The sequence below is a fragment of the Phodopus roborovskii genome, unplaced genomic scaffold (genome assembly GCF_943737965.1).
Source record: "Phodopus roborovskii unplaced genomic scaffold, PHOROB, whole genome shotgun sequence".
Taxonomy (NCBI): domain Eukaryota; kingdom Metazoa; phylum Chordata; class Mammalia; order Rodentia; family Cricetidae; genus Phodopus; species Phodopus roborovskii.
In genome coordinates this window covers 11,450,791-11,592,497 of record NW_026126413.1, presented here as the reverse complement: position 1 = coordinate 11,592,497, position 141,707 = coordinate 11,450,791, and the positions used below count along the sequence as shown (strand labels likewise).

The following is a 141,707-nucleotide window of genomic DNA, read 5'->3' as shown; positions in this document are numbered from 1 at the left end:
GATTGATTCTGCCATGTTGACAGTATTTTGAATTTCCACTCACATACTAAACATTACAGTTTTTGAGCTGGTTTTTTTTGTTTGTTTGTTTGTTTTGTTTTGTTTTTTTCTTTTTTTGGTTTTGTTTGTTTTGGTTTTTCAAGACTGGGTTTCTTTGTTTAGGTTTGGCTGTCCTGGAACTCACTCTGTAGGCCAGACTGGCCTAGAACTCACAGAGATCTATCTGCCTGCCTCTGACTCCTGAGTGCAGGGATTAAAGGCGTGCACCATCACATCTGGCATTAATACTTAATCCCCAACTATGAATATGGGTGTTTTGCCTGCATCGATGCCTGTATGCCGTGTGTGTACTTGGTGCCTATGAAGGCCCAAAGAGGGCATCAGATCCCTTGGGACCGGAGTTAGATGGTTGTGAGCTGTCATGTGGGTGCTGGAAATGGAACCTAGGATCCCAAGAAAAGCAGCCAGTACTGCCTCTCCATCCACCGGCATGCTCCCTCCACACACATTAATTTATTCTTCATGTGCTGGGAACTTTGAAGGTGTTTCTTTAAGTTCTATTACAGGGTTACAGGGTTCTGATCTAGGCAAGAAAAGACACCTTTTGTTTAAGATTTCTGGGTAAAATCTATGTTTTGACCCAACAAACCATGGAATCCCAGATTGTTTCTGACAGTCTCTCAGGTGCTGCCTCGATGCTAGTTTGTTGACTTGACTTAGAGAGGACCTGTGTGCTCTCATAACAAAATTATGACAGTTGGCATGTATGGTGCCCTGGATGAGTCCTGGAGTATAGTGTATCATAAAATATTTGCTGGATGAGAGAAGGGTCTTTTTTTTTTTTTTTTTTTTTTTTTTTTTTTTGCATGAGAGCTTACTTTTGACAGCTCTATTTCTGCTTCACAGAAGGCAAGTCACCATTACGTACCAGGATTGGAAGCCACATGATTGACCTTGTCAATGTGGCTCCAGTGCCCTAGCAAAAATACCATACTGCCACTTGTTTTGTTGTTTCTTTTTTGTTTTTGTGGGGTTTTTTTTTTTTTTTTTTTTTTTTTTGGTTGTTTTGTTTATTTTGTTTTTTGAGACAGGGTTTCTCTGTATTGCTTTGGAGTCTGTCCTGGAACTTGCTCTGTAGACCAGGCTGACCTCGAACTCACAGAGATCCACCTGCCTCTGTTTCCCAAGTTCACCACCAATGCACAGCTACTGCCACTTGTTTTTAAGTGCCCTGTCACGAAAAAAGAGTTCAAGGTTCTGGCTAGCAAAGGCAGTTATTGTCCTGGTGTGCCATAGCCATTTCAGGTCCTAACACCTGTCAGGTAGTAGGGCCTGTGACTCAAGGGATGACCGTACAGCATAGAGGTCACTGATACCCACTTCCTGACTTGGTACTCAGATTGAGTTTGGGAAAAAAGCTGTGTTTATGAGTAGACTAGGGGGCACCTGCCAGGCTTCCCCACTGTGTGGTGGTCTAGAGAACCATCAACCAAAGGAAGGGATAGCGTGATCTCAAGTGGGAGCTGTGTGAATGCATCTTGGCAACTAGCCACGTGGAGTCTGGCCTCATCTTCCCATCAGGTGCTTTGTGGGACCAGGAATGGTCTGTAGCTTCCTGTTGGTGGGATCGTCCCATTATACTGCCATGTTGTGTGTTAACTTTTGTTTTACTTCACCTTTCTAGTCTTCGAAAGTCACCATTTGGTTTCATTTACAAATCTGGGTAAAGAGGAAGATAGCTACTTGGAATTTTCTAATGTGCTGGAATGTATAATTTTAAGAGCAATGTGATAAGTCACATTAATAAAGTTTATTTACTACTGTTTCATTGAAATGTGCTGTGTGGTTAAATCCCTGGAGGTGTGGGGTGTGGTGTTTAGTGTTTAGTGTTAACTCTGTGTGTGTGTGTGTGTGCGCGTGTGTGTGCATGCGCGTGTGTGTTATGCACAAGTGCCTAGGTTCAACTCCAAGCCATGAAGGTTTTATTGTTCTGTATTCACATTGAATTCCTTCCTGACACTATGTCTTGTCTGTTTTCCTCCCTACCACAAAAGTCAGCTATTTCTCCAAGAACCTTGGGTTTTGTTTTTTTGTTTGTATTTGGGCTCAACAATGTTAGTAGAGTTTACTTTGAAGAGAAAATAATGGTGGGGCAGTGATAAGACAGGCCTTTAATCCCAGCATTTGGCACGAAAAGGCAGGTAGATCCCTTGATTTGAGGCCAGCCTGGTCTACACAGTAAATTCCAGGACAGCCAGGGCTACACGGAGAACCCGTGTTTCAAAAAGAAAAAAAAAAAAAAAAAAAACAAGACAAAAAAACCCAAGGCAGGCAAGTTGTAAATCTTAGCAGCTGCCAGAAAAAGGGTGTGAGGGAAAGGAAGAGAAAGCCATGTCCTTTGCAGTGGGGGCTGACAAGAGTGACAAGGCCCAGGTGTGAGGGGAAGCATGCTTAGCCTCTGACCAGTACCTAGAAAAGGGAAGCAGCATTAAAAAGTGCTTTGCCTCGTGAGCAGGCTGTCGCTGTGGCACAGTGGCACAGCGCAGGCTGTCGGCGTGGCACAGTGGCACAGCGCAGGCTGTCGGCATGGCAGAGTGGCACAGTGCAGGCTGTCGGCGTGGCAGAGTGGCACAGCGCAGGCTGTCGGCGTGGCAGAGTGGCAGAGTGGCACAGTGCAGGCTGTCGGCGTGGCACAGTGGCACAGTGGCACAGTGCAGGCTGTCGGCGTGGCAGAGTGGCGCAGTGCAGGCTGTCGGCGTGGCAGAGTGGCGCAGTGCAGGCTGTCGGCGTGGCACAGTGGCACAGCGCAGGCTGTCGGCGTGGCAGAGTGGCACAGTGCAGGCTGTCGCCGTGGCAGAGTGGCGCAGTGCAGGCTGTCGGCGTGGCAGAGTGGCACAGTGCAGGCTGTCGGCACTTCCCACTTCTTCTTTTCTTAGGAAATTGTCATTCAGATGGTTGAGTGTTTACTGTTACCGCCATGGCTGTTTCTCAGTGGACAGGAAGGAACTGCATGTACACTGTCTACTCACTGTGAATGTCTACATTTGATTCTGTGTTACTGTATTAAACATAGCTTCATGTTGATGCCTTCAACTGTGATCCCTCTCATCTCCTCTGAATATTGATGACATTTCTCTGCAAATAATAAACTGTCTCATTGTCATCAATGTGTTGTGCTATTTATGCAGTCCTAACAAGAATCTAGTTTCACATTTACTTAGCTACTGTGATGAGCAAACTTAGGCACTAGATCACAGTGTTTCTAGACCGTACCTTCTGGATCGGACCTCCTGGTCTCCAACTGGAGCAGCGTCTCCCAAGGGCCCTTAAGCTGCTCAGCTGCTCTTCTCAGCGCCCTCACTTATGATGTGTACCTGCAATATATAAACCCATTTGAATCTGAATTTCATATGTGGATCCCACCTCCCTTGATTTCCTGATTATAAAAACCTATGGAGCCAGGCAGTGGTGGCACATGCCTTTATCCCAAAACTGGGAAGGCAAAGGCAAGCAGATCTCTGAGTTCAAGGCCAGCCTGGTCTACAGAGTGGGTTTCAGAACAGCCAGGGCTACACAGTGAAACCATCTCTCAAAAGAATAAGACAAAACAAAATTAAAAAACCCATACAGAAAATGTTCTGATTTGACTATAACTATGCCAAAACCTTCCAAAATAATTCCATTACTCAAAATACCCACTGCATATAAGCTTCCTTCATCCTTTGATACCATGGGATGATTTCCATCCCTACAGATGCTTTTGCTAGTATAGAACCAGAATTATGTAATAGCCTTTTGAGTCTGGCTTTCCCTTAACAAAAAGAATGTTTCGTGCAGAGTCCTGGAACCAATGGCTCATTCCTTTGCTGCTAAGTAGTAGTCCAGTGTATGATGCCATGATGAAGGACGTCTTTTTTGTTTTCTGTCTAAGCGACATGGATCAAGCTTCAATAAACATTTTGGTGTGGCTATAAAGTTCATTTTGATAATGTGTAAATATTGTCTTTTAAATTTTTTTATGGACAAATAGATAAAACTTCCTGACCATATGAGAGCAAGTTGGAAGTGCCTCTTTCTCAGTAAGTATGTCAGCATGTATGAACTCAAATAGTCACCTTTGTAAACACAGAAAATAAAACTAAGATCTGATTTGGTATGTCACTCAGGAGACCGAGGCAAGAGGATTCCAAGCCCTAAGCCATCTTAGGCTATACAGTAAGTAATCTCAAAAACTAAAATGATCTAATTTACATTTTCAGAGTTTACAGAGTATCCTAATATCACAGCAAGTAAAGCCCCCAGCCGCTCACTCGGGTGTTTTCATCTGGACAGGCGCCTTAGTCTTTCATGGCATTGGCATCTGTAAAGAGGATAAACTCATCACTGTATACAGTGCCCTGCCATTTGAATTCATTCTTTTCCTCGCTGGATCCACACCTGCATTTGGCGTAGGAACAGCATTCTATGAGGAGGAACACGGGAGTGGGCCTGAGTCGTGCAGCTCTGTGCTGCTGGGCACATTTCTCAGGCTTGGAATTGACAAGTATCTTGGGAGTAGCACTTTGGACTGTACAGATGTCAGATGCCCTGCTTCTTGTCATATTTCCACAAGTTTTGGACATTTCTTACTTCTCACGGCCTGGGGTGATGATTGGTATGTGGATCACCAAAGCATGCTTTTCTATACACACACACACACACAGGTTTTTGTTTTTGAGAGGATCTCTATATCCCTGCTTGCCCTGGTACTCAGAGGGATCCTCCTACTTTGCTCCTAGCGTGCTGTGATCAGTGTGTGCCACCATCCCCAGCCTAGTTTGCTCTGGCGAGGGAAGACTACCCAAATGTTAGATGCAAATAGCATCAACAGATCACAGGACAGTCTGCTGCTGCCTACCTCCGTGCGTCTTCTAAATGAGTCCCCTCATTTGACCTGTAAGGTCATGCCCATTTGGATCCTCTTACTACTGAGCACCTTAGACAGACACTTGCTCCCCAAAACCCTAGCTGTTGCCTAGTCCAGGCACTTGTGGGCCGTTCCACTCTGGCCAGTGTGCATGGCCACCCTAAACTCAATAGTGTATTCCCCAGCTGGAGCAATCAATAACCTCAATCATGCTATCAAATTTTCCTCAGAAACCTCTTGGCAGCCCTGCAGTGGCCCTTCTCAGTAAACCATCTTTCAAGGTAATAGTCTCTCAGGAAAGCCATTGGTCATGGGAGAGAAGTGACCTCCAAGACAGAAGAGGAAGTGGCTTCTGAAGAAAACAAACTAAGGCACAAACTAGGACTCTCTTTTGTCTTCTTTGAATTTCACTGAAATATTGAAATCACAAATTACATAGGTAGGTAGGTAGGTAGATAGATATAGCAGCAGCACTAAAAAAAATAACTAGAAAGGGTACGTCTAGCAAACAAGATCTTGCAAAGCAGAACTTAAACCATGAAACAACAGGGTATTGGGTGAAGGAGCTGAAGTGCTAAGTCGCTGAGCCAGCTCCTGGGGCTGCAGGAACTAGTCCCTTGCCAGGCCCAGAGAAGCAGCTGCCATAGCAGATGGGGGGGGGGGGATTGGGATCAGGCTCTCCTCATCCACGTCATTCCTGACCAGGAGAAGTGAGGGAGGGAGGGGGAGGGAAGGAGGAAGGGGACAGAGAGGGAGGGGGGGGATTGGGATCAGGCTCTCCTCATCCACGTCATTCCTGACCAGGAGAAGTGAGGGAGGGAGGGGGAGGGAAGGAGGAAGGGGACAGAGAGGGAGGGGGGGGGAGCGATTGGGATCAGGCTCTCCTCATCCACGTCATTCCTGACCAGGAGAAGCGAGGGAGGGAGGGGGAGGGAAGGAAGGGGACAGAGGGGGGGGGAGCGATTGGGATCAGGCTCTCCTCATCCATGTCATTCCTGACCAGGAGAAGCGAGGGAGGGAGGGGGAGGGGAAGGAGGAAGGGGACATGGGGGGGGAGAGAGGTCAGGCTCTCCTCATCCATGTCATTCAGTGACTCTGCGTGGCTCCTGTGGGAGAGTTACATTGCATGGAAATTAGGAAATGCTGCAAATCAGGATGAACCCTCACCTCCAAGCTGGTTGTTAAACATTTACCAAATACCAGAGTTCCAGAGCAAGCTATGATTGGAGAACACAGACAATGGCCTGGAGGGTCAGGGAGGACAGACTAAGAAGTCAAGTCACCTACAGCCTGTCCCTCCCCTAACCAAAACTCATATCCACTACCAGGTAAACAGTTCCCATTTGAAGTGAGGATTTCCTGTACCTACAAACAGGGACAGGAAGTAAGGAATCAACATGCTGGTGACAAGGAGAGTTTCAAAGAGTACGGAATCCAGGAGCAGCATGGGGCCGCCCCAACATAGTTAATGGGAACTGATGAGAAGGTTGCTAACTTCCTCAGGACCACAGAGACACTCCACGTTACTGCAGCCTTATTCACAAGGGCCAAGTTGTGGATTTAGGCTTGAAGCCATCAGTCACAGATGGATACACACAATGTGCTCTATATATACAACAGGGTTTTATTTAGCCATAAGTGTATAATCTGGATGAAAATGAATGGAGAACATGATGTTAAGTGACTCAAGATAAACATGTTTTCTCATGAAACCTATTTAAATCTAGACTTAAAATATATACACGTATATGTATGCACGTATATATGATATGAGAGTATATACAGAGGGTTACTGGGGGGAAGGAAAGAGAGGGACAGAGATGGGAGAGAAGGGCAAATGGCGGATGCTTTCTCAGGTGCAGATGTTACCCAGATGTCTGCATAAGACCAAGAGCAGAAGGGGAGCCGTTTATTTGGTAGGGAGGAAGGATACCAGCAAATGGGGGAGGGTTGAGAGACCAGAGTGAGGGGCAAATGTGAGTGACACAGAATGATGTTGTTATAGTGAGAATGCAATAATGAAACCCCTTAATTTGTTCCTTTACTAAAAATAATTTTTAAAAAAGCAAAGCTATCCAAATATTAACACGACAAAACTTACAGCTTTTCTGCCTCTCTGGAACTAAAAGTAACAAGAATGAGAAATCAAAACCCTAGTTCCACACCTCTAAAAGGAAAAGATCTAAGTGAGGGTCACAGGCACTGGAAGACCTACGCTTAGCTGTGGGACTTAGAAAAAGCCATTAGAGTGCATGATTCTGAAGCAGCAGAGCCCAGAGCCAGAGATGACAAATCAGTAATCCCGGCCCAGCATGGTGGCACATGACTTTAATCCCAGCATTCTGGAGGCAGGGGCAGGCTGAGCTCTTAAACTCGAGGTCAGCCTGGTCTACAGAGTTCCAGGACAGCCAGGGCTACAGAGAGAAACCCTGTCTCAAAACAAACAGAAACGAATAGTCCCCTTTTTGCACTAATGGTGAGAGCTGTTAGTGGTAAAGATTGTCTGGAACTGACCAAAAGCTGAGGGGGTAGATTTGAGCAAGAAATAACACAGATTAATTCTGATTCTCCAGGAAGTAGCATGTTGTTGAAGAGAGAAGAGGAAGATTGCACTGTGACACATTCGGGTTAACCTCAGACAGCTGCTGGAGCCTGTCTATGACAGATGAGTCACACAGAGAAACACAGTCAGGAGAATGTCTGCCGAGTGGAATCCAACTCTCACAGAACTCCAGAAAACAATTCACCTTTATTTAAATTATATTTTCACAGTCATAGGAACAAGGAAACGATATTTTTAAAATGTGTTTTGGGGGAGTGAAAATCAAAGTTCTGGCTAAGTAAATGACACACAAAACAGGCTTACTATGTAGCAGGTTATAAAAAGGAGCCAGACAAATTGTCATGAATTAACTTTTTGTTTTCTTTATGTATTTGAGCTTTTTTCTTTTCATTTTTTTTTGTTTGTTTTGTTTTTGTTTTTGTTTTTGTTTTTTTTTTTTTTTCCTTGAGACAGAACCTCAGTATGCAGCTGTGGTTGTCCTGGAACTCACTTTGTTTGTAGACAAGGCTGACCTCAAACTCACAGAGATCTTTCTGCCTCTGCCTCTGCCTCCCCATTGCTGGGCTTAAAGGAGTGCGCCACCATGTCCACCATGTCTGACTTAAGGATTAACTTTTCAAAAATTAATCTAGGTGTTAGGTGGTGGCACAGGTCTTGGATCCTAGTACTCAGGAGGTAGAAACAGGTTCTGTGTGTTTGGAGCTATCCTGGTCTACATAGCAACTTCCAGACCAGCAAGGGCTACTGAGTGAAACCCTGTCTCAAAAAAACCAAAATAAAATGATTACTCCCCATAAAATTCACCTCCATTAAATGAGCACAAAACATGGGGGATTATAATCATAAAGACTAGCCAAATATGTCAGCACATGCTGGTAATTTCAACACTCAAGAAGCTGTTGAACTGTGAGTTCAAGATCAGCCTGGAGTATAAAGCAAGATCCTGTTTGCTAAAAAGGGGGACATTTTTTTTCTCTTTATGCTGATGAAACATGAGATGTCAGAGCGGAAAAGTGGAAAGAAAACATAAATTTGGCGGTTAGCCAGGGAGAAGTCACACAAAGCAATGTACACGCTATATACAACATAAGCACAGGTACACAGGTCATAACTTTAAACCTTGAAATACTACATGTTAAAACATTGAAAAGAATTCTTATGAAAGATAAGTTCGGGCTGGAGAGATGAGATGGCTCAGAGGTTAAGAGCACTGGGTGCTCTTGCAGAGGTCCTGAGTTCAATTCCCAGCAACCATGGTGGTTCACAGCCATTTATGGTGGGGTCTGATGGGCTGCTCTAACATAAAGGCGTGCATGCATACAGAGCACTCATACACATAAAAAATAAATAAAATCTTAAAAAAAGAAAGATAAGTTCATGAATGCATGATTGGTATCTTTTAATATAAGCACTTTAGAATACTTAAGAGAGTCACTTGGTGTCAGCCATGGTGATGCACGCCTTTAATGCCAGCACTGGGGAAGCAGACATAGGCAGATCTCTATGAGTTGGAGGCCAGCCTGGTCTACAAAGCTAGTTCTAGAACAGCCAAGGCTACACAAAGAATCCCTGTCTCAGAAAACAAAAACACAACAAAATTTAAAATAGTATTTAATATAAAATTCAGAAGGATAGTCCAAAAATAAAAATGTCAGCTGATCAAAAAGGCATAACTCATCACTGATAAACATAAAGTCCACAATTCCTAGGGGCTCAAGAAATGACTACAGTCCTTAACCTCGACATCTTACTTGAAATACCTGCTATAGCCCTTTACCTTAGGGAGACACAGACTTCTGTCATCTTAGTACCACTTTTGGGGGTATACCATGATGGTTTAGTCTACCTTAGCTTGTACAGGGTCACACAATAAAGCATGTGAAACATATTTAACAACATTGATTTTAATAAATGTATTTGATGGAGCTGTAGAGATGACTCGTGGTTAAGAGCATTTGTTGTTCTTACAGAGGACCCAGGTTCAGGTCCCATCACCCACATGGCAGCTCACAACTCCAGTACCAGGTGATCTATCTGATGCCCTGTTCTGACCTTCTTTGGCACTAGGCACATATGTGGCACACATACATACATTTAGGCAAAACATTCACATATGAACCTTTCAAATTTTCTTTAAAAAATATAATCTTTTAGGCAGAAAGGTTTATTAGTTAAAAATAATTCAGGCTGGAATTTATGGAGTTGGCATTTTAATTACTCGTATTTGTAAGTCTCTATGTGGGAAAGTGCCTGCAGAGGCCAGGAGAGGGTGTCAGGTCCCTTAGAGCTGAGTCATCTGTTCTAGCCTGGAGCTTAGAAATCATGTATATTTGCTGATTAGAGTAGTAGACTACGACTAAAATTAAGGAAATGGTCTTAAATAATAATTTTACAAAATTGACAACAGCCAAATTGTCATTGAAGTGAAAAACAAATGAAAACGTTTTTTAGAACTCAGAACTGAACCCAGGGTCTCGTGCATGCTTGGCAGGCTCTAACATCTCCAGCCCGGAAAACATTTTCACTTTAGTTTGTTTTTAGAGCATACTACCATCACATCTCTAGTGACACTTGCATTTTTCATATCAAGTATCCAAACCACACTTAATGTTTGGTTACAGCACTAATCTTTAACGCTGGGGCTACCACCATTTTTTTTAAACAACTGGGTAAAATTTCCCTTTTAATGTTGAAGTTTATCTGTTTCTAACTATGTAGTACACTGACACAAAGCAAAACTTAGAAGGTACAAGAGTCAATCTCCTTTTTTAAAAGACTGTAGCTCACTGTGAGACTGGGTCTCATTGTGTAGCTCTGGATGCTGTGAAACTCACTGTATAAGCCAGGCTGATTTTGAACTCACAGAGATTAAAGACCTGTCACACCCCACCTGACAAAGACTTCAAATTTTTTTAAACTTTATATATATATATGGCATTGGAGTTACAAGTTACTGTGAATCTTTTGTCGTGTGCTCTGGGAACCAGGGCCCAGTCCTGGAAGAGCAGTCACACCCTCTTTTTTAGGAAACGTGTTATGTATACAGTGTTCTGTACTGCACCCGATTTCATTACAGGTGGTTGTGAGCCACCATGTGGTTGCTGGGAATTGAACTCAGGACCTTTGTAAAAGCAGGCAGTGTTCTTAACCACTGAGCCATCTCTCCAGCCCTTCAAACCCCCCCCCCTTTTGAGACAGGGTTTCTTTCTCTGTGTAGCCCTAGCTGTCCTGGAACTCACTCTGTAGACCAAGCTGGCCTCAAACTCACAGAGATCCGCCTGCCTCTGCCTCCCGAGTGCTGGGATCAAAGGCGTGTATCACTGTGCCGGGCCTGCCATGCTTTCCTATTTCAGATGTAAAGCATCTGAATCTAGGGGTGTGCTGGGGACGTTTAATGACCTGCCACCATGCACTATGACCTATTTTTCACATCACAGCAAGAATGGACCTTCTAAGCATTTGGTCATGACATTCCTTTTCTGAAAACCCTCTGTCTGCCTTTGAAGGTCAATAGTCCTCTGGTCCTGGATTTGTTCTTTGCCTCATTTTCTCCAGCTTTCACTTGCTTTTCTGCCTGGCAGGTTCTTGCAGACACCACTCTTCCCTTCCCTCTCTTCCTATAGGTCTGTCTACACTGGACATGCTCTCTGAAATACTCCCTTGTTCCCTATTCTTAACAGTGTTAACTGCTTTCAGTTGATGTGTTTATTACAATGCAGGCACTATTCACAGAGTTTTACCTGTTTTGACCCATTAGAGCAACTCTTTGAAGTAGGTAGTATTTACAGCTGTGCACCCTGAGTCATACACGTGGTTAAGCAATATTTCAAAGGTCAGAGAGCTCATAAATGGCAGCCCGGATATTAACCCAGGCAGACTCATTTTAGAGTCATTCCCTATATAGTCTCTCACTTGTTATTTAAAAAACAAAACAAAACAAAAACTTACTACTGCAGTGAAGGGGGCTAGTCTCAGGTCCTCACATACACTAGGCATGTGCTCTACCGCTGACCTCATTACAAAACCCCACCACCCACAGGCTTTTGGAGACAGGTCTTGCTACAGAGCCCAGGCTAACCTCAAATGTGTGATCTTTCTACCTCAGCCTCCTCAGTACTGGGATTAGAAGTGTGTACAGTAGGGGGGTGGTATTGGTGTCCACCTTTATGCCTCTAATTCTGGCACTAGGGAGGCAGAGGCAGGCAGATCTCTGAGTTCAAGGCCAGCCTGGTCTACAGAGAGAGTTCCAGGACAGCCAGAGCTGTACAGAGAAACCCTGACTCAAAAAAACAAAACAAATCAAAACAAAGAAAGAAGAGAGAAAAGAAAAAAGTGTGCACAACATCCCTGGCCTACATTACTTTTTATTTGAAAAATATATATTTATCATATATATGTAGTGTGGAAAGACTAATATATACATTATCTCACATACTTATTTTCATGTGTATAGTGAGAACAACTGAAATCCAGGCTGGGTCTGGGGTTTTAGCATACTTAGTCTAACATGAGCTAGACTCCAAGTTAGATCCTCAGCACCGAAAAACGAAAGCTTCAGCGATTTTGAAAAATACAATATATTGTTATTAGCTGTGTGGACCACTATTTCAATACACTCTGCTGCTCTTGTCCTTGCTTATGGCTTAACCTTGTATCTCCTAGGTATCTACTCACAGATGTTGTACTGTGAATTCTCTTGTCTATTCCTTCTGGCTGCAGGAACTTTGAGAACAGGATTCATCTGTTCTCTTCACACACCTAGGATAGGCCAACACACAACAGAGATGTAAGATATGTCTGTGGAATGAATGGGCAGCTGGAGTTGCAAGTTATATATAGTCTAACCCAAATATGGACACCCATGCACAAAGTGAAAAGTAGATGTTGCAGTTTTAATTAATTTATTTTTATTTTATATGAATTGGTGTTTTGCCTGCATGTGCATCTGTGTGAGAGTGTCAGATCCCCCGGAATTGGAGTCACAGACAGTTATGAGCTGTCATGTGGGTGATGGGGGATTGAACTCAGGTCCTCTTGAAGAGCAGCCAGTGCTCTTTACTGCTCAGCCCTGAGATACTGCATTTTTAGGAGTAAAGAAACAAGAACACAGCCTCCCCACCAACATACACAGAGCATCACTGCTCAAGTGCATATACCTGCAAAGGGGGGGGAAAGATATTATAAACACAGGCCTTCATCCCAGCTCTACATTACTCCAGCAAAGGGCTGCATCCATCATTCGCATGCAGAGAAAAAATAGAAGGGACATTATGTCAAGGATAATGTTTCAGGGTATTCTTTTCTTGGAAGGCATATTTTAATAAAGGAAAGAAGTGGTTTTAGCTGGCATGTGGGAGGCAGGAAGAAAAAAAAAAAAAACCAACAACAACCTATATTTTATGTGCCTAAATGGGGAAGAAGAAGAAAAAACAGTTGGTGACCGTGTATGTTCTTGAAACACAGTAAAGAAAAAAATATATATAGAGGCAGATGTCATCTAATAGGATTTTAAAGATAGAACCCAAAATGTCATTTCCTTACTCTGTGTGTGTGTGTGGGGGCATCGTGCATGCTGGATAGGTGCTCTTGACACTAAGTTCCTGAATTTGAATATAGTCTGGTTGACTTTGAGTGTCCCTCTTGAAGGGTTATGGAAACAACGTGGTGTTTCTTAAGGGTTTAAATGGAGAGCAGTGTGCACATCTCTAGGCTGACTTGATTACTCGGTGCTTTGGGCTGAGGCCCTCACCCCCGCTTCCCAGCCTTCTGCATGCTAAGCCTATGCTTTACAATAGAGCTGCATCTTCAGCCCAGAGGGACCAGTTTTTAATACCATATCCTCAACCTAGAGGTTTTTACTACAATAACCAGATGTCCTGTTTAGGGTGGATCAGCCCTACATTTTTATTAGACTTTGAGTTTTTGAACAATTGTGCTTTAGAGCTGACAGTAAGAAGACAAAAACATTTTAAACAGGATGTTGTAAATACATGTCTTTAAATTTTTATGGGATCTTTATTAGCATTCAGATCCACATCATATCACATCAAATCATATCATATCTAGATTTAAGGTATTTGGCTTCCTAGCCAAATAAAAGATCTATCTAGGGAGAGAATGTGAAGACTGTTGCACAGACCCCACCAGTTAAAAACATCTCTACCTACCTACCTACCTACCTACCTACCCAACCCCCCCCCACACACACCCACCCACCCACACACACACACACACACACACACACACACACACACCCACCCACCCACACACACACACAGACACACACCCACACACACACACACACACACACACACACACCCACACACCCACACACACACACACACACACACACACAGAGTCCTGGGGAAATGCACATGTTTAACTTTCTCCTATTGTACCCTCTTTCAGCCTGTCTTGGTACTCACTTCCCTCAGTAACACTTAGCCTAGGCCGCTGTGTGTTCATGGAGGGCCTTAGGGGGGTAGGGCAGAGGTCAACCTTGGGTGTCCTTCTTTGGGCCACTCCAGTGCTGGGCTTATAAACTCATAGCATCAGACATGGCTAATTTTTGTGGGTTCCAGGGATCAAACTGTGATCTTCTGTTTCAATAGCAAGCATTCACTGACCGAGCCAACTTCCCAACATCCCTTCTTCTCGTGGCTATGTTTACAACAGCAATCCCCCCACCAGGCCCCAATTTACTTGTTATGAGACCTTAGGCAACTCTTAATTCCCTGGAGCATATTTTCTGAGTACAGGAAGCATAGGAAGCCACATGCCAATATGAATTCTTGCCTCTCCCAAGGAAGGAAATACATTTAGAGATACCCCCAGAAAGGAACACACATTTATAGATAGTGTTCTAGTGCTGTTTACTTCAAGCAAACTATTAAAAGGCAAATACAGTTAATTTTCGTACTGAAGCTCAAGTTGCACACCCAAAGGAAAATGGGTCTATGGAGATAAAGGCAAAGAAACTGCAGGGGGGAAGGAGGGAGAGACAGAGTGCGCATATAAATCAGTTTTCTTCCTAAACTCTTGGCTTTCTCATTCAAAAGGCCAGATAGAAGTAAATGAGGGAGATCAGGACAGCTATATGACCACTGCGAAGGTTCAGGGGTCACCGAAGAAGTGTGGCTGGTTAATGGAAGAGCCTGAAGACAAGAAGGGTCCTGGAATGCTGTCTTTTGAATGCAATAATACAGTCGAACCTCACAGCAGCTGTGGTTGTCTGCAACAGGCCTGCACAAGACAGGCTTAATAGCAGTCAATCAGGCAGCACTCAGGAGGCTGAGGCAGGTGGATCTCTGTGAGTTCAAGGCCAACCTGGTCTACAAAGTGAGTTGTAGCGAGCAGACAGTCAGGGCTCTACAGAGAAACCCTGTCTTGAAAAATGATTTAAAAAACAAAAAACAAAAAACAAAAAAAAAACCTAGTGACTTCCTAGCACTCCGCATCCATGGGCTCTGCCGTTCTGTTCATACCCTGTTCCTTGATGTTTCCTGAGCCGTGCAGGGGGTGGCATCTCATTTAGGACTGAGCACACTCAGCAATCACTTATTCTCAGGACTTTGACAGTTATGAGTCCCTTCACTAGCCATTGCTCACTACAAACGGAGGTTCCGATCAAGGCTGAGAACAGCTCTGGTCCACGGGAATAAATATAAAGTAAGACACTTTGTTCATTTAGCAAAACAATGGTAGGTTCCTCCTAGCCTGCTATCTCCCTAGCCATGGGCTTTTGACCAGGTTAACAGTATCAGGCATAGACTCCTTCCCGTAGACCAAGTCTCACACCCAATCAAGCCCAGAGTTCTGGAAATGAAAACTGAAGTACACAGCACAGGCAACTGTTTGGCTTTAGTGAAGCATCCTGGTACCACAGTATGGAGTGCAAGGGAGGAGTAAGCAGCATTTGAGGAAGAATTCACCGGGTTCCTTTCTAGCGTCCCTTCTTTAATGAACTAATCCAGTGCTGTGAGACCTGTATTAATAATCCTTCCCAAGGGTAGTGCCCCCATGGCCCAATCATTTCCACTAGGCCCACTTCTTAAAGGTTAAAGTATCTTAACATCACCATACTGGAGACTAAGCCTTCAGCTATGAACTCACAGCACAGGACCAAGCCATGCCAACGAGACTCAGATCCCTGTCTGGGCTCCAGAGAGTCTTTAAGGACAACCAAGTCCACTTTCTCCATTCATAGCCCAATGAAGCCTCTTGCTTGGGTTGTTCTGATGTAATTCCTAGTGTCGTTCACTCAGCTGGGGTGCTAGCTAGCCCTGGAAGTCACTCTGGCCTCCACTATTCATGGTTCTGCAGTCCACTGTGCTAAAGGAGGGTAACCCTGCTGAGTCCAGCATAGTTGTTTCTTGTCACTCCTTCCTGAAAGAAAAACAAAGGAGGAAAGACAGACTTCTGTGAGAGCACCCTTTTGAAACAATGATGCATTCGTTTATTCATTGAACACACGTGTGCCACGTACTACTACTGTTCCACGTACCTTGTCGAAACTCCTCTATAGTCTCCACCATATCAAATTACCACTTCCTTCTATTGCACAAATGCTCAATAAGTGGCCAGTGCCTACACAAATAAAAGAAAGGGGAGACCCAGTGAAAGACACTAAAGAACATTAGGCCCAGTTACAGTAAACACAGAGAGTAAGAGTTGCTCTTTACTTTGGATATTGTCATTATAATTATTTAGCGATTATTAGTCTAAATTTTTTTCATTTTCCTACTTATCTTTGTCTCTTTTTGTGCATATTTTTGTGTATTTGTAATTTTCATTTGCTTACCATACCACCTTCTGCCTTTCCACCTAACATTGATGACACTTATGAATGTCTTTATGCTTTTACTGACTTTGCAACTCTCTAATTTCTCTCAGTTTGGAACTATTGTTAGGTTCTCTTTGGCCACTAGAGGTGTAAACCCCTCAGCTGTCCAGTGTTTTATGCTTCTTACACAGAATGCAAGGTAAGGGAGCCCTTGGGGAAATACATCTCATTCTAGAGGGAGGGATGATGCCACAGCTAATGGCTGCGGTTCCCAAAGTCCCAAAGAGAGAAGTGTCCCTGGCTGCACGATCAGGACAGACAGCAGTGCAGATGGGTGCTTTAGTTCTCTTCTGCCATTGATTGGATAAGTTTGTTTCTACCTCACAGCCCTCACAGTGCAGCCTGCCTGGCTACCATCTGCTAAATCTTTGCTTTTTCTGTTTTGCATAAAGCCTTTGCTTTTCAATATGTTTGTTCTTCAGTAGGAGAGAGAGGGGGGGGGAGAGGGAGGGAGGAAAGAGAGAGAGCGAGCTCCAGATTTCAAAGACCTGCCATTAGCTTCTGCCTAGGGCTTAGATCTTTCCCCTCTTGTTACTGTTGGGTATGCCTGACAGAAAGATCCTGCACCTTCCACAGATGCAGCCCGGAGAGGGGAGTAGCAGGGAACAGGTCTACATGAGTCTCCTGCGCCATGCTCATTTGAGGAATTAGTGAAATAGTTTTACAAAATTGCATGGAGAACAAATGGGAAAATGTCGCTTTATTTTATGGCCACTTCTCTGAAACGAAACTAGTTTTCAACATGGTTATGAGGAACACAGACCTTGCAACTAAATGTTGACTAATGTGCTTTGAGCTGTAAGCCGGATGGGAAGGTCATATTCATATCATACCAAGGAATGCAAAAGTAGCTGTGTTTGTTCTATTGCCCAATGGATCAGGCCTTTGAACTTGGACATAAGCCACATTTTACAAACCCAAGTATTTAGACTTATTTTATGTAAATTTTCCAGACTCTCATTTAACACCACTCATTGAGTTATGATTTAACAGCCCAGGAATGCTTTGGGCTATAATGTCTATGCTTGGGTAAGAATTTAATGGGAAACAACAGCCTCTCCCCAGAAATTGGCATGTCTGTGGCAGGTGTAATGAAAAAAAAAATCAAAAATCATTAGTGGAAGGTAATGGAGGCTCAAAAGTTGAGCCCCTTCCCAAAGGAGACCTCCTGATGAAGCATGTCTTGAATACTTTTTTCAGTTTTATCTTAGTTTCACCAAAACTGGTACACTAGAAGAAGGACGATCAAACCCATAAGAATTTGTTTGAAAATATTTAAACTACGGTGAAAAGTTCAATCAAGCAGAACTTCATATTTTTATATGCCACAGGATTAACATCAATTAAAGAGCAAGGGCAAAAGAATGGAGTTACTGCATAGCCAAGGACTCAGCCACCTTGACATGTTTATGACAGGCTTAATGAACCATTTAGTCACCAAACAGTAACTGAGTAACTGTCAGGTGACTGGTATTAGGTGGCAGGAAGAGATGTTGCTAGACATGTTGGCTTTTTAATAATTTCAAAATGTATTGGATAAAAAAAGCTAAGTGTATAGATCAGTAATACTTTAAGGCATGTGAGTGAGCTACCCACTCAGGGCCTTAACTTTGCTCTCCTCAAATATCTGTGCATCCCCGGGAACCTCACTGAAACGACAGAGGTGACTGATGCCACCCACATTCCTCTTATATTATGCCATCTTCACTGAAATTCAGCCAGCTTAATCACTGTTTATAAAATCCTACAACTTAAATACCAGGTAATTACAAAACAATGAACCTTGTGAACTTGAAACACACTGAGGAGTTATTTATGGCAGACATCCTTAATATCTATGAGACCAGAGAACAAAATGGTGGCCAATGGAGCAGCTACAGCTACTTCCAACACTCTGCCAAACAGTCTGTGGTAACCACAAATTAGAACCTTAAGAGAAGGCAAATCTGTGCTTGACACTACTGGGAAACAACACTTTTTGTTATGCAAGAACCCACTGCAGTCAAATCCCACTGAGAGCAGGATTTGACAAGCTAACCTTCATTCTGAAAGCACTTCTGCGGCTCAGATTTGCCTGAACTCCAGAGCTGCTTGCTTCTGATGTGGGCAGCCATTCCATATGTCCCACAGATCTTCACTGCAAACTGCATTTGCAGTTTACCTTTTAATTTGAGGATAGACGGGGAATGACACAAACAGTTATGTTGGGACCTGAATAGTGTTGGTCATGGGAGAGGAGATTTATGGGTAGGGGTCAGTGTTTAACATTTGATCACCATTAACAGTCACACTTTTGAAAGGAAGTGTGTATGTGTGTGTGTGTGAGAGAGACAGAGGGGCACAGAAACACACACACACACACACACACACACACACACGATATGTATTGTCTTTAACATCTAGAATGCAGGAGCCCTTTTTCTTCTAAGGGAGTAAGTAGTACCTAGTGATACTAGAATTGGATGTCAACCCCTTTCGAAGGATGCACTTTCTTACTCCCTTTGGCAGGATTTTCTTACATCTTCAGCATCAAGGATAATCTACCTATACTGATGGCCTACAGACCTGAAGCAAATATTTATTTTTAAAGAAACAGAGGAGTTAACATACACAAAGAAATTACAGAGATGGCTCGGTGGTTAGGAGCATGGCTCCTCTTGTAGAGGACTCAAATTCAATTCTGTCACCCACATGGTGGCTCACGATTGTATCTTCAGTACCAAGGGGATCCCACACCCTCTCCTGGCCTCACTGGGCACCAGGCACACACATGGAGTACATACATTACAGGCAGGCAAAACTGATACTCATAATCTCTTAATTTCCCCATCATCCAACCCCTTGTTTCACCCGTACCCTAGCCTTCTGCCCCAGTCCTATGACACACTTTTGAGCAGGTCACAGATGAATACTTGTGAAGGACATTCTCATAAAGGCACAAACCGTTATCTAGTTACCTTTTACATTTCATCCACATGAAAGACAATGCGTGGATTTTTGCTTTCCTGGAGGAAAATAATTTCCCGTGAAGAAAGTGTTATCGTGTTCACGTTTGAAAACAAGATCTTAGGAGGTGCGGTGTGTGCACTTTGTAGTTAAAACTGCACTAAATTAGTAGTGGAGCATGGCTTCAAGCTTGCAGATTTTTGAACGAACTTGAGACCTCTAAAGTTTTTGGTTTTTTTTTTTTTTTTTTTTTTTTTTTTTTTTTAACTTTTGGAAAGGCAAGGGAAGGGATTTAGTTTCTCCATGCGGCCGAGGCATGTTAAAACTTGTGTCTTTCCCCTGAGTGTGCAGGCTGGTAAGATTACCGTGGGTTTTGTGAACAGGCCTGGAAGGGTCGCGTTTCGGGTCACGCCAGCTCTCGGCAGGCGGTCCAGGCTGGCTGGCTCCCTTGTGACCCGCAGCGGTGCCTGAGTCTCGCAGGCGACACTGGGCGTTTCCCCCCTTTCCGGGCTTGGACAGTTTTGTTTTGGATCTTACTTCCCAGTCAAGGAAAGGCTCTCTGTTGACCAAAGGTTTCCCAGTCTCCTCGGGGTGGCCAACGGCCAAGTTTCCTTACTCCCAGCCTGCCAAGCTGGGAGATCCTCGAAGGCCGGGCGGGACGCGGGACCCACGAGTGGGTGGGGCCTTGTTCGCTCCGCCCCCCGGGCCCGCGGGTCGCCGGGCTCCCGCCAGCCTAGGCGACTCGCAGGGACTCAAGTTCGGCCTCGTTCCCGGCGATCGCTCGGACCCGGCCAGGCCGCGCGCAGCGCACGCGCACTCGGGACGCGGCGCCCAGGAGCTGGGCCGGCGGCGGCGGCGGCGGCCGCTAGGTGGCGCATGCGCCTGGGAGGGGCGGCGGGCGGTCTCTGGGAAGAAGGCGGCGGCGGCGGCGGCGGCGAGAGGCGGGGGCGCCGTGGAGGCCGGTCCGTGTTTACACAGCGGCGGGCGGGTGCGGACGCGGAACCCGGCGCGGCGGCGGCACGATGGTCATGGCGCATTTCGTGGAGAATTTCTGGGTGAGCGGAGGGCGCCGGGAACGCCGCGGGCTTCGGCTTCTCCCCGCGGCCTGCGTGCGCGGCGGGCGGAGGCTCTTGAGGCGGCCGAGCGAGCGAGCGTCCGCGGCCCGGGGCTGCCCGGCCGAGCTCCCGCCTTGGCCAAGGCTCTCCAGCCCCCGGGTCCTCCGGGCTGGCAGCTGCGCGGGGCGTCGGGCTGGCAGCGCGGCCCGGGAGCCGCGGCGGGGACTCCCAGGGGCCCGCGGCGTCGGGCGGGGACAAAGCGCCGACGGGGCGTGCGCGGCGCCGGGCGCGGGGAGCCGGGCGCCCTGCGGGGTCCGCTTCCCGCGGCGCAGGCCCGGGGCCCCGCGCGGAGTCCGTGCTCGCTCGCTCGCTCGCTCGCTCGGGCGGGCTGGGCACTTCCTCCCGGGCGCGCGGCTGGGCTCGTGGGGCTGCGCCCAGGACTTTGCCTCCAGGCCTGCTCACAAAGCCCGTGCAATTGCATTTCACGGACCTTCCTCATTCTCCCCACACCCTTCCCGTCTGCCTGCCGAGAGCTCGCGTGCAGTTACTCTTTGCCGATCGTGGCAAGTACGTTTCAGCCCCGTGCAAGAAAAGTAACCTATCCTCAGTTTGCTTGGCCGAACCTTGTTTTTAATGGCCCGGCACTTGCAAACACCTCAGTTTCTTTTTGGTTGAGGTGTAGAAGTGTTGAGAGGAGTCAGCTTCCAGTCCACGCCAGCCACTGCTATCTCAGATTCTTAATTCTGTCTCAAGCACGGGCTTGTTCAATAACACAATCACTTCATAGTTACTTGTTTCGAATGTTACCCACAAACGTCTGTACGCCGTGGTGTTTTTTTTTTTTTTTTTAAGAGCGGTTGTTCCCTTTCCATGTATACAGTGCGTGCATTTAAAGTGCATATTGTGAAGAGTTCCTCATAGTTTTGTGCAAACATCACCATAGTCAATTTTAGAACAATTTCATAACCTCAGGAAGAATCCTGTACGGGTTAGCTGTCACTCCCAGTTTGCCCCTTGCCTCAGCCCTTGGGCAACTGATACCTCTGCTTCTACAGATCTGTCTTTTCTGGACTCAGCATATAAATGGGACTCCTGTGTCAGGCTTATTTCACTTACTATAATATTTTTAAAGGTAACCCACGAGATAGTACATGTTAGTATTTAATTCCTTTTTATGGCCAAATAATATTCTATCCCACATTTTACTTACCCATTCATTGGTGATGGATGTTTGGTACCCATCATAACTATTCTTTTTTTTATTATGAGTGATGCTGCTATGAACACTTTTATACATGTTTGTCAGAGCATGCATTTTCATTTCTTTTGGGATTGGAATTTACTGGGTCATACTGTTAACTATATTTGCACTTGATTAGCCAAAGGGCCAAGAAGCAGATGGTAACTGTTACTAGTTCAGTCAAGAGCTGGACTGTTTGTCAGAGGTTACAGCACCTTACGCATGCTCTTTAGTGTCTTGGGTATATGCTCACTGGCACTTGTTATCTTCTGTGGTATAGTGTTTTGAAGGTGGACATGAAGTAGCAGCTTGTGGTTTTGATTTGCATTTTTCTGTGGCTAATGGTGTTGAGCTTTTTTTCTTGTTCCTAATGCCTACTTTAAGTATTTTTCTTTGTGTAGACCCGTTGCCAGTTCTAAAATTGGATTATCTTTATTGCCTTTTTGTTATTGAATTCTCTTTATATTCAGGGTTACCCCCACCCCTGAACGATGGTGGGCTTGCCCACTTTTTAAAGTTTCCTAATTTTCTGATCCTCCTGCCTCTGCCTACCTAATGCTAGGACTATAGGTGTGTGCTGTTTCTATCACTCCTGGGTGCACACTTCTTTCTTGTTTTTGCTTTTTGAGATCAGGTCTAATTACCTAGCCCTTGCAGCCCTAGAACTCATGTAGACCAGATTGGTCTTGAACTCAGATTGCCTGCCTCTGCTTCCCAGTCACTGGGACCTTTAGATGCACCTGTCTTATTCCCTCCCTCCCTCCTTCCCTCCCTCTCACCCTCCCTCCCTCCCTCCCTCCTTCCCTCCCTCCTTCCCTCCCTCTTTCCCTCCCTCCTTCCCTCCCTTCTTAACACAATATACAAGCTTTATTTAACAAAAGCAACAGGTAAAGTAAAACAGACACTTATTAAGAAAAAAAAAAAAATAAAACGAAGAAAATTGTGTTTAACAACTTAAAATAACCTCCTTGCAGTCACATTTAACTGAACTCATTCCTGTGAAGAATACGCTCATGTACATTTTCCAAGTGTCCACTGAACACTGCCACGTCCACATCACATTAGAACTATGCACGTCCACATCACATTAGAAAAAGATCAGGCGATCCCCAGGTGTGCTTACTTCTTTTTTGGAAGAGGTCGTCTAAAGAGAAGAGTATGTGGTTCTGGCTCATGAGTCATGTAATGGACAGCCTTCAGAGGTTAGATGAGTTTTTGGAACTTACTTGGAGAGTTCTCTGGTGACATGACTGCCGGTACTCGTAGAGCTTGTGTGGAAGTATTTGCCTGAGTAGTAGATCTGCTTGTAGGCCAGTTGAGTGGAGGAAGAAACCAAGTCCAAGGAGCTGCATGACCGCAGCAGGCCACTGCAAAGACTCCAGATGCACACATACCTGTTGTGGAAGTACTTTTCCATTCTGAAGACTGTCTTTTTACCTTACTGATAACATCTTTCCCAGTCACTTTTTAATTTTGGTGAAACCTTCGAGAAGTCCAACTCCCTACTTTATGTCAGTTATGCTTTTGTTGTCCTAAGAGGTTTTTCTGTAACCTAACTTCCGTTTTCTTGTAAGATGTCATAGTTTAGGCTCTTAAGTTCCTTCTGTGATCCATTTGAACTTAATCCTGTGTGTTCAAAGAAAGGGTACTACAGCTTCATTCTTTACAAGTGTATATTTGTTGTTTTGGTGGTACCTTTTTCAAATATCACTTGACCATGACTGTATGAGGTTTCTCATTTTATTCTATTGTCTACTTTATGACAGCTGCTACTATACTGTATTATACAGTTTGTATGATGAGTCAGGAAGCAGGAAATAAGCAAGCCCTACAGGTTTTTTTCTTTTTTGAAAGAAATTTGAGGCTGGAGAGATGGCTCAGAGGTTAACAGCAGCACTGGCTGCTCTTCCAGAGGTCCTGAGTTTAGTTCCCAGCAACCACATGGTGGCTCACAGCCATCTGTAATGAGATATGATGCCCTCTTCTGGCCTGCAGACATACATGCAGACAGAACACTGTCTACATAATAAACTCTTAAAAAAAAAAAAAAAAAGATTGTGGTCATTCTGGGGGTCGCTTTCATTGCTATATGAATTTTAGGATTCCCCCATACACTTTAGACTTAAGTGAAAACTGATAAAGACTGATGTTCTTAGGCCAGGTGAGAATGGTCCAGCTGCTTAAAACCTCTGTCTCCAAGCTTGATCCCCATGACTTGTGTAATAGGAGGGAAAGACTCCTGCAGTTGCCCTCTGTGGCAGATAAGCATCCCCCACCCCAGGGAGGCAAGTGTAGTTCAAAAAGAAAAGCTTTCCTTTTTTGTTTTTGGTTTTTGAGACAGGGTTTCTCTATGTAACAGCCCTGGCTGTCCTGGAACTACTTGCTCTGCCTCAAACTCCCAGAGATCCTCTTGCCTCTGCCTCTGCCTCTGCCTCTGCCTCCCAAGTGTTAGGATTAAAGTTCCCACCTCTGCCCCTGCCTAAGAAAAACTTTTCTTAAGAATATTTTGTGGGCTGGAGAGATGGCTCAGGGGTTAAGAGTACTGGCTGTTCTTCCAGAGGACCCACATGGTGGTTCACAACTGTCTGTAACTTCAGTTCCAGGGAATCTGGCACCCTTACACAGACACACAGGCAGCAAAACACCAATGTACATAAAATAAAAATTAATAAACTTGAAAAATCATGCTAGTAGTTTGTTAACAACTCCTTGTTTTTGCCTATTTTAGAGAATGTCTTTCTGGATATTTTTATACATTTTTTTCATGCCTCTTGTTTGACTGCATTAATAGAGAAACAAGAATAATTTGAATATCTAAAACCTAGTTTATGTTGCAGTCTTTGCCTTCATTTCCACTATTGGGAACAAATAGTAAAATAAAATAAAAATAGATTGCGTTTATTTCCCAGTTTGGAATTGGGGCTGAAAGTTCTAAATTAGAGCATGCAAGGCCCCCAGAGGAGGTAAAGGGACATAGGAGAGACTAGAGATTAACTAGTAGGCAGCCAGTTTAGAAGGCTTTCGGTTCTCTGCATTAAACATCTTGCAATTTTACATAATTCAGGGTCATTTGTGAAGTAATTCCTTAAAGTAGAGAATTTAATATTTATTCCCTCCAGTATTTAGAATGGCAAGAAAATAAAACTTGTCCAAGTTTGAAACATATTGTACATGGTAAACACACACAGCAGTCCAAAAAAACTGGTCAATGTGAGGTAACGGAAAACTCTGAAGTTTAAGTTTCTAATCAAACAACCTATGAATTCTCCCTCCATCTATAAAGATAGACCTTTTTATTGTGGCATTTTTGTTAGAGGAAAGCTTGAATCATTGAAACATGTTTTCAAGCTCTTTTGAAAGTAGCACATCCTCCCTTTTTCTTTATAGTTTTTTCTAACTGAAACTGCTAAATTAAAAATTCCTTAATACTGTACTTTAAAGAAAAAAAAAAAAAACACATGCTCAAGACTTCCCACATAGCAGATGTTTTGTTGCTGATAAGTCTGTTGCCATAAAGCATAGTGCTATTGATAATTAAGCTGAAAATATTTTTTCCTGTTAAAAGTAATCCACACCATTACTCTTAATATGTAAAAACAAATGTTAGCTTTTTAACAGATTACATAATTTTAAAAGGGTACTGTCCTATTTTATTGTCTGTTATGCTGCATCTTTTGGAGAGGAAGAATTAAGTACTAGTTTATAATACTGGGATTATCTGTAAAAACACTGCACTATAATAATTAAAATGACTATTTTGTATAAACTTAGGTTATTCATCATAATAAACATTAAAGGAAGTAATTCTACAATAATAATTACTTACAGGGAAAATAAGCATGTGTTTAATACTTTACAAATATCATTTTACACAGTAGACCTAATCTGTATAACATGCCACGTATTCCTTGGTGTATGTCATTTTATAATAAAGTGATGTTTTGAGTTGGGAAGCTTTCTCCAGAGGGTGTCTCAGTCAACAGCAAAAATTAACAAGTAAGTGACGTTTGGATCCGGAAGCTGTTCCTTTTTAATCTTAGTGTTTAACTTGTACACAGTCTCATTTCATTCACTGCTTCTGCTTTATTGACAGAGTGCTTGGTTATCTAACCCATTAATATGGATAAAAATGGGAGGATCAAAATGCTTTTAGAAGATTGTACTATTCTATTAATAGGACTTCAGTGTGTAAAACCATTGTTACATTTTTGTTTGTCAAATTTAAAACTAGTATCTTAGATGAGAGATTGATACACTTTTAGGGTTTTTTTTTTTAATTCAGATTAAAACTGTAAAAATATGTATCTTTAGAAAAGTATTTGATATGACTGTGGAAGCCCAAAATAGAGGCTTGTTTTTTATTACTTCAAAGTTGTAAATGTTATAATTTGGTATTCTTGCTTAGAATATGATCCCATTGTATATATAAGTGGACATATATGAAGATATATGTAGCTGTTTTTGTTTTTGAACTCTTTGAGGGCCTGCTACCCAGCTCCCAAATAAATACATAGAGACTTGTTCTTACTTATGAATGCCCTGCCTTGTTTCTAGCCAGCATTTCTAACTTAAACTATGCTGTTTTTCTTTAACTGTGTTTTGCCTCTGGGCTTTTTACCTTTCTTATCCTTCTTTCCTTTTCACTCTGTGGTAGCTGTGTGGCTGACTCCTGACATTCTCTTCTCCTTTTCTTGCTCTTTGCTCTCTAGATTTCTCCTCCTATTTATTCTCTCTGCCCACTAGCCCCGCCTATTCTCTCTTCTGCCTAGCTATTGGCTGGTCAGCTCTTCATTAGACCAGTCAGGTGTTTTAGACAAAGTGCTTTATAGAGTTAAACAAATACAACATAAAAACATGCAACACATCTTTGCATCGTTAAACAAATATTCCCCAGCTTAAGAATATAACACATCTTAAACTAATATTTACTGTATACTAACAGACTTGCAAATTGTTTTATATCTGTTGGTAATCAAAAGGTACAAAAAAGACTAAAGTATGAAATCTCCCTTTTTCTCCAGATGTTATGATCTTCCTAAAGACAGTCACTTATTTTTACCAGTCCAAAGAACCTGTATATGCAAGCATATGCATATACAAAATGAAATGTGTTAGTGTATGACTGTTAAGTAGTTAGCCATATCCAAGTGATTTTTACTGCAACAGACAGAATAGTCAGCTACAGATTCAATTAATTCAATTAGTTCAAGTAGGCTTGATTAATAGACAGTCTAAAATTACAGTTTTTAGAAAAGGACTTTTAAGCCTTTTGCATTGTCTGTGCACCATGTTTATGCAGTGCCCACAGAGGCCAGAGGAAGGTGTCAGGTGACCACCCTATCGGTATTGAAATTCAAACCCAGGTCTTCTGTAAGCGCAGCCAGTGCTCTCAACCTCTGTGCTCTCTCTTCAGCTCTGTATTTTGTTTGTTTTTGAAATAGGATCTTACTTACTTTCTTTCTTTTTTTTTTTTTTAAGATTTATTTATTTAGTATGTATATAGTATTCTGGCTGCATGTATCCACAAGCCAGAAGAGGGCACCAGATCTCATTACAGATGGTTGTGAGCCACAGTGTGTTTGCTGGGAACTGAACTCAGGCCCTCTGGAAGAGCAGTCAGTGCTCTTAACCTGGGGGTCATCTCTCCAGTCCCGGAATCTTAATTCCCCCCCCCCCAACCAGGCTCACCTTAAAATAAGATACAACAAGCAGAAGAAAACAAAACTAACTCTAATTAGCTCAGGCTAGCCCGAGTGATGCCATTACAGGCATGTGACACCATGACTTTTTAAAAATTATTTTAGACTCCACTGAATTTTATTGTGAAATGCTTAGAATTTTGGAAAGGGTATTTTATTTTGTATCTTTTCTTAATCTCAGGAGAAATTGTAAGTGAAAATTTGTTAGTGATTTAGTCTGCTTATTTTTAATTCAGAGGGAGGACTTTTAGAACGTAGACATTAGGAAGGATACAGTTTTAATACGTGACTAAATTTCTAGTCCATAGACTTACTGTGTAATGCTGGTTGGTCTGGAACTCACAGATCCATCTGCCTTAGCCTCTGGATTGCAGGACTAAAGGCCTGTGCCACTGTGCCCATTCTAAACTTTAATTAGAAATTTCAAAGGTACTTTGCTTGCTAACTTTGTATTAGACTAGAAGAAGCCTGAGCACTTAGTGACTTGACTTCATAGAGTATCTTTTTAGCTAAATTTTAGTTTAATTGATAATGTCAATCCAAAACTGTGCATGATAAAGTCTTAATTTTCACTAAACTTAAACTGAATGCGGAATGATACATATCAGACTATTAACTGCAGTCTGGGGAAATGTGTTTTCCTTTTAAGGGCTTATATGATTCTAAGAATATCTTTTTAGGGTCTTACCAAATGCTAGGTAAGCACTCTGCCAGTAAGTCACACCTCCAACTTTATTTAAATACCTGCTTGGATTGGTGTTTTGTTTATTTTTGAGACAGGGTCTTGCTTTGTAGCTCTTTTGCTGGCTTGGGATACATACAGATCCCCCTGCCTCTGCCTCCCAGAGTGCTAGGATTAAAGGCATTGTCTCCCAGCCTTTAGATTGGGCTTTAATAAAATGTGATTTCTCCCAGGACATGACCAGTGAACAATGAATGAGGAGAGAGAATACCTCTGTGAAATGCTTTGAGGTCAGCAGATAAAGATTCCATCAATGATTTGAGTATAACATCTGCCAAGCATGCACAGTGAAAAATGTTAAATTTCATCTTGACTGTTTTTCTCAGACCAGGAATGGTATTAAAAACTGTACTCAGTTAATGACAGTTTCTCTCAAGTGTTTATTTATTTGGACACAGGGTCTCTTTAAATAGCCCTGGCTGTCCTGGAATTTGCTATATAGACCAGACTGGTCTCAATTTATTACAAAAGGTAAGTTGAAGTTGAATTCCAGCTATAGGTCTACCGTTGGGGACTTCAGAGAGGAAATACACTTAAAATTTTTTACTTTTTTTTAAAAACAACTTTTTGAAGTATACAGTTTTGCCTGCAAATCTGTTTTGTTTGTTTGTTTGTTTGTTTTTTATTTTTTTGTTTGTTTGTTTTTTTGTTTTTGTTTTTTGTTTTGAGACAGTTTCTCTGTGTAACAACCCTGGCTGTCCTAGAACTCGATTTGTAGACCTGGTTGGCCTAAAACTCACAGATATCCGCCTGCCTCTGCCTCCCAAGTGCTGGGTTTAAAGGTGTGTGCCACCACTACCCAGTGGGTATCTCCTTTTTGAGACAGTCTCATAGAGCCTAGGGTGGCCTCAAACTCAGGATGACTTAGAACTTGTGATTCCCTGCCTCCACCTTGTGAGTGCTAGGATTTATAGGCATTTGCCATCATGTCCAATTTATGTGGTATAGGAGATTAAACCTAAGGCAGGTGTGTGCTAGGTAAGCATTCTACCAGCTGAACTACATCTGCAGCTCCCTAAGGCGTATTTTATTATGTAATTCACCGAAGTGACAGTTCTCATAGAGCTCTTCAGTAGTACTCAGGAGGCTTGGTGAGATAGGTGTGGAGCTGTGTTGGTTAGCTGTTGTTGCCTAGAGTCACCTGGGAAGAGGGAATCTAATTGAGGAATTACCCAAATCAGATTGTCTTGATTGATGATTGATGTGGGAGGGCTCGGCTCATTGTGGAGGACACCATTGATAGGTAGGTGTTTCTTGGCTGAATATGAGAGCTAGCTGATGTTCCTGGTGGTGGGGCCTTTAATCTCAGAACTCTGGAGGCAGAGGCAGGTGGGTCTCTGTGAGTTCAAGTCCAGCCTGGGCTACAAAGAAAATTCCAGGACAGCCAGAGAAACCCTGTCTCAAACAACCAACCAAACACCAAAAAAACCCCAACCAAATACCAAATAAATATAAGTAAGTACTGGAGAGTTAACTGAGCGTGAGTGGAGAGCCAGCCGGTAGCACTGTTCCTCTGGTTCTGTGTCAGCTATTCTCAGGGATGGACTGTGACCTGAGATAAACCGTTCTCCAGTCACCTTTGGTCATGGCGTTTATCATTAGCAACAGAAAGCAAGCTAGAACATTCCATCACCTCTAAAGGAAACCCGTCATACATTTGTCATTCACCATATTGCCCCCAAACACCAGTGTGTCTCTTTCTGTATGTAGCCCCCGACTTCAGCCTTTGCTATAAATGAAGTCCTGATAGTGTGTGGTCTTTTATTTTCAGCATCTCACTTATTGTAATGTTTTCCCTCCTCCCCCCTTTTTGTCTGAGACAAGGTCTCTGTATAGTATTGTAGACCATACTGGCCTGGAGATCTACCTGCCTCTGCCTCTAGAGTGCGTCACCATGCCCAGCTCTTACCATAATATTTTCAAAGTTTACCAATGCTGTAGAATATGTCACTCTTTTTTTTATGGCCCAATCATCATCTATCATATGAACATACTGCATTTTTAATGTGTTTCTTAGTTAGACAATTTGGGTTGCTTCTTCCTTTTGTCTGTTTTGAATACTGAGTGCTCCATAAATGTACATGCAAAATTTCTTTGTGGATATAAGCATTTATTTAACTCATAAGTGTGAGTCAGATTACATAAGCCTGCTGAAAATGAGCTTACCAATTATGAGTACATACATACTGTAAAACTTTAGCAGCTTGGATATGGGTTTATTTGGTGGGACAAAAATTGTTTGCTCTGAAAATTGTTTGGTATTCTAAAATGAATGGTGGAATGTATATTTATTACACTGTCATCTCTTACCAGGACAATACACTAACATAGTTTGTTGTGACAGGGTTTCTTTTGGTTTTTTGAGACTGGGTTTTGCTGTGTAACCTTGGCTGTTATGTAATTCTTTTGTAGACCAGGTTGGCCCTGAGGTCAGGGATCTGCCTGCCTCTGCCTCTCAAGTGCTGGAGTTACAGGCATGTGCCACTATACCCAGTTATGCAGTAACATTTTGGTAGGACTATCTGGCATGGGATTCATTATATAGACCTCGAACTTGCAGAGATGTATCTGTCTTTACCTCCCCAGTGTGGGGATTAAAGGCATGTTCCACACATCTTAAAGCACTACCTTTTCTTTTCTTTTTTTGATGAAATAATAAATGCAAGGTTTTGTCATTAGTACCTTTTTTTTTTTTTTTTTTTTTTTTTAAACCCCTTTTGAGACAGTGTTTCTCTGTGTGTCCCTGGGTGTCCTGGCTAACTCTGGAGACTAGGCTGGTCTTAAATTCACAGAGATCCACCTGCCTCTGCTTCCCAAGTGCTGGGACTAAAGGTCCTTGCCCCCACTGCCTGGATTCCTTAGTTATGGCATTAGTGTCTACTAGGATGTTTTTCTTTTTAAGAGAAGACCTAAGGGATGAAGTAGAGCAAACTGATCTGAAGGTAGTGTTGCTATATTGTATAGCAACTAGTAAATGTACCTCATTTGTTTCATTGGGATTCCTAAGTAATAGGCTATTCTGACTTTCCCAGATAAGTAGCTTGCTCTTCAGGGATGTGTGTGCTGCATTTAGGTGAGTGTGTAGGTCTGCGTGCCTGTGTGTGCATGCAGAGGTGGGGGGATGGGGTGGTCACTAGGTGCCTTCCTCTACTGCTTTCCTGTCTTGACATGGGGCATCTTGCTGAACCAGAAGCTTACATTTTTGCCTAGGCTGGCCAGCAGCTCTGGTGATTCATCTTTTTTTTTTTTTTTTTTTTTTTTTTTTTTTTTGTTCCCTAGTGCTGGGGTTATATGCAGCCATTCTGGCTTTTTGCTTGGGTGTTGGAGATTCAAATTCAGGTCGTGCAAAGCAAGCACTCTTACCACTAAACCGTCACTGTGGCCAACTTGAGGGGCTTTTCATTTGGAACATAGATTCTGAATGTAGCTCAGCCTTTTATTTTATTTTATTTGTTCCTTTTTGAGACAGAGTTTCATTATTTAGCCTAGGTTGGCGTTAGAGTAGAGACTCTTCTGCTCCAGCCTCCCCACTAGTGGGGATGCCAGTTATCACCATCACACTTGGGTCAGCTTTTTTTGTTTTGTTTTGTTTTGTTTTGTTTTTGTGACATCTAGATCACATCCCAGGGCTTTATGCATATTAGGCAAGAGATCTATCTGTGAGTATTGCCTTGATTAATGTTTAGGTGCTGTATTGTTGGGGCTTACTAGGTGATCTCTAAGTTCTTGTTCCTTTTACAGCATGAGAGATTTTTGTTATTTTTCTTGTGAGTTTAGTAAATATTTATCATAATAATCTGTTTCGTAGTAACCCTTTGTTTCCAACTCCGATTTGTCTTTTAAATATGTGCACAGACACACACACACACAAATTTGGAGTGGGGTCTAGAGATTAAATCAAGAGTCTTATACTTTGCACTGGGCTTACAGCTCCTGGCTACCCTTTAAATATTTATAATGCACATTAAATACTTGGGTAACTTAACTTAGTATTATGTATGAATAAGAACCTTGGCGCATGAGATCCTCAGACTTGTGTTTTTGTGATTTTGTATTTCAATAATTTCTTCTGTTTATTTAAAGGATTCTAACTGGGTTATAAGCTGGTGGATAGTTTTATCAAGCACATGTAGTTTGTGTCTTATATTTAAGTGATGGAATCCCTTGGAAGATTTAGATCCTTTGTTTTTTGTCTTATTGCTTCTAAATCTACATGACAATGTTTTTCCTTGTTACAGACTAATGATAATGGTTAGCTGAAAGAATATTCTCATTTTGACTTGAAAAACAGCATAAATAAAAAAAAAAAACCACACAAAGACTAAACTTAGATAATAACATTCTTAAATATGAAAACTTGTTGAAGCCCAAAGGAAATGTTGGATTCATAAGAGACTATAGTTTTATATTTTTCTTCATAGATAGAATGGATATTCAAAATATGTTTTATATAGCATTTTCATTTGTTGTATGTGTGGCAAAGCACTTGATGTTTTCAAGCTAAGAATTTACTAGAGATTACTTCAGCTCTATTTGAAGTTCCTGTTTCCTGTTTTTGGTAAGCTGTTGAAAACAGATTTCCGATCCTGTGATACTTGCTTATAGCATTGCTTTTATATCCAACAAATATTTAATTTATTTTCATTCAAGAAAATTAAAAACTTAAGCCATAAATATGGGAGTTGTTAAGCTTAGTTTATTGGTCTTTATTTTACAGGTTAAATGGACATTTTTGGTAATTCCTTTGTGATGACTTAATAATGTAGAACTTGCAGGGCTACCATAGTGTAAAGATTTTCAAGAATTATATGTATGTATTAATTCTATTAATATTCCATCAGTTGGAGATAAAGCAATAACTTGTTTTTTCTTAAATTTTTGTTTATGGAAATAAAATCTTGGGGTTGGAGAGATGGCTCAATAGTTAACGACACTGGCTGTTTCTAGAGGACCTGGGTTCAATTTGCAGCACCCACATGGCAGCTCATAACTGTGTGTAACTCCAGTTCAAAGGGATCTGACACCCTCACACATACGGCAAAACACCAATCACATAAAATAAATCATTAAAAAATGTATGCTTTTCAAGTTTATTGAAAATTTGAATAAGAGTTACAAAATATTTTGTGATATTCAGGGCTTATGTCATTGGTGCTATGCTGTTTTGACTCAAAAGTCGATTTATTTTACTTACTTGTTTTTTTGTTGTTGTTTTTTGTTTTGACAAGGTCTCTTTGTAGTCCTGGCTAGCCTAGAACTTTATATGTAGACAAGGCTGGCCTTGAATTCATAGAGATCAACCTTTCTCTACCTTTCAGTGCTGTGATTAAAGGTGTGCATCACCATGCCATGCTGGGATTTAGTAATTTTAAAGCATAAACTCTTGGGTTAAATAATCCAGAATCTCTTGATATGCATAATGGGGTTTTGTAATATTTTTAAAAGGTCTGACTTTATATTCCCTAAACTGTGGTATGTTTTGTAAAATTTCAGACTTAATTTCATAATACTTTTTGCATGTTTATAGAATGTATATAGTAAATTATAAATGTTAACAAAGGTATGGAGTTGCTTTGATAATATGTAATCATTTAATAATTGTTAGCTTAAGGAAAAATGACTTACCAGATTGTAAGAGTTGTATAATAATTAATGTAGCATTATTGTACCTTCACATTTTTTATGTCTGTTTTTGTTTATCTTTTGAATTTCAGGGGGAAAAAAATAATGGCTTTGATGTTCTCTACCATAATATGAAACATGGACAGATATCAACTAAAGAACTAGCAGATTTTGTTAGAGAAAGGTAAGTATTTTTGTAAGTGGTTTAAGATATTACTAATTTAAGTTTTAGAATATAAATAATTGTAGAAATTTTTATTGGATTTAAATAATCAAAGTTCACTGTCGCCTCCCCCCCCCCCCCCCACAAAGACAGGGTTTCTCTATAGCTTTGGAGCCTGTCCTGAAACTTGCTTTGAGAACCAGTCTGACTTTGAACTCACAGAGATCCATCTACCTCTGCCTCCTAAGTGCTGGGAATAAAGGTATGCGCTGCCACTACCCAGCTTCAAAGTTCCCTTTTAAAACGATTATATGTTAAAGGAGCGTTTCACAAACTTTTGTCATCTCTACATTGAGAGCTGATAAAATGGCTCAGAGTGGCATTGTTGAAGCCTTAGTTAGTAAATTACTGCTTTATAATATATATACATTTTACATTGAATATGTTAGCGAAATAATATAATAAAACAAGATTTTCATAAGTTGAAAAATTGCTATTTCTTTAGGCAAATATGCTTAAAAATTTTGAAAAGACTCTCCCATTATAATTTTTATTGAAAAGTCTTGTGGTTTTGAATGTTATAAATTTAATTTATAAAATGTGATTTTTCTTTCAACTTTTAGAATATTATAGTCAATTTAAAAATTATTAGAAGTTAATATAATTTGACAGTGACAAAGCTACTTTTGTACTTTGTCTCCCTATCCTCCATTTTATTTTATTATTTTAAGACACAGTGTCACTATGCAGACCAGGTTGGCTTGAAACTCAGTTCTGCTTGTGCCTGCTGCCTGAGTGCTGGAATTTGGAACCTTTGGAAATTAAGACCCTGTCCCCTCTTGCCGCCGCCCCCCCCCCCCAAAGTCTGATTTGCTCAGGCTGGCCTTGAATTCTCTGTGAGGCTAAAGATGACCTAGATCCCCCTGCTTCAGCCATCCCAGAGCTCTGCATATGAACCATATATATCTGCTTGTTTATGCTGCTTCTTAGCACTGTTTTGTGACTAGCTCTATTTTGGTTTTTGTTGTTGTTGTTGTTGTTTGTTTGTTTCGTGTTAACACATTTAAAATCTGTAGATAATATAGGGACTTTTGGCCTTAAATATTATCTCATGTCTGCTTTGTGCCAGGCACTTGCTTGCATTCTGAAGATATGGTTGCAAATATACATCTTCTTTCATGGAATTTATGGGAAGGGGATATAAATGATTTTATGTGGAACTAGTTCCTCTCCTTCTCCTGGAGAGAAAAATCTCAGTTACTTGGAGCTCTGGGTAAAGGCTGTCCTTCTGGCTTCTGCATCAATGTCAGCATCAGCAGGAATACAGGAAGGCATAATATCTTTGACTCATCTCCTGTGCTTGCTTCTTACCCAGCTCTTTTCACTGCTATCACTGTATACTGTGAGACCTCTATTTATGTCAGTCACTGGGAGTCTAGTACAAGTGGGTTGATTCTTTACCAAGAATGCAGTCTTTTCTGATTCTATGGAGAGTGGAGCAACCTTTCCTCCGTACTTTATAATCATGTTTCATAGTTGACTCTTCTGTTTTCTGTTTTTTGTTTTTTGTTTTTTGTTTTTTTTTTTTTTAGACAGGGTTTCTCTGTGTAGCCTTGATTGTTCTGGAACTCACTTTGTAGACCAGGCAGGCCTTGAACTCAAGAGTCCTGCCTGCCACTGCCTCTCATGAGCTGGGATTAAAGGTGCAAACCACCATACCAGCCTTGACTCTTCTTACTGTAATGGAAGTGCTCAGTGGTAGAGATTCTTTTCTTCTTGTGTGTGCTCTGGTTCCTCTGTTTATTAAAGCATTTGCCACTGAGTAAGCCCTTATTAAAAGGTGAATATCAGTTTCATTGTCTTGATTCTGTTTGTATTTTTGCCTGAATGTCAGCAACTGCTCCTAACTAGTCCATCTGTGTTGATTGTTGTTCTATAAATCATTCACTGTGTTGTAGCTGGAGGGCTTTTTGCGTGTTTTTTTTTTTTTTTTTTTTTTTTTTTTTTAAATTTATTGTTATTTTGTGCTACAGAACAGCTTGCTGATTCTTGTTTAAACCATTTCACGGTTTAAGCTCACATTGTCTTGGCTCGCACTAGGCTCCTTCTGATCTCCATCCTGAGATAACAGTCTTGAACAGGTGTCCTCCACTTTCTGCATTGCATTTGCCTATTCCCCTCCACATTATTTTCAGTGTTTTGCAGTGGGCCCAGTTATGCTGTCCCTCCTGGTCTCTGTGACTAGGGTAAAACATACCTATTGTAATCTCTTGTAGTGTTTATAACATCTTTTAATTACTCACTTGTATTTGTTTCTGTGTTTTTGTTTTATTTATGAAACAGTGTCCTATTGAGCAATTAGCACTTTGTTATTGTCTGATATAAGTGCTGTTTATTGTCTCTGTTCACTGAATAAAGCCCACAGTGGCAAGGTGGTTGATTTGTACTGTCATCTTTTTGAATGTTTTGTTTTTTTCCATTATATCATCTGCACTTATTTTCCAGTAGAGCTGTAATTTGTCTCAGTATTAGTGTGTTTTTGTGGTTTCTTTCTCTTCAGTTTGTTGTCTGCTTTTGCCTTTTTTTTTTTTTTAATCTATTTTCTGCTATTGGTTTAGAATGCCTGTTCTATACTTTTCAATTAGTGATTATCCTGGGGATTATAACAAGGTTCCTTGTCCTATTGCTACTTTTAGTGGCTTCCCTGGAGATATGCAGACCTCAGGATATCACATCTTGACATGTTTGTAGGTCAGAGGATAACTTGCTGGACTTGCTCTCTCCTTCCTTGTCCCATGTGTCTGTATCACACTCAGGTTGTCAGCCTTGGTGACAAGGCCAATACTTACTAAACCATCTTATTGACCCCTTTTCTTAAAAAAAAAAAAAAATTTTTTTTTTTTTTCTTGAATTGTAGTCTTCCTATTTAAACTGACTGTCCTGGTCCTCACTATGTAGCCAAGGGTTGCCTTGAACCCATGGCATTTCTCTTCCCTTGGCCTCCTAAGTGTTAGGATTACAGACGTGCTATACACCCTCCTAATCCTTTACTTTTCAAAAAATTCATTATGGGCTGGGTGATGGTGTTTGTTGCTGGCCCTTAATTCTAGCACTTGGGAGGCAAAGGAAGGTGGATCTCAGAGTTCGAGGCCATCCTGGTTTACAGAGTGAGTTCCAGGACAGCCAGGGCTATTTCACAGAGAAACCGTGTCTCAAAAACAAACAAACAAACAAAAAATCCCACTTCATTGTGGAAACACGCTTCATATCATTTTTGTTGTGCTTTTTTCTTACTGTTTTTGAAATTGTTTATTTGATCTTTATGGGTGTTTTGTTTTGATGTACATCTTAATCATATGTATGGTGGTTCCTGAGAAGGCTGCAGAAGAAGGCACCCTTGGGATTGGAATTACAGATTGCTGGTTTTCAGCAGCCATGTGAGTGTTGGGAATCAAACCTCGGTCTTGGAAGAGCAGCCAGTGCTCTTAACCACTGAACCATCTCTCCAGTTCCTCTAACTTTTCTGTTTGTTTGTTTGTTTGTTTGTTTGTTTTGAGACAGAGTCTCGCTATGTAGCTCTGGCTATTGTGGAATTCACTGTGCAAACCAGGTTGACCTCTACCATAGAGATCTGCCTGCCTCTGCCTCCCCAGTGCTGGAATTAAATGTGTGGTGTGTGCCACCACATGTGGCTCCTTCAAGAATCAGGAAGCTGTTACAAACCACAAAGTAGGGAGTTTTAACTCAACAGTATTTAGTGTTGTGAAGAAATTTCTTGACAGCAAATTAGTTCTGTAGGTACCAAGTTTGTATCTCAAAATAACTAAGGACTTAAATAATCATTATTTTCCAATAAAATTTATAATAAATTAAAATATTATATAATATCTGATCCAGTTAATTTGTCTAGGCCATATTACTTATTCTTCCACATTTGTAGTTTATTTTTTTATTTTTATTGTTTGGTGTTTCGAGACAGGTTTTCCCTGTGTAGAGTCTGTCCTGGAAACCAGCTCTTGTAGACCAGGCTGGTCTCGAACTCACAGAGATCCGCCTGTCTCTGCCTCCTGAGTGCTGGGATTAAAGGCATGAGCCACCACTGCCGGCTCACATTTGTAGTATTTTTAATAGTGGTTATCAGTTATGCTTATTAAGATTGCCTGTTCTCTGTCATGGATAATTATTTTGTTTTGTTTTACTTTCATGGCTCTGGAGTTTGAGCGTAGAACTTTGAGCACATGAAGCAAACATTCTACAACTGAGCTACATCATTCTTCATTGCGCCTCATTGTTTTGATAGAAATTTTAAAAAAGATTTACTTATTGTATGTGTAGGAGTGCTTTGATTACATATGTATGTATGTGTCTTGTGTGTATGCACCAGAAGACCCTGGATCTGCTGGAACTGGAGTTAGGGATGTTAGGAGCCACCATGTGGGTACTGGCACTTGAACCCAGATCCTCTGCAAGAGCTTCAAGTGTATCTCTCCAGTTCTATAGCTATTGAATTCTTTTTCTTTTCTTATGACAGGGTCTTTCTCCATAGCTCTGACTGTCCTGGAACTCACTAAATAAACCAGCCTGGACTACTGAATTCTTATTTATTTTTGGTTTTTGGAGACAGGGTTTCAGTAGATCAGGCTGGACTACTGAATTCCTACTGTTTGCTTATTTATTTATTTATTTATTTATTTGTTTGTTTGTTTGTTTATTTTGTTCAAGACAGGGTTTCTCTGTGTAGTCCTGGAACTCTGTCTGTAGACCAGAATGGCCTCCAACACAGGGATCTACCTGCCTCTGCCTTCTGAGAGCTGGGATTAATGGTGTATGCCACCACAACTGGTCCTAGATTCTTATAAAGTTAATAATTAATGGATGTTACATTTTCTTCATTAACAGTGAGGTTTTCTTTAACTCTTTGTAAGCTTTGTCTATGAAAAACCCTGTTTTACGTCTCAGTTTTTTAGCTGTTTCTTTTCTCCTTGGTGTCCTGCAGGAAAGAGTTGCCTGACATTTGTTCTGATTGTTAAACTGTCTTGTTAGCTCTTTGATGCTCTTTCTTCATATGTATCCTCTCCCCATGTGCCCCTCGCCCCACAGCTACTTCCCAATTTCAAGTTTTTCTAATTTTCCTCCATAGATGGCTTTGGTGTCTAACCTATCCTAATTCACAGATGTTTCAGTGTCTTTCTTTTTTATATTTATTATTTTATGTGTATGGGTGTTTTCCCTGCGTGTACCATGAACTTACAGGACCCATTGAGGCCAAAAGAGGGGCAACAGATTCCCAGAATTGGAGTTAGAAATGGTTGTGAGTCACTATGTGGGTGCTAGAAATTGAACCCAAATCCTCTGGAAGAGCAGCCAGTGATCCTAACTGCTAGCCCATCTCTTCAGCCCTGTGTTTTCTAGTTAAACTTAACCATTAAGATAGTATTATTTTACTAAAAAAAAAAAAAAAAAAAAAATAACCAACAAAAATATACCTAGCCTAGTGGTTGGTGGTGCAATCTCAGGACTCAGGAGGCAGAGGTAGGTGGATCTCTGAGTTGTACATAGGGTTCCAAGATACCCAGGGCTACTACACAGGGAAACCCTGTCTCAAAAAACCAAAAATCTAGTACTTCTTTCTGTATTAACTTTTTAAAGATGATAAAAGTACTACTCATAGCATTATTTAAAAATATAGAATGATGAATTTTTTTGTTATTGTCTATTTGTTTGAGGTATTGTCTTTCTGTGTTTTCCAAGCTTTCTTTATGATCTGCTTCAGCATACTGACTAGATGAGATTTATAGGTGTGTGTGCTCATGACTGGTGCTTAACTGGATAAAGGAACAGAATAAAATCACATTGAGGGGCGTTTGGTTAATACTGTCTGGGCAGTTTTTTTGTGTGACTAGGAAGGATTTGAAGATGAGTGTAGAAATTTGGAATTGGAGATGATGTAGATGTCTAAGTATGGTTAGACTGGGAGAGTTGGACATTAGTGCAAGAGCGGTGTGGAACCATCAAAATAAATAGACAGACAGGGATGGGTGTAGACTATTACATATTGAACGCACACAATAGAGAAGGTCTGGGCTAGCTATGGAAAAGATAAAGGTGTAGCATTTAGAGTAGCATGTATAAGGCAATTTATGGTGTTTCCCCCCCCCCACATCAGTATTTATTTTATATGTAACAATACTCACTAATATGTGTGTGTTTAATTTTTGAATTTAATAGCTTTGACTGGTTTCTTACCCCAAAATCTTCATGCTGTTGGCAGTTAAACACTTTCTAGTTCGAAATACTTAATGCTTTAGATCTATTTTTAAAGTAAATTAGACTCTGAGGTTCAGGACCTCAGAATTGCTATTGATTCAGTTTTGTGCAAATGATTATTAAGTTGTTTTAATTATACCTTTATTTTGTGTACCTGCGTTGGAGTGGAGGTTAAAGGACATCTTGTGGGATTTAATTCTCTTCTACTATGTGGGCTCCAGGGATTAATTCAGGCTGTCAAGCTTGGTGGCAGACATATTTAGCCATTGAGCCATCTCACCAGTCCAGGTTCATTATTTTAAATATGCATCACAGTGTTGAGTAATAATAAAACTATTGAGTATGTTAAGTATAGGGGCTCAGCTTATAGCTCAGGCTGGAATTATTAAACCCAATTGTGTACTAGTCTGATTTGTGATTTTCTTGCTTCAGCCTGCTCAGTGCAGGGATTATAGGTTCATGTCACCATGCTTGGCTTTGCTGGTTGCTGTTTATTGTTGTTGCTGAAGTATTTTATTAGTTATTACTGTTAATTTCTTAGAGTGCCTAGTTTATAAATTAATTTGCTCATAGAAGTATGTATAAGGGCAGATTAGTTAGTTATACTTGCCATCACTGTGACCACATAGTTAAGAAAAGGTTTATTTTGCCTTACTGTTTGATTAGGTGTATTGCTTTGAGCCTGAGGCAAAGCCAGCTATCACAGCAGTGGGAAAATTAGCAGGGACTGCTTATCTTACGACCACCAGGAAGCATAGAGCCAGATGAAAAGGCTAAGAGTGAGGTCTGTCTTCCCAGAGTACACAGTTCCTCCAAGTGGACCCCACCACTTGATTTTTACCACTTTCCAGTATTGTGACCAGGTTATGAATCCACCTCAGAATTAATCCGTTACTTAGGGCAGAGGTCTCATCGTCTCATGCCCTCTCAGTGATTAGGATAACCAGCCGGAGACCAAATCTTCAACATAAGAGCTTTTTGGGGATACTACATATCCAAACCATAACTATAAAGTTAAAACTGTCCATGATTTCTGACATCCACTAGGGCCCCCTGCTGTTTTTACCCTGTATTTTGAGGCATGCTCTCATTTTTGCATTTTTAAAACTTTGCTGTGTTTGGATTGCTAAACAATATATATATTATAATACAGAAATTTAATTTAACAGAGCTACAATAGAAGAAGCTTATTCCAGATCAATGACAAAACTAGCAAAATCTGCAAGCAATTATTCACAACTTGGGTGAGTTAATTTCTGACTGTTTTTCAAATATTCATCTCCATCTGTCCGTCCCTCCCACCCTCCTTTCCTTCCCCTATCCTAAAATTTTTAGCATGTTGTATAGCTCTGGCTATCCTGGATCTCCCTCTGTAGGCTAGGCTGGCCTCGAACTCACAAAGATTCTCCTGTCTCTCAAGTTCTGGGATTAAAGGTGTGGGGCACCACTGCCCAGCTGAAATTTCTTAAATAAATCTGTAAAAATTGCATGTTCTCTCTTATTTGTAACCTAGCCAATAAAGTAAGAGTGTGTGTGTCTGTAAACAAATGTACATGTACGTACTTGATAACATGTAGAAAAGAGGACAAAGAAGGCTGAAATGGCAAAACACTAATTGCAAACAAGAATTATTAAGAGGATATAAACCTCATAGTTTTTCGGATTCTAACTTCGTTGTGGATTTTTTGGTTTTAGTGGTGGATAAGTGTATAAGAACATTCATTAGTGAAAGTATAAAATCCAGTGTGAAGCTTTATAGCTTCCATTCCAATTGGCTACTCTTTAATTGTATAGAAATTCCACTGAGTTGTGTCTTTGAGTCTGGTTAATTTTGTATGTGTGTATTTTTTGGTTATTCTTAATTTGCAACTTTTTTGTTGTTATTTTTTATTTATTTATTTATTTATTTTTTTGAGACAGAGTTTGTGTAGCTAGTTAGTTTAGGAGCCCATCCTGGCACTCCCTCTATAGACTAGACTGGCCCCAAACCACATAGATCCTCCTGCCTCTGCCTCACAAGTACTGGGATTAAAGCATGCGCCACCACCTGGCTTCTGCAACTTTCTTATAAATAACACTTAAAATAAAATTTAAAATGTATTTGTGTGTGTGTGTGTGTGTGTGTGTGTGTGTGTGTGTGTGTGTGAGTGACAGAGAGAGAGAGAGAGAGAGAGCTGGAGAGGTGGCTTAGTGGTTAAGGACTCTGGGTTCTAGAGAACCCAAGTTCAGTTCTCAGCTTCCACATGTGGCTCACAGCTACCTGTAACTCCAGTTCCAGGGACTCAGTGTCTCCTAGTCCCCATGGGCACCAGACACCCACACATGTAATGCAGTCATACATGTAGGCACAGCACCCATACACATACAATGAAAACAAAAGAATTCTTTTTATAGAGTGGTAGGAAGGTAGGACCTTTACATGGGTTCCCAGGGCTGAACCCAGGCTATTGGCTTTACAAAACAAGTGCCTTTACCTGCTGAGCCACCTTATTGGCCTCAAGAAATCTATTTTTAGAGAAATTTTGTATTGAATCCCTTTTTGGTGAAAAGAATATATTGATAAAGGTACACTGCCTTAACTGTCTTGTAAATTCTTGACTAGTGTATATCAGGCTTACAGGAAGTGAAGTCCCATGTATTTTTAGATTTTTTTTTTCTTGAAAATTTCCATCTAACTACTGTCAGATTTAGTATTGACTGAAATTCAGAGTAGAATATCAGAACAACTACCTCTTTGAACTTTATAATTGCATATCATGATTACTCCAGCTAACTTTTCTATTGGTTAGGAACGATAGCAATTGGCAAAGAGTCATGTTAGAATAAGTCATTGTATTCTCTACCCTCTTGCCTTAGTGGCTGTTGTTGCCATTTGTCTTTCTATTACAAACTTTATCGCTGAGACTTTTAAAGCAAATACTTGAGCACAGAATTATCTGTCTTTAGAATATTCTGCACTGACCAGCCTGGTTTAAACTAACCATAGAAACTTTAGTGTTCTCCAAGGGATGGTAAGTATAGAAGTCCTTGGATGTATTTGAGCCTGCTGCATATTTTAAATCTTTACTATTGAGGAAAAAGTGGGAGGAAAATGTGTCACATTCCATATACTGGTAGAAAAGTGATAGTAAATTAAGTATGCAGGTACAGTTACAAAACTCAAGGAAAGGGTTCAGATTGCTGCTGTTAAATAACTTGTGGGAAACTTATGAAGGCAAAAAGAAATCACATGTAAAAATTGATTTTTGCTTGTTTAAATTCAGAAGAGAATGTTTTATTGTTGTTACCTTTATTATTGTGGTGTTGGGAATCAAACCCAGGGTCTTTTACATGCGAGACAAGCACTCAGTCATTGAGATGTCTCCAGTCCTAGAGAAACTTTATTATTATTCTTTTTCATTTATTTTTATTTTATGTGGATTGGTGTTTTTCTTGTGTGTATGTCTTTGGGAGGGTTTTGGAACTCCTAGAACTGGAATTAGAGACAATTGTGAGCTGCCTTGTGGGTGCTGGGGATTAAACCTGAGTCCCCTGAAAAAGCAGCCAGTGCTCTTAACCACTGAGCCATCTCTCCAGTCCCGAGAAACTTTAGTTTTGATGAAGTATCTTTAATGGAATACTAATAGTTTGAAAGTGTGATAAGTTAACTTTTAACATTAGTTGGTCATAGGAAGGCTTATGATGTGTCTGAATACAATTAAATGGCAGGAGCTATGAAGACCTGTGACATAAAATTAACCAAATTTTGTGTCCCTGTGGATCAAAGATATTTTAAATAATTAACCAAGGACAGACAAACATAGTCAATTGGTCATTTCAGTATTTTAATTCCATTTTTTTTAACCTAAAGAAGTTTGCTGAATAATAGCATTATTGATTTCATTGGGTTCAATTTAGAAGCTTAAACTTCACTTATTTTTTTACTTTTTATTATGGCATGTGGTGATATGTATGTGTGACTAGACACACCTGTGCTATGGCACACATGAGCAGCAGATCAGAGGACAACTTTTTGAAGTCAGTTCTCTCTCTCTTTGGTGGGCTCTGGGAATTGAACTCGGGTCATCAAGTGTAATGGCAAGCATGCTTTTACTTATTGAGCCATCTCATCAGCTCTTTTATTTTAATAAATTATCCTCATACTGTGTTTTTCCCTTAGAACATTTGCACCAGTATGGGATGTGTTCAAAACATCTACAGAAAAATTAGCAAATTGTCATTTGGATCTTGTTAGAAAATTACAGGAATTAATAAAAGAAGTTCAGAAGTATGGAGAGGAGCAAGTAAAGTCTCATAAAAAGGTAACTTTTCTTGTTAAAGGATTGAGTGGTCACATAGTAGGTGCTTTACAGCTCATTTATTGAACCATTTCTTATCAAACAGACTAAAGAAGAAGTTGCAGGGACCCTGGAAGCAGTCCAAGCCATTCAGAACATAACTCAGGCCCTCCAGAAGTCTAAGGAAAATTACAATGCCAAGTGTGTAGAACAAGAACGTCTGAAAAAAGAAGGAGCTACACAAAGAGAAATAGAAAAGGTAATTATAGTAAAAATACCTCTATAATTCCAGCATACTCTCTTCTTTGTGTGTGTAATGTATGTTGTACGAGTAGAGCAGATGTATGCACTTGTGGAGGTCAGAGGTCACGCTGTCCTCTGTCACTCTCCCTTATCATTTGAGGCAGGGTCTCTTACTGAACCTGGAGCTAACTGAGCTAGGCTGACTAGGAGGGCATTGAGTCCCTACAATCCCAAGAATCTACCCTCTTCAGGAGCAGGGTTACAGAAGCACCCCACCATGCCTGCTTTTGTGTAGATGCTGGGGACTTGAACTCAAGTCTTTATGCTTTCCTGGCATGATCTTGACTGAGCCATCACCCTACCTCTGGATACTTACACAGTAAGATAATTGATGAAATAATTTAGTGTATTTGAAAAATATAGTCAATTAAAGATAAGCTTTAAGTGTATGTTGTTCTGACCAAATTTATGTTGCATTGCAGTGGACTATATAACCTTTTTCCCTATTCTGTTTCTGTTTTAACTGAAAGTAAAGTTGGTTTTCTTTCCTTCCCTCTTTGTTTTGTTTTGTTTTTTGTTTGTTTGTTTGTTTGTTAACATAGGGTCTGCCTTTTGTACCTTGAATGGTCTGGAACTTGTAGACCAGGCTGGCCTCTAACTCAGATCTACCTGCCTCTGCCTCCTGATTGCTTGGGATTAAAGGCATATACCACCATGTTTGGCCTTTTCCTCTTCAAGCAGCTCAACCATTCATTTATTTGATAAATATCTCTTTTAGAAACAATTTTGAAGTCTTTGTAAAATGTTTAACATATCTAATTAGAAAACCAAATATAATCTTCCAGATAAAAGTTAGATGAGAAAAAATAAAAATAATGGGATTTGAAGTAATAAGCTTCTTTAAAGTTTATATAGTAAGTAAAAATTGGGAGGCAAGAAAAAGATGGGTACAATTAAATTTGTAGTTCAAAAACCTATAAGTCCAGACAAAGCAATTATAAATAAATGTAAACAGAAAAGCCAAGTTAATTGAATTCAAAGTAAGAGTATTGTCTTTGGGGATCAGAAGCCCAAAATGGCATGAGAAGATTGTAATCAAAATGTGTTGGGCTCAAATTCCTAAGGTTGGCAGTGGGATTTGACACCTACATGACAAAGGGTACAGATGTTCCCACCTTATGATAAGTCATAAAGAACCCGGCTCACTGCTGAAAGCTGTGTGAGTGAAACACTCATCTAAGTTCAAAGACTGGGAGATTGGGAGATTGGGGTCTTAGAGGCATAACTATAGTTGCATAATCCTGACCTGGAGTCAGTCTGGAGAAATAGTCCCGTGACTCTTTTGGTCATATCCCTAATATCCTAAAAGGAAAGTAATTTAAAACCATCTTTTAAAAATTTATGTTAAATTAGATCTTGGAGTTGGCCATACATAACCTGAAAGTTACATGGTGGGTGTGAATGATGAAGTAATGTGTGGAGGGTGGACTGCTTCTTGTGTCCCGTGAGCTTCTTCACTTCTCACAGTGGGGAAGAAAAGAGGGAGAACCTAAAAACCTCCCATGTAGAATGAGCAAATAAGTAAGATTCTAGAACACATTTTTTTTTTTTTTTCCTTTTGGACAAGGTTTCTCTGTGGCTTTGGAGGTTGTCCTGAACTCACTGTGTAGACCAGGCTGGCCTCGAACTCACAGATCAACCTGCCTCTGCCTCCCGAGTGCTGGGATTAAAGGTGTGCATCTGGAACTGTGGAGAATACCTTCTAGTACCATGAACACTACCCAGTAGGGGTGCAGCTTCCAGTTGGGTACTAGCTCAACTACTCCATGTTCAGTGATATAAGTAAGTGTTGTCTTTAACAGTAGGGTTTTGCCATCAGGTTGTAGAGAGCAACCAGTAGCATTGGCAATAGCCTGTGATATTTGGGGGTTTCCATGGGGCCTCTATTTTGCCAGTGACTCAGCAAGGTACGTTCCATCACTAGCACTGCAGGTTTTACTTGGTTTGCCTAGCATTTGTAAAGCCCCTGGATCAGTTCTCTGGCACGGCAAAAAAGAAGGAAAGAAAGATTATAAGAACAATTCTGGGGGCTTGGAGAGGTGGCTCAGTGGTTAAGCATTAAGAGCATTTGCTGCTCTTCCAGAGGACCCAGGTTTAGTTCCTAGCACCCATATTAGGTGGTGCACAGCCATCTATACCCCAGCTTTAGGAGATCTGACACCTCTGCTCTCTATCAGTGCCTGCACTCTTGTTCCCAGACCCACATGCGGATGCACATATCTGCACATAATTTTAAATAATAAATGAATCTGAAGAAAGGTTCCATGAAATAAATTGCTTTTAAAAGTATGGACGCAAAAAATAAATTGTGGCCATGGTCATTTTTTAACTCTCCGTTTATGAATATTCTTTTAAATTGTAAATTTCTCAATCATGTCTTTATTAGTATTTGACATATAAATTATTTAGCAAAATGTAGTAGCAGAATAAAAGAGAATTAGGATGAGGGACAAGGGAAGAAGGTCTCCTAGTCAGGCTGTATTGTGTGCTAAGCTGTTACTATAAACCACTCCATGGACTGTAGACTGTTGATTTTTCTTTTGAAACTAAAGATTTAATGAGAAGAAAATCCAAAAGGAAGCCCATATGACTATACCATTAGACTTTTCTTTCTCTCGCTTTGGTTTTTTGAGTCATGTTTTCTCTGTGTAACAGCCCTGGCTGTCCTGAAGCTTTCTTTGTAGACCAGGCTGGCCTCTAACTCAGAAACATTCACCTGCCTCTGCTTCCTGAATGCATGTCATGTAGTGCCATGCCTGACTAGATTTTTTTTTCTAAAATAAATTTTAGCAAACATGTTCATACAGTGTTTCTGGGATAGAATATAGTAAACTTTACAGAGACATTTTATCTACCAGTTGTATTTGAACAGGGCCAGGATGTCCTAGTATTAGTAGTATCAGATGGCTATAGAAGCAAAGTACAACTGTTACAGATTTTATTTACATTCTTTAGGAATGGGCAACTCTGTACAAGTCATTAACTTTGACATGGCTTTATATAACAACAAAATTTAATGATGTGTATTTTTTATAATGTTCCTTGTTAGAAACTTAACAGCTGTTAACAGTTATTTTGCAAATCGGCCTATGTGCCAGATCCTTTCATAAGCATTGTTTTTCCATTAATGTGTTTGTGTCTGTGCATGCTTTGTAGTCTGAAGACAATATTCAGGAATCAGCTCACTCTTATGTGGGTTTCAGAGTTGTCAGGTGTGGCAGCAGGTACTGCAGGTACTTGCTGAACCATGACCATCTCACTAGCCCCAAGCACTTTATCTAATTATATTTCGGTCACTACTGTTCCCTTAAAGATATCTGGTATTGTTCCTGTTTTAGGAGTAAGAGAACAATGTAAAACTCAAAAATATAAAATAGTAAGGGAAGTAAATGGTAGATCCAGAATTTTAACTAATATTCCTCTGGCATTAAGGCTAGTTTTATTTCATGGTGAAATAGTTTGGACAGGTCTGGAGAGATGACTATGAGTTGGATTTCCAGCACCTACGTTAGGCAGTTTAGAATTGCCTGTAACTTCAGTGTCGGGATCTGAAGTTGTTTGTCGTCTGGCCTTGCTATGTATTCATGTATATGTGACAGACGCATACATACCACAAGTAAACATCTTATTTTAAAAGGCAGGAAAACATAGGACATATATGTTTAGTAGAACTTATTATTGAATTTTAGAGAACACAAGGTTATTTATGTAGAGAAGACCATATGTGTCTCTTGCCAATCTCAGCCCACAGCAAAGCTAGTTTTTCCATTTCTAGTTCTTGTCCTGGAAACACAGCGAAAGATAATTACATATTGGCACTGATTGGCCCTACACAGATCTCCTGTTTTAAAGCTTGTACTTGGTTCTTAGCATTACTTTAGACCCCTTAGCAGAATTTTTATCATCTAGTCTTATTACCTGATATGTCCCCCTCACTGTAGTTTGATGAAACTCACTTTGTTCTTACTAAGGATAGGCTTTACCTATTACATTCTACTATTCATTGCTCATCAGAAGATTTGTTATCTCATCAAAGATATGGAGGTATAGAATAGAATATGGAGGTATTTCTATATTGAAACCCTGCAGTTTGTCCTTCATCTTTGAACTCTTACTCCGTAGCCCATCTTCTTATGTTCAAGTTGATCAGCCTTTAGACAGTAGGTATTTCTTCTTTTCCTTGCCATCCCCAGGACACACCTGCTACTCCCAGACCCCTGCCTTTGCCTGTTGCTGCTGTTGTCTATGTACCACTGTCTAGAGCAGTGAAGACTGATTGTAGCCATGTGTCTGCCCCAGTACAGAGCTGATTAGTGTGTCTTTGCCAGAATGTGTCTCATCCAAGGTTTATATTGATTTCTGTGGTCTTGTTACCTTCTGATTTCTATTCATGTATAGGTTATTTTACAACGTCCTTGAGGAAAATGTGTCCTATATAACTTTTCCATGTTCTTCTCTTACTAATATTTTTTTCAGTAAGTAACTGGTAAAATTAAAACTAGATTATTGCCATAGTAGTTTTTTAGATCCTGAAAATATAGATCCAGGAAAAGTAGATAAAAAGTAAAAATAAATTTATTGGAACATCCTAGAAACTGAGAACTATCATGGCAAACCAGGCTTTCTAATTTTGAGTTTTGTTTATAGACTTTAATCAGACATTAAATGAAATGTGTGTGTGTTAATAGGAAAGAAGGAAGACCCACTATTGTAGAAAAGTGTCAGGTGCTTCTGATTGGTGCACTTTTTTCCATTGTCTGGTTTCTCACAGTTGTTGCTTATGGTTATACAATCTTGCTCTGGGGTATAACATGGACATGTTTGAATTTTTTGAATTATATTCCATTACAGAAAAAAGAGTCCATATTTAATTCCTGAGTTGTTGTCTGTCCATAATAAAAAGGCAGTAATTAAGGCAGGCACTAAAGGATTAAACTTTATTGTGTATCATACCAAAACCTTAAAATATACTTCATGTTACCTTACATGAAGAAAGGAAGATGGTTGACTTAGGTTTCGTATGCTTTTGAGGTGGGCTCAGCAGTAAGAGAATGGGTGGGCTTGCAGAGGAGCAGGTCTGATTCCCAGCACCCATACGCGATCTCACAGCCATGTGTAACTCTGGTTCTAGGAGATCTGATGTCATCTTCTGCCCTCTGAGGGCACTAGAAATGCATGTCGTTCAGTCTTTTGTGAAGGCAAACACTCTTTGCACATAAGATTAAATAAAATAAATACTTCTCTTAAAAATGCTTTTGTTTTGTTATAGGCAGCTGTTAAATCTAAGAAAGCTACGGATACTTACAAACTCTATGTGGAAAAGTATGCATTAACAAAAGCTGATTTTGAACAGAAGATGACAGAAACAGCTCAGGTTGGTGTTTTTAAGGCTTTAAATCGAAGACAGGATGCTTATTTGAATACATTGATTAAATAATAGAATGTTTCTGTTCAGATTTTTTAGTATTAGAAAAATTTAAATGAACTGTTTCAGTGCTGTAATAATTTATATTGGCATCTTATTTGGGAGATTGAGGGCCAACATGCCAGCGTACTAATGCTAGTTATACCAGTTACTTTTCACATACTGTGACCAAATACCTGAGAAGGGCTGGATTTACCTCTGCACATGGTTTACATTTAGTTCATCATGATACAGAAGACAGACACTATGAGGCTGCTTTCTTACATCTTAGAGGATCAGGAAGTAGAAAGTTTGGTCTAGAAGTAGAGCCAGCGTAGACTCCTTAAGTCCTGGCCCTATCTTTTACATTTGCCCAAGGATTCCATGCTCTCTCAAAACAGTTCAACCACCTGGGGCCAAGTGTTCAAATACATGAGCTTGTGATGGATATTGTATATCCAAACTATATAACAGTGTCAAAAAGGTTTATTCAAATAAGTAAAAGAGCTGTTTAAAGATCATTAAGTAAAATGAAGGCATTGGTAGATGGTGAAGACAATACTGGTTGTCAGGCTTGACTCGAGTTTATGATTTACTTCTGTGTAAGAAGAAAACTGGAAGATCTCAGTAATGAAGATACAGCAGTAAACAAATGAAAATGCCTTGTTCTCACAGGACTTAAATTTCAGTGGAGGAAGATAGACAATGAAAATATTTGTGCTCTCTTAACTTGGGATAAATTATATGTAATTTGGTGTTCTTTCAGCCCTAGTTGAGGGCTTATTTTAAGGTAGATGCACTTTATGAATCCTACCTAACGCTTCTACTCCCACTCTTGTTTATGTTCTTAGCACCTAGCACCATCAGGAATTTAATTTCATCTAGTAGATAGCAAGAGGACCCACAGTTCACAGTGACTTACCATGTCATGCTGCATATGCTTCATGGTGCTGCAGCTCTGGGCCTGAGGCTAATGATGAGACTTTGTGGGGCATTTAGTCATTATTTTTGAGGAGCTACACCTTGGTGAAGTACATTGGCCCCTTCACTCCTATTTGTTATTGCATCTTTTTCCACTGAAATGTAAATTATATGAGGACAAGGATCGGATACTTTATTTTTTTCTATATTCTCAGAAGTTAAAATAGTTTTTCTCTCTTTGTGGGCATATGTTAGATAGGAAGGAAGTCTTGATAAATCTGAGACTTTGATTGCTAGTTTTTTTGTTTTGTTTTGTTTTTTTCTGTCCTCACTTGAGAAAATGAACAGCTTACATCTCACAAAATAAAAGGTATGCATGCTTGTCTGCATGCATGCAGGTAATCACATCCGTGCTTATCTGTTATGCCAAAGGCACTGTGCTAGTTACAGGGCGTAATCAGGTGACAGTACAGAGGATGGAGGCAAGCATGACATAACATATTTTTATAAATTCTATAAAGGAAAGGACTAGGCTTCTGGGGGTTAGGATAATAGAAGTGACTTAATTTAAATCATGAGGTCGGGAGTCTCCTTTTGTTGAAGTGACATTTAAAATTGGGACTTGGGACTGACAAGATGGCTCAACAAGTAAAGGCCCTTGCTGCCAAGCTTGATATTCAGAGTTCAATCCCAGGAGCCCATTTGGTAGGAAGAGAGAATCTGTCCCTGCAAGTTGTCCTCTGACCTCTACATGAGTCATGGTTCGACCCCCCCCCCATAAAATAAATAAATGTAAAAAGTAAAAATAAATAAAACAGACTTGAAAAATGAGTAAAATAGTAGGGTAGATGTATCCTTGTCTTTGGGGCCATGAGTTTAAAAGTCCAGAAGTATAAAATAAATGTTGTCAGGTGGTGGTGGTGGTGGTGCATTCCTTAATCCCAGCACTTGGGAGGCAGAGGCAAATGGTTCTGTGAGTTTGAAGCCAGGTGGTCTACAAAGTGAGTTCCAGGACAGTTGGGCTACACAGAGAAGTCAATCTTGAAAAACCAATTAAGAATATGTTGCTATTGATTTGTTAATTTTATTTTATTTATTTTTGATTTGTTAATTTTGTATTTCTACTAGTTAAATACTTTCAGTTAACCATTTAAATTAGAATAAGAATTAGAATTTGCTGTTCAGTATTTTTCTTTATTGATGTTATTTAACATTTTAAATTAAATATGGGAGTTTTGCCTGTATAGTCCCAAAGAAGGCATCAGACCCTTTGGGACTGGAGTTAAAGACAGGTGTGAGCCTCCATGTTGTTGCTGAGAATTGAGCCCTGGTCCTCTGGAAGAACAACCAGTGCTCTTAACTGTTTAGACATCTTTCAAACACACACACACACACACACACACACTCTCTCTCTCTCTCTCTCTCTCTCACACACACACACACACACACACACACACACATAGAGTTTGTTTTGTTTGTGTGTTTTTTAGATTCTGTGTGGGCCAAGCTGACCTGCAGCTTGTGTTCTTGCCTTAGTCTCTTGAGTGCTGGCTTTATAGGTAGGAGCCACCGTACTTGGTCTTGACATTGCATTTTTTAACCTCTGAGATAGGATAGAAATCCACCTGCCTCTGCCTCCCAAGTGCTAGGATTAATAGTGTATACCAACACATCCAGCTTTGCATATATATGTACATATACATATATGTGTATATGTATACATGCATATAATTGGGGGGGGGGCTCTCTGTAGCTTTGGAGCCTATCCTGGAACTTGATTAGTAGACCAGGCTGGTATGGAACTCATAGAGATCCACCTGCCTCTGCCTCCCAAGTGCTGGGATTAAAAGTGTGAGCCACTACCACCTGGCAAAACTTTATTAGGTCCATTTGTCTAGAAGCAATTAAAACATAGTGCTAATTTATTTAATTTAGTTGTCTGTATTAAGGTAGCTTCTAAAACTTACATTTGTATGTATATGTGTATATTTTATAATCAAAACTTTTATATTTCAAACCCAGAAATTTCAAGATATTGAAGAAACTCATCTCATTCACATAAAGGAAATTATAGGATCCTTGTCAAATGCTATAAAGGAAATTCATTTACAAATAGGCCAGGTAAATTTTTTTGCTTTATGTTGAAGTGGTTTACGAAATTTTCATGTGCATTTATAGCTCTTTATTAAGTCTTTTATCACATTGTTTAGAAATCATACATATGATACTGAATTATTTCACATGAAGAATGTGTATGTATTTTTTTATTGATCACCAAGCATGATAATTTATTACTATTGCTATTATTACCATTATTTTGTTGTTATTGTTGTTATTTCATGTCTTTCGAGACAGGGTTTCTCTGTGTAACTTTGGAGCCTGTCCTGGAAATAGCTCTGTATACCAGGCTGGCCTCAAACTCATAAGGACACGCCTGCTTCTGCCTCCTAAGTGTTGGGATTAAATGGGTACACCACAAGTGCCTGGCAGAAATTTATTATTTTTTAAAGATTTATTCTTGTTTTTTAAATTGTGTGTGGGTATGTACATATGACTGAAGGTGCTTGGAGGTCAGAGGCATCAACTTTACCCAAAAGTCTGTGAGCCTCTTCCGTGGGTAATGGGGATTGAACTTGGGTCCCCTGGAAGAGCAACCACTAAGCCATCTCTCCAGCCCCAATTTAAATTGTTTTAAAGTAACTAAGTACTAAATAAATGAATAGTTATTTAACTATACTTAATCAGTATTAGTTAGTATATATTAAACAACTGGTTATTTTAAATAGTTACCTGCTCTAAGAATTAACTATATAGTCTTCATTAAAATTGGATGTTGCCAACTTCTGACTATTTCTCTTTTCAAGTTTTACTATTTTAAGGTTAGAGCAGCAACTTCAGAAATTAGAGCATTTACTTGTTTCTTATTTTAGTTATGTGTATGTGGGGTATGTGCACAAGAGAGCAGGTGCCCACAGAATTCAAAGGTGTGAGAGCCCCTCTAGCGGGGTCACAGACAGTTGTGAGCCACATGATGTGGGTGCTGGGAATTGAACTCAGGTCCTCAGGAAGAACGGTAAGTGCTCTTAACCCCAGAGCCATCTCTTCAGCCCTAGAAATTAGAAAATTTAAATGTGCAAGTATTCAGAATGTGTTGAATGATAATCTGGGGTATATTGAAATAAGGAGAGAGAGGAAATGTCTTTTCCTTCATTGTTTAAAATGCAAACATTAGTCAGGCAGTGGTGGCCCAAACCTTTAATCCCAGCACTTGGGAGGCAGAGGCAAGTAGATCTGTGAGTTCAAGGCCAGCCTGGTCTACAAATCGAGTCCAAAAAAAGGAAAAAAATAGAGAATTCTGTCTCTAAAATAATCAAAAGCAATAACTGTCTACAAGGTAATGTTTTGGTAGAGAAGGTAACCAGAAGTTGATCACTAGAAATCTGCCAACATAGTTAGGAAACAATATGGGAGGTAAAAAAAAAAAAAAAAATCTGTAACTTCTTAAATTGCTTTATAAAGTAAGAATGTTAGTTAAAAAAGAAAAAAAAATCTTTATTTTTTTTTAATAGGTTCATGAAGAATTTATAAATAATATGGCTAATACTACAATAGAAAGTTTGATACAAAAATTTGCTGAGTCAAAAGGCACAGGGAAAGAAAGACCTGGTAAGATGATAAACTGCAAGAAAACAAATATTTGCCTTATTATTGTTATTTTTTAAATTATAACTTTATATCATAGAAACTATAAAATGGAGTCAGTCTTAAAAATGAGTCATGTTTGTTTGTTTATTGTATATTTATGTCTGCATATGTACTAGTTTCATGCCTGGTGCCAGAGGAGGCTAGAAGAGGGTGTCAGAACTCATGAAATTGCATTGTGGATGATTGTAAGCCACCATGTGGGTGCTGGGAATTGAAGACAGGTCCTCTGCAAGAGCAACAAATATTCTAAACTGAGACATTTCTCCAGCCTCTAGATTAAGGCTTTTATTACAATCTTTATTAGATAATAATTTAGTTACTTAAAGTGGTTATATAACTTACTCAATGAAACTATTTATGTTTTGATTTATTTGAATTTCTGAGAGTTAGCCACAGATAGAGAAAGCCTGTGTGTGTGTGTGGGGGGGGGGGTTCTTTTTTCTTGTTTTGTTCTTTTTTTTTTTTTTTTTTTTTTTTTTTTTAAGACAGGGTTTCTCTGTAGATTTGGAGCTTGTTCTGCAACTCACTCTGTAGATCAGGCTGGCTTCGAACTCAGAGATCCTCCTGCCTCTGCCTCTCAAATGCTGGGATTAAAAGTGTGCGCCACCACCGGCCTGCCAGAAGGCCTGTTTAATAAATAAAGATGGGGAGCAAATACTAACTCTTCGGCATAGTGGCTTTTCTTTTCTCATTCACATACATTTCTAGGGAATGTTTTTATTGAGTGCTAACTGTGCTAAGCATTAAGAATACACCATGGTGGTGGTGTATGCCTTTAATCCCATTGCCTGTCCTCTATGGCTAACTAGTGGCTTAGCTCTACATTCTGATCTTCAGGCAAGTTTTATTTGTTAGATTACAAACAAAATATCACTACAGGTTGGCTTCCAACTCAGAAGTCTGACTGCCTCTGCCTCTGGAATGCTGGGACTAAAGGCATGTACCACCACCACCACCAGGGTTCTTGATCCTAAGGCCAATTGGAAAAAAATCAGGACAGACCTACTTAAAGATAGAATGCGGATGCTGAGATATCTAAGTGGAGATTTTTATCTTTGTAGTCGGGTTATATCAAACTGTAGTTTTCCAAATGTTATTTTCAGAGCTTGTGCAAGGTGTGTTTACCAGGGACCTTTCTGTGTTACTTTATGACTATATGTATACCTATTATCTAAAAATACTATGAAAAATTAATTGAAGCCAGGATATTTGAACTGAAGTCTGAACCTAACATATAAGCAAAACTTTCCCGTAAGTCACAGGTGATCCCAGGGTATTATGTAAAAACAAAAGAATCCAAAGAATCAGCTTGAAGCTTCAGACATTAGGTCAGAGAATAATTGGAACATTAAAATGTCATGCTGATAGTTCTTCTTAGTCTCTGGAGTGGAGCCTCTAGGATTATTGGCATGCTCCACCATTCTGAGCTTTGGTTGGTATTTTTGATAGTTTTTTTTTGCAGGGTAGGAGGGGACTGAGACAGGGTCTCACTGGGTATCTGTCACTGTCCTAGAACTCAATGTATAGACCAGTCTACTGGTGATACTAGGCTGTCCCTAATGTGATTTTTTTCCCCCCCACTCTGTTTAGTCTTTCTGGGCTTTGCAGCTGGTTTGTATGTGTGCCAATGTCATTTCCAAAGACACAGTATCAAAGACACGTATCATAGTATTTTTCTTCCAAGGAGGATCTCAGAACCCTTCCATCACAGTGCTCCATGCACTCACTGCCAATATTGAGGCCTGGCACTCATGTTGATGTTGTCATCTCTGGCTTAGTTGAATAGACTCTTTGTTTCCACGCGTTGACAAGCCAGTTTGAACAAGTTTAAATAAAAACTTCCCTGCCTTGGCTTTTTTACCATGGAAGGACAGGAATATCAAGGAAGCAGATGCCATTAGACTTGTTTCACTCTCCCCTAACCTCTTACGTCTGCTCGTCGCTGCTTAGCTTCACTTTCTTTAGCTCCTCTTGTAGACAGTCTCTGCATTGCTGTGCAGTAGTCATCAACAGGCCAGTGACCGGGTCAGTTGAGAATCCAGGTAGGAGAATCAAACTTGTGTTTGCTTAGTGGTATATCGGAATTTTAGGGCAAGTGTTTGTTTTTATGGCATGGCTGTGTAGAGTAGAAAGGGTGCATGGGACTGCTCTGCTTCAGCTGCTGTCAGTGGGTAGGGACAGCTCTTTCAGGTTCTTGTTCAGTCTTGTTCAGTAAGGGCTCCTTACAGGGATAGAAAATGTGTGCTTCTCATTGTATAGAATTCATATGTTTAAAGTATTTTATTACCTAAGACGTAATATAGTCTTAGTCTCAGTCTAGTCTAGCTGATTTCTGTTGTTTCTACTGTTTTATAAGGTCCTCCCTGGTAGATGAGTTTCTTTACTAGTTTTAGTTTTATGGGATACAGATTTTAGTGAGAAAACCAGAGGCTATATTATTTTCAAATGCATGTATTCAACTTAGTATATAAACACCTCTCTGGTGGGAGGTGTTTGTGATAGAGACCAGAAAGAATAGGTAATATTTAGTTTTCTGTTACAAGATATAGTACATCTTCTTGAGGTATCTTATGTAAATCAAATCTTTTGAGTGTTCAAATGTTTCCCTACTATTTGAGATAATCATAAAAACTCCTTTATTAGTAGTTAGTACTGCCTGGTTTCTCTGGAATTTGAATCATAAAGACTGGATGCTTTGAATACTACAGCACTCTGTAGCCTGGAAGAGTCGAGAAGAAACAGGTGCTTTCTAATTTAGAGCTCTATTTATATTCTGACTTTATCTTGGTAGCCTTAACTGTTCTTATATATTTAGTTTACTGAGGAGGTATTTACATAACTGATGCTGGTCTGCAACTTGCTGTGTGGCCCAGGGTTTCAAACTCAGACCTTTTGCATCACTTCCCATAGCTGGGATTTTAGGCACACCACTATGCCCGATTTAAAACCCATAGTTTGGTTGTTTCCTATTTTGTAATCTTTCTGTTAATTTTACTGTATGCTTTTATAAAAAATTAGTAACTGGCAGTTATAAGAATCATCAGGATAAATAATTTTAAAAATAATAAGTTTTTAGGCCACAATGTAATGCTTAAAGATAGTTTTGTTTTTTTTTTTTTTTTTTTTTTTGTTTTTTTTTTGGAAGAATTTATCTTTGTTTTCATTACATGCAAAGTAGGTTCTTAGTTTCTAGCTGAAGAAAGAGTCCTAAGTACTGTGATGTCAAAAATACAGATCTTTGAAAGTAAAGATACAAATAGGAGAAGCTTGACAAAGGGTGATGTAAAAACAAATATCCATGAAGAAAAAAGGAGAAAATGAGCTTCCTCTCATCAGAAATCCTACATGAAATTAATGTGTTAGTTTAGCTGGCTGGACTATTTCAGCATACTGCAAATTATAATGTAAAACAAAAACTTGTTGAAAAATGCAACCTATTGGTCATCTTTCTAAGCCCCTTATAGATTTGGTAAAATACCAAGCCTAGAGAGCTTACTGTTCATGACCCTACCTAGACTTCTTTTAACTTTTATAAATTTATTTTAAAATATTTGCAAATAAATAGAAATTTCACATACCCAAATTAACCAGACCCTAAATTTGTACAACTCTGTGAACAAATGGTATTTGGAATTGAAAAACACGGAGCTTTATACTAAATTTTATACTTTTAGTACTGAATGTATTTTATGCACTTAGCTACCACCAAAACCAAAAGATTCATGAGAGAATGAGAACTAGAAAAGTAATTAGATTTATATCTTTTATAACTAAGATTTTTAAAATTGCTTTGTTTTTTTGAGACAGGGTTCTTTCGCATAGCTCTGGCTGTCCTAGAATTCACTGCATAGACCAGGCTGCCTTCCAACTCTAGAAATGTGTCTTCCTTTATCTCTTAGAGTTCTGGAACTAACAATGCACCACCACCACCCAGCAAAAAATTTCTCTTAAGAAAACAAAAATTTTTGTGAATTTTTTTTCTTCTTTCTCTTTTTTGGGGGGTGGGTAGGGGGCCGTTGAGACAGCTTCACTGTGTAGCCTTGGCTGTCCTAGAACTCACTCTGTAAACCAGAGATATGCCTGCCTCTGCTTTTCCTAAGAGCTGGGACTAAAGGTGTGCACCACCATCACCTGACAGCATCTGTTTTATACTTCTGGGCTTTTTATACTCATGGCCTCAAAGCCTAGAACACTTCTACGCTATTTTTCAAGTACAACTTGAGGGAGTTGATTCTCTGCTTCTGTTATGTGGTCTTGGGGATCTAACTCAGATTATCAGGCCCCTTTACCTGCTTAGCTATTTCACTAGCCATTATTATTTCCAATTTTTATTTTATTCCGTTTTGAGACAAGGTCTCATTATAGCCCTGGCTGGCTTGGGGTTATCCTTGCTGACCAGGCTGGCCTCCCACTCAGAGATCTGCCTGCTTCTGCATCTATATTACTTTTACTTTTAATTAGTTACTTAATTTTTGCATTAGGGTTTTACTGTGTACAGCCCAGGCTGGCCTCAAATTACAGATAACTCTTGCCTCAGCATTCCTAAGTGTTAGGATTGCAAGTGTGTGCCACTATACCCAAAAATAATGGTATTTTGTTTTGTTTGTTCTGTTTGGGAGACACTGTATGTAGACCTGGCTGGCCTGGAACTTAAAAGATTTGCTTGTCTCCTCAAAGCTGGGCTTAAAGGCATGTATGTCCATGCCTAATCCAGAACACATGATTTTAACAGCCAAAATAATAACAACAAAAAAATTTAAATCTTTGGGTACTTCAAAGAAAATAGTTGAGTGAAAAAAGAAAAAAAAAAAAAAAACCACACACACACACACAGAACTTCGTTAATTATTAAGGGTGTTCAAATTAAGATTATAAGACTTTTTTAAAATTGTGTCAGCTTAGAAATTGTTTTTATTGATCAAGTTTGAAGACTATGTTTTTTAAATCATTATATTTTAATCAGTGTTCCACAGCCCATTTAGCTCTCAATGATTGCCAAGAAACTGTAGCACTAAGTCAGGTGGATATTTGTTAAAATACAGAATCACTGGCCTGTCAGTGGTGGCACACACCTTTAGACCCTTCTTAGGAGGCAGAGGCAGGTAGATCTGAGTTCAAGGCCAGCCTGGTCTACAGAGTGAGTTCTGAGAAACCCTGTCTCTGAAACCAAACAAAAAACCAAAGTCACAACCCTAGCCACAATAAATGAGAATATGTATTTCCATATGATCTCTGGGTAATTTGTATACAGGATAGCTGGGGAAGCCTTGTCTAGACTTCTGAGCAATAACAACCCCAGTGTCCTCTGGAACTGTACTTCTCTAGTGAGATTCTTGAACCATCAAAATTCAGACTCCTAAATGGACTTGAGTAGGATTCTCTGGGGTTGGAGCCTAGAGATAACGTGGCTTGACAAATCCTCCAGGTGGTCATAACCTTAGATCATTTGTTGAGAAGTGTTGTAGTAGGAGTCTCTTATGGCCAGATGGGATTTGAAACCACCTAATTAAAGAAATTATTTCCACAGGTCCCTTACTGAAATAGATATCCTTGTTATCTGCAGTTTTCAAATGGTTCAGCAAAAAAGAAAAAAAAAAGTATATGGATATATAGAGAGAATTCATATGACAAAAGGAATTCATAAGCAATATAAATGAATCACCCTACATTCACAATAAGTTACTAACTAACAAGGAACCAAGTGATAGAACTAGAATTCATGTCCCACAATAGTTGATTGCCCACAGGCTGGAGGCTGGTGCTCCTCACCCCAGCAGTCTGGCAAGCCCAGGAACAAACTTGAAAATGAGTGTTAGACACCTCTCTGTTCTCCCCACCCAGCGAATACACACTTCTTGGAGTGTGTGGTTGTATGTACTGTGTGCTTTGTCTGAACTCTAATTTGAATCAGGTATTGTTTAGTTGGGAATTTGTGGGATAGTACATGATTTGGATAGCCATGACATACTGAGTTTTGAGTCAATTTTTATTTTATTGTATCTTTTTATGGAAGAACCTTAATAGTCATTCATTTATTTTATATGCAGTCATTTATTTTATTTCATATGCAATCAGATTTGCTGGGGAATAACAGGTGGTTGTAAGCCACCATGAGAGTAGTGGGAAATGAAGCCAAATCTTTGCAAGAACACTAAGTGCTCAAAACTGCCGAGCTGCTCTCCAGCTCCTTAAGGCAATTCTTAATGTCACAGCTGTGAATTTGCTGTTGATGGCTTGAGATTTAGGGTTAATTCCAGGGCCACTGTGAACTGTTAAATATGTCACATACTTTGTATTCAACCTAACACTTTGGTGATTCAAGATTTAGTAAGTTTGTTTTTCCTTTTTATAATATTTCTTAAAAGTTCTTATTCAAATTAGTTTGGGTGACTTCATTAGTTTGATTGCTCTTTGTAGAAACAATTCATTTCTACTTCCTAATAAAACATTACATTTAAGATATTTTGCTTTGGATGACTCACTTTTTGGGAGTGTTCTCTTGGCACTTTAAAAAAAAAATGTGATGAGAGCTTCAAGAGACAGAATCAAATGGTTTTACTTGCTTTTATGCAAACTAAATTGCCCTATGGCCATGTGTAAAACCAAGTGCTAAGAGCAGTTACTTATCTTCACAACAGAATTAATTGAGTCTTAAGCAGTTGAAATTCCATTTGTAGCAAACTAGTAATTAAGATTCTCACTCTGGCTGTACTGTCTTAATGATTAAATGAATTAATTACTTGTTGAGGAAGGGGCTGGAGAGAAACTCCTCTTGTGAAACAGCTCTGAGGTGACATGCTAGCAGGATTTAAGACTGCAGTGACACCAGCTGAGCCAAGCACACAAAGCCGGCCATGTGAAGGAACGTGCCATTTACAACAGGAGGATCTGTGCATGATTAATTTTTTATGAGGAGTCTGTTGCATTATGCTAGGAACTATTGGCATTTCTATTTTTAATGCAAAAATATATGTGGATGGTAATCAGGATAAACCTTTGTATATATTCTGTGATTTCATATTGCAAAAATGTCATTTTCATTAATTTCTTTGGAAACTATCTCATTTTTGAATTGAATTTGAGATGTGTATGTACAAAAGATAAAGAGGAAAATTGATCAAGACATGTCTATAACATATCTAGTCAAAGTTTGTGAGGAAGATAGGAATTTGTTTAATGTAATTCATTTTACTTTTAAAGGATGCCTTTGTTATTTTCTTATATAAAATCATCCAATTAAAAATACCTTTTCTCTATACATACATTTAATTTTTAATTTACATTCACTTATGTATGTGGGTGGGGGCATGTACCCCATGGTATCCTTGTAGAGGTCAGAGAAAAACTTACAGAAGTCACTCTCTCATCATTTATACCATATGGGTTCCAGGGATCAAACTCAGGTAGTCAGGCTTGGGGGCAAGCATCTTTACCTGATGAGCCATTTTTCCAGCTCTTTCCCCCCCCTTTTTTTTTAAGTTAGGATTATTTAAGAATTACTACTGAGGGGCTGGGAGAGATATATCAACAGTTAAGGCACTTGCTGCTCTTTCAGATGACCTGGATTTGGTTTCCAGCACATGGCAGCTTACAAGTGTCTGTAAAGTTCCAGGGAGATTTGACACCCTCTTCTGTCTTCCTTGGGCACCAGACATGTATGTGGTATATATCTACATAGGCAGGTTCTCACACAAAATAAAGAAAAATATTTTTTAAAAAAAGTTATTACTGAGGCCCAGTGAGATGGCTCAGCAGGTAGAAATACACTATGCAAGCCTGACATCCTGAGTTTGGGTCTTGGAACTCGGGTAGAAGGACCAGTTCCTTAAAGTTGTGCTTCAACCTCTGCATGTGCCTGCCCGTTCCCTCGCTTTCACATGGCCTACCTATACAGTAGCAGCACAGTACTTTGTCCTATATCAAAGCACTGTAACACATTACAGCAGGCTTATAAAGGGTGTCTTGTCGGGCTGGTGAGATGGCTCTAGGAGCTCTTGCAGCTCAAGCCTGACATCCTTAGTTCTATCCCTGGAGCCCTGGAAGAAAGCTTATGCAGTGTTGTGCATCAGTATGCTCTCAAGCCAGCCTGGAGAAGGAAGGGAATGGAAACCCTTCCTCAGCAAAATGGAAAGAAAGAAACCCAGACACGTCAGATAGACACACATAGTATTAATAAATACATAAAACATTAAATATTTCCAATTACGTTTTCAAAGTTAATACAGCTTGGTAATTATTTTTAAATTTAAAATTTTTAAAGCAAGTTTTTCTTCTCCAACCCAGGCCTTATTGAATTTGAAGAGTGTGACCCTGCTAGTGCAGTTGAAGGTAAGTTTACTGTTTATAACATACTGACTATATGGACACTAGAGTCTTCTGCTTGTTAAGCAAATAGAAAGGGACTGCTGTCTATTGATGCTAGCACAGTGTTAAAATATATATATTTAATGGTCTTGGGAACTGAGCCCAGAGGCTAACTTGTACCGCTCTAGTGAGCCATACCCATAGCCCAAGATAATACTTTTAAAAATACATGGTAATAAATTATGTATGTTTTTTTTCTTTGCTCTGTAGACCAAGCTGGCCTTGAACTCACAGAGATCCGTCTGCCTCCTAAGTGCTGGGATTAAAGGCATGTGGTAGTGTTTTTTTTTTTTTAAAGTTTTAATGTATCTTCATATGCTCGTTTTATCTGAAGTTACAAAGGGAGTATTTACCAAAAGAAAAGAGTATTTCTTTAAGTAAATATTCTATAATCTTTTAATGAGCCATGTTGCATTACATAAAAGTTGAATTACTAATTGATGCTTTTTATGTTGCTTGTTTGCTCATCCATGCATCCATTAGGATTTTGGGGGGAAAGGTTTTGCCATGCACCTTGGGCTGGTGACAAATGTAAACCCTTCCTACTCCACCTTCTGTAGTGCTAAGATTACAGGTGCACACCACCACTCCTGAAGATGCTTTTATTTCTTCCATCTTTTGTCTGAGTTTTGTTTTATATCATTATCAAGAACAGTTATATTTCTATTACAATGTACATTTATGTTAAAGGCATAAAACCAAGGAAAAGAAAGACTTTTGCTTTGCCTGGAATAATTAAAAAGGAAAAGGATGCAGAGTCTGTGTAAGTATTTTAAATATTGCCCAAATCCTTTTGTTTCTAAGTGATTAAGAATTGTTTTGATTTTGAAATGAAAGGGTCTTTTTCTGGAAGAAGAAAAAACCCCTTCTAAACGACTAGATTTGTCAGTTTCTCTGGTTTCAGTTCATAGCATTAACCTTTTTTGATTTACTACAGTACAATTTGAAAACATTACAGACAAAAGCTGTTGTGTTCAGGACCCACATATAGAAAAAACGGAAGCCAGTCCTGCAGGTTGTCCTATGGCTCCCACTAGTAAGGCTTTAAATGTGTAAGCACTGCTGGAGAGCCCTGCAGAGCAGCTTCATTGCTCACACTGGCGAGTGCGCTGATAGACAGGAAATGCAGGTGCAAGCATTCTAGATTATGTGGGAGCTGTTTATGTTTTCACAATTTCTTTAGAGATGACCAGGTCACTTTTGAATTTTAAAATAAGTTGATATTTTAATCTTCATGATAATTTCTCAAAATATTTTTGTGGAATTCAAACAAAAGCTACACTTAAATACTAAGAATGTAACATATATTCTAAATATGATATAATTAGCAGATAGTTTTAATAATTGAATCTTGTAATACTTCATTTTTTTTCTAAACAGGGAATGTCCTGATGCAGATTCACTTGTAAGTAATTTTAATTTTATTACAGACAATTTAAAGTAGGTATTATCATTTAAAAAATCATATTTGACTTTTTTGCCAGTCTTCAAAGAAAAATACCATGTAATAGTTTGCTGATAAAATAATTTTAAAGGTGCATCTCAGTTTTACATTGCAGTATACTTTTCTGTTACTTAGTTTTTTTCTTTCTTTTTTTAAGGTAGTCTTTTTTTTTTTTCTTTTTTCTTTTTCTTTTGAGCTAGGGTTTCTCTGTGTAACAGCCCTGGCTGTTCTGGGACTTGCTCTATAGACCAGGCTGGCCTGAAATGTAGAGATCCTCCTGCCTCTGCCTTCCAAGTGCTGGGATTAAAGGTGTGTACCACTGCCTCCCAGTTTAAAAAGATAGTTTTACCTGTAATTAATTTTCATTTAAGACATCATTCTGGAAACTGTAGCAACAACAATTATGGTCACCATTTTTCTAGGTTTTGTGTGTGTGTGTGTGTGTGTGTGTATGTTTTTAAGGTTTAACTATTTCTTGGTTAAATATGCTTTTTATAAATAAAGTAGATAACAAATTAAGTCCGAGTGGGTCTAGTGCAAGAGTAGATTTACCAAATGCAGGAGTTAATGTGTACACAGACATAGTTTTTATTAAACACCGATTGTATTGATTAGGAGTTTGATATTCTGTTTTTTTGTTTTGTTTTGTTTTTTTGTTTGTTTGTTTTTTTGTCTTTGTTTTTCGGTTTGGTTTCTTTTTTTGCTTGGAAACATTTTAATCCTAAATGATGTAGTCTTATAACAAGATAAAGACCTGAAAGTATTTGGAAAAAACACTATGTGCAAAAGACCCACATTTGGCTCCTAGCCTCCAATTCAGGCAACTAACAATTGTCTGTAACTCCAGTTCTAGAGTATCCTCAGGCTTCCTCCTCTATCTGCACACACATGGTACATAGAAACTCAGCAGGCACACATATACACACAAATAAAACTAATAAACCTTTTAAAACATCTATGTGAAAAATAAGAGTGAGAAGTCACCAGAGAAGCTTAAGTGATTAATGAAGTTAATGGATATGTTTATTTACTGTAGTTCTCATCATGTGCTTATTTTAGAATTATTTATAGAATTTGATGGTTGCAAGTTTTAATTAGACTCTTTGCTATCTTAAGTTTTGTGTGTGTGTGTGTGTATTCTCTTAGCTTTATTATTCTTTCAGCTAAGAGACACAATGATCATTACCCAATTTTAATTATCAGGCTTTAAGAAAAGGCTAAAAAAAGAACATGGTGTTCTAATGCCATGGAAGAGATAAGTAAATTTGACTGTAGAAATGAAAAGTTTGTTAAATTAAAAAAAGTACCATAATGGGTTTTGTATCACCATATTGGCAGTACATATTAAAGGATACCAGCAACTGAGGAGTTATATTTTTAGAAAATATAAGTCAGTTCGGTATAAAACAAGCAGTTTTCTTCAAAAGAAATATAAGTAGTGAATAACTATAATGTTATTTAGAGATGATGCAAAATGAAACCCATATGGCAGTCTCTCCTAATTTTGGCAGAAATATTTATATACACATGCCATTGCATATGCATTAATATAAATTGGAGCAATCTGTTTTCTGGATAATTTTGGCAGTATCTCCCCAAATAAGAAGTACACATTACTCTTAAGTTAATAGGCAGAAATACTGATATACACATGCCATTGCATATGCATTAATATAAATTGGGGCAGTCTGTTTTCTGTATAGTTAGGCAGTATCTCCCCAGATAAGAGGTACACATCATTTTTAAGCTAATAGCTTTCTGATCAATGTATACTATTATGACTGTATTCATATAAAATTTGTATCTGCCTACAGTATGTATATACATCTTCTTGTTTGAGGTACATGTATGTATAGAAACCAAAAAGGGGGGAAGATACGTTTCTATTTTTCAGACTTTATATTAAGAAAACATTAAAGTACTGGAACACCAAAATATTCACGAACCAAGAACTGGTTAAATAAATTATTTATATAGCAGGTTTTATAAAGAATTAGGTTGATCTATATCTATATCTGTCCATATGGAAAGAAGTGTGATCTCTTAAGTGATTGCTGTTTCAGAAATAAAACTCCAAAGAATGAATTTCAAAACAAAACATGTCAAGAAGTAGCCAGTTGGTTACTTTGGGCAGAGTGAATACCCTGATTAGCAGGAAATGATACACATTTTTTTGTTGCTTCATTTTGTTTATGACCAGTTATTATTACTTACATATGAGCTATACATGGCCTTATCTTCTATTTATTTAAATTAATTTATTTATTTGAGACAGGGTCTCTGTACATAGCCTTGGCTGTCCTGAAATTCACTTTGTAGACCAGGCTGGCTTAGAACTTACAGAGATCCACCTGCCTCCTAAGTGTTGGGATTAAAAGTGTGCCACCACATCTGGCTATTCTGTTTATTTTTTAAAACTATCAATAAGGTAAAATATTGTTCATTTCATGTTTCTTTTTAAAATATACATGTAATTTGAAAACTTAATTTGATTCATTTCATCTTTCAGAGGTTGCTTAAGGGAATATAGATTGCTTTTTTGGGGCCCTGTCCATATCAGAGATTATAAAACTTTGTGTTGACTCTTGAGCTCCCTCATAGTATATAAACCTTGGTTGGTTGGTTGGTTGGTTGGTTGGTTGGATTCCCCTATAGTTTCTTATGGCATTGAAAGAATATTTAGCCTGGCCATAGTTTTTTTAAAAGTCATTTATTCCTGACTTCAATAGAAATATAGATCTTGAGCATTCTGAATGGGATTTTACCTTGGCTATTTCTTTTAAAGATTTATTTTTAAAATTAATTACATATGTGTCTCTATCTATAGGGGGAACACTTGCATGCATAAGCAAGTGCTCTCAAATGTAGAGGCTGGGGTATCAGATCTTCTTGAGTTGGAGTTACCAGAAGTTGTAAGCTGCCTGATGTGGATGTTGGGAACCAAATTAGGGTCCTCTAGCCAAACATTCTGTGCCCTTAACCACTGAACCATCTCTTTTACCCTACCTTGGCAGCTTCTTGCCCTGAAATTATGAGGTGTGATTCTCCTATTGCTTTCTTCAGATTTTTGAGGCATGGAGTATGATTGGAAACTAATAACTAAAGAGATATAATTTTCTAGTGTTAATAATTTCATTAATCTCTTAGTATTTGATAAAATGATTTAGTTCCTCCATTTCTCCCTGCCTCGTGTGTGTGTGTGTGTGTGTGTGTGTGTGTGTGTTTTTCAAGAAAGGGTTTCACTGTGTAACTCTGTCTTAGAATTCTCTTTGTAGTCCATGCTGGCCTGGAACTCACAGAGATCCTCTGCCTCTGCCTCCAAAGCTTGGGATTGAAGATATACATACCACACCTGGCTCTCAGTAATAGTTTAGATTCTAATTGTTGTTGATCTTTAGTGTCTGAATATTGACATTGTCATTATATTAACTCTTTACAATTTTTTCGTAGAATATTCCTGATGTAGATGAAGAAGGTTATAGTATTAAACCAGAAGCAAATCAGAATGATATCCTTTTTTGATCTGGGTGTTCTTAGCAGATTGTGTTGAGATATGCATAGCTATAAAATTGTATACTACTTAAAGCATTTTCTATTTTTAATTAGCTGAGATATGACTGTTCTTCATTTTACATGCTTTGTTAATTCAAGCTACTAGTGTTATTCCTGTCCATATACATTGCTCTTATAAGGGTCTCTTTTGTACACATGTGGGAAACCAGCTATTCAGGGTAAGTTAGAAACTAAATTCTTTAACACATACCCACATACCAAAGAGAACCATTTTTACTCATCCAGTGATTCTGACTCTGAAGATGAAGAGCCAAAGAGGTACCGGATAGAGATCAAGCCTGTGCACCCTAATAACCTGCACCCCACAATGGCTTCTTTGGATGAACTAAAAGTCTCCATAGGGAATATAACACTGTCCCCAGCAGTGTCTGTAAGTATCTGAACATGAGCCACTGTGTACTACTGTACGTCGCAGCCTTTTTATTTTCCTTCATCTACCTGCAACTGCTTAACTTTTCAAGTATTTTTTATTACTGTGTTCTTGTGTGTGATGTGTAGAGGGGAGTGTTGTATGTGTGCCACAGGCGTGTGTGGTGGCCAAAACAACTTTGTGTAGTTACTTCTCTCACTTTACCTTTACATGGGGTCTAGGAATCAAACTCAGGTAATCATGCTTGTGTGTGCCAGGTCCTTTATTTTTTAACCTGCTGAGATGTTAATACCATTCATGGTTAATTTTAGAATAAGAAATAAGTAAAAACAAAAAACCTAAGACATTGAACAATAGTTAAGTACATTTGTTGGTTTTGGGTTTTTGGAGACAGGGTTTTTCTGTGTTGCTCTGACTGACTGTCCTGGGACTCTCTCTGTAGACCAGGCTGGCCTTGAACTCAAGATCCACCTGCTTCTGCCTCCTGAGAACTGGGATTAAGGGTGTGTGCCACCTTTAACTACCTGCCTATTTTGTTCTTTTAAAAAAAAGATTTGTTTTTAATTTTTTGCAGTCAATGCTAGAGATTGAATCCAGGCCCTTGCTTATGCTGTACAAATACCCTTTCACCATAACATTTGCATTTGAGGAAGAAATAAAATAATGATGTAGCCATTGAGGTGTCTCAGTTGTTAAGCACTTGCTATGTGAGCACAAGTTGAGTTCTCGGATCCCACTGTGGAAGCAGTGAGCTGACTTTTAAAAGTTGTCTCTGGTTCCCACCCATATGTGTGCCTGCATTCATACACACATACGTCATACACACACAGTATACACACATATGTCATGCACACAAAGTATACACATATACATCATACACACACAGTATACACACATGCGTCATACACAATATACACACGTCATACACAGTATACACACATATGTCATACAGTATACACACATGTGTCATACATACACAGTATACACACAAATATCATACACAATATACACACTTCATACACACACAGTATACACACATACGTCATACACACACAGTGATAACAGATGCTTCAGTAATAAATCCATTAATGGTACTGTGCTATGAATTCAGAAGTATTATAGGAAGTGAAGGCCATTTCTTAGAATGAGAAGTATATTTATGCATATTATTATTTAAAAGCTGGTTTTAATAATGAAGTTCTTGCTATTATGTTACCTAATTTGTATGTGTGTTATAATATATTAAATTTTAATTTACTAATTTTGAGATTAGACTGACTGGCATATGCTACATAGACCAGGCTGACCAGGCTGGCCTTGAACTCATAGAGATCTGCCTGTGTCTGCCTCCTGACTGCTGGGATTAAAGGCGTGTGTTACCATACCTAGCTCTAATTATGCATTCTACACAGTACATAGTAGTGTATATGTACATTTGATGTAGAGGTGAAAGTGTTTTTCTCTTACATATGTACTCACATTCTTGGGTATCTAACCATGGGTAGAACGTCTGCCAGGCAAGCACTATGTCTTTGGTTTGATATCCAGTAACATAGGAAGGGGAGGGGAGGAAGAAATCAATTTTGATGTGGGTCAAGTTTCTATAATTAAATTCTCATGGGTATGCCTCAGAGATTTTTAAAGTGAGGTTTTATTATTACTATTTTAACATTGACTATTGTGTAGTTATAAAGAGACTTATATATCCGAAGTAGAGAATTGTGAACCATTGACAGTTTTTATTGTATAGCAGCATAACTAATGAAAAATACAGGTAAGCAAAAGCTAGAGGGATGCATATGTTACAGACCTCTTTATGAACAGTTGAGGTCATAGGTATTTTTAAAAGCTTTTGTGTCATCTTCCTTTTTTTTTTAATGTGTATTAAATTCATATCCAGAAAGTAAATAGTCAAAGAAAAATTTTAATAGTGAATGTTGGATTGAGAAGACATCTTTGCATGTTTTCTTGCCCATTTGGTTACTTGCATAGTTTCTCCTCCTAACCATGTGTTTTAAGATGTATGTATATATTTTACATAGTATTTGGAAGGAAGAGATAAATTATTAAGTGTGAAGAGAATTGAATTCTATACTGAACACTGTCTTTCTCTTTCTTTCCATGCAATGCTAGAGACACAGTCCAGTAAGTGCCAGATTTTATATTTCACTTATTGACTTTTAAGAAATTAATTTAATTGAACATTCAATTCTTGAGAGTTTGTTAAATTTAGATTATTAGTAAGTTCTGTAGTATTTTTTTAGATACTGTCTTAATATTTAAGGGACATGTTTTTTTATATTCTAAATTCAGTAACTACTATATAAATCATGTTTCTATTTAGAGATACATTTATAACTAGTGAATTTTTTTACACATTTTTAATAAATGCAATTTACCATTAAGTAGATACAATAAAGACATCCTAAAACTAGGTTTTTATTAGTAACATTTTGCTATTTTGTTAACAGGTTTAATTACTTGTTTAATAATAGTTAATTTTTGCATTTCTGTTTTAGGTGCAGATGAATCGGAATTCATCTAGTAAGTTTGACATAGGGATTGGTTGTTTTATGTCTGTAAGAATATCTGGCAGCTTGTTAGTCTCAGCCTTGTATGGTTAAGGAATTAATACTCTTTTCATTTTACCAGTCTTACTGGTTGACTAGAAGGATACTTACTTTATGCAGAAAACAAACTTGTACTAAGAGACATTCCTTAGTCTTTCATAAAGGTTATAGAGTTTCTCAGAAATTGACAAGCTAGAGGCTAAGTGGTGTTGCTGCAAAATGGAAGATAGTGCAGCAAACACCTTGAGACAACAAATACCCAAAATAAGCCAAGGGCAAGCTGGTACGAAAAGCATAGTGTACAGTGTGGTACTCTGAATTGTGCTGCAGGCAAGGCCAACTTTGAATCATCACTGTCATCCCTGATGCTTGGGGATATGGGACATACAAGGTGTGGAGAAAACTTATATTCACTGACATGGTCCGTCATCCCATCACTGTTCTTGTCAGTAACTTATGAAATAAGACATGTCACAAAATCAAAATGCAACAGAAAAGTGTAGGGCCTCCTTCAGGAGCTCGCTATTATTGATTATATAATAGTCACTAGTAGTAATATGAGAACTTGAAAACTGTAGGATTCATCAGTTAAAATCCTTACGTAGAATGCACACAGATACTTAAATGTTCCTTCTACTTTTTCTTATCATTTATTTAGTTTTCAAGATAAGATATCTCCTAGAACTCAGTGTGTAGACCAGGCTGCCCTTGAAATCAGAGGTCCACCATGCTAAGCTCTTCAAAATTCTAAAGTTAACAGTCTATGTTTTATAAAGCTAATGAAAGAAGTCAAGAATCAATAGAAATTCAGCTTGTTTACCTTTTTTCCCCCCCACAATTGTTTATATTTATTTTTTCTATTCCAAAATTTATAAGTTGTTCTTAGCATTGGAATATGTATATAGAGGATCTTTTAATTAAAATATTCTTCTCATATTTAGTTTTTCATAATGTTTTAATTTTTTTAATTAGATGAAGAGTTAACAAAGTCAAAGCCATCTTCTCTACCCAACGAGTAAGTTTGCTGTTTATTTCTTTTAATAGACTTTATTATTCGAGCAATTTTAGGTTAAGATCAAACCTGGGTGAAAGGTACAGAGATTGCCCTTATATAGACCCTCCACTTACATGTGCCAAGTCTCCTTAAAATATCTTACCAGATTAGTGCATTTGTTACAGCTTGACACATGTCGCTCAAAGTACATAATTGTACATTCTGTGGGTCTGGGCAATCCTTTTTCCCTCCTCCATCCCATCCTCTATCCCTCTTTGGGCAACTTTTAAACGACTGACATTGTAGCATCATAATCAGTATTTGTATTGCATGGAAATCTCATGTTCTGCTTATTTAGATGTTTGGTGTTTTCCTTTGTCCTCTTTTTGTAGAGTTTTGCAGTTAAGTATTAGTCATGTTGTTTCCTGAAATGTAAAATTCATGTTGACACTTGTAGATATTTTAATTTCTTTTCACATGAAACTTCTTATGATGGTTTTCTAAAAAACACACTTAACTACGGTTGGCTTTGGGAGCCTTACTACTTTCTAACAAATGCTAGATATCTAAGGTTCATACACATCTGTTTTCAGGTTTGCTATGGGAATTTTCTCATTTCTCTTTTAAATTTTTTCCCTTCTCTCTTGATTGTGACTTTATAAAGTGGACCATATGTCATGAGCTTCAAGATGAAGTATCTCAATTAAGATGAAAAGGCAAGAAGCCAGGTAGTCATTTGCTAGCTCTTAAAAAAAAAAAAAACAAAAAAGAGGGGGGAAAAACAAGAAAACAAGCTGTTAAGCCAGTGTTTCACGAATTCCTTCTCACTTCTTTGAGTTACTGTTTTGGCATGAGTAAAAGTTAGGCTTAATGAAGTTAATAGTTCAAGATTATTTGTTACCCGTGAGGTACGAAATAAACACAGCAGTGCTGTTTACTGGTTTTAAAGATAAGTTGTTTAGCATTTAAAGCTTAATCTTTAGATGTCGCATATGTAACTATAAAAGTAGCCTTTTTTGTACAAGGTAAAAATGTTTAAATTAGTGCATGTTGAAATATTCAGTATGTGATTTTTTAAGGCATAGTAGTAATTAGCAGAGTAGGCTTACATTCTACTCATAATTTCATGCATACTTCAACTGGTTTGAATTTTATATTCTAGACTGCTAGAACTCAGACTGTTAGAATCTATTAGCTGTGTTGTTGGGTAGCTCATTTAGACTGTTGCTTGTCTTCATTTGTAAATCTGAAATCACCGTTCCTCGTATTCAGTTGGAGTCTAGCAAGGTCTAGTCAAAGAAGACTAATCCAACAATGTAAATTACATTGTTGGTTCTGCTTAGTGCTGTTGGCAAGTTTGTGTTCTTCTCATTATGTTCAACTGTTTAATCACAATTATTGAAATGGTAGAATCCTTTGGAACAAAAATAAGTGAATGGTTTTATAGTAATAAAATAATCCCACTAACCCTTATTTTTAAAATGCTAGGAAAGGGACCAATGATTTACTTGCTTGGGACCCCTTGTTTGGATCATCTCTTGATTCATCTTCTTCAGTTTCACTAACTTCGTCATCATCAGGTAAAACAAAAACAATAAAATAAAATATATGTATAAGAGAGATGTTTTATTTTGGGGAATAGAGTAGCTACATTTTTTTTTTTTCCTGATTGAGTCCATTAACATAGTGTGTTTAATCATCTAAAGCTTTTCTCTTTAAATTTGTCATCCAGTAATAGTGAGTTCCATTATTACCACCACCAGTTAAAAGCAAACACTTAAGGATGGAAATAATTACAATCATCTCCTTCAGCGGCTTGTACAATCACTGTCTTAGGGATCTACAGGCAGATATAGTATTCATTTATAAACACCAGTGTTAATAAGTATTGTTATTAGTTTTCCTTATAAAATAAGGTCTGGTTATTGGAAGGAATTGAGTTTGTTCTTATACTGGGCTTGGCTTAACTCCATCTAAAATGCCATTTGGACAGGCCTCCTGATAGTGATTCATGCATAAATTCCTCTGCTGTGTTACGCTCGTCCACAGGCTTAGAGTCTAGTTCTAGCATCACTTATATGACATCTCTTTACAATAGCACAGGGAAGAGCTGTAATCATTCAGGTTGGTCACATTTCTTCAGAATATACCTTCATATGCAAGCACATGGACAGCATGAAAAAACTGGTTAATATTTGAAAGGAGAATCTAAACTTGGTGTCTTCCAGCTTCTGGCTGCTTCCCTTGAGCATGTATATGCAACTTTCGCGTGATGTGCTTTCTAATGGTAATTCCTTCCTGTGGGCATATTCCCCATCCTGTGATGCTTTTTCTTTTATTTCTTCCTTCTGCTTCCTGTCATGCCTACACTCCTTCACTGATGACCAAGGATCTTCAGCTTTGTATTTTATTTTCTCATGTGTTTACGTACGCTAGTTTATGTGTTTTTAATTAATTTAATTGGAGAATTTGCCAAATATATTTTTCCTACCCACTATATTTTTTAATGTTTGAATTATAGCACATATTTCTGAATGGACCACAGGTTTTGAAAATCATCCTATTAAGAGATAAAAGGGCCAGTGAGATGGTACTGTGGCCAAGCCTGAATTTGATTCCCCGGAGCCCACATGATAGAAGAACTCAATCCCACAAGTTGTCCTTTGACCTCCATGCACATACTCAAACATTCACTAAAATAAATAAGTTAATAATTTTACAATGAAAAAAAATAATTTTACAATGATAATTTAATTACTTGCCTCTAATTCATTCATGCTTTGATTACACACACACACATTTGACTTTCGATTATATATACTTGGATTTTGTTTAATGTCATGATAAAGGTATGTCAATTAGGATTACATATTTTTTTAAAGTTATAAAAAAACATTGCAAATGGCATTGACAAATAGTGAGCACTAATTCGTATAGAATTTAAGAAGAATTAAGGTTTTATGAATGTTTAAAAAATGAGTTGAACTGATTGGTCCTATTTTTAGAAAATTATAAAGTTTTTAATGCTTGTAGTTATTCCTAAGAATATTACAATATGGTTCTACTTAAGTCAGATCACAAAGTTTAATTAAGGTTAAGTGAGTGATTTGGCATTCACATTATTTTGAAAGTACAGCTGCAAAGCCTTGTACTCACATTAGTCTCTGTGAATTAGATGTGTTGATAGTAAGCCAATGACCTTTGAGTTTGAATTGTTTTATTTTTATCAACTGATCTACCAGATTTAATTTTTGTATGTATAAATAATTGAAATAGAAACAGAATTTCTATGCGTGTCTATTTTGTTGGAAGCATTAATGGTTGTTTTGAGGGCTATTGTGAATATTAGTAGTAGCTTTGATAAAAAGAATATCTGATGGATAGATTTTTCACTATTTCAGCATTGCTACATACTAATGATTTTCTTCAAATTCTCTTTCTCTCCCTCAGCCAGACCCACAACTCCTCTGTGTATAGGCACCATTGTTCCACCTCCAAGGCCTGCTTCCAGACCAAAGCTTCCTTCAGGCAAACTGAGTGGGATTAATGAAATAGTATGTACTCGCAGTTTCTAAATTATATAACTATTTTGGACCTGTTTGTTTTTTGCGACAGGGTCTCAGTGTGTAGCCTTTATGGCCTGGGACTCACCATCTAGACTGGGCTGGCCTCAAACTCAGATTGATCTGCCTGTGCCTTCCAAGTACTGAGATTAAAGGCATGTGCTACCACTCTAGTCCATGAAGATGGTATAATTTTTTTGACTTAAGATAGCTGTTTTTCTATATGTCCCTACATGGTTAAATTTTTTTTTTTTTTTAAGAATAGTTTCAGTAAGAGGCCCAGGAAAGATGGAAATAATCCTTGGTTTTTGTAAGATTTAAGTGACTTTAACATATGTAAAACTGTAAAGACATTGTTCCATACAGATAATTACTCAAAAAGTTGTTATGAAGCATATATTTTAATTAATATTTTACATATTTCTATTTTTACTTCAAAGTATTTTGGAAATGTCTTTCTATTGTGAATTATTATTTATAGTTGTCACGCTTCTTTAAAAGTAATAGAATCCTTTGTTAAGTAATTAAAATCATTAAAAGTGAATTCATAGTTGAATATTTCTATCAACCCTTCCCTCTCTTCCTTGAAATCCTTCTAGAAACTACTTCAGAGGTTTCAGGAAACAACATTTCAAGTGGCTGCAGAATATTTTATTATATAAGTCTTCTACATTGTAGAATTAAAGTTCTAAAAGATTTAGAAATTTGATAAGTCTGTTATTATTATAGTAACTTTGTAAATCTATGCTTTGTTGACATTTCAATATTTTCTTATTAAGTGATTTTAAAATGAAATCTTGAACCAAGTAGTATATACATCGACCAGTGGTTCTCAGCCTTCCTAACGCTACAACTCTTCAGTGCAGTTCCTCATGTTGTGATGACCCTCTCCAGCTTTTAGACTTCTGAGGATTGTTTTGCCTCATTGACCACTAAAGAATGGTAATCACCCTATCTGCCCCAAGGAAGTCCTCATGTCTTACAGTAGTAGCCTCAGATGGGGCCTCAGGCATTAGTATAACCTGGGAGCTCAGTAGAAGTGGTCTGGGGCTGTACCCAGAGAAGTCAGGAATTCAGGGAGTGGTCAGGCAGCTTGAGTATTACAGGTTTTCCATTAGCGTACACTAATATTTGACAGCCATTATTTTAAAGCACTTCTACACATAGGGTGTGTGTATGTATGTATGTGTATATGTATGTATGTATGTATGTGTAACAACATACAAATAAATTTTCTGGTAGTAAAAGCACTGAAATCTATTTTATTATCATTTACTTAGTATTGCAAAACATTTTAATATATATTTACAATAAAAGTTTTTGAGATTTTTGAATTTTTTAACATGTATATTATCTTACAACACACCTCAGTTTGCACAAGCAAATTACCAAGTTCTATTGGTGATTGTATTGGATAGTTGTATTCTGAAAGCAAGAGAAAATCACTTAGAAAAAAATGCTTCCCCCTGTTCATCAAATATTGTAAAATGTATTGTAAAAATACAGCCATCTTACCTCTGGAGACATTTCCCCAAAGTAGTTGAGCTGTGAAGACTTTTCCAAGTTTTGTAAGTTTCAGACAGTATCTGTATCTCTTCTCTGTTTAAATATATAGCTGCATGCTATATTTTTTCAACCTATTAATCATAGTGATTGATAAGTTATTAGAAACTGTACTCTGCCAGGGCTATACAGAGAAACCCTGTCTTGAAAATCAAAAAAGAAAAAGAAAGCACGCTGTTCTCAAGGAAAAAAAAAGATGTTTAAAAAATGTTAAAAATTGCTAGTGAGGGAGAGTTACAAACTGTAAAGTACTTCATATAGGGAAGTCTTATTTTTATGCCTATAAGTTTTTGTTAATACAACGAAGATTTGATTAGTATGTAAATATTTACATGGTTTTATGGTTTTTCTATTTTTTTTTTTTTTTTTTTTGGTAATGTCTTGTAGGTGAGAACAGTATCTTTTTGTTGTTATTGTTACCTCTATAAGCAGGGAAAGACTATTTTTATTAAGTATGTCTTTAAAAACAAATAGTACAATGTAGGAAGTATTGCTAGTGGATTATTGAAACAATTAATGTGGAAAGAAAAAGTTCACTTACCAATCAATGTAAAAGATAAAAGAATAGCAGATATATTTTTCTTTGGTTTTGTATGTTACTTTCTAGTTACCTTTTTGAAACAAGAAAACAAAATCAAGAAAGCTATAGCTTTCTTAATAAGGATGCATTGCAAAAATTACAAAAGAAAATGAATAGATTTATAAATGTAAAAAGTAAAAGACAAGCAACATTTAAGGAGGAAAATATTTGCAGCAAATAATATTAAGAGTTAGTAAAAGTTCAAATAATAATAATATCTTTCAAAACCATTCATAAAAATGAAAATACAGGAGCTGGAGAGATGCTCAGTGCTTAAGAGCACTTGCTGCTCTTGTTGAGACACAAAAATTGGTTTCCTAGCACCTACTTGGGCAGCTCACAACCATTTATAACTCCAGCCCAGGAAAGCCAATAATGCCTCTACATTCCAACCACATACAGACACCATAAAACTTAAAAAAAAAAAAAAAATGAAAACATGCCTTTTTAAACTTGTATTAAATTTGTTTTTCCTTATTCTGTGGCTTACCTATTATTGCTGATAGGATACAGAGAACTATCATCTTTTTTATAGAAATTATTCTGGACGTACCCTTTCTGGAGGCTGTTTGGTAGTATATAACTATCATTTCAGTTCTGAGTACCATAGTAAGTTTACTCTTTGAAATTCGGAGAATATTCTGTGCACAAAACCTTGATAGCATTGTTTTAAGGTATCCTTTTCAAGCTTCAGTATATTATTGGAAGTGATTTGACATAACATCTAATACCTAATGGTAAAGTTGTTTGATTTGCTATGACTTAAAAAATTTCTCTGACAAAGAAAATCTTGCTTTAGCATTTTGATAAATAACTTCTTGTTTTTAAGCCCAGGCCATTCAGCCCACCTGTAACTTCCAACACCAGCCCACCCCCTACCGCTCCCTTAGCCCGGGCAGAGAGTTCTTCTTCTATCTCTTCATCTGCATCATTGAGTGCTGCCAACACTCCAACAGTAGGTAAGTGGCTGCTGTTGGTCATGAAAGTCAAGTGTACAAAGGGTAATCAGGGTTATGTTTACACACACACGCACACACTTTATTTTCTTCATTCTGTTGAAGTGGATTCTCCCAACATAACCCTGGCTGGTCTGGAACTCACAGAGAACCATCTGCCTCTACCAGGATTAAAGGCATATGTTACCACACTTGGCACCAGATATAAGGCCTTATATTTTCTAGTTTTATGTCAGCTTTCACTGAGTAGATGGCCTTGAATTCCATTTAAGGAAAGCGCCTGTGTCGTTGCATACTGAAGGAAACACTGTCAGCACATTGTTAGTGTTTATGGATCCCACTCTAGTAGTTTGAGTAGAGGCAGCAAGAGTGAGAAGAATTCTGGCCACATTTTTGTGGATCGCTCCAGTATAGCTGCTGATGACCCATCTTGCTTTAAGACATCCAAGGGGAAAGGAGGCTCTCACACACATGCACACATGCGCAACTATATATGCTTTTTTTTTTTTTCTGTTCTTCCCTAGTGAAAAGTGAAACATTTAAAAATCAGAAATTTAATTTTTCTGTACATACACTTGACACTTGTAAAATTGACCAAGTTTCCTTTTCTACTTTAGTTGTTATTTTCTAGATTAGGAATATTTTAACTGTTAATGGAACTATTAAGAATTAGTCAGTTTATTGGGCTGGAGAGATGGCTCAGAGGTTAAGATCACTGACTGCTCTTACTAGAGTTCCTGAGTGCAATTCCCAGCAACCACAGGGTGGCTCACAACCATCTGTAAGGAGATCTGGTGCCCTCTTCAGGCCTGCAGGTATACATACAGAAAGAACACTGTATGTAATAAATAAAATCTTAAACAACAACAACAACAACAAAAAGAATTAGTTTATAAACTTCTACTCAATATGAACTGTTAAGGGAATATTGTACTATGTAGTCATTTCTACTGTGAACTGACAGTTTCATTCTTAAGGAAGTTTGTGTTTTGGGGGCAAAAAGAGTTCACTGATTGAGAGTGTTAACTGGTCCTGTAGAGGTACGAAAGCTTGATTCCCAGAACCCACATGCCAGCTCACAGCTACCTGTAACTCCATTTCTGCAGGACCCTGACATAGTCAGATTAATTTACCAATGTTATGCATATACATATACTTACACACACACCCAAAAAAATGAATAAGTAATTAAATAATTTTTTTAAAAAAAAGTTTGTGTTTGAAAATCCTTTTCTTCAAACATTTTATTCAATGAAAGTATTGCATGCTTTGGTGAATTATTTATTTCTATAGGAATTTATCACAAATATTAAAAAAAGTTATTAGGCTGAATTTATTTATATAATCTAAAACTTACTAAACAAAAGCAATGTTTTATCTCATCTAGATTTTACTCAAGTATTTTAACCCTTTTCTCCTTTATCAGGCTTCTTAACAAGTTCTTATTCCTGCTCCCTTTTTAAAACTTATGTATTATGTATACAATGTTCTTCCTGCATGTATGCCGCCTGTGTGCCAGAAGAGGGCACCAGATCTCATTATACATGGTTTTGAGCAGTCATGTGATTGCTGGGAATTGAACTCCTAACTTCTGGAAGAGCAGCAAGTGCTCTTAACCTGAGCCATCTCTCTAGCTCTTTCTCTCTTTTTAATTTTTTTATATAAATTATTTTTCCAACTCACTGACACTTTGAAGAACAGAGTTGCTGAAATGCACCAGCTGTGTTTCAGGTGCAGATATTTCCATCAGTTACACCTGGCCTCTTGGTGTTAGTCTTGTAGCTATGTTACCTGGGCACTAATATAGACATTTAAAGTCAGATACTACAGGAGTGGGGGACCAGGCTTTTACACGCTTTTCAGGTGACTGTGATACATGTTGTTTGTGATACCTATAATTAAGCTAATTTAATTAATTTGTCCAAGCTTACTTATAAGAAATTAATTTTGTCTGTGTGAAGATTATAAAAATAGCATATGTATTTTGGCTAGAAGAAAATGTGAGAGGTTTGATTTCTATATGTTCAAGCCTGATGTGTGTTTTACATATCATTCTTCCATTTAAATTTATGTAATTGAGTATAACTAATATGTTTGCTCTTTTAATGAACAGCCTTATTTTATTTGTGTGTATGGTTTTCTTAATTTTATTTCCACAAAATGTACACTTTACTCATAAGAATAGATTGGCCCTACTAGAAATTCAGCATGTAGCTTGAATAACCAAAATAAACTTTAGTTTTTTTCATTGCCTGTGGGGGATAGCCAGCTCTTTGATATCTGTATGAGACTGTGATCTACAAGTGTGTTGGGCTGCATTTACATCTGTCCTGGGATACATGCAGTTCATTTGATGTGTCTGTTTCAGGAGGTTTTCTTTTGTGATGGAAATGCTAAGTTGATGTTGATTGAACTTGTGTGTATTTGTTTATTGTTTTAGACAATAAACAATAGGAGATCCAATAGCAGGTGATGGAGATGAGGCATGCAAGGCAGATGGATACTGAGGTTTTACATCACTTAAAAAGTTCTTTCTTTCTTAGGGTTATTCAGCTTTGTTTAGATTTGAAGTTGTTGACTTTCCGTGTTTCTTGAAAATGTTTTCTTTCCCTGTAATATTTTATTAAATGTGATAGAAGATCATAATTTGATTGGGACACACTCTGAAATTGAAAAGCACTGTGAGACATCACCAGGTATTGTATCAGAAGCAAATATACATGTGACTAATGCTCCTAAAGCTCTCTATAATATTGCACTTACTTTTTTTCCTTTTCCACAAGTGTATGGTATGTCAGCATTCAAAAATAACCTTAAGATTAACTATCAATTTTGTGCTAATAATTATGTTCAGTCACTGTATAAGACCAGATCTCTAGTTATAAAAATGCATATTCTTTGTGTATTTTCTTCCATCCTACCTAAGTATTAAAAATGAACAAATTGCACCTTCAAGCTATCAGTATAGAGTGATTCGAAAAGAAACAAAACATGTCAGCTGGTTCAGAGCCCTGGCTGCTCTTGCAGAGGACCCGCTTTCAATTCCCAGAACCCTCTTGGTGACTATCAGCTGTCTGTAACTCCTCTTCCAGGTGTTACATGCACTCAGTTCACAGTTATACATATAAAATAAAAATAAATCTTTAAAAAATTTAAGTTATAATACTTATACTATGGGAGCAATGACCACATGGGTACTGTGTTGACAGGAATTACATATAAATGCTCTTTGTTGAATGAAAGTACTCTGTATCCTGTTTATCCTAGATGCTTAATCTCTGTATTTTTACAAGTTAGAGCTACCTAAATATCTAACAGTTAAATCAAAATTGGAGACCAGCTATGTAATTCTCCTTCATAAAAAATTGGTTGAACTAGGATGTAGCTTACTGGTAGAACCCTTGCTTCTTATGCTTGAGTTTGGTCCTCATTACTGCAAAACAAACATCACAAAAAATGATAATTGTATGTGTTAGTGAGGATTTGATGAAAATGAGAACCTCTGTGCACTGTTAGTAGGGCTGTAAATTTTATTTCCGCTATGAAGAATAGTATAGCAGCTGGTCAGAAAGTTAACAATAAAATTAACTGTATGATGTAGCAGTTTGACTTCTAGGCACACATCCAAAGGAATGGAAAGCAGGATCTCAAACAGGTTGTTTTACACTCATTTGTAGCAGTGTAATTTACAATAGCATAGCAGTAGCAAGAAGGTAGAAACTGTTAGATAGCAAAATGTAGTATGTGCGCAGTATGTAATGTTATTTAGTCTTAGAAAGGAAGAGAATTCTGACATACTGCAATATGAATAAGCATCTAGTACATTGTGATGTCAAGTATTATTTGATCCTACCTCTATGAGGTACTTAGAGTTGGGCTCATGGAGACAGAAGATACAATGCAGTTATCAGAGGCCAAAGTGGGGATGCAGAAAAGTGACCGTGATGGTATTCCCAAATTTATTTTTAAGTTAACATAAAAACTTCCTGGTACTGATTTTGTGGGACTGCAGTCTGAACCAGCCTTGCAGCCCCAAGTCTGTAACTGAGTGGGGGTGTGTGGATGAGGGGAAGGCCAGCTATAGACGATAGAGAAGAGACAGAGACACAGAATAAAGTCAGGGGGGCAGATTCAGTTAATACTGAATGCCACAAGTTTATTTTTCACCACTCTTCTATACCTTAGCCACGAAGGGGAACAAATAGACTTTTCCTCCTTAATGGAAGGGTTCAGTAACCACACCTTAGATTCAACTTCTCCTTCCCTACCCTTGAGGATCTGGAGAAGCCACACCTCAGACCAGATCTGTTGTTAATTAGAATAAAACAGCCAACCACCCTACTGTAGCCACACCTCCTTTCTAGTATCATGACCTACAAATAAACATGCATGCATACCCTCACACATGCATAATAATTTAAATATAATTATAGTATGAAAGAACATGTAGTATTTGTGAGTCTTGCTTATTTTTTTAACATAATATGTTTCATTTCTACCCATATTATGCAAATATCATTTATTTTTCTTCTTCATGGTTGACTAAAATTCCACTGTGTATACTACCACATTCTGTTCTCTTGATGGATATCCAGGCTGTTTCCATTTCCTAACTGTTGTAAATAGTAGAGTAAACATATAAAGGTTTATGTGTTCTGATCAGTTTCTATATTCTCATCTTCATGCCTGTCTATCTATCCTTAATCCACGCAGTGTTTCTCTTCTGCAAAACTGACTTGTTATTAAAAAAGCCACCTCTTATCTTTTTGTCACCTTTGCAAAGTGCTTGGCACCTGTTAATAGTAATCCTTGATTCAGAATGCACTGAAATCTGGAGATTTTTGACAAAGTTTCATATTCTAGAGCTTTGATAGCAAAGATTTTGAGATTAGGAATGCTCATCTTGCAGAGCTTATGTAAATATTCCCAAATTGGAAAAAAAACTAAAAATGGAAGACTTTTCTGGTTCCAGGCATTTCATATACATTTTATTTAATGTGTAGTGACTGCTATTATTTTATGAATGAATTTTGATATTATTGAATTCTTATTTTCATATGGAATTATTGTTTCATTTTGGAGAGACTGCTTTTCCCAATGTCCAAAAGTGCCAGTTTTGGTCTCCATGTAGTTTTCAGCACTAAAGTTTTTTCATAAATATAAAGAACCTTCTAAATCAAAATTAATTCCTTCAAAGTCTAGAACAACAGCCTGTATTCCTGGCCTCTTAAGCTTATGAAGTACCTGTTGTCACTGTGTAAGGTTAAGTTTGTCCACAAGGCACCAGGCACCATGGTTACATGCGTACCCAGCTTAGGGAAGTCATCACAGTAATAGTACAGCATGTGTTGGAAGAGTGCATCTGTGCAGAAAAACAAAGGCAGGGTTCTGCGTCTCAGTGGGGAGGTGATTTGTTTAGATTAAGAAGAAGCAGTATGAAACGTGCCCTGCTGCTCTTGAGTTGAATACTTTGCTCCCACGCTGTTGGCACTGATTTGGAAGATTTTTCATGTTAGGGTAAAGTGTTTAGGACCCACATAAACAGAAGAAAATTCTAGCTTCTGAAGGGTACAAATTGTTCCCTGTTCCTTTCACTCACTTTCCTTGCTTCCTGTTATCCTCCATGGTACGCTTTTGCTGCCATGATACTCTGCTGAAGCATATGAGAAGACAGCCAACTACGGACTAATCTTGTGATGCTGTGAGCCAATATAAATAACTGTCCCTTTTGAGTTGTGTCAGGTGTTTGACCACAGTGACCAATAAGCTAGTTAAAGCTAGCTTAATTAAGCTAACTTAACATTTAAACTTAGTTCACAGATTTGTTCAGTTTTTTATTATGCTTCTAAAATCCCAGACTTTAATATTTACTTACCCATTTATTTATTTATTTATTTATTTATTTATTTATTTATTTATTTATTTGGGTTTTTCAAGGCTGGGTTTTTCTGCCTAGCTTTTACTGTCCTGGAACTTACTCTGTAGACCAGGTTGGCCTCGAGCTCACAAAGATCTGCTTGCTTCTGTCTCCAGAGTGCTGAAATTAAAGGCGTGTGCCACCAGCCTAAAGTCCCAATATGATACAGTTAAAAAGGTGTTTTGTCTGAATGAAAATTAAATCAGTTTTTAAAGTTATTATGTTAGTCAAACGTTTACTCAAGCAAAGTAATACAGAACTGCACTACAAGATGAGCATCTGTAATCTAGAAATTCAAAACCTGAAAACCCACAACTTTGGTGATCATTTCAAAACAGTTTGATTTTTGCAACATTTTAGAATTAGGGTTTCTATGTTAGGGATAATGGGGGTGGGTAAAGATCATGCAAGTACTCTAAAATATGAAACACTCCAAAATCTGAAAGATGTCTGACCCTAAGTGTTATATAACTAATGTTATATAAGCATCAAAGAGGAGTAGAGAACTATAGTAATAATAAGTAATATGTGAACCATAATTATATGGAGAAACATAACACAAAAATCCAATATAATACCTTGAAATCTGTGATTGGTAAACCTTAAACATTTTGAAATTTGAAGGTTTTTGGAGGCCACGGTAGTTATTTTAGCTCTTTGTTTCAACAATGTCTTTTACTTTCTGACATTCCTTAACTGTCCTGTCTTTCCATTTACAAGTAAATTTTATAGCTTTCCAGACTTGTGTGTCTCTGTGATTCACATTATGTTCTAATTTGTTTTATGATGTCTTTCTTCTCAGTTTATACTTGCAGCATCACTGAAACCAGTAATAGGTTTTTTTTTTTTTTTTTTTTTTTGGTGACAACCTAACATGAATCTGTCTTGGTATTTATGGTATGAACCCTAGTATTTGATGTGTGTCTTGCAGAATGATTTAACAAATTGTGTCTATTCTAGGCGTGTCACGGGGTCCCAGCCCAGTCAGCCTTGGAAACCAGGACACCTTGCCTGTGGCAATTGCCCTTACAGAATCGGTCAATGCCTACTTTAAAGGAGCAGATCCTACCAAGTTAGTTCTAAATATATGCATATGCTCTTGTGTTTGGGGGTGGGCAGGAATTGGGGCTTGAGGGTAAATTTTAAGTTGCACTTGATTCTTTGTAGATTATGAGTTTCCTTTAAGCATTTTTTTGTTTTTTTACTGTGTAATCATTCAGGGGTTCCTGTACACATACACACAAAAATTATAGTTAATAATGAGTGGTGACTATCCTTCAGTTTATTACTCTTGCCCAAGCTTTCTGACCAATATGGTATACTGATGGTATATCTTTTAAAGTGTGCCATTTCCTAAAGCAGTGGCTCTCAGCCTTCCTAATGCTGCAACCCTCTAATGCAGTTTCTCTTGTTGTAATGAGCCCAACCATAAAATTATTTCATTTCTACTTTGTAAGTGTAGTTTTTCTACTGTTATGAATTGTAATGTAAATATGTGATATGCAGAATATCTGATATGTGAGCCCCTAATGGGGTCATGACCCACAGGTTGAAAGCCACTGTTCTAAAGAGATATAGACAAGGTGTTTGGGTTCTTGCAGAATTGATTTAGCATCTTGCTTTTGAGAAAAGTTATACCTGCTTTAAAATTTTATTTTTATTTAATGTGTATGTATATTCTCTACATGCATGTATGTGTGTCATGTGCATGCCTGCTACCCACAAAGACTAGAAGAGGGTGTAGAGCCCCTGGAACTAGAGTGAGCTTCCTGATGTGGGGGGTGCTAAGAGCTGAACTTGGGTCCACTGTAAGTGCAGCAAGCACTCTTATCCACCAGGCTATTTCCAACCCCCATTGCCGTTTTCTTAAATAATATTATTCACATATATTCATTCACAAAGTACTTAATATGTGTAAGACTGTTTTTGGTTATTTTTTAAACAATGTCTCTGTGTGTCCTTTGGTGGCTTGGTACTCAAAGATCCACTGCCTGCCTCTGTATCCAAAGTGCTGGGACTAAAGGCGTGCTCTCTGAATAAGTACTAAGACTACTTCAGAAAACAGGTCTTCTGATCTTGCTTTATAGTAAAGACAACATCAGAGACGCAAACAGATTGCGTATTGATATATGTTATTAAAAGGGAGGTAAGAGGGTGGGAATTACAGTGAAGGGTTCTTTTGGAGTGTTTAAGCAGATATTTGAAAAATACTGTGGAGCAAGCCATCCACTTTGTTGGGGAATAATTTTCCAGGACGAGGGCACCATGGTAGAATCCAGGGTAAAGACATGCTTACATATTCAGAAAGCAGTGGAGTGACACTTGCCACTGAATAGGAAAAAATAGGAGCACAGTTGAGGATGCATTCAGGAAAGTACCAGATCTGATTGGGAGTTGCAGACTGTGATAAGTTAGGAATTCACTTTTAATAAGGTAAGAAGCCAAGTGGGCGCCCTGAGTTAATAGGTGACGAGGTTGTTTGTGTTTTTGTAGTATTCTGGCTGCTCTTTAGAGAATAAACTCAAGAGAAAGAAGATTAGCTTTAGAAACCCAGATAAGAGATGATGGTGACTTGAATAAGTATATTATTAGCAAGGAAGGTGCTAAGTGTTGGTGATACTCTGAATGTATTTGAAAACAGTTATCAAGATTTGTTAGAGAATAGAATGTGAAGTTTGAAGCAGTTGTTAGGTGTTGTTAATACAGACAAGTCGATAGCTGTGTACATGACTATGGAGCTCACCAAGTAAGTGTAGACTTGAGGTAAAATATTGTGTGTCCTTGGTTTTTATGTGATATATGAAGTAGACAGAAGAAACAGAAAACCGTGTCCTGATTGTCCATCCAAGACCAGAATGACAAGAATAGGGATTGGAGATCACGAGCAGCGAGAAAAAGGAGGACAGAACCAGTTGAGCAGTGTCTAGAAAGGAAAAGTCACCTCATGAAGCAGGGTATGAAGAATTCCTTATGCTGCCATTGGCATCGGCAATATGGAAGTCACTAATGACCCTTCAACCATGTGATTGTCCTGCCATGGTAAAGGTGTAAGCCCGCTTGGAGTGCAGGAGCAGATTGTGCAGACTGAGGAGTCTGTTTTCTTTGGGTATTTTACTGAGAAGCTGAGGAATGGAACAGTGGCAGGGACAAGAGTGTTTTAGTTTTGTATGTTGAATTAAAGAAGACAGCTGTGTGTGTTAACCTGTAATTCCAGCACTTGGAAGGGGGAGGCAAGGGGAGCAATAGTTAAGGATCATCCTCAGTTACTTAGTGAGGTGACGGTAATTTTCACTAATGTGAGAGTCTGTCTCAAAATTCTTAGCCTCCTTCTTTTCTTTAAAGATGCTAGGGAGCAAGGGGGCGGGGCTTACTTAGTGAAGTGCGTGGTTCATAAGCATGAGGACCGAGGACCAGCCTTCAGATCCCTAACATCCACATAAAAGCTGGGTGTGGAAGTTGGGAGGGAGTGGCGGATGTGACAAGAATAAGGGGGAAAAGTAGAGGGTGAATATGATCAAATACATTGTATATGTTTATGAGATTCTCAAAAGAAAAATATTACGTTAAAGTAAAAGGCTTGTTGTGGCAGTTCACATCTATGAGCTCCAGATTTAGTGGGAAAGACCTTTAAAAAATTAGGTGGTGATCAATCAAGGAAGAACTCTTGTACAAGCTTCTGGCTGCCACACACCAAACTGCCCATGTGTGCAAGTCTTCTATTGAAGCAGGAGGAAAGGGCTCATGATAGATACAGGTTTGGCAGATTAGGAGTTCAGTAGTGAAGAGTGTGAGCAAATTCTTTTCTCATTTTATTTCTTCATTAAAATAATTACCTAGGTGTAGGGTGAGAAAGTATTGCTGGTTGGACTAGACAAGGTAGCATTGGCAGGGCATGCTAAGGGAGCAGATGGGAGGTTTGGTTATGTGCTTTTGTTTTCTTTAGTCACATTCAGCTGTGCATATGTGAGAGGAAGCAGTTAACAGAAGCATGAGGAGGGCTGAGGCAAAGGAGCATGTCTAATGAGGAACCTGGAAATCCAAAGATGGGGGATGTAAAGATATGAAGTTTGAAAGGTTATTGAAAATGAGATAGAATGGTGAGGAATTAAATTGTGCTACTAGATGGAATGAGCTAGAAAATAGGAATCTGGGTAGATGAGTGATGGTTGTGAACCAGATTGTGGAGGGTCTGTTGCCTGGCTGAGGTAAGCCAGAGGACAGAGCCATTGGAAGAAAAGATTGAAGAGTTAGGCGACTAAGGAGCTTCAAAGGACCATTTGGATGGATGTTGCACTTACTAAAAATTATGCTAGAAATAATGGTGCAGGGATAAGATTAGTGGTGTCAGGAACTCGATTTCAGGAAAAGAAAAGGAACTGCCGAGGATGATCTGGAGTTGACAGGATCTGAGCAATAGTGTGAAGCAAGAGTTTCAAAGGGAGAAGCAGTCAACAAGAAGAGCAGCCCTCACCGGGGTTCAGAGGGCTTAAGAGGACAGAGTAACTATTTAGTACGCTGTTACCAGGGAAGCACTGCCCATACACACAAAGAACTATGCTTATATTTAATAGTAGGAGTATACCATTGCAGTTTTCTATGATGAATTCATCTGTAATTATAATAAAGATATAAATGTATAGCTGTAAGCATGCAGGCATACAAACATATATGCACACATGCATACACTTTTCAAAGCCACGCATACTTTTGAGAAGAGGTTAGAGTATTTTACTTAAGCACTTGTCCGTGTCCTCCCATGTCAGGTGTATTGTGAAGATCACTGGAGACGTGACAATATCATTTCCAAGTGGAATTATTAAAGTCTTCACAAGCAACCCCTCTCCAGCTGTGCTGTGCTTTAGGGTGAAAAACATCAGCAGACTGGAGCAAATTCTTCCAAATTCACAGCTCGTGTTCAGGTTTGTGTGCTTTACTCTTAAGATTAAGATTGAAGTTTCTTTTTAAGAAATGTTTTTTCTTTGTGAAATAGCATTGGATTTGAAGATGATGCCAGAATTATTTATTGCAGTTAAGCAGCCTTGTGCCGTCCTTTTGCTCTCTGTTTTGGTGCTAGTTACTTTTCAGGGAAACTTTTTACTATTCTGTTCCTTGTCCTCTAATCTCAGTTTTCCTCATCCCACATTTTGCTTGATTTCTAATAGTCTTTCCCAGGTCACCAACTGACTAAATGAAGGAAAAAGATAAGTCAAATGAAATAACAACATGTTTCTCATATACATATAGTGATCCATCACAGTGTGATTCCAACACAAAAGATTTTTGGATGAACATGCAAGCTGTTACTGTCTACCTCAAGAAGCTATCAGAGCAAAACCCCGCTGCTTCTTATTATAATGTAGATGTATTAAAGTATCAGGTGAGTGTCCTATCACTATGAAAACCTTAAATATTTATATAATCAAATGAAATCTGGTAGAACACTACATGAATAAACATGCCATAGCCAAATGAGGTGCATTTCAAGAGTGCAAGATTGTTTTGGAAATTAAAAATCAGTAAATTAATGACTATTTCAGCCAAAATGATAGTGTTTATCATCTGTTTGTGATTCAGCTATTGAGTAAATATTAATACATGAATTTATATTTAACTTGAAAACTTCAGTGTAGTCATTCTTCATAAAGAAATATGAAAACAGTGAGTTAAAATTTGATAGGGCAGACACTTCACTGTTTATATTAATAGTACAGAATGTAAGTGTTTCTCTAGATTTGTTAGTACTGTTACATAAAAGAATAAAATAAGTAATATCCTGGCAGTGATGGTGCATGCTTTGGAAACCACATGGTGAACCTTTTTTTACTCACAGATGTGTATCTGAATTCTTTATAATTTCATATATAATTAATGGAGAATCTTAGACTCTTCCTTTGAGAAGTTTTGGACTTCGTATAAGTTTTCTGCAGTTGAATCCAAGGGAACGGTACCATGGTAGTTTGCCGGTAGTCTGTCCCAGGTCCATTCACCAAGAGGGACCCTGTGCTTTATTTTTCCTAGCAGCAGCCACTCTCCTTGCTGCTTAGTTGTGATTCTGCAGATTCTTAGTCAGAAGTGTTTATGTTATGATCATGCCTTGTTTACTCTTCAGGCAAAGACAGTCATTCGTTTGATTCTCTTTGAAGGTATCATCAAATGGCATCCAGTCCACTCCTCTAAATCTTGCAACGTACTGGAAGTGCAGTGCCAGCACCACAGACCTGAGAGTGGACTATAAGTACAACCCAGAAGCAATGGTCGCACCCAGTGTTCTTTCCAACATTCAGGTGGTGGTACCAGTGGACGGAGGAGTCACAAATATGCAGTCCCTTCCCCCTGCAATATGGTAAGCTGTGTTTGCAGTTTTTGTCTCCAGCTGCGACAGTTCTAACCTCTTAAAACTAACAATAATTGGGTTAAGTGCTTTCCCATGCAAACCTGATGACCTTAGTAAACTGAAAACTTTGTAAAGCTTCCTGAGAACCCATGTATGTGAAGAAGATAGATCCTCAGACCCTACATGTGCCAGTGGCAAGCACATTTCTGTACATACATAGAATTTAAAGAACAATAATTACTATTTAATAGGATTAAATGTAGCACTTAGCTTATCTATGGGAATATCTGGTTAGTGTTGAATAGTACTAGTTCCTGCCATTGCTAACCCCTCCTACTGTTGTCATTACTATAGTAGAGATCTGACAACTCTATGTAGTTATCATTAAGAATAATGTCTCTCTCGACTAAGATACTGAGCCACATGTGCACAGGTTTGTTTCCTCTGGCCACTGGGAAGGAAAAGAACCTTGTAATTTAGTAAACTTTCACTACATTTTCACTAGGTAATGCCATTTAAAGCCCACACTGTAGTCTCTATAATTAAAGTCCTTGAGGTACATTTATTGAGTGTCCATTTAAGTATTAGATAGTGTAAGAGACTGAAAATACTTGTTCTTCTTACAGGAATGCAGAACAAATGAAAGCCTTTTGGAAATTATCTGGGATTTCTGAGAAATCAGAGAGTGGAGGTAGGGGTGTGCTCCTTCTCATTCTCTGTGCTGGGGATCAGATCCAGGCCCTGGTGGGTGCGAGCTAGGCAAGTGCGGTGCTACTCTGCTGCCCCTGTCCTTGTTGTTATCTGCCATTGATATTACTTCCTTTATTAGTTATGTGTGTGCGTGCACACAGGCGTGCTCACAGTCAGCTGTCTTCCTTCCACCCTGTGGATCCTGAGGACGAGACTCAGGTTTGAGGCATGGGGGTGGGGGAGAGCCTTTACTTGCACATTCATTGAAAGTTTCCTTTTGAAATTTCATTCCGTCAGTTCTAGAACTGACCACTAGGTGGAAGTTAATACCCTATGTATGTACGAATGTATAAGCTAAGATTCAGAACAGTTTTTAACCCTTCTTTTGAATATGATTTCATTGTAAGAATAACAACTTACAATTGTATAACTGCAGAATAAGTGCTTTTTGTGTTTACATAAGAGAAACACCTAGTGGTAGAATTTATTAAAAAATAGAACTATTCCCAGGTAGGTAATTTAAATAATTGCAAATGATTGAGCTTATTCTGTTAATGGGGAAGCAGGTGTTTTCTGTTAAAGCGGATGCCCCTGTTTTCCCTCCCCAGTTGCATAGAAAATAGCTTTGAAAAAACATAAAAAACAGCTTTAATGTGATGTTTGTCTGCTCCATCTTGCTTGAGAGCCTTTCTGTTCATTCCTTTGGAGTTAACCAGAGGTCTTCAGTTCTGTGTGGCAGTTTTAAGGAGAAGCAAGTTACTTGTCTCCCCCTACTGACTGAGTCTCTGTGTTCAGCATATGGTTAGTTACCATTCCAGTACCTCCTCTGATTCAGTGCCCTGACCTGACATATTCATAGTCTCTCAGTTAAAAGAGAACTTGTCTTCCTAATTAGCTTCCATTAATTTTTCTTATTGGGCGGATGTTTTAGCTCTGCCAATTTTGTTCAGCTTTTCTTTTTGAAGTTTTGAGCATATCAATGGTCTTTTTCCTCTATTATTTTTATATAAAGGACTGTCAGCAAATCTAGATTGTGTATTCTTGTATATCTGCTGTACAGGATCAGATTTGTATTTGAGAGCCACATTTGAGTTATGGTAACCAAGCTGGTCTCTAGTTCCTTTTGACTGTTAGTATTTTTAGTTGGTAGCTAGTTTTACTGACTTTTTTTCTAGCTGTAGAGCTTTTTGTGAACCACACTGAAATTTCTAACTTAAAGTGGAAGTAAATCAGACATCCTATGTATTAGGCTTACAGCCAGCCAGCATGGAAGAGAGGAGCTTGTTCTCCTATTTAGTAAAATATACAATGATTGTAAATATACCAGAAAAGGAATTTCTTCTCTCAAAAACAAGATTTACATTTTCTATCATGTGTTTAGTACTTTCCTTTTGTTATTCAGGCATGAAAGTGTCTGTTCTATGTAAGGAAATGGGAGAATGTGGTTTCGATGTGGTCAGTCAGACCTTTACAAAGAATACCCAGATTCAAATGCTATAAAATAGAAACCTGTTTTCTATTCTTGCTCAGTACCCAGAAAAGGAACAGGAAACAGTTGTAAAGCTTAAGGGTTGTTGGAGGAGTGCTTCTTACTGGTGCTAACAGTGGAGTGTTCACAGAGCCGAGTTGTTGAGCAAGGGTGTGCAACTTTCACACCTGTGTGGACAATAGCTACAGTCAATACAACAGTCAAAAGAGCTAGGCAGCAGCTCTCCCCTCTGGTGTCATCACCAGGTATAATAACACAGGACAGACCAGTTACCACCTTTAGTTCCACATTTCTCTGTAGTGTAAAACTTACATACAGGGGGATTAAAATGTCTTCTTGCTGCTACTGAGCAAATCTGTCCACTTCCCCAGACACAGTGGTTCTCAGCTTTCCTGGTGCTGTGACCATTTAATACAGTTCTTCATGTTTCAGTGACCCCCTAACCATAAAATTATTGTTCATGCTGCTTCATAACTGTAATTGTGCTGCTGTTATGAATCATCATGTACATATCTGATAAGCAGGATATCTGATATGTGACCCTGTGAAAGGGTCTTTCGACCCCCAAAAGGGCCTCCACCCACAGGCTGAGAACTGCCGCTTTGATGAGAGACCCAGGTTAAATTATCTTAGAAACCCTTCTGGATGTCGCCTTTCTTTTCTTTTAAATAGTGTTCTTTGCTTATGCCTTGGCTGTACCGATTCCCTTTTTCTGTCACCTAGAGTCCCAATAAACTGCTTTATTGTCTTGTAGTTGGTGCCCTTGTTTTGCATCTTGTCCCCCCTTCCTCCTCTAGGACACTAATCTGAGGCTCTTGCCTGTGTTATCTTTGTGTTTCCTTGGGTTTCTGTCATAAACTTCCTGTGGCCTGAGGCCTTGTTACTATTCCACTTTGGTGTGCTGCTGTCCTTCGTTTTCGTTCTGTTCCCAGACACCGTGGTATGAATACGGTTCTCTTACGCCTGCTCTCGGGCCTTGTGTCTACATCTCAGCACCTGCTAAAATGCACACCGTCATGCCCAGCAGTGTTTATAACTTGCAACAGAAATGCATGTTTTTAGAGCATTTATCGGATTAATTAGTGTCATTGATACCCTAGTTCTGTTGCAGTCAGACAGGGATCTGTTGAACAAATGATTATAGCTGAAAGAAAAGACCTAAACTATAAGTATGGGATGATGTGTTGTTGTACTAGTAAAATTTAAGAAGTAAGGGTGACGCCGCTAGCCAGTTAGGATGCTAAGATGATTGAAAAACAGTGAGGCTGATACCCTCCTCCCAACAGTAGCAGCTGCTTTTTTCTTCTTATCCCTTTGGACTGACTGCATGATCTGGTACTCAGCGCTCACTTCTCTTTACTTTGTCTTGTCATCCCTTAGTCCCCTCCCCCATCCTTTGTGTCATGGCCCCCGTGTTCCCTGTGTGCTGTCATTCCTTACCTCATCCTTGTTAACTCACTTTAGCATACACATATCACAAGCATCATCTACACAGTATACATCTGAACATTACTGTTAAGTAAAAAAAACTAGTAGATTGAGATTATTTAGTCAAAATTTAGGCTCACTGAATAGGGTTTGATTTGAAAACAGGACAGTGGTTTGTTTACTATGTGCATCTTATGAATTTACCATTGGCTGAGGTAGTTTAGCTTAGATCCTCTGTTTCCAATCTGTGGTTTGCAATGGCCCTTTCTCAGGAGTTACATATCATCAGATATCTTGCATATCAGATATCTACATTATAGTTTTTAACCATAGCAAAATTCTAGTTATAAACCAGCAATGAAGATAATTTTGTTTGGGCATCACCACAACATGAGGAACTGTGTTAAAAGGCTCGTCGTAGCATTAGGAAGGTTGGGGAGCACTGGTTTAGATGCTCATTTAATTTGGTGTGCAATGTATTTTACCTGTTATAAGGTCTTTATTCTTTTCTTTGCAGGTTCTGGATCCCTCAGAGCAAAGTTTGATCTTTCAGAAGGACCCAGCAAGCCCACAACACTTGCAGTGCAATTTCTCAGTGAGGGAAACACCCTCTCAGGAGTAGATATTGAGCTAGTTGGTACTGGCTATAGACTTTCTTTAGTAAAGAAGCGTTTTGCCACTGGTAAGTTGTGATGATTTGAACTCTCTAGTGTATGTAGGGAAAACATTTTTTTCTCTAGAAGTTTATAACTTAAAAACATGTTTGCCCCCTCCCCCCCCCCCCCCGATCCTCCTTGCTACAAGCTGCAAGATAAAGACGGTCTTGGTAGAGTTACCATGATCAGCATAGTAAACTATGTAATGTAATCCTAACGCATAGTAACCATAAAGAGCAATGTGGTCCTCTAGTGTATTTGAAAGTGTAACTGCCTGGCTCTGTTTGGTGTTTTTCAGGACGATACTTGGCTGATTGCTGATGGACCTGGAAAGCCGTTTTCTCAAGGGAGCAGCGTGAACCCGCCACTGTATCACCTGCTCTCCAAACACTATTTTTACTTGTATGATGTCTTTCAAACTTTGTCTTTGGAAGCTGACTACAAACATTAAATTGCACTTTCAAAGTGAGTCATTGAAAGAAATAGCACTGATATGACATGTACACAGTAATGATAAATAAATAATCAAATGCAATATTCAGGAAGCTCATGTATTCAAATTGTCCCGAAAATGAAGTTTTTTATCTTCAGTGTCTGTGCTTTTAAAAAGGTTAGAATGTAGTAACAAACCTAAAATTTCAGGAGAGCAAGCACAAAATTATTTAGCTTTCCATAAGTATTTAGACTCAGAGATAGCTTTGAAGTTCCATAAGTTTGATATTGAATATAAGCAGAATGTAAATTTTAAGTTTTGAATGTTAACTCAGAGCTCAATCTAATTGAGTTATGTGCCATAAGGTAATCAGACCAGAGTCCAAGTTGTATACAAAAAAAACCCCTATAATCTGATTCTCATAAGTATATTAGTAAAGTGTAAATGGTGTTTTATATGATTTTTTAAAATTCTCAAGTGCAATGTGTTTTAAAATAAGCTTGCAGAGGACAGCAGAAAAACTTGCTTCTGCAGTTAATTAACTTTATAGAAGTTGTGATTGTTTTGATGAATTAATGCTGTAGATTTAATTTATTTTTATATGGATTACATAATGTGTGCCTTTTAAAACAATAACAAAAACCAGGAATGTGCCTCTAGTTTGTGTCAATGTGCCTCACTCTCTTCTCACTCTGGGTCTTGTATTCAGAATCACACAGTGGTCAAGCATATTTAAAAGATATTTGCAGTTTTTAAAATACCTTCAGGCTATATTTGGGAAGAAGACTCAAAATAACCAAAAGATAATTTGTACTTAAAAATCCTGGCTCCTGTCTTTAATGATACACTATGCCACTAGAAAAACAAATAAGCCTAATGGAGTATGTTTACTGGGATTAAATTACCTTCAGATACTCAGCATTGACCTCATGAGTGTGTGAAGCAGACAAGTGCTGAACTGTGGGGATAATTTGCTAACTGGTATTTTAACTCTGATTTAGTATTTCTCTGGACCGTATTTATCAAGGGAAATTTACACACTCAGTTGCTATTGTGTTGTGAGTATACGTTTTCTAGCATTCTATGAATAATTTTTTAAAAGATTTATTTTGGCAATGAGAACAGTACTGTCACTTGTTTTCACTGTGTTAATTAGAAAATTGTCAAATTCCTGTGTGGTAAGAATAGTGAATTGTTTGAAGTGAAGGATTGGGTTCAGTGTTCTTGATGTGAACTGCTCATACTAAGTAGTAACTCTATAGCAAATTCTGATTAACAAAAGAAATAAGATGTTTTAGACAAAGTTTCATAATTTACAAGTGGGAATTTATGATAAATATCAATGTCTTTCATTTTTTCATAGTGATAGCTTGTGTTATATGTGATAATTTATATAAACCATTAATTATTTTGTTAAGCTTTACAAAAAAATAAAACCCCATTTCTAGACACTAAAATTACATCTTGCTATACTAAACACAACAGAAAAATCTGCTCTTCCACAGTTTGTAATACAAGACGAATAGTCTTATATATTGTGTCATTTCAGTTCTAAATTTAGGTCTGACTTAAGCAAACATAAGGCAGTTTATTGAAATATTAGTCTTTACTCACTAGCAAAATTAGAATTTGTAGCTCTTATATTCTTTAAAATGCCAGTTACAATTATCCTTACTAAAATATTGACTAGATTTGCTTTATTGGGCAGTTAATGCTTTACTATTTGAATTCTGACACTGCTACACTCACGATGTCTTTTAATCAAGTGTCACCTTAAACGGTTGCAGTGAGTGGAGTGGCTAACCTTGTGCACCACTTTTCTTATCCCATAGCCTCAGACCTAGTGTGGACATGCAAGTTTGTATTGGGTGCAGGTTACAGTTTTAAAGCCATATGAGTTTATAGTGATTTTTTTTTTCATTTAAAAATTCACTAATGTTTTTAAAAAGCCCAGTAGATTTCAGTGAGAGACTATCTAGCAAGCTGGTTCTTGCTTGTGTACAGTGATAACTTTGTAGCTGCTTCTTTAACCAAGAATTTGTAAACACAGAATTCTTAACAAGTGTGAGCTTTTAAGGAGTGTTATTTACTACTTTGGGTTGTAATTAGAGCACATCTATCTTCCAAAATTTTGTAAATATTTTTGATTTTTTTCATAAAATGTAAATTTTACATAAAATTGTATCCCTAATAAACATGTAATATATAATTTAGCAATTGGTTTTATGTGTCTTTGTATACTTCCTAATAGATGTGTTATAGATAGGACAGTCAAGCTGAGGAAGGAATTGACTTTGAACTTTATTAGAATTGTTTTTCCTTTTGTAGTAGGGCTTGAACCCAGGGCCTGGAGGGTGCTAGGCAATCACTCTATACCACTGAGCTGGAGCCCCAGCAGGCTTTCAACTTCAGATCACCATTTGTGCTAACATAAAGGTTGGACTATTGAAGTTTTATTGATAATAAAGAAAACTTGGTTTAATATGCAACTCTAAACATTAAAAATGTTTAACAATGAATTAACATATTTATAATATATTTAAATTGATTATGAATTTTAGTAAAGACTTTTCTTCTTGACCACTTTTGTAGGAACAGTTATATATAATTTAAAATCATTATGAGACCTGAGAGGTGGCTCACCTGGGAAAGGTGCTTGTTGTCACCAAGCCTGATGAAACCGAGTTCAATCCCTGAACTCCCTCAAGTTTTCCTCTGACCTTTGTACACAATAGGGGGCGGTGCGGGGGGGGGGGGGACGGCGGGCGGACAGATGGACACACACCAAACCAAGAAACAAGAGGATAAAATGAGAAAAGAAAAAAGTTTTATCAGTCAATGGCAGCGTTGTCAAATATGTCATAAAAACAGCTAGTATAATTACTTAGGTTTGGTTGGGAAACCTTGTAGCATTCACACCACACATCCCATGGATTGTTCTCTCTCCTCATGTCTACTCCCAACTCTGCTAGGCAAGTCTGAGAGTTGTCGTGATACCCTACAGCCTGAGGTGGAGCACAGAGTACCAGACTGGCTCTCCTCACAGTCCTAAGTAGAGGGAATATCTTTGCTCATACAATAATTGAGGAACTCGGGCCCCTTTCATGATTCTGCTAAAAATCTTCATTTGGTCACCAGATGGAGAAAAAGCAAAGTCTTCATTAGCTTTTTTTAATGGACCAGGCCTAGATGGGGAGCCATCCGTTCCACCCATGTTCCATGAAATAGGCTTTGATCTTACAGCCTCATTTGCATTCAGGAAAAGATAATAAATGAAAGAGACATTCACCAGACTAGGTTCAGGTAAACAGTAATCCTCTGCTGCTTACCATGTCCCTACTCTGTGTTGTTAATTTTCCTGACCCTTTTCTTTCCCAAATGTGCATTTGATAGACTCAGTGACTTTTTGTAAATTCTTGCTATACATTGATATTCTATCCTTATTTGTAATATATCTGATTTTTTTTCTATACTCTTTTAAAATTATCTTTATTTGTGTGTATGCTATGCTGTATGTGTGGTAGTCAGAAGACAACTTGGACTCAGTTCTCTTAACCTTCACATAGGTCCCAGTGATTAACTTGGGACGTCAGGCTTGACAGCAAAACACCTTTCTTAGCCTAGCCATTTCACCCACCTCTCCGTTCATCCTTCTAGTGAATGTTCCTATGTGATCATATTTGATAACTCAGAAACAGTTGTTTGTCTTTGGTATTATTTTATCTGTTGGAAATAAGGGCTGGCAAGATGGCTCAGGAGGTAAAAGCCCAATGATCGTGCCTCAATTGCCAGATCTCACATTAGATAGTGAACCAACTTCCAGACTTCAGTATGCCCATGTCCCATCTGCCTGTTCTGTCTCTTACAGACAAACACACACACACACACACACACACACACACACACACACACACAGAGAGAGAGAGAGAGAGAGAGAGAGAGAGAGAGAGAGAGAGATGTTTTAAACAAGGTAAGAAAAGTTTAGGCAAATAATTTGCTCACTTCATAGAATCTGCAAGTTATCTGGAGTTGGCACTGATCAGCAGAAACCTTTCGGCCTTTCCTCGTGGATGCACTCGTGGCCACAGCCCCAGGAGGAATATGCTTACACCACAGGCAGACAAGGAGCAGTCCTATATGTCTGTCTTCTCTGTTGGGAGAGTAAAAGCTTTTCTAGAAGCTCCTGGCACCTCTTTGCTTGGGTTCATTTGGTGAGATTTGCATGAGGCAGAGAAGGAAAGAAACCTTTATTAAGATGGGGGAGGGAGAAGGGAAAGCAACAAAAAGGAACCCATTGACAGCCACAGATATACAGTTTACAATCCCAACCCTGACTCTGACCCTAATCTTAACCAATCAAACCTTTGTTCTCATCCCAATCAACTGCTTTTTTTGAGAAAGGATCTCACTATGTAGTTTTGGCTGGTCTGGAACTTGATATGTAGATCAACATGACTTCAAACTCAGATCTATCTGCCTTCTTATGGTGTGAGCAACCTCATCGGGCCCCAGTCAACATTGTACTCTTGTTAACAATGTGCAGTAACAAATGAGCAAGATCAACTTGGAAATAAATATCTACTGTTTTATCTTTAGGGTAGTAAATTTCTGTAATTTGAAGCCAGTGCTTCGCCCCCATTGTGTATTATTTAGTAATGACAGGATTTTTCCCCCCTAGGTAAACAGGAACAAATAAATGCACACAAAAGATATTTATTGCAATATTGTTCCTACTATGACAAAATTGGGAGGGTTGGCCAAAATATTTGATAATTCCCATGTAGTGAAATATGTAGCTACTAAAAATACTGAAGAGGTTGGGCCTGGTAACGAATGCCTTTCATCCCAGAACTCAGGGCAAATGCAAGTGGATCTTTGTGAGTTAGCCTTGTCTATATAGAAAGCTCCAGGCCAGCCAAGGCTACAGAGTTAGACCTTGTCTAAAAAAAAAGCTGAAGATAGTTGTTATCTTCATCACTGTTCTCTTGCTGTGAAGAAACACCATGGTCGTGATGTCTTTTATAAAAGAAAACATGTAATTGAGGCTGGCTTACTGTTTTCAGAGTTAAGTCCAATGTCATAGTCACACACCCGTAGACATAGTGCTGGAGAAGTATCTGAGAGTTCTACATCCAAATCCAGAGGTAGCAGGAAGGAAGTCACTGCAGTGCTTGGTTTGGGCTTTTGAGACCTCAAACTGTCACACCCAGTGACACACTTCCTCCTAGGAAGCCACACTTAATCCTCCTTTAGTGCTACTCCCTGATGACTAAGCATTCAAATATATTAGCCTGTGGAGGCCATTCTTATTCAGACCACTGCATTCCATTCCCTTGTCCCCAGGCTTGTAGCTATATTATAATGCAAAAAGCATTCAGTTCAACTTCAAAAATTCCCATAATGTATTATAGTCTCAACACTTTAAAAGTCATAAATTCAAAGTCTCTTCTTATGGCAATCTCTTAACTATAACACTCAGTAAAATCAAAATAAAAAAGCAGATCACATACTTCCAATGTACATTGGCACAGAATATACATTAACATCCCAAAGGGAAGAAAGCAGAGTGAGGAAATATTGGGAAAGACTTATTGCGGTTAAATAAGGATCAGGATAAACAAATAGGTCGAATAGATGTTTATTCAGGGAGAAATAACTTACAACCTAGACAGATGAACACCAGCAAGTTCCACCGGATGCTCTCCTCTCCGTGACCCGCCAGCAAGAGAGCATTCCCTGGCTCCTCTTCAGACCTCCTTCCACAGGTCACTTCCGCCCCTGGCTCCACTCCTCAATGGGCGTGGTCAGTGCCACAGAAGAAGACAAAGTGAATATCCCACTACAATTTTCCTTTTAGTCTAAAGAAAAGATTTAAGCTTGATACAAAACTATATACAAAACGGTGAATAACAAGTGTGCTCTAAGAAAAGGAAAATCGAGAGCAAAACGACCTACATATCTAGTCCTAGGGTGAAGGCATAATGGAGTTTACAATAGAGTTGTCCTAAGCTGGAAAACTTAAGTCTAGTACCTAATATATCTAACTAGAAAGAAAAAAAATAATAGTTATGATAATTTAATCTTCAACCTCATCAAGACCTAAAAAGAAAAATAACGATACTAGGGCAGACTAAAAACCAGCAGAGGAAATTCCGGTCTGCCTTTCCATGTCAAAGTGGTCTTCAGATCTCCAATTCCTTTTTTCGAGCTTTGTTGACTGCAACACATTTCTCTCTAATGGGCTTGTTCCACACCCGGTCTGTAGCTTCCTCTGACAGGTACCTTCTGGCATCTCCAACACTTTGGGCTCTCCAACACAATCCAGGCTTCTCCTTCATGGCTTTCCACAGTGGCCTCTGTGGACCACAACACATCCCTGATGCATTCCGACCTCAGCTGCTTTCCTTAGCCAAGGAGGCGGATTCCACAACCCCTGTCTTGAATCCTTGACTCTAAAGCCTAAACCACAAGGCCAAAGCTGCCAAGTTCTGCTGCTTGCTGGGGCTGGAACTCAGTTCCCTCTTTCCAGTACATCCTCATCAGCTTTCTGGTTTTGATGGTTTCTTTCACTTCAGTTTTTTTCCCTCAATTTTTCTTCACAAGTTGAAAGCATAGCTGGGTAGGGTCTTGCCCTGAGGTCATTATTCTCTTTATTCCATTTAGCGTCATATTTTTCTATAAACCTTTTATCTCCTTGAACTCTGGACTTAGTACCATTACACCTCCTGGTGCTTCTTCGCTCCTTAAACTGTATGCTTTGTATTTTTACTTGTTCATTTTCATTAAAGATCTGCATAAGAGCGACCACTAACAGTCACATGGCAGAGTCCATACCAGGATGTCCTGACATTTCCACCAGTGCCATTAATCCAGAAATTTTCAGTTTAGCTGAAACAACCACATGCTTTGCCAAAATACCATAAGAATGGTCTCTAGGCCACTTGCTAATATTCTTTCCCTCTGAAACTACTTGAGTTCAAATAACCCTCAGCCCTTATTGTGCCCAGATTCTGAACCCCCAAATCACCAAGAGACCCATTCCGATGCAAAAGCAAAGTCTTTTATTATTTAACAGGTTAGCTCTGGTCTTCCATCCCTCTGAATTGGTGGGCAGTAGCGAGAAGGACCTGGGGGGGAACCGAAAAGCAGGGAACTTATGGGGGTGTGTAAGGGGAGTGTTTAGGGCTATGCAACAGTCTCAGGATTGGTGTGCTTCTGGGCTTGGGCTACCTGTCCTGTGTTGATTGATCAACTGGTTGTTAGGACCTGTAGGCCCACCCAGGGCGGTTGGTATGCTCTGTGTGTCATTGTTAACACACTTTTACTGTAAAGTACGTCCAGAGCCTGCCAGTTAACTGATTGGTTCCTTGCCACATGGAGGGTATCTGTCCTCCTAGAAACTGTGAGGATGGGCAAGATCAAGAAGCTCAGCACATCTTTCTCGGTCTTTTCTGCAGCCTGTCATGGCTGCTAAAGCAGGGGACTGAGTGAGGAGGATCTGGTCCCTTCACACTTAACTGTCTTACATGCTCCAACCATTACGGCCCACTAAATCTCACGTAAACTGTTCAGCTGCTTTCCTAATCCAATATCCACATTCTGCCAACAAGCAGATAGGTCAGGCCTATCACAGCAATACTCCATGTGGTAATTTGAATGCAATATTGGTCTCCATAAGCTCCTAGGGACTGGCACTGTTGGGAGCTGTGGCTTTGTAGAGGGAAGTGTGTCATTACAAGCTCCTTCTCCAGCACCACATTGGTCTGCACTCTGCCATGCTTCCCATCATGATGATAATGGATTGAACCTCTGAAACGGTAAGTGAGCCACCACAATTAAACATTTTCCTTACAAGAGCTATGGTGTCATGGTCTTCACAGCAATAAAAACCTAACTAACACACCCCACTTCTGATACCAACTTCTGTCCTGGTCAGTGTTCTATTGCTGTGAAGAGACACCATGACCATGATATTTAATTGGAGCTTGCTTACAGTTTCAGGAGTGTGGTCTGTTATGGCCGGGAGCATGGCAGCACTCAGGTAGACATGATGCTGGAGAACTCCCTGAGAGTTCTACATCTGGATCCACAGGCAGCAGGAAGTAGAGAAAGCCACTGGGCTTGCTTTAGGCTTTTGAAACCTCAGTGGCACACCCCCAGTGGCACACCTAATTCTTCTAGAGTAACGTCACTCCTGATCACTAAGCATTCAAATATATGAGTCTGTGGATGCCGTTTTTTATTTAAACCACCACAGTTACTGATACTAAAACATTGCCACAATATTATCAAGTGGTTAATGAATGATGAAGTACCATTTAAAATTGTGTTATTTTTGAGACAGCTGGCCTGGAACTCAACTAAGTAGCCCTGCCTATCTCAGTCTCCCAAGTGTTGAGGTTACAAGTCTCCATTATTACCATACTTGCCTTTTCTATTTTTATAAGTGGAACCTTCACCAAGCTGTTGTGACTTGTAGAAGGCAGGATTTTTGTTTTCTACAAATGTTTGCTGTTGTCCACATTTCATCTAATTTTCCATCTGAATACATTTACGTTATCTTTAGAAAGCATGTTCCTACTGACATGAACTTCACAAAATCTTTCATCATCAAGTCTCCCGCTTGTAATTATCTGTTTTCTTTGATTGACCAGGAAAGAGAGGCTTTTTGGTGGTGGTATATTAAAATACAGTTAATCTCTAAGCTAAGGCCACACGTGAAGCAAATCAGAGACCCGAGGGCAGGAGCCTGCAGCGAAGATGGTTTGGTTCCACCTTAGGTTAGTGTTATGCACGCTTAAACACTGAGCGAGTTTCAGTTTTCACTAAGTATAAAAAGCCATAGGCCAGGTGCGGTGGCGCACACCCTTGATTCCAGCACCTGAGAGGCAGAGGCAGGCAGATCTCGAGTTTGAGGCCAGCCTGGTCTACAGAGTGAGTTCCAGGACAGCCAGGGCCACATAGTGGTTGGGAGCCATGCAGCCTCGTCTCAGATCAGCATATGACCACCTGTCCAATGGGTTTCATCGGGACAAGGCACCTGTGGAAACAGACTCTCACTTGGCAAGTATCCATGGAACGGGGTAGGAATGTGAGGAATTCCTGCAGTTTGCAGGCTCTCTCTCTCTCACACTGTTAATTCTTTGGTTTTTAGTTTTACTTTGTCAGTCACACATGCAACAGCTGTAATTCCCCTGGAAATTCTGTTCTTTCTCAATTATTTTCCCTTAAGGTACAGCAGGGGGCTAATGCTTCTCAAATCTCTTATCTGGAATTACTAGCTCCAACTCCTAATCCTGGGAACTTTTGTCACTCAATAAAGACAATTAGGTACATATGAGAGGACAATACTTGGAATATTAACCATGTCTCACAGTTCTGGAAAGGAGAGTAAGGCATGTATACACAGAATAGGGACAAAGCCTCAGGAAATACACAATGGCAACTGTTGAAAGTAAATTCCCTGGACACCAAGCATATAGACTCAGTGACAGGATCTAGTATGATCCAATGGAAAAAAACGCAATGTGAAATATGGAATTTAGAGATCCATTTTACCATACATAGGAGCTTATATTGGTGTCTAGAACAAGATTTTATATCAGGTAAGAAAGTATATTTGGGGAAGCATAAAGGGGAACAGGCTTTTATAATGATTACCATGTATTTCTTAAAATACGATTTTTTTGTTTTGTTTTTGGTTTTTTTGAGACAGGGTTTCCCTATATTGTTTTGGAGCCTGTCCTGGAACTCGCTCTGTGGACCCTGGCCCCGAACTCACAGAGAATATGATGTATTTCTTAAACGTCAAAATAGGAGCCAACAGAAAAAACTCTGTTAAAGTATAGAGGGCTCAAGCTTTTCTGGGCTACTTGAGTGCAGTTAACTTGGTGGTCAGAATTTTTCCTTCCACCAGTGCCCCTTGCCTGTCTCAGAAGCTGAGCTGGAGCTGAGGCTGAACCCTGACGCATAGTGAGACCCTGTCTTGAAGTGAAAAAGAAGAGAAAGGAACAAGCAAACTGACTGAATTTGTCTCCACGTCAGTTTGCGTGTACACCCCCACAGGCATATTTTTCGTGGCCATTTGGCCAGAGCCCCCATTTGGCAGTTACCGCTTGAGGTGGTGTCCTATCAGCTTCTTGCAGGTTGATAGTAGTCTTCAGAACCCTGCCCCTACGTGTATACAGCTGCTAGCTTTGCTGCTGCTGCTGCTTTTTTATTTTTGGTTTTTCAAGACAGGGTTTCTCTGTATTGCTTTGGAACCTGTCCCGGAACTCACTTTGTAGACCAGGCTGGCCTCGAACTCACAGAGCTCCACCTGCCTCTGCCTCCCAAGTGCTGGGACTAAAGGCATACGCCACCAACGCCTGGCTTTGCTTCTTTAGGGTCCCTGTTGGTGGCACGCACCGCACTTAGTGAAAGACTCTAGTCAGTTCTTCAGCTAGAGGACAGGAGGCATCATCCCAGAGCTGTTACGCATTTGCATGTGTGCGCTCACACACATGTGCCTCAGAGAAAAGCCGTAGGTCCTCCTAGAATTGGAGTCACACCGACGTGGGTGCTAGGAATCAAACCTGAGCCCCCTGCAAGAGCATTACAAACTCCTAACCACTGAACAACCACTCTAGTCTCTTTTTGTGTGTTTTTGAGATTGCATAACACTGGGTAGTTTTGACTGGCCTTGAGTTTATTTACTGTGTAGCCCAGGTTGGCCCTGACCTTACTATATAATCTCGCCTGACCTCAAACCCATTGTGTAGTTCAGGCTGGCATTGAACTCAGGCTTTAGCCACTACACTGGGCTGTGTTTCAACCCACATTTTCAAATAAGAGAAGCTAGGAGTTATATATGAAGCCCAGCTTCTGCGAGAGAGCATTTCCATTGATTTACATGTATGAATAGATTTTTCTTTGTCTCGAAAGAAAAGGTATTGTATGAAATATATAAAACAGACTATTGCAAATAACCTCTGAAAGCAGGTGTTTTATTGTTAGGCAAACTACGGGAAAGGGGAAAGACAACCCGGTGTGCTTCCTCACATCTTTGGGCAAGAAATATGGGAATTTTAAAATTCAAATATTTTCAAGTCCAGTAATTATCCAGAAGTAATGTAGCCTGTCAGACATTCCAAGGCATGCATATTTTACATGGCTTCAATAAATTTTCCAGATACTATCTACTTTTCTATAATAGTCCTAGAAATAACCTCTGGCTTTTCACGTGAATAACTGCAAACCATGTCACATGGAATTTCTTTGAGCAGTCAAGGAAAAATACCTAGATATCATCAATGACTCTGAAGTCCCTGGAGATTTTATTTATGGGTGTATGTGATGCCAGAGAGTATTGAATGTAGGGCTTCAAGCACCTAGTCACTTTACTATTGACCTAGACGTCTGACTCTTCCTGGAGGTTTTTAACTAGAAATACTTAGTATAGAGTATAGGTGTGCTCTGCCTTCACGTGTTTTAAAATCCACTACTCTTCCTTATTTCTCTTAATTGGAAGAAATGCCACATCCTTGTCCTACAGCCAAGGTGACTTGAAGTCTCCCAAGTTTCGTTCTGTCTTTTGAAGGTCTAGAAATGTAACCTTGTTGACTCAGTACAGCATTGTTCTCTCTGAGTCATGTGGTTTAGGCTCAGAGCCTGTCGTTACTAGGTTATGGTGAAGGGCATCTTTTAAATGTGAGATAATTTCTTGGCAGTGGCCGTTTGGTGGAACATGGCAGCTCTTATCCCTGTGGTAGATGTTAAGATTAAGGAAATGGTCACCTCTAGTGACAGCCTATTTATGCTGTTCCCAATTTGATTAAAAACACCCTAGCTTGCCTTCTGTGTTCACTACCACAAACTCCATTCTAATTCACCAAACTATATAGACAAGCCTCGTGTGACTATCCTAGGGAAGTGACAATAGAGACAATACTAGGAAATGCCTTGAGGCTTAGCAGAAGCATGGGGATGGCCTGAAGTTCATCTACCGAATCTTGAGACCTTTACCTAGAGAGGGAACCCATCTCACAACCACACACTTTTAGAGTATATGTGTATTTAATACATTTAGAACGTGTGCTTTAAATGGGTGCTTTTCTCTGGTATCAGATCTTGACTATTGGAGGAGAACTAACTCTGATAATGAAGACTATACGAATTTAGGAATACATATTTAAATGATAAGAGAGTGATGAACATAAAACTCATGACTCCATGGTTTGTAATGGGAAGTTTGCTAATGATCTGCAAAGTTGCACAATTATTTCCAAGAAGCTTACTTCCCATTCTTTAGTCCTCCTGGTTGGCCCCGTAAACTGCACTATTGGCCAGGCAGAAATATCAGAAATGTAAGCTATTTCCATCTCCACACCACTGATGTAGCAGTGGCTGATAAATACATATACAGCCTGTCATTAGAGCATGTTCTAGCTGAAGCCATTGTATTTTCTATCTGGTCAAGTGATGGGAGATGTCATTCTGCAAATATGTTTCTCTTATTGGTTAATGAATAAAGCACTGTTGGCCAATAGGAACGCAAGATAGGTGGGACTAGGAGAGTAGGAGGAGAGAGGAAGTAGGAGGGAGGAGTTCCAAGATGGAGGATGGAGAGTGAAGAATGCCAGCCCCTCTCTCCTGTAAGATGAGACCACGTGGAAATACTTAGATTAATAGAAATGGGTTAATATTTAAGACAGATCTAGCTGATAAGAAACTAGCAACTGGCCAACAGAATTATATCTAATACAGTGTCTCTGTGTGTTATTTGGGGCTGGTGCAGCGGTGGGACCAGGCCAGCAGGTAAAAACATACAAGTGTCCTAGCTAGGCCAGGGAGAGCGACTTGGATACTAGATATACCGGAAACACAGATGGATGAGCTTATGTGCGCACCACCAGTATCCAGAGAATAACCCCATCCTCTGCAAGAACAGCAAGTGCTCTTAACCACCGAGCCCGCTCTCCAGACCCTTATATGTATTTTTAAATAATAGTTTAATTTTTTTAACAATTATATAGTTTATGTGGACTGAGTCAGTTGGACTCTATGAGTGGTATAACATGGTGTGTTGGGAAGGGTATATAGGTTATGTGGACTGAGTCAGTTGGACTCTATGAGTGGTATAACATGGTGTGTTGGGAAGGGTATATAGGTTATGTGGACTGAGTCAGTTGGACTCTATGAGTGGTATAACATGGTGTGTTGAGAGGGTGTTGGTGTTGGTCACTCACCGCTTTGATTCTGAATGTTACATCATTATCCTACAGCTCTCTTTGTTGCCCAATGCCCCCTCTATTTTCATCTTGTCCTATAAACTATTTGCTGATTCCCTCCACGAAAACTTCTAAAGGCTCTTCCCTTGCAACACAAAGAAATCCCTGTAACCTGGCATTGTAAGATGTCCAGAGTACCCTCTTTGACTTTTCCAAGCACCAGTCTTATGGACTCTTTGATCTCCAGTACCTTTGTTGTTGCTGCTGCTGCTTTTGAGACAGGGTTTCTCTGTGTAGCCTTGGCTGTCCTGAAACTCACTCTGTAGACCAGGCTGGCCTGGAACTCACATCCACCTCCCTGCCTCCCTGAGTGCTGGGATTAAAGGTGCGCGCCACCACTGACTGGCTTGACCTCCAGTACTTTTTTAGCCTAACAGAGTCATCATTAATTCCACTGTACTCAGGTCGAGCGTTGGTGGGCCATGCCTTTAATTCCACTACTCAGGAGGCAGAGGCAGGAGGATCTCTATGAGTTCCAGGCCAGCCTGGTCAACAGAACTAGTTTTAGGACAGCCTCCAAAGTAATACAGAGAAACCCTGTCTCTAAAAACCAAAAAAAGAAAAAAAATCCACTGTACTCTTTCTTTAATGCCCTGGGTTCAGGGCATTGTGACCCCTGCTCCACCTAGAATATCTGCTTCTATGCTCTCATCACTGGCATTCAGAAGCCTATGGGGAATTTCGGCTCTCTGCTTGTATGCAAACCCATGTGCTTGTGTGTAGAAGCCAGAGGCCAATATTGGTTGTCTTCTCCAATTGCTCTTAACCTTATGTTTGAGACAGGATCTCTCACTGAACCTAGACCTTACCAATTGGGCTAGACTGCTTGGCCATCAAGAGCCGGAGATCCTGCCCCTCAGCATGGAATCAGAACTTGGGTCCTAATGCTTGTGTGGCACACACTTTACCAACTGAACCATTGACCTTGAAAGGCTTTTTGTTGTTTGTTTGTTTTTTAATGGAATAAAAAAAGAGTCCTGCCATCTTCAGAATTCTTTTGTAAACAGTGACTGTACTGTTATCTTGTTAGGGTTTCTATTACTGCAAAGAGACATCATGACCATGGCAACTCTTATGAAGGGCTGACTTAACAGTTTCAGAGGTTTAGTCCACTGTTGTCATGGCAGGTGGCATGCGGGCAGACAATGCAGGAGAAGGAGCTGAGAGTTCCACATCTTGACCTGCAGGCAGCAGAAGCAACTGTTTGTCACATTGAACTTAGCCTAAGCAAAGGAGACCTCAAGGCTCACCCCACAGTGACACATGTCCTCCAACAAGACCTCACCTACTCAAACAAAGCCACACCTTCCAATAGTGCCACTTCCTATGGGGGCCATTTTCTTTCAAGCCACCACATAATGGTTAGTTTTTATTGGCAACTTGTCACAAACTAGAGTCACCTGGGAAGAGGGAGCCCCAGCTGAGAAATTCCATGGATCAGATTGACCCATGGTTGTGTCTGTGGGGCATTTTTCTTGATTGGTAGTTGATGTAGGAGGGTCCCTCCCAGTCTGGGAAGCACATTCCTGGAAGGAGGGTCTTCTGGGCTGTGTAAGCAAGCTAGCAGAGAGCCAGCAGGGAGGGATAACTCTGAGGATTCTTCTCAAGCTTCTCCTGCCTTGGGTTCCTGCCGTAGCCTCCCTTCATGATGATAGGATGTAGCTTTAGGATGAAGTCAAGACTTTCCTCCCCAAATTGTTTTGGTCCTAGCATTTGTCACAGCAACAGAAAGCAAACTACAACCGTGACAATAATGAGGGACAAATGAAAACTCTTCCCCTTGACAAAATTGGAGGACATTTGTAATTCAAAATCGCCATGGCCAGTGAAGGAGGAGTGTGGGGCAAAAGAGTCAAGCAGAGTAGGTCATTCAAGCGAATGAGCGGAGGTCAGGGTGCAGGGCCGTTTGCCTAACGGATGGATGGCTAACAGAAGACAGCAACGGGCTCAAATGCGAAGGACGCCTTTGGGATGTATGAGCCAGTTAGAAGCAAAGCTGGAAGTGCAGAGGTGGCCATTCTGAGGGACCAAACTGAACAACAACAAAAGGAACCTGTTAGCCCAGAGCGTCTGTGGGCCACACTTGACATTTCCAGGGAAGGGGCCACCAGAGGAGCTCACCAATCTTGCTCCTGGGTTGGCTGCAGAGAGGTACAGCCTGGGAAAATAGCTCCCTACTTAATATGTTCATGGCCTTCATAGGCTGTCCCTGCATAAACATGTAAATATCTTGCCTTGGAAGCACATAACACAGAGGAGAGTAATGATTTGAAATTTCCTTTGGGTTGGGAGTGTAGCTCAGTGGACAGTGCTTGCTTAGCATGTACGAGGTCCTGGGTTTTAATTTAAATTAACGTCAATGAAATATTGTGTAAGTTAAACTGTAAATCAGACAAAAAGCTGAGAAGTGGGACAGGAGAATGACACAGAAAATGCTCTTGTGAAATATGTGTTTCTGTGAGTCAGGTGAAACAATGCGACAATGTACAAGATTGACTGCACGTCGTCTCCCTATAAAGCAAGAGCACACACACCAGAAAAGACAGATGCAGCTCGGGTAGGAACAGCAAGGAGCAGGGTGTAAATATGGCCCCAGAAGCTCCAGAGAAGAACGGGAGGGCGGAAGCCCTGAATGAGCAGCTAGAGATACGTGGAATGAAATGATCATTCCTGGCAAGTGCCAATACACTAACTCATTTGTAGGCTTGGCCTTTGGAATTTCCAGGACCCGTGCCCCACCTGGATCCTGGCACACCTGGCCAGTCTTCTTCATGTTTATCAGGGCCACCAGGCCTGAGAGGTAACTGGTACTCTGACTGCTGCCTGGAGTCAGGGTGTCACATGGTTCTGTTTGGTTTCCATCTCTCATCTCATTAATAGGATTTCAATCATCTTCCATCCAGAAAATATTCTTTGAGCACCTAGATGCCCAAATCTGCCAAATCTGATGTGTGTCAGCCTCACAGAGCACCCAGATTTTCAAACTAAAAGAATTGTGTCAGATGGTTGGTCAAGAGGCCTCTAAGATTAAAACAACAGAGTTTTGAAAAAGAATCCACTATTTAGTCAGTTCCCAGCTTTAATGGAACCACCAGGTCACCAGAGAGCTGATCTGTATTCTGGAAGAATCTCCTCTCAGCTAGAGAAATTGGAGGACTCATCACGGGAGCTTGGCTGCTTGGAAAAGCAGTAGCTCCAGATGCTTGGGATGCAGAACCCTCATGCTCCAAGGAGAGGTGCTTCCTCCCTCCCATCCTAAGACAGTCCTGCTGAACAGGTAGCCAGCTTCTTGGATGACCTCTAAAGCTATGTTTTAAAAGTATATACCCTTTGCTCATGCCAAAGATGACAGATTTTTGTCATAAGTTCAAATGAAAGTATTTACTATGACATGTTGCACAACCCTATGTTGTAATGTGTCATGGTATTAAGTACTGACATTTTATTATTCAGTGTTCCTGCTTTTAAAGATGTCCAACTGGATAAGCATTCCTGAGTGATTCAACAGTGTTAAAAATGCTCATAATTTACTTTAAAATTCTGCGGTCTGTGATATTTTTAGGTGTTACTTAAGCTAACCTGTCACCCAGCTGACATGGAACATCAATGAGGAAGCATCAGCAGGCCTTCTGACAGCCTGGGACTCAGGTGACTGACAACGCCTGAGAGAGGGCTAACTACCATTTTATTGGTGGAAACTGGCCTATTGGTATCAAGTGCCAGGTGAATGCTAACAGTGGGTTTTCCCAGGGCAATTGGAGGGATCAAGACGTGTGCGTTGGCTTTAGAACTGCTCCCTGCCCAGGAATGAAGGGGTGGCCTCCATTCTCCAGAAGGCTGACTGAAAAGGGAGAGTGGGTGCGAAGCTACTGTAGTCAGAACTTCTCAGGATATAAGACAGAAGGGTGACCGGGAGTTTGAGGCCAGGCTGGGGAATCATAGCCAGACACCTTTGCAAACAAACTAAAACACAACAAACATATCCCTGATGGCTGGCCTTTAAATCCAGCACTCGGGAGGCAGAGGTAGGCACATCTCTGAGCCTCAGGACAACCTTGTCTGCAGAGTTAGTTCTAGGACGGCCGGGGCTATTACACAGAAACCTTGTCTCAACAAACCAAAAAATTAAAAGTAAATAAATAAAAATAGCCCAGACAGGTGGTGACAAAGTCTAACGGCCCAAAGCACAGGGAGTTTGAGACAACCAAGTTCTGGAATGTTCAGATAGCTGTCTCTAGACAGTTGTTGGCAAGCAGCTCTATAAACTGCTTTGTAGTTGTTGGTTAATGTTTAATAAAGGTCTGTGTGTTTAACAGAACTTGATATATTTAAGGTGTTTGCTCGCACCCGTTGGTGAGGTTGTGGGTACTAGGTAGATTTTAGTCACTGCAAGATATTTTTGGTTGCTACTGAAAGTCACCTGACATCGTGGACATGGTTAAGTTATATTATTTCACGACAACCATAATTTTTCTTTTCATCAGTCAGGTTAATTAAAATAATGTTTTCAGCATGGTAAATTTTTATTTCTATGTATTTCTTTGGCACAGACTTTTATTCTGATGCATTATTTTTGTAAGATTGTTATTCATTAATTATTTTATCATATTCTTCTAAATATGTTTTATTTTTTTTTCAGAAATAAAATTATGCCTGTGTTCTACACATCTTTCTGTATAGTACAAATTATGAGTAGCATAAGTGATCATCCACAGATGACACATATTGGTAATCACTAAACACAAAAGTGAGCTTTTATTGAGGAGGCCTCCCTTGATAAAGTAGATGAAGGCCCAGTGAATAGCTAGTACTTACTGCTGGAGTGACTAATGAATGCTTCCTGTCCACATACACAAGCACAACAAAAACTTTTATTGTAATGAGATTTTGGGTTTTTGTTTGTTTGTTTGTTTTATTTTTTGTGTCTTGAGGCCGATTTCCTCTGTCTAACAGCACTAGCTGTATTTGGAATTCTCCTTGTACACTGGACTGGCCTCTAACTCACAGAGATTTGCCTACCTTGCCTCCAGAATGCTGGAGTTAAAGGAGCCATGCCCGTATAGTGAGCATTTTTTATTCTTTGGATTTTCTGCAAGTTTTTTCCCAAATAAAATAAAATAACATCATGATTTATATATATATATATATATATATATATATATATATATATATATATGATTTGCTCTGATTTGTCTCGTCTGTTTACTGTGCAGTCTGACATTTAGAAAGCCACTTGCTCTCGGGATTGGGTAATAATGAACTCACACACAACACTTAGCACTCCTGTTGTGAGACATCCCAGTGTTTACTTGTGGTGATGTGAACCCAGTAGAATCAGGGGGATGAGGGCTTTGAGCCCAGTCAGGCCTGAAGTTGGAGCCTTAGGAAAGAATTCTCTGGGGGAAAGGAGGGTGTAACAGACTCTGTATAGCTACCTGTGTCATGGGCCCTGGGGAGTCCTCGGCCCCATGGGTTCATTAAGGACTGGTGGTTTATTTAGCTCTGAGGTGAATCTGGTGGGAGAGGGCTAGGAAGAATGAATTGTAAAGGAGTCCCACTGAGGACGGAGAAGACAGTAAGTCACCGGTAGCTCATTAGAGTCATCCACGGAGCCCTCCTCAGAGTGTCCTCTGCATTGTTGTCTGGGTAGCCGGGTCCACACTTGGGAAGGAGAGAACTGTTACCCCAGCCTCAACCCTTTCCATTACAGAGAATTTTGTTGTGGTGTCAGCAAAATACATAAGACAAAGTGTACTATCCTAGTTTTCCGTTCATAGTTGAGTGCATGAAACATGTTCACAATGCTGTGTGTGCAGCTGTCACTACTACCTATCTCTATAACTCATACAGTCTTGAGAGCTTTGCCTACTGAGTGAAAATTTCCTATTTTCTTTGGTCCTGGCAACTACTATGCTGCGCTCTGAGCTTGATTATTCAAAGTGCCCCATTTAGGTAGAATTGTACACTATCTCTCTTTTTGTAATTGGCTTTTTTCCTTTGCATCACATTCTCAAAAGTTCATCTGTGCTGTGGCATGTGTCCAAGTTCCTTTCCTTTTAAATACTGAGTACCATTCCCTTGTACGTGTGAAAATGGTCTACCAAAATGGAAGTACTTATGTCATACTCTAATGAAGCGCAGCCGTGAAGAAAGAGCCTTCATGAACTGTCACAAAAGATTTTACTAAGGGGAGCAGAACGCTGAGCTGCCCAGGCCTGGTGAGGGCCAGCCGTGGCCACAGCTGGTTGTGGTGGAGAAGTATTGGCTACCAGAGAGGAAAGAGCATTGCAGTCCTAATTTTCTTCCCCTGAGGGGAAGAAAAAAACTTCTGAAAATTTAAATAGAAAGAAAAGAGAAAGAATCACACATTCCAGAGTCCTGCCCTGGGAAAACTCTGTCACTCCAGCCCACCCAGTTTCTGGAGATTGACAGCAGATCATCAGGGAAGGGGCTTGGAGCACTTGTCTCCTTAGGAATACTGCTGATGGAGGAGGTGTTGCAGTTTGCTTTCAACAGCACAATCCCCAAACCCACTGGACCCAATGGTCAAACTCCAGAAATATCTGGATGATTAACTTGTTATGCGCGCCAGATTCCCCTCCTGAGTACAGAACTGTTGATACGAGCATGGAGCCACTGACAGGAGATGGTGGCCAGGGGTTCCTGTTAGCCTAAGCCTGGTCCAAACTCCAGCAGTGTCTAAACTCTAGTAAACAAGTCAGATGTGATCATGCCTGAACCCCAGAACAAATGAAAGCAGTTCAGAGGTGCAATCAGCCATGGCTTGGATAACACACAATGAGGGGATGTATGGCAGACACAGAAGCTGGTGATGAAACACCAGCATTTAAAGTCATGATTGCCGGGTGGTGGTGGCGCATGCCTTTAATCCCAGCACTTGGGAGGCAGAGGCAGGCGGATTTCTGTGAGTTCGAAGCCAGCTTGATCTACAGAGTGAGTTCCAGGACAGGCTCCAAAGCTACACAGAGAAACCCTATCTCAAAAAACAAAAAGCAAGCAAACAAAAGAAAAGTCATGATTCTGAGAACGCATTTGTTTACTTAGAGAAGACGTGTTCATTCTCAGGATTTGTTTTGAAACCAATTTAACTTTTTTTCAGAACTGTTTTTATTAAGGATCTGAACAAGGGGCTAGAGAGATGTCTCACTGATTAGAAGTGAGACCGCTCTTGCGGAGAACCCAACTTGGGTTTGACTGGCTGTGCAAGAAATGCTCGATAGAACCTGGCAAGTTAAATAAACAAATGTTAGACAGAAACTCACAGACATATGGCAATCAGCAGGCAGAAACAGGGGTGTCTGTGAGTTCCAGGGCAGCCACAGATTCATAGTGAGACCCTGTCTTAAAAAAAGGAATAGCATATGAATGAAATAACAACTAGAAAAAAAGAGGCTATGGATTTGAAAGAGAACAGATAAGGCTCTATGGGGGCATTGGAGGAAGGAAAGGGAAGGGAAAATATTGTAAATAAATTATAGTCTCCAAAAAAATTCAAAAGACAAGTCATGGGTGATTGCAGCATCCTTGTCATGCAGCTCTGAACCACCTGTAACTCCAGTGTCTTTTTCTGGCCTCCTCAGACACCTATACATATGCGGCACACACACACACACACACACACACACACGATTTATTAGGATGAGTTACAGGAAGTGTGGCCCAGCTAGTCCCAACAATGGTTGTCTACTAATGGAGGTTCCAAGCATCCAGTAGTTGCTCAGTCCACAAGGATGGGTGTCTCCGCTGGTCTTCAGCATATACTAGAATACCAAGTAGTAGGTTCCAGTGCCAGTGAAGGAATGGACTTACTAGTGTGGCAAGAACAGTAGGCAAAGAGTGAAGCCTCCTTCTTCCATGTCTTTATATAGGCTTCCAAGTAGAAGATGTGGCCCAGATTATAACTAAGTCCTTCTACCACAAAAGATCTGGAATAAAAGTGTGTCTTTTCACAAGAAAAAAAAAATCCCAATTGGAAGTGTGTTTTCCCACTTTGTATTAGGCCGAAGTCTCTCACAAGTGTGACCTTCCATTTTCGGGTTTTAGTCAATCCCAGACATAGTCAAGTTGACAACTAGGAATAGCTGTCATAGTACCAATCCCGCTTCTCCTCATCAATACAGCATGGGTTTGTGGAGAGCAATCGCCTCAACGGTGTGGGGGTTTCAAGCAGGCCCTGTGGCCAATGACTCAACTATATGCAACCCATTCCGGGCACTGGAAGTTTTTACTTGGTGGTGTAAGATGTCTAGTTGGGACTTTGTCTCCTCATTATTAAGTCTAGCTGTCCTGAAATTTGCCCTGTAGACCAGGCTGGCCTCAAACTCACAGAACTCCACCTGCCTCTGCCTCCCTGGTGCTTGGATTAAAGGCATGCACTACTGCTGACACCACCACAACCCCGCCAATATATGTGTATAATTTTAAAAGCGTCTATATGGCATATTTGTATACTGTGTGAAGGTGTATTGCTGTGAATGGTATAATAAGAAGCTGCACGGTCAATAGCTAGACAGGAGGTAGAGGTGGGACTTCCAGGGAGAGAAAGGAAGAAGAGGGAGAATTGAGGTGCATGAGGGTCATCAGCAAAATGCGGAGAGGAAATAGGAGGTGCAAGATGGGAGGGAGGTAATGCCGCATGGGCTAATTTAAAAATATGGGCTAATTAAGTTATAAGAGCTATTTGAGACAAGCCTAAGCTAAAGGCTAAGCTTTCATAATTAATAAGTCTCTGGGTCATTATTTGCAGGCTTGGGATCCAAAGACAGTTCATGTCTTAGGGTTTCTATTGCTGTGAAGAGACACCATGGCCATGGCCACTCTTGTAAAGGAAACGTTTAATTGGGGTGACTCGCTTACGGTTTCACGGGTTCGGTCCACTGTGATCACGAAGGGGAGCATGGTGGCATGCAGGCGGACGCGGTGCCGGAGCAGAGAGTGCTGCAATTGCAGGCAACAGGAAGTCGACTGACTGTCACACTGAGTGCAGCTTGAGAAAGAGACCTCAGAGCCCGCCCCTACAATGACACACTTCCTCCAACAAGAATAGTGCCACCCCCTTTGGGGATCTTTTTGTTTTTCTCAAACCATCACAGTCCAACAAGAAAGCTTGCTACCCTTCTACAGTAGTAGATTTCCACATGGCTCCTCAGATGGCTCTTAGTGTCAGGGGTCCCTCCCCATATTCCATCTTTGCCCCTCCCCCACTTACTCCTACCACTCCAGTCCCCCACCATGCCTATTCCTAACTATATATTCTCTTTCCCCTTACTTGGGAGACCCCTGCCACACCCCGTCCTTTGCTTGATATCTAACTGCTGTGGATATATGGGTTACAGCTGGCTGGCATATTAAAGGTTTAAAAGCCAACATCTACACATAGAAGGAAATATACAATATTTGTCTTTCTTTGGGCCTGGGTTACTTCATTCAGGATGATTTTCTTTTCCTAGCTCCATTCATTTACCTGATAACTTCATAATTTAATCTTTCACAATATTTTCATAATATTCCATTGTGTAAGTATACCCCATTTTCATTTTCTATTCATTGATTGGACTCAAATGTATGTGTATGGGTATTTTGTCTGCATGTGCGTCTCTATACTGTATATCTGCTCCATGCCTTTGGAGACCAAAGAGGGCAGCAGATTCCCAGAAATTGGAGTTACAGACCCCGGTTATGTGAGTACTGGAGACCCAACCCAGGTCCTCAGGAAGAGCAGCAGCACCTTTAAACACCGAGTTGTTGCTTCTGTCCCTTAGTGGGTATTTTTGTTTTGTTTTAAACATTTCGTTTGATTTTTGATTTTTCTTTTTTCTTTCCTCCTCCTCCTCTTCCTGCTTCTCCTCCTCCTTCTTTTTGTTTTATTTTTCAAGACAGGGTTTCTCTGTATTGCTTTGGAACCTGCCCTGGAATAGATAGCCTGGTCTACATAGTAAGTTGTGGGCCAGCTAGGGAATAAATAAATAAACAAAACAAAAATTTACATACCACTTTATTTCCTGAAAAAGAGAAATCTACATGCCGAATTATTTGTATGTTCATTCACCCACTACAGACAAAGCACAAATACACCAAGTGTTCTGAGTCTATAGTAAGAGCTGAACTGAGCAAGAGGGGTAGGAAGCTGCAAAGCATCATACATACAGAGCAAAGGATGAGTTACAGAAGGGAGCTGGGGGATGGCTCAGCAGGTAAAGTACTTGAGCACAAGGACTTGAATTCGCATCCAACCTCAGTGCTCATGACTACACTTGCCTGGACCCACAGACACACCCCAGAGTGTAGAGCTGCTTTTCAGCTACGGCGGCAGTTTCGGAGGCGAAATTGTCATACGCCTACACAACCTGGGGCATTTTACTTCCACTCTTTACACAAAAAGCTCTCTAACCTGTTTAAGTCTGTGGATAGATAGAGGCAGTTCCCGCTAAGGCCACTTGCAAGAAACAGTGAACGCTCTTGAGGACGCAGCCATGGCAGGAGATGGAAGACAAGACTGAGGCAGTTGAGACTGTGGACGCGTGCTAACATCTGTCCAGTCACCATACCGGGAAAACCACATTGCCAGAGCAGGAGGTTAAGGCCTGAAGTCACCAACCGGGGCTGGCAGCCATTATGCCGGATAAGCCAAGCAAACCAAGGAGCAACCTGGGACCAAGCCAGGGGCACGGCAGGTAAGGCATGCTTGGCTGAGGTTCACCTGCCTGTTGTGCTGCCCGAGTGAGTGAAGACACCTGGGTACAGGAAGGGGCTGGGTGGGCAGTGTATCCAGGAGCACTGTGGGGTTGTGTGGCCAGATACAATGGAGGCCCCGCTTCCAGACAGCAGCTGAGTTTCGAGTTGCATTTTAAAAAAGATTTATCTATTAGTTATACATACATATAGTGTTCTATCTGTATGCATGCCTGGATGCCAGAAGAGGGCACCAGATCTCACTATAGATGGTTATGAGCCACTGTGTAGTTGCTGCGAATTGAACTAATGCCCTCTGAGTCATCTCTCCAGCATGAATTGCTTGCTTGCTTCCTTCCTTTCTTCCTTTTTCAACAGAATTCAGCCATTGAGTCAGAGCCGTGAGACGTTAGGGTTTGGATCTTAAGTGTCCTCCAAAGACGGTGTGCCAGCCTGCAGTCAGCCTGTGGCACGAATAGGAAGTAGTACAGCTGTTAGAAGGTGTGGCCTAGAGAAGGGGGTGTGGTCCCGGGCATGCGCCCTTCGGAGCGATGCTAAGACAGTGGGCCCTTCCCCTTCTTCTCTTTGCTTTACTTCCTGGCTGCTATCAGGTGAGCAACTTTGGTCCATACTGAACTTTCCCACAGTGACGTTCACCTTTGCCTCAGGCTCCGGCCAAAGAGATAGGGCCAAGTGATGAGGGATAAACCTCTGGTCGCAAAGCAGTCCACAGTGTCAGAAAGCTGCCCAACACGGCAGGCAATGACTATATTGCCATCTGGGAATCAGAAGACAGACCAGAAATTAGGGTATCGGACTGTCGGTAGTCCCCAGGGCCCACACCACCTGCAAAGAAGAGTGTGAATTGGTGAGGCCCAGAACTAGATGAATGGGGGAAGAGTAATGGACTAGAGCGTGTGAGTGAAGGGGCAGCAGAGACAGCGGGAAGGGTTGATGTGCAGCGGGAATGGTTGGATATGGAGGTCCGGATTTGATGCTGCACCTCCAGTTTAGCAGGAAAAGCTGCCCCAGTATCACTGGCCTTGACTGAGCGGGTGGATGGTAGCAGGCGAGGCACGCGGGGGGGAAGAAGGAAGACTCAGGTCACAAGGCTTGGGGTCACAAGGTAGTCCAGCATGTAAAGGCTAAAGAGGAGCAGGATGAAGGTGATGACAGAGACCAGCCAGTGCTAAACGCCAAGGATGATGATGACAGAAAGGGCCAGAGGTGACCTCATGGGGTGGGGATGGGGGCTCTGAAGGAGACGATAAATAACCACAGCTCAGACAAAGTGGTCTGTAAATACACAGGGGCACAGGTGCCCTCATTTAGATGATCCGGTCAAGGGAGGCCGCCGGGAAAGAACACTGGCTGGAATTGTAAAGGATGACTGGAGTTAGTTTGTCCTTGACTGACTCGAAACTGACTAATAGTCATAGCTGCTTCCAACTGGAGGCAGAGGGTCCCAGAGGGAGCACTAAGCCTGCTCTGCAGCCAGGAATCCGTGAGGTACACAATACCTTTCTGCACCTGTGGGACAGGACAGCCTCAGCAGCACCCACTTCCTGGGGCCTCTCTCTGTGTCTCTGTCTCTCTCCCTCCCCCTCTCTGTCTTACACACACACACACACACACACACACACACACACACACACACACACGGGTAGGGTGCGCTGTCATGATGATTCAGGTAACCGTCTCTCCTGGATTGCACCCAGCACACAGGATGGCGGGTCTTTCTCTGCTCCATCTTCCTTCCCTCATCAAGCTTCTGAACCGGGTTAAGAAAACAGCTCGTACAAGCAGTTTTCTTTTCCTTCTTTCTGAAACAATATAGTCTCCTGCCCTAACTCTACCTGAAGTCTATGGCTTCCACAAAAAGCCTTTTGTTGAAATGTGGGGCACTCAGGGGCTGGCTTGCTGCCCAGCTCCTTTTTATTTATCAAAGCCTCCCAGTTCTCAGGTGTTAGACTCTTATTACTTGGAAGAAGAAAAAAAAAAAAAAAACAATTTAGGTCAGAAGTTACTGTGGGAGAAGCTGAGTTTCCAGTCACTGAGAGAACTAGCCACACCTGGGAAGAGCCTTAACCTACCACACCTGTGTCATCTACTGGGACAGTCAGGGGGTCGCACCCGGGTCTCTGCGTCAGGCCAGACCGAGAGCTATCCCCATGGGCTTTGCATGATCTCCCTTGTCAGATCCTAAAATAACCTACACACCCACGTGAATAACACCAAAAGGAGCCCGCCTGCCCAGTGCAGTGCAGTGTCTAGAGGGGGCGGGGCCCAGGGTGAGAACGTTCTTGCCTTATTTCCTCCGCTCTTCCCTTCCTCCCCTCCATCATCTGTTTCCTTGTTTTACTTCACTGGGCTATAATGCAGAGCACAGTAAACTAGGACTCCACCTTGGAGTCAACAGTGGCCACCGGAAAGTGGAGGGGCTGGACACAGAATTTGGAGATGGGGATGAGGCTACCACCAACGGGAAGGACCTAAGAAAAGTGGGGCATGTAGAACCTGAGCCCTGGCCATGGCCCGGCTGCGAGGTCACATGGCCCTTTGGGGACATCAGACACCTTTCCCAAGTGCTATAAATGTAGATAACCCGAAGGGGAAGCGTAGGACAGATAGCACTGGGTGACGGTGCAGACGCACAGGTCTCTGAGGCATACCTGTTGACCCCAGAAGGAACTGGGAGGGATGCTGTAGGAATGAGCTCAACAGCAGCAGCCAGGCCCTTGGAGTCTCCATGATCTCATTTTGATTTCATGTCCCCTGAGTAACCACAGGGGTGTTGAGGTCCTCCACCTGCCCTATGTATGCTTAGCCTTTCTGGTAGGTTTTGTTCCCGTAATATGGATGAGGACTGGGAGGCACAGGGAACATGCCACTTGCCCAAGGCCATGCGATTAGTAAAGTTGCAAAGACAATAGCAAAATTCAGCCTACCTAATCCCATTTTATACCCTGAGAAGAAACCATTCATTCTTTGGGCTCCAGCGGGCAGCAGAGAATGGAACACAGCATGCCAGGAATCCACCATTTTTTCCTGCAGCCTTTTCAACAAAGTAGTTTCTTCTAACCCTCGGAGCAGAAGCTGTGGCCACTGTGTGTGTGTGTTGGGGGTGGGGTGGGCGGGGTCCTCTCCCCTGAATAAGTGCAGAAATGTCCTCGGTGAGGCCACAAGTGCTCTAGGTGAACTCTCATCCAGTACATTCCACACTCCTGGTGAGGTGACAGGCACTGAGGCAGAGCCATTATCAACCACGTGAAATCAACGGCACCATCCAGGCCGTAAAATGACTGCAAAGGGTTGCCTTTGTGTAAGGACCAGCTGAGATACTCAGCCTGAACCTTAAATCCTAACATCAGTCATCCTCTGCCCGTGATTCGGGCTCCGGTGTAGAGAAGTGGACACAGCAGGGATTAGTGGCAGCATCTCCTGTGCAGCTGGGTGACTGGCTTGAGCAAGGCAGTTTCAGAGGGGTATCTGGGAGTCTTGGGAATAGACACGGTTCCCAGTACCCATGTTGGGAGGCTCACCAACTACCCGTGAACCCAACACGTCAGGCCACTATGGGCACTGCACTCACATGTACACATAACCCTACACACACACACACACACACACACACACACACACACACACACACACAACTTTGAAAACAAACAAAAAAATTTAAAAAAAATCTCTAAATATGGCTCATTTTAGAGCACTTGCCTAGTATAAATAAGGCTCTGAGACTGTTATGCAGCTCTACAAAATAAATTAAATAAAATAGTAAATAAATGAGCCAGCAGCCCTAGCTTCTTGGAAGGCTAAGGCAGGAGGATTAACTGAGCCTATAACCTATATGCTGTAGATCTGCCCACGAGAGCGCATCTCAGAAAATAAATCCTACACTGCGATCAAAAGCCTGCCCAGGCGTCCCCTCTACCGAGACTACTCACAGCGGTCTTCATGGCCCAGAAGAAGCCGGCAGCTTTTCCTCCCCTCAGTTCTGGTGTTCCTGAACCCTAGTGTGCTGTTCTGTTGGGATTTGCTCTCCAGTGCTCAGTTTGTGTTCCACGTGTCTCCTCGCTAACCTGTCTCAGCCATGCCAGCCTCCTGCTCTTCTCCAAACATACCCTACCCATCTCAGAGCCTCTGTGCTTTTTTTTTAATTTAAAAAATTAAGTTGAAAATGTTTATGTGTATGGATATTTTCCTGCATGTATGATGGCACAGGTGCACGTCTGGTGCTGGCAGAGGCCGGAAGGGAGCATCAGAACCCCTGAAACAAGTTATAGATAGGTGTGAGCTGCCACACAGGCCCCAGGAACTGACCGACCCTGGGACCTCTGTGAGAGCAGCAAGTGCTCGTAATGGCTGAGCCATCTTTCTGCTCCCCCTGCTGTTTTTTAAGGTTTATTTTAATTTTATTTGTGTGTATATATCATTGTACGTTTCTATCATGTGTGTGTTGGTGCCTGAAGAGGCCAGAAGAGGCCGTCCAATCCTCCGGAACTGGAGTTACTCATAGTTCTGAGTTGCCCAAAGTCAGTGCTGGGAACTGAACTCCACTTTGGGTTCTTGGGAAGAGCCACCAGTGCAAAGCTATTTCCTCAGCCTCTACACTGCTGTTGTCTCTGCCTAAGGTATTCTTTTCTTCTTGTCCCAGATATTATAAACTTGCCCACAGCTCCTTTGCTGTGCAAGCTAATTCTCCTTCCCTTGATTTAGTGGCTCAGTCCGGAGGGGGTGGAATCGTAGAGGCTACTGCATGAAGGGCCCTGCTATTCCCCTCCTCCAGCTCTCTTTAGTGTGGCTGGGGTTTGTGCAGTTTGGAGAAAGGGATGGCTCTTGGCAACAAGGTATGTGAGCCACACTGAAGCTGCTGCTCCAGACCCAGCCACACCTACACCTACCTGCCATTCTGGCCCACACTGTGTTGACAGCCTTTGGAGAGACCCCCAAACCAGAGCCACCCAGCTAAGCCACTCCCATAAACCGACCTCCTTCATGACCTTCAGAAACCGTGGGAGACAGTAAATCTATTGTTTTCAGCTTCTATGTTTGGGGGCTGTTTGTTATACAATAAAAGACGTGCATGGCTTCCTCATTCCCAACGAGTCAGCGCTCCCGCACCGCCTGTGCAGACACCTCCTCTGCTCACTCCATTTAAGAGCAGCCCTCCTCCATGTGTTCCCCTTAGCTTTCTAAATCTCCGCACTGAATTCTATAAGCCCTCTGTAAATATGTGCTGGGTGAATACATGATTGCTCACCTTGGCTCTATCCTCCTGTATTCAGGGACTGGATGGATCAAGTCTCATTATGTAGACCGGGTTAACCTGGGACTTGCTATGTAGTCCAGGCTATCCTTGAACTCATGATCTTCAGCCTCCCAAGGGCTAGGATTATAGGCCTTTGTTACTGTGCCTTGCTTCATCCACTTCTAAAATCTTGTTTTGATGCTGTTTTCCTAAGGGTCTGTCTGGACGCCCCTTTTCTCACTGCCTAAAGGCTGGCGAGGAGTGTCAGCTTTGGATCACGCAGCCTCTCTCCCGAGACCAGGCCTGATCTAAAGGCAGCACCTTGAAGTCAACCCTGACAGACCATCAATTTTCAAGGCTTTGATTTAGGCAAGCAGGCTCCAGAAGACACAAACAGTGGCTATCCCCAGGGGGAGCTAATCTGATTGTCCTTGGTGCCAGGACATTCAAGTCTGTCATGGGTGGCGAGCCCGAAGTCATGTGGTACCAGAGGGGCAGCTGTATCAACAGGCCCCTTGCAGGCTCACACAGGACTCAGCCAGAGATTGACTTCCAAATAAGGGAGGAGAAGAGTGAGTGAGCAATGGATATGGGACCCTTTTGCACAGTGGGGGCTGTTAGCAGGCCTGGGGCAGAGGGGGTGAATCCTGGGTGAGGGCCTGCGTTCTTAGAAAGCTGGGGACTCTCCACTATTGCGCAGTAACCACTGATAGTTCTCTGCCCATTAATTGGATGTACCTTGGTACCCTTCCAGAGGATGACTGGTATATCGCGACACTTTGACCAAGATAGCCCCACCCAAGACACGGATGACTGCAATGTCCTTGGGATAGTTCCTTTATTGATCTATACAGGTCCCTCCCTGGCATCACAAGACCATGTAATAAAAGCATTTTCCAAGTTCTCTGGGTGACAAGCAAACTCAGGGAAGAACACGGAGCTTTTGGCACATCTGGCTGCTTGCCTCATGCAAGCAGATGCAGTGGGCAGGCACCTCTGGGCTTCGGCTCCCTCCCTGAATCAACTGGTAATGTGAGATTCCCATTCACTTAAGACCCCAACCTTCCCAGGGAGCTGGAGACACAGTAGGGAAACATGGGCTACAGGTGCAAAGCAGGAACTCTGCCCAGCCAGCTGGGTGCTGAATGCTGGCATTAGCCGTTATGTAAGACTGCCTTGTTAGAGAGACTCAGCGCTCAGAGCTATGAGGCTATGGGCTATGTGGCCCATTAGACAAGTGTCCCCCCCTCCAGTGGCTGCGAGCCTCCCAGGCGAACGAATGAACGCTGGATTCACCTTTCCCATCCCATCAGTCCCAAAGCCCAAGTAACTCTCTATCCCTCTTAGCCCAACACTGTGACTCATTTCTTCACCTCTTCTTACCAAGCCTAACGCAGCTATCAGGAAGCTAGCAAGAATGGATGGGCTTTCAAAGAGACAGGAAGTTAGGGAGAAAAGGCGTCAGTGGGAAAGTCCCCAGAGCTCTGGGTGCCTCCTCTGTGTTTGGGTCCCAAGCGCTCTTGACTCACTTCTCACAGTGGCCTGACCTCTGGTGTGGAAAGTAGCACAGTTGGATACTTGTCAAGTGTCACGGGGCAGGTTACAAATAGCATGGGGATTAGCAACCCCATCAGAAACTCGTGTTCAAGGTCAGGGAAAGTTAACAGTTTAATCCCTGGAGCACCTGGACGGGTGTTTTATGGCAAAGGAGGTCCGTGTGCACATACATATATGACCAGGACTGGACAGAGGTGGCCGGCATACTTACAGAGCTTGATGGGGGATGCATTTCAGTCTAGGAGCAAGGCCCTCAGGTTGAATGCTAGCTCGCTAGACAACCCAGGTGTTCGTTCCCATATCCTGTTGTAGAAAGCTCCCTGCTGGGCTCTAGTTCCAGTGACCCTCCTGTCAAGATCTCAGAGCAGTGGAAGGGCCGGCCATCTGCCTTCTTGCTGGCAGTAGGGACAGAGGCGGCCGGCGGGAACCAGGCTCAGCCTTGGCTTTCTCTGTTGATCTGCCCATGCTCATCTCTCCCACAGTTCCGGGAGCTCTGCATCTAGGCTGCAAAGGGACACGGTCCCCTCCCAGCTACCCTCCACGCAGCCCGGGCTGCCAGGAGGACAATCTCAGCTCCCTGGTACCCCCAGCTTGGTGGAGCGTGCCAGTCTGCCTCCCCACCCCACGTCCCGTCCCTCGCGGGCACCCCCAGGTCTTACCGCCCCTAGTTCTGCGCTCGGGCGCGACGCGCCCAGGGCCCAGGAGGGCAGCACCCGGCGACGGCCAGCTCCCACCGGCCAGCCCTGCCCTGCCCCGCCCGGCTGCCGTGCTGGCGGACCGGCACCGCCTGGCCCTGTGCACACGGAGGCGGCCCGCCCTCCGCGCCCGGACGCGCAGAGGGTGTGCGTGGAAGCCAGGCGTGCGGCAGAGAGTCCCAGGACAAGTTCAGGTAAGCGGCACCCCGGGAACCGCAGCAACTCCTCGCAAGGGCATTTGCCTCTCCTGGCCTGACTCCTGAGCTTTGGAAGCAGAGAGATGCTGTTGATTTGGAGCTGACTTTTGGAAAAACCACAGGAGTGTTTATGAGAGGATCTGGCTGTGTGGGGGCTGGCTTTGGAATCAGTTTAAGGTAGAAAAGGTTCGGTTTCTTAGGTAATTTTCCATCGATGTGGGTGTCCCTGGGTGTCCGTGTTTTGAGCGCACCTAAGGGGGGCGCTGAGGCGATTCCCACGTTAGTTTGCATCAGGACTAACACATGTGCTAGATGTCCTAGGGGAAAGATACTACAAATCTAGTTTGGGGCTTCTATTTATATTGTTGGTATTTGGGAACTTGTCTTAAGAGTTGAAGGTGGAGTGAGTTCCTAACAGAGCTTGAACCTGAGGCAGTCCTTACCTGAGAGAGCAGCAGTAAGATTATGTGTTTTGAATTAGCGCCATGCTTAAGTCCTCCATCTTAACAGCATCTTCATGGAATGTGGCTTTTCCAAACTCGAGAGCGAAGCTTTCTTCATTTGTCTCACCCCCCCCCCCCATTTATTTCTGGTTCTATTGTACTTCCCCCGGGGAAAAGTACTTCCTATGGTGGTATCAACTGATTACTTTCTTTCCCCAAACTCACCGTATGAACGGCAAAATACGTTTAAAATTTTTTTAATTACTTATTTTTATTCATGTGCATTGTGTTTTTGCCTGCACACATGTTCGTATGAGTGTGTTGGATACCCTGGAACTGGAGTTACAGACAGTTGTGAACTGTCGTATGGGTGCTGGGAATTGAACCCAGGTCCTCTGGAAGAGCAGCCAGGGTGCTGGGAATTGAACCCAGGTCCTCTGGAAGAGCAGCCAGTGCTCTTAACCACTGAGCCATTTCCCTAGCCCCATGTCTTGAAGTTTTCTCTATTTGGATATGGCCTTCCTAAATTTGGGTTGTGTTCATGATTGGTACAGTAAGGGCCCTTACTCCCATTCACCCAAGTGAAAGAAGGTCACTGGTTCAAAGACCAGTACTCTGCCAGCATACCTTCTAACCACTGCTTGGCGAAGTTAGTATATACTTTTGTTTTATTTTGAGGCGAGGCTTCTCTATTACACAGCTCCCTGGCTGTCCTGGAACTCACTATGTAGACCAGGCTGACCTTGAACTCAGAGATCCCCCTACTGCCTCCCAAGTGCTGTGTGCTACATTCCAGCTAGTATGAGTATAAAGTACTCTTGAAGTAGTGGCCTTTGGTGGCCACTTCTGTTTTTCCAGCAAGTTTTGTTAGGCTTTAGTGCTTAGTAACTACTTGCTCTTCAACTCGCCTAAGCCTCTGTGGAAGTGGGTGGCACTGTGGCGGAGGGGGAGTGTTCGCCACCTGCCGTGGCCTGTCCACCCACCTGAAGTTCCATCTTACCTCCACAGTGAGGCTGGGCTTTACCTGTTGTGCCAGATTCTCCCAGATCACCCTGGGGCCCAGAAACTGAGCCGCCAATGGGGGTGGGGTACCTGGGCAGCCCCAAAGTTTGTGTCTTGAAAGCCCTAGAATCACATTTTGACAGAGTTAACTTGAAAGTCCACTAACCCATTGTCTTTCTGAATGACCCTTCCTTTCTGTTGAAACTGCTGGCATTGGGTCGTGTGTACATGTAGCCTTAGAATGCCGTGAGAAGTGAAAAGTTCTTGAAGTCTAAAACGGGAAGTGGAAAGTTAGTTATTAGAAGAAAATTTACCAACATCCTCAGAGCGTTTCTGACATGATGCTGGCAGCTAGCTGCATGTCAGAAATTATCCCCATGGCCCTTCCTTCTCTTATCTGCCACTATTATTGTTGTTGCTGGTCTGGAGAAATGAGTTTGTAAGACTCAGAACAGGAAGAGCCACGCCCAGCCATTTATTTTTATTTTTAAAAAGATTTCCCTTATCTTAGAAGCTTGGTAATTGAATCCCCCCCCCTTTTTTGATATATTCATGACATTACACATTTGAGAGTCTTTGAATGCCAGTTCTCCTGACTCATAGGCCAACTCATTTGTTCTATAGCAGACCAATTTCATGACATTCCTCCTCCTGGCAGGCCACCCTTCTGCGATGGCTAGCAAGGTACCAGAGCTGGTCATAGATACCTGTATCCATTGTAATTTTTACATTTATTATTGTTTGCAGAGCCTGAAGCTGCGGGAGAGAAGAAAACACATTTCCCCTTCCTGTCGGAAGCCTTTCCTTTTCTGGCCATGTCTTCCGTAGGAACTGTTGAGCCAGACGAGGACCAGAGGGACAGGCATGTCAGCAAGCTCATTTTCTTCCTCTTCCTCTTCGGCGCAGTTCTGTTGTGTGTAGGAGTGCTGCTCTCCATCTTCGGCTACCAGGCATGCCAATACAAGCCCCTCTCACACTGCAGCCTGGTGCTAAAGATTGCTGGGCCCTCGTGCGCGGTGGTGGGACTTGGGGTGGTGATTCTGGCCCGCTCCCGGGCTCGCCTGCACATGCGGGAGGGGCAGCGTCGTGGCCACCAGGACCCTGACCAATCCTTCGTCTGTGGAGAGAGCCGCCAGTTTGCCCAGTGCCTCATCTTTGGGTTCTTGTGCCTGACCAGTGGCATGCTCATCAGCGTACTGGGCATTTGGGTGCCTGGATGTGGCTCAGACTGGGAACAGGAGTCAATGAACGAGACAGACACTGGAGAAGCAGAGGCCCAGATGTGCGGCTTCCTGTCTCTGCAGATCATGGGGCCCTTGATCGTGCTTGTGGGACTGTGTTTCTTTGTGGTGGCCCACGTTAAGAAGAAAAACAACTTGAGTTCAAGCCGAGATGCCTCTGAAATGGAAGGGGGACACACCCACGGTATGGAGCCTGTCCACATCACTGTAGGTGAGTTGGTCCTTGATGCGCTTGCTCTAGCCATAGTTGATGTTGCCTCAAAGCTTCACCAGGCTTCCATAGGCCTGATCTAGATTCCTTTTCTCAACTCAATCCCTTTCTGTCTGAGCACACAGTTAATCCACCCCCCCACCAAACACACACACACACACACACACACACACACACACACACACACACTACCATCCCTGTGGGAATTTCCCCATCCACAGCAACACTTATTTTCACAATGGTTCTCAACCCTCCTAAGGCTGTGACCCTTTAACACAGCTCCTCATGTTGTGGTGACCCCAACCATAAAATTATTCCTTTACGACTTCATAATGGTAATTTTGCTACTGTTGTGAATCATAATGCAAATATTTGTGTTTTCCAATGGTCTTAGGTGACCCCTGCGGAAGGGTCCTTTGACCCCAAAGGGTCACGACCCACAGGAGCGGAAGATCAGATAGATTTGTAGGCTATACTGTCCTAAACTAAACACTCTGGCCGGTGTGTTTGTGTATGTACATGTTTATAGTGACAGCACAAGTTTAATAGCTGGCACTCACCGAGGACCTAATCCTGCCCTCCACCCCTGCCCCCAGTGGTTAGAGAGCTTATTTTCTAAGATTCAGTCATCCTAAAGCGACCCATCAAGGCAGATGTACCATCTCCATGTGAGAAGCAGGTTGGAAGATGGTCTGCCCTATGGGCTTGTCTCGGGCCCTTTACACTACAGCATAGAGTTAAAGTGAGCTTTCACTTCCAATTCCTAAACCTAAGATCTTCCTTTTATTTACTTATTTATTTATTTTAAAAGACCTATTTATTTAATTTAGAGACATGATCTCACTCTGCAGCTCTGGTTATCCTGGAACCCACTATGTAGATCAGGCTAGCCTTAAACTCACAGAGATCCACCTGCCTCTGCCTTCCTAGTGCTGGGATTAAAGGCATGTGCCACTATCCCCAGCTAAGATTTATTGCTATTATTATTATTGCCTGTGTGCATGTGTGTAGGGATAGATCCACGTGAGTGGATGTGCCTGAGGAGGTCAGAAGAGGGTGTTGGGTTCCCTGGAACTGGAATCACAAACATTTGTGAGCTGTCTGATACTGTTCTGAGAAATAAACTTGGATCCTCTGAAAGACCAGTACATGCTCTGAACAGCTGAGCCATCTCCTCAGCCCAGCCACCAGTGTCCTCTAAAAACCAGATGAATCCAAAGAGAACCTTTCCAGTTTGTCAAGTTTCAGTGACAAATAGGTCAGGACCCACCTGCCACTGGAGAGCAGGACTTCATTCATTTTCTGGGCATCTCCATGACTTCTGGGAAATGGTTGAGGCGGTAGAGGTGGGGAGGGGCTGGCGGCAGAGACTGCCAGTTGGAAGTGGTTTTTCATCAGGCATATGAATGCCCTTTGCTGGTGACAGGGATGAAGGTGTCAGCGCCAGGTGTCACAGGCCGAAGGTTTTGCTCTGTGTGAGGTGGCATGTTTAACCCTGGGCAGAAGTGACTGCATCGGGTCTTTTTTGTCCTCCAAGACAGGTGCTGTTCTGTTATAGCCAACAACTGTGACAGCTGAGTCCCTGGCAAATGATTTTTAAAAGTCATTGCACTAGTGTGAGCTGGTCCCCTCCCTACAAGGAAGTGGGGTTCTCTTTCCTACATCTACCGGCACTGTCGCCCGGTAGTGCTGGCTGCATCAGAGTCCTCTGATAGCAAGCAGAGCTACTACCTGTCTGGAACGTTCTGGGCATAGTCTTGGCACCATGCACTGGAGTCCTGATATCACCATCAGCTTCCAGAATCATCCCTTCGTCCCAAACAGAAACACCTGTTCAGCCCCCTTCCCTCCCAATCTATTCTACTGAACATGGCCCACATTTACAGTCCTCCCCCAGAGTACACAGGGCTATATTGACCTTTTATGGGGGACAAGATAGAAGTCATTAATTTTATTTTTCTCTAACTTGTTGCTATGCCTTTCTCCAGGTGACTCGGTGATAATATTCCCGCCCCCTCCACCGCCTTACTTTCCTGAGTCTTCAGCAGGAACTCGACCCCCTGGGCCTAGCAGCTTGCAGCACACTGAAAACCCACCTTCCTATAGCAGTCTTTTTAACTATGGGTAAGAGTTCCCCTTCCCACCAGTGGGCATGGGTAGTCAGTCATTCCAGGCCTAGGCCTGAATTCAGGCCACCCTAGCTGTAAAGCTGTGGTAACATTAGAATGCCCAGTATGTGATGGTTATGTCAAGAGTTCTTACCTCGATGCCCACCCTCAGCCGGGAAACCTTCAGTAGCTCATAGGCCGAGTGATGCAGGGTTGCTAGGAAACCTCTGAGTATCTTTATTGTCCCCATAACTACACTTCTGTCACACTGACAGCTGTAGCAGGGGCTGCTCAATTAGCTTTGCTGCTTCAGATGGCAGAGAGTTCAGGGCTTCATGGGACGTGTTTAGAAGGGTTACGGTGTTCTGATGGAGGAGGCCCTGACCTGGCCCAGATGGACCTCTCCGTCCATGTTCGGTAGCCTCGGTGTCTCAGAGCTTTGAAGAACCACTGAAGTCAGATAGATGGTCCAAGCCCCACTCCACATCAAAGGAGGAGATCCTCATAGGACAGGCCTAAGGCAGCAAGAACTCAAGACAGAGTGAGGGGGTAAGAGGAAGGCTGGCCTCAAGAAAGAGAGGAGACACACTCCAGAGTGTGTGACAGGGATAGTGGTGAAGGAGGTCACACAGGCTAGGAGAGGTTCAGGGCTCACTGCTGTGGGGGGAACATGAGAGCAGATATTTGGGGTAGACTTTCAGAGCTGGGTGTACCGAGAGAGGCAGTTCCGATATGGGGCCCCTAAGACATGGTAAGTGTTCGGGCTGGAGTTCTGGGCAGTGCCAGACAAGGGCCAGTGTGTGTAGCTCCCAGATGTCAACTTTTATGGAGTGGGGGACACAGGTTGTAGAGAGGAAAGGGAAGATTGCTGAAAAACACTCCAGGGAAAATGGGAATGTAGATGAGCTATCTTACCAGATGGGGAAGGTAGGCCCTAGGGACCCAGTGTCCACGGCTTCCGTTTTTGCTCATTCAGGTGTCCTCTTGGAGAGCTAGGAGAACCTCAACATTCAAATAGAGTAGGTTGTAGTGAGTGTAGCCTGGTGTGTAGCCAGAGAAACATGCCCTATGTCAAGGTACTAGAAAGGGAGAGGTTATCCAGTGAGAGGGAGAAGGGGCTGGCCAGAGGGCAGAGAAGGCTCATGAGTGTTTCATAGGCAGCTGGGGACCGGGGTGGTGAGTGCAGATCTATAAAACATAATAGGCAAGTGTGATGGCACACACCTTTAATCCCGGCACTTGGAAACCAGAGGCAGGCAGATCTCTGTGAGTTCAAGGCCAGCCAGGACTACATAACGAGACCCTGTCTCAAAAGCAACAACAATGTATTATATAGAAGAAACAGCTTCTAGACTTGTCTGAGACTCCTGGAAACATGACATTCAGAGAAGCCCCGTGCTTAAGAGCTGTCACGGTTTTCATCCTGTTCCTTCATGGTCTTGCTCTTTCTTTCCAGAAGGACCCCAACTCCTGAGAGCCAGGGCGCAGCCTCTGAGAGAGAACGGGAAATCATATACACCATTTCTGGACCGGGTTCACCCTCTGAGAGCTCACACCCTGGACATCTGCCTCTCGATCTGCCTCCTAGATATGAAGAGAAAGAAACTGTCCCAGCCACACCCTTGGAAGCACCTTCTGAACCGTCCCCACCATGAATTATGAACTCTAGTTTTATATATTTCTTGGATTTTTTTTATTTAATTTTTTAATAAAAATACAATAACATTGGCTGTGTTCTCATTTTTCTTCTATGGCATCCAAGGAAGTAAGCCACAACCCAGGTTAGGTCCTGCTGCCAGTGTTTCAGATCACAGGGGCATAAGCCACCATGCCTGCTTTCTCTCTCTGTGTGTGTGTGCATGTGTGTGCGCTCCTGCATGTATGCCTTCTCTATAAACTACACGCCCTGCAAGCATCAGTGTTATCTAGCATTCAAGTGCCTAAGCACATGGGCAGGGCAGCTCACCTGCGGCTCTGACTGGTCACATGTGAATTGCCACTGTAATAAATCAAAGTGGCTGTCTGAGCCAGCAGTTCTAAGCTGTCCTCAAGTTGGACATTTATTAGGTTGAACTGCTCTTAAAAGTCTATGTTATTCTTCCTCCTGGAAAGTTAATTATTCACATTTTAAAATTAGAACAAAGGGTAGATTATCGTTACTTCCTTCTGTGGTTATTTGCTTAAAATGGCCAGGCTGAAACTGCTAGGTAGGATTACTTCAGTTATGAGTTTTCATTTATAACCCAGAGCCTATTTGGTGGCTCAGAGTTAGATTTGTGACCGAGTGCTTTGCTTTTATGTGGTTGTAAAGCTAAGCAAATGGATAGGGAGGGTCAGGAGTAGGTCTGACCTTGTGGTTCTGGAGATCTACTGTCAACCCTTGTGGTCTTCGATGGCTTGTGGAATGAAGCCAGAGGTTACGGCCTCCCAACAGAGACGGCCATGTGTGAACATGTTACTTCAGAACTGCAATGACAGGAGAGAGAGCTGGGCCAGATACGTCACAGATGTTAGTTCTCAAACCTGGGACAAACAGCTAACTGAGGTACCTATTTAACATATCAAAGTGGACCTGGCTGCCAGGTTCTCCCAGCATCCCTCAGCCCCTCCAGGGTGTGACTGGCACACACTACTCTGCCCTGAACTCTCCAGTCCAGGGGCTGGGCTGCCCTCCCCGAAGCTGCCTTTCCCTATATAAGCAACCATTTTGGTTACCTGCCCGCCCATTTGCCTACTTGTGTTTCCCTGGCCCTCCCTCCTCTCCCCGCCCCCACCCTCTCCTCACATGGCCTGGGTCAGGGTCGTGTTCACTCTCGACTCTCCAGCAGTTTCTGCCTTTGACCATGCTCTCCATTTTGTCTACAGTAAACTTTCTCCTCCACCATACCTAGCAGCAGCCATGTCCTTCCTTTTCTGTTTCCTTGTGTCATTCAACAGGAAGACACATCTTTGTCAAGGCTCTGACCCAGGTGACACCTTCCAAGAATCTACTCAGGACTGCCAGCTGTTCAGAGCTATCAACTCCCCTCCCCTCCCCTCCCCTCCCCTCTCTTTCCCTCCCCTCCCCTCTCTTTCCCTTCCCTCCCCTCTCTTTCCCTCCCCTCCCCTCCCCTCCCCTTCCCTCCCCTCTCTTTCTCTTCCCTCCCCTCTCCTTCCCTCCCCTCCCCTCCCCTCTCTTTCTCTTCCCTCCCCTCCCCTCTCCTCCCCCTCCATCCCCTCCCCCTCCCCTCCCCTTCCCTTCCCTCTCTTTCCCTCCCCTCCCCTCTCCTTCCCTCCTCTCCTCCCCTCCCCTCCCCTCTCTTTCCCTTCCCTCCCCTTCCCTCTCCTCCCCCTCCATCCCCTTTTCTCCCCTCCCCTCCCCTCCCCTTCCCTTTCCTTTTCTTTTTTAAATTGGGCCAATATTTGTACTACAAAATATACCCTTTTGTGACATATATATATGTATATATACATACATATATATATATATATTTCTGGTGCTGAGGACTGGACCCTGGGCCTTGTGATGTCATGCAAGTGGTCTAGCAACGAACCACATTCCCAGCCCAAATTAAACTGACAACTCACTAGCATTTAGCTCATGCCCCACGTTAGCCCACCTTCCTCCCAGCTCCCTCCCTAGACCCTTGCACACTAAGCCAGCACTCCATTATTGCCTCTCACACCCTCACTCCCAGCTTCCCACAACTCCCAGGCCGCTTTTAGCCAATCTGGATTTGCCTGCTTTGGATATGTCATGCAGTACCACCTTTTATCTTTCACTGTTTTGTTTAGGATATTTTGAGCTTTATCCATGTTGTAGCACATATCACCACTTCATTCCTTTTTCATGGTCAAGTAATATTCCATGGTATGGATATACCGCAGTATGTTTATCCATCTGTCCACTGAAATATCACTTCACCTTACTGCTGGCAAGGTATAAGAATCTGAACTTTTCTATATCCTTACCAACACTTGTTTTCTTTCATAGATTACAACTTTTCCTACATGACATACAGTAGCATTTCATTGTGGCTTTGATTTGCATTTCCCTAGTGACTAATGATGTTGAGTACTGTGATGGCTGATTTCAACTATCAACTTGGCAGGATCTGGAGTCACCTGAGAAGGGGCTCTCAGTGAGGGACTGTCTAGACCAGCTCTGGGCTGTCTGTGAGGGATTGTCTTAATTGGGTCAGTCGAGGAAGGAAAACTCACTGGGAATATGGATGGCATCGGTTCCTGGGCTGGACTCTGAATGCAATGAAAAGGAGAGAGTGAGCTGGACATGGACACTCATCGGCATCTGCTTCCTGGCTGTGGATGAAATGACATTACCAAAATAATTACAATGAGGTCTGAAAATTCAGGTGTGATGACCCACTCATGGTGGAAAGCGCCACCGTGTTGCCACTGTAGACCCTCTGTGAGTTCCTTGCCTTTTCCTGGGGCAGCTGACGAGGATCCCAGCCAACCAATCCTGCTAAAGTTAAAGCAAGCTTTAGCTAGTATTTCCCTTTGGTATTTCCCAACAACTGAGTGAGGGAGAATGGGAGAAGCCAAGAGAAGCAAGTGCTCAGAGGAGGAGAGTCGCTGGGTGAGGCAAGTAAGCGGGGTGGTGAGCAAGGCAGGAAGAGATATGGTGGCGTCTTGATGTCCTCCTGTGGGTGTGACCATTGGCTTGCTGAGTGGGTGTGGCACAGGGGGCTCAGGCCAAGGGGGCCTGTCTCTTCTGAGGGGACCATCATTCTAGAGTGGACCTGAGGAAGGGATAGAACAAGAGACAAGGCACTTTTGGTACTAACACGGAAGCAGTCTGCACACTGACTCCCCAACTTCCAGGACGGCAAGAACCACCTAGAACAGCTGCTGGGTCCAAACCTCTAGGCAAGCCGTATTTATCACCTAGGAAATTCTAGAGACAGGACTCCACAGAGAAACAGCAGAGATATCTGCCTCCTGCCGTCACTGACTTCTGGGGAGTCCTGCTTACATCTCCCAGCTGGTGCTGAGGGACCTTAGGGGCCAGTCTGTAGGGTTAGAGCTGGCCCCCAGCATTGTTGCAGGCTCCACTATCTCCTTGTTTCAGCCTCCCGGGTAGGAAATACTGGGCTCACCTCCTAAGGAAGGCATGGTTTCATCTTTGCTTGTGTGTTTCTTATGAGACCAAGAGCTGGGCCAATGGGTACCCATGATGTTTGTCAAGTGAAAACAGCTTGAGGCTGCCCATGTGCAATACAGCATGGAAAGGCCCCAGGCAGGGTTTCTTCCTGCCTGTCCCCAGCAGCCCCTGGTGAATCAGGCTGCTGAGTTTTCCTGATGAGCTGGGCTGGGTTTTGCTGGCTGCGCCCTCATCCTGGGCCTCCCGCACGACAGCAGTGAGCAGGGTGAAGTCATGAAGCACACTGCGGAGGTGGTGGGCAGGAGGAGGCGAGCTGACTTGAGGGGAACCATGCATGGTTGCCCAGAAGCCCTCCTGGGATTGATCTCGCATACCTGACATTCCTGGAGTATCAAGCATGCTGCCACCAGCTCAAGTTCCCTGGGAGGACAAAGTTCAGGAAGAGGATGGAGGACCAAGCTTTTCCTAATTAGGAGTGCTCTCTATTTCCGAGTGTGTGTGTGTGTGTGTGTGTGTGTGTGTCAGAGAGAGAGACTGACAGACAGAGAGACAGAGAGCTATGTGTGTGTGTTAGAGAGAGACAGAGAGACAGAGAGAGAGCTGTGTGTGAGAGAGAGAACTCTATGTGTATGTGTGTGTGAGAGAGAGCTGTGTGTATGGGAACTCTGTGTGTGCATGTGTGTGTGTGTGAGAGAGAACTTTGTGTGTGTGAGAGAGAACTCTGTGTGTGTGTGTGTGAGAGAGAGAGAACTCTGTGTGTATGTGTGAGCTGTGTATATGTATGAGAGAGAGAGCTGTGTGGGTGAGAACTCTGTGTGCATGTGTGTGTGAGAGAGAGAACTCTGTGTGTGTGTGTGTGTGTGTGTGTGTGTGTGAGAGAGAGAGAGAGAGAGAGAGAGAGAGAGAGAGAGACTTCTACTTCTGGCTAGATGCAGCTTGTGTCTGCACACGGTTTGGCCCTGTGCTGTGGTCTCTAGTACACACTGGAGCACCACCTTGGCTGAGGCGGGCACACAGGTAGGATCTGGTGAGGGAGTGTAGTATGTATGGCTTCATCTCCAAGGATGGAGTTCACAGGGAAAACTGGGCTGTGCAGTCAGTCCTGTGCTGTGGGAAGCCTAGAAATCACAATGGGTGGATGAGGCACCCCAGCTGCCCCGTGCCACGCCGAAGTACTCACAGGATGGGTCCTTAGAGGCCTGTGAACTTACCGCTTACCTGTCTGTCCCTTAGGCCTGAGGCCTCCTTTCATGCTTTGGGTGCTGAGGACCGTGGAGTCGCTGGCCACCCCGCTGCAGTGTTATCCTGGCCTTTGCTGTTCAGGGACTCTGACGGCAGCATCCTGCCTCACGACATGGACACGCTGCTCTGGGAACTACAAAGCCTCCTTGTGAGCTCTGTGCTTCTCCCTGCTGTGTAGAATCCCAGCGTTGCCTCCTGCCTGACTTGGAGGCCATGCTACCTATCACTGCTGCGTGGGTTGTAGGCTTGTGTGAGCAGACAACTGCATCTCTTCCATGGGTCTCATGCGTGCAGCACCCGTGGCTCTGGAAAGGGACTAGAGTTGCAGCCCAGGTTTGTAAGCGGCTCCCCGTCTATTTCCACATAGGCTACTGGCTTTAGGAAACTGTCTGGAACCCTGTTAGGCTGGAGGGGGCTAGAACCGTGATGGGCAACACATACACCTTGGCTGCAAAGGCAGACCTCAGGTCCAGTTGACAGGCCTTAAGACTAGCCATGGACATCGTGTTTTGTTTCAGGTTTGCTTATTTTCATTTATGTGTATGAATTTTTTCTCTTTTTTCCTTTTGCCTGTGGGTGCCTAGTACGTGTAGAGGTTCGAAGACGGCATCACATCCCCTGTACCTGGAGTTACAGATGGCTGTGAGCCACCTTGTGGGTGCTGGGAACTGAACCTGGGTCCTCTGCAAGAGCAACAAGTGCTCTTGACCACTGAACCATCTTTCCAGCCCAACTCTTGATTAAAAAAGAAGTTATCATATAAGAGTCCCATTTCATTTATCTACTGATTTATTGTACAATGTACAAAAGAGTTTTACAATTACCGTTTAATATTATTGGTGCCAGCTAAACTTTTGGACTGAGCAAGTGTTTTTCTTTCTTTTTTATTTTTTTTGATAGTAAAATCTCCAAAATATCTCACTACATTCATATAGTAAAAGTAGTATGCCCCAAAGCATTTCAGCTAGTATTTCTTCTTCGCTTTTTTTTTTTTAATGTCTAAACATCCTGTTTCCTTTGAGCACAAGCACGCACACACGCACGCACGCACACACACAACACACACACTCATACACTGTGTGGATGCGTGTGGATGGGTGTGGGTGTGCCTTTTATTACACACAGATGAAGGCAGGGACAACTTGTTCCGATTGCTTCTCTCTTCCTGCCATGTGGACCTAGGGATGGTCTCCATGATGTCTTGGGGATCAACTCGGATGGTCAGCCTTGGTGGCAAGCACCTGAGGAGCCATTTTACTAATATGACTTTCAATTAGGGCCATTCGGTCCTGTTTCCATTAAAATGGAAGGTTAATTTTGGGGTTTGGATTCATTTTATACTGCACAGAGGGAAGGACATACATGCAGTCTTCGGCTGTTCCCTCCTCTGTGCCACACCTGCCCTCCAACAGGCCATCATTATTTTATTACTTTCACATGGATTTTTTTTCTGTGTTTTGTTTGGAAACACACATGTATACATACACATTGCTCCAAAATTTCCTTTTCAGTCTAGCAATATCTCCTGGCCACCATTCCACACACATTCCTGTTTCTTTTGCATGACAGTGTAGTCACCCTGTTGTGTGACTATGCCATGATTTTTTCCATGGTACTCTAATGCACCCAAGTTGTTTCTGACTTTTTACATCACATGCACTGTTGGCACAAACAGCCTCACGTGTATGATGTTTTGTTTTGGGAAGCGTGGATTTAAATCTCTAGAAGTACTGTTGTTAACTTAAGGGTCAATGCACATGTCATTATGTTAGATATCAGCAACTTCTCCTTGAGACAGGCATTGTTTAAAAAGATTTACTTATTGAAGGTATATGTGTACCTTGTGTATATGGGTTCTTGTGGAGACCAGAAGAGAGTGTTGAATCCCTTGGAACTGGAATTACAGTTTAGGAGCCACCATGGGGTGCTGGGAACCAAACCCAGGTCCTCTTCAAGAGTATCTAGTGCTCTTGGATGTTGAGGGCCATATTTTTTTTAAATATATTTATATTTTATGTGTGAGTGCTCTGCATGTATACCTGAATGCCAGAAGAGGGCATCATATCCTATTATAGACGGTTTTGAGCCACCATGTGGTTTCTGGGAATTGAACTCAGGTCCTCTGGAAGAGCAGCCAGTGCTGAGCTGCCTCTCCAGCTCCCGGAGGGCCATTTTTGTATCTCTACTAGAAACATGTACAAATGCCGGCTTTCTCATATCTTCAAGTTTCTGCCAAATTTACCATCAAGAGGTAATTCAGGAGAGTTTTACTTTACAATTCTCTAGCCACCATGAGACTGAGCATCTTTTTCAGTGTTAAAAGCTGTTGTCTCTGCTCTCCTATGAACCTCTTGCTGATGGCCTATCTGTGTTTCCTAAGCTATAGCACAATGTTTAAAAGAATAGAGTCCAAATCTTTCCCAATGCAAGCAAAGCAGCTTTGATGTATAACTGACAGCCATATAGAAATCAAATGAAAATCAAACCACAGGGAAATACAGGACCTTCCCTCTTAAATTTTGTCTAGCAAAAAACACTAGTGAGCTCCTATTATTTAACTTTTCTCTAAAGGTCCCATCGAATCAATTGGAGTATTTTGGCAGCAATCCACGATTTTAGTGTTTTTAGAATCTTGGCCAGTTCTCCATTTTCAATGGAACATGGTGTTAATGAAAAGAAGATTGCAGTTTGCACAGTCACATGTGTTCTTGACTGCTTGGGGAAAGCTGTTCCCCTAGCAAGTAGCGTGGCTGCCCAGCTGCCTCACATTCAGACAGACGTCTCAATAGGCTCCTCTGTGGGGAGGGATGGGTAGTGGCGTCATCTCCAAATGTAGTTCGCCCTGGGGGTGGGTGTCCCAGGTTGTGGTTCTTCGGGGGCTCAGTGCTAAGTTTTGCATGGGAATTTCTCTGTGAGGTCAGCAGCCACCAGAAAGACACATGTGCCAAGCAGGAAAGGAACAGAGCTTCTCCTTGTGTTCATCACTAGCTAGATGCTGCAAATGGAGGGAGGTGAAGCTCCCCATGTGAGCCCAGCCACAGCTCCAACAGGGAGCAAAGTCCCCGTTAGCTGTCTATTGTTGCATAAAAATTGCTTCCCAAAGAAGGGCTTAAG

At 41.0% G+C, this 141,707-nt stretch overlaps 2 protein-coding genes across 3 annotated transcripts; both read left to right on the top strand.

Moving 5' to 3' along the window:
* Nucleotides 1-20,159: 20,159 nt before the first annotated feature.
* On the top strand, nt 20,160-97,792 carry Fcho2 (FCH and mu domain containing endocytic adaptor 2). 2 transcript variants are annotated; one of them, XM_051183037.1, is made up of 26 exons: nt 20,160-20,312; nt 33,708-33,799; nt 41,215-41,289; nt 44,205-44,346; nt 44,429-44,581; nt 49,895-49,999; nt 52,973-53,071; nt 54,520-54,616; nt 62,939-62,983; nt 63,710-63,782; nt 64,400-64,424; nt 67,914-67,974; nt 68,234-68,406; nt 70,540-70,551; nt 70,926-70,950; nt 71,949-71,991; nt 73,459-73,550; nt 75,421-75,524; nt 78,506-78,635; nt 85,510-85,621; nt 89,313-89,468; nt 89,794-89,926; nt 90,693-90,892; nt 91,510-91,574; nt 95,008-95,172; nt 95,445-97,792. In XM_051183037.1, exons 1-26 carry the CDS (start codon nt 20,280-20,282, stop codon nt 95,465-95,467), a joined length of 2,433 nt encoding a protein of 810 aa, XP_051038994.1. In that variant the 5' UTR covers nt 20,160-20,279; the 3' UTR covers nt 95,468-97,792. The 2 variants fall into 2 exon arrangements, with proteins under 2 accessions (XP_051038994.1, XP_051038995.1); XM_051183038.1 differs by lacking the exon at nt 70,540-70,551.
* Nucleotides 97,793-127,061: 29,269 nt separating this feature from the next.
* On the top strand, nt 127,062-133,902 carry Tmem171 (transmembrane protein 171). The gene is made up of 4 exons (XM_051183039.1): nt 127,062-127,239; nt 129,435-130,139; nt 132,128-132,263; nt 133,704-133,902. The coding sequence occupies exons 2-4, from the start codon at nt 129,503-129,505 to the stop codon at nt 133,900-133,902; spliced, it is 972 nt and encodes a 323-aa protein (XP_051038996.1). The 5' UTR covers nt 127,062-127,239; nt 129,435-129,502.
* The last annotated feature ends 7,805 nt before the right edge of the window (nt 133,903-141,707 follow it).

Coding starts and splice junctions, on each gene's coding strand:
- Fcho2 (XM_051183037.1), top strand. CDS start 20,280: ATGGTCATGGCGCATTTCGTGGAGAATTTCTGG. Junction 44,347..44,428: donor AAGTAAAGTCTCATAAAAAG/GTAACTTTTCTT, acceptor CTTATCAAACAG/ACTAAAGAAGAAGTTGCAGG. Junction 70,951..71,948: donor GATGAATCGGAATTCATCTA/GTAAGTTTGACA, acceptor TTTTTTAATTAG/ATGAAGAGTTAACAAAGTCA.
- Tmem171 (XM_051183039.1), top strand. CDS start 129,503: ATGTCTTCCGTAGGAACTGTTGAGCCAGACGAGGACCAGAGGGACAGG. Junction 130,140..132,127: donor GCCTGTCCACATCACTGTAG/GTGAGTTGGTCC, acceptor GCCTTTCTCCAG/GTGACTCGGTGATAATATTC. Junction 132,264..133,703: donor AGCAGTCTTTTTAACTATGG/GTAAGAGTTCCC, acceptor CTTTCTTTCCAG/AAGGACCCCAACTCCTGAGA.